A 144,179-nucleotide genomic window follows, 5' to 3' on the forward strand; every position below is an offset into this window, starting at 1 on the left:
TTTGTATGTATGTCCTACTTTAAAACATGGATATCCACTTGACCAAGCATCAACTATTGATAAAATCATAGTATCACACATGTAGTACAGTACAGGATTTTTTCCCACAGGTATAGTGACTGTGCTTTTTCTCTTTTTAACTTCTCTGTTCTGTAGCCAGTTTATGTATGCTCGCCAACATAGAAAACTACTACCCTCTGCAAATGGCAAAGGATGATAAAGGCTCAACTTCCAGGCAAAGATAAAATTTAGTGTGCTTCCAGAGAATATGGTCTAAAGATAATGCCAAAAGTGTGGCTGTAAAGTCAGTATCTCACCTTTCCCTCTAATCAAGTGCTAAAGATCTCAGATTTGTATTATCTTCATTCTCATTGACTCTGACAGTTCAAACCCAGGTGAGCTCTTGCCTAGGTTATTTCAATGCTTCTCACTTTTTCTTCCTGCTTTCCCCCAGTTACCAGGATGATCACTCCTTTTAGTCCTTCCAGTTACTTCCTTTCCTACAGGGTGTAGCCCAGCTTCTGAAGATGAGAAGCAGGGCCACTGCCAACATCACTATTTTACCTCTTTCCCCTCTTGCATTTACCTTACAGCAGAATCGATAGCAATTGGCTAAATCTTCAGATTTAGCTATAGGAACCTGTGCCTTTATCCTTGCATTTCTTCTGTGAAGAATTTTCCACTCCTCTCCTGACAAGCTCTTACTCATTCTTAAAGCTCCAGCTCAAATTATAAATTCTATGTGAAGCTATTTCTCATTCCTTATGACAGAAATTAATCATTTACTTCTATTTACTTGGTTCAAACTGATATTATTTCTCTGGTATCATATCCATCTTCATATCCCAAATACCTGGGAACTATTAGATGCTTAATAAATATTGGTTGAATTGAATCAAGTTGATGAATTTTGATCTTCCTATAACATTACTCACCCCCTTCCACACATACACACAAACCAAATGGGTTGGAGTTAAAAATTAAACATTAAAGCTTAGACATAGTACAAGGTAAAATCGAATATTTAACTTCAGTACTGAGAATGTCTACTTTTAGAATACTTATTATGAAAGTTTTTTAGCGAAGCTTTTTAAAGGGAGCACACTGAACATTCACATGCCCATCACCCAGATACAGTTATCAAGATCATGTAACATTTGTTTCATCTATCTCTTTTTTACTTTTTTTTCCTTTGCTGAAGCATCTTAAAGCAAATCAGTGAACGTGGGTCATTTCACTTTTAAGTATATCAATGTATTTTGTAATTTTCTTTTAACATTTATTGATTGAGACAGAGACAGAGCATGAGCATGGAGGGGCAGAGACAGGAGGAGACACAGAATCTGAAGCAGGCTCCAGGCTCTGAGCTGTCAGCACAGAGCCTGATGTGGAGCTCAAACTCAGAAACTGCAAGATCATGACCCTAGTGGAAGTTGGATGCTTAACTGACTGAGCCAGGTGCCCCTCCAGTATGTATTTTTTTAAATAGACTCATGTTCTTAGAAAACTATATTGTCATTATCATACCTAACAAAATAAACAATTCTTTTTTAATGTCACCTAATATCCAGTCTATAAGCAAATTTCCATGATTGTGGTCTCAAAAATGCCTTATTAGAGTTGGTTTGTTTGAATCAAGGGAAAAACAAGTTCTCTTCATTTCATTTGTTCTTTAAATCTCTTGAATCTCTTTTATTTTCTCTGTAGCCTGTCATGCTAGTAAAGTTTTGCAAAAACAGGATTAGCGGTCCTAAAGAATATTTCACATTCTGGATTTGTTTATTTACTCCTTTTCAGTGTCATTTAACTAATTGCTATTTATCTCCTACAAATGAAGTTAGCTGTGGATCTTAATTAGATTTAGGGTTAAGGTTTTTATTTTGTTTCTTTGCTGTGAAAAAGCACTTTATAGGTAATGTGGGTCATGTTGAATCACATTTCACAACCATAATGACTGCTTGTTTTGTCATTAGCGATGCTAAGACTAATCAGTGGATGCAGGTTCTGGCAATTTGATCCTCAGGATGAACTATCTCATAACCTTTCATCTACTGTTTTCATAAATTGATGATAATTAACTAAATCCATTATTTATTTCATTAGGACTTCTAAAACAAAGATTTCTTATTTTGTCATTCCTTCTACATCTCTAGCTGGAATTCTGCAGCCCAGGACAACTTTCCCCCTTCAATTCAAGAGATTTGGTTATCTTAAAATATGCTGAACACAGGAAAGGCGAGATAATTAGTGTCCTTTTTTAATGGTCAGTTTTCAGAGTTGTTGCCTTAGTTACTTACAAGGATGTCCAATGAGACACATTTTCCCCTTTCTCTTTTGAACTCCAGATTTTTATGTATTCAATGTTTTTTTTTTTAAATTTTTTTTAACGTTTTTATTTATTTTTGAGACAGAGAGAGACAGGGCATGAATGGAGGAGGGGCAGAGAGAGAGGGAGACACAGAATCGGAAGCAGGCTCTGAGCCATCAGCCCAGAGCCGGATGCGGGGCTCAAACTCACGGACCGCGAGATCGTGACCTGAGCTGAAGTCGGACGCTTAACCGACTGAGCCACCCAGGTGCCCCTATTCAATGTGTTTTAATCTTCAGATTATTGGTGCTCAAATTGCTCTTTCTTAAACTAACGCCTCCCTTTGGTTAATCTCCTGTTTTTGGTTTGTTTGCTTGCCTTTGCCCATTCTTCTTGAAACTTTCTTCCTTCTGGCTCAAGATATATCAACATAATCCTGTATGTATTTCCAGCTCTAGACCTGGAATCAAGTATTCCTCCAATGAACCCTTGGTACACAGTTACTCATTGCTAATGGGTTGTCATTGATTCCAGCTTTTTTCAGTGGACAAAGCTTGAAAATACAGTTTTCAAACAACACAAAATAACTGACATCCCATACTGATATTTCCAATTCATATGTAACATTACAGTATTTTTACTTGATTTCTTTGATTTGTATCCTTATATCTATTTTTTTAATACTTAAGCGTTTGGCTCCTCATAGCAGAATACAATTTCTAACTTGCACTTTTCTACATTCTACATAAAATATATTTTGGGGCACCTGGGTGGCTCAGTCAGTTAAGCATCCAACTTCACTCAGGTCATGATCTTATAGCTCGTGAGCTCGAGCCCCATGTCAGGTTCTGTGCTGACAGCTCAGAGCCTGGAGCCTGCTCTGGATTCTGTTTCTTCCTCTCTCTGCCCCTTCCCCAGCTTACACTCTGTTTCTCTCAAAAATAAACAGTTAAAAAATAAAAAAATAAATAAAATAGATTTTAAAATTACATTATCAGGGGCACCTGGGTGGCTCAGTTGGTTAAGCATCCAACTTTGGCTCAAATCATGATCTTGCAGTTTGTGGGTTTGAGCCTCATGTTGGGCTCTGTGCTGACTGCTCAGAGCCTGGAGCCTGCTTCAGATTCTGTCTCTCTCTCCGCCCCTCCCCCGCTCACACTGTCTGTCTCAAAATGAATAAACATGAAAAAAATTTTTAAAAACATAAAATTGCAATATCATTACAATTATATTGCATAATGAAATTTAATAAATATACTACTAATAATGTAAAAATGAAATAAGAATATATAGTATAAATACTGTGTTCTAATGTCAACTGAAATAATTCTTATCTCTGTGTGTGTATACTGCAACTTAATAGAACTCCAAACTCTCAATCAGGCATGAAGAAAGAATTGAGGCATTCTTGACAGAAAGAGACAGAAAGTTAACTTCCCATACAGTTTATATGAAGGAAATTCTTGAATATTTCCCCCAGTAAAATAAAATAAATTAAAATAAATCAAAATAAACCAAAAAAGGATATAGAAAATAGTGCATTACTTTGAGAGCATACAGTGGAGACTTCACCAAATGGCAAGCAGCTGGAATGCTAGCCACCAATGCAGGAAAGGAAAGGATCACCAAGGTCTTAGGGAGAGGGCTAAAACAAAAATATGTATTCTATGAACAGTTCCAATAAAATGCTCAAGATATTGAAATAATTTAAAGATATAATAAAGGACTATATGGAAAAAATTGGGAAAGGGACTTAGGAAAACTAAGAGCTCTGTGAGAAAGAAAATATGATTACAGAACTTACATTTGTTCTGCAGTAAGCCTCCCAAACTCATAGTGATTTGCTGTTGTTTAATGATTTTTAAGTTCTAGCATCTATGCATGGATTAAGCACAGGAGATTTAATTATGGTTATGCAGGAGACTATATATATTAGCAGCATTGACTATGGAAAAGCACATATAGCAGAATTTAGAAGGTGAATAAGTGGAAGACTGGCAAAGGAAAACAGGTGTATTAATATCCTTATCCTACAAAGAATGAAATCAAGAGATACTACCTATGATATAAAGATTTTAGTGTATTATTTAAACACAAAAAAGAGTCATAAAAAATTGAGGCAAAAACTATTAAAACTTATGCTCATTGGGGAAGCAGGATTAAGAATAAGGAGTGTAGGGCAGGCAGATAAGGGTTACTTTTTTTTTTTTTTTTGGGTAAGCCATTCTGTAGTAATGGGTTTATTTAATAATGTTATGGTATACATTGATAAAATGCTATTAATATTTACAGTATTAGTATTAGATGGCAGAATTATCACTTCAAGTAATGCATCTCGCCATATAAAACGGGATTATCTCCTAGGGTGCCAATTTAAACTATAAAAAGTAGTGAAACAGGGGTACCTGGGTGGCTCAGTGAGTTAATCCTCTGACTTCAGCTACAGGCGTGATCTCGGGGTTGACAAGTTCGAGCCCCGCATCAGCCTCTGTGCTGATGTGCTTCAGATTCTGTGTCTTCCTCTCTCTCTCAAAAATAAACAAACATTAAAAAAAATTTTTTTTAAAGTAGTGAAACAATAATGGTCAAAATGGAGGCTGGAAAACAGGAACATCACCTGTCAGTAATTTGTGTGACTGAGTAGAAAGAAATAATATAAATGAAATAGGATTTGTTTTAAAAGAAGAAAAATGTCCATGCCTGATAGAACTGTGAGTCCGAAGAAAAAAATGGCTTACTCATAATGAGAAACAAATTTTATAAAAAGCAATACTTCGGGTAGGATCGTAGGAAGATGGCGGAGTAGGAAGACGCTGGGCTCACCGCGCGTCCTGCTGATCACTTAGATTCCACCTACACCTGCCTAAATAACCCAGAAAACCGCCAGAGGATTAGCAGAACGGAGTCTCCGGAGCCAAGCGCAGACGAGAGGCCCACGGAAGAGGGTAGGAAGGGCGGCGAGGCGGTGCGCGCTCCACGGACTGGCGGGAGGGAGCCGGGGCAGAGGGGCGGCTCGCCGGCCAAGCAGAGCCCCCGAGTCTGGCTGGCAAAAGCGGAGGGGCCTGACGGACTGTGTTCCGACAGCAAGCGCGACTTAGCATCTGGGAGGTCATAAGTTAACAGCTCTGCTCAGAAAGCAGGAAGGCTGGAGGACAAAGGGAGGGAGAGCTGCTGAGCCCCCGGACGACAGAGCTCAGTTTGGTGGGGAACAAAGGCGCTCACCAGCGCCATCTCCCCCGCCCATCCCCCAGCCAAAATACCAAAGAGAACCAGTTCCTGCCAGGGAACTTGCTCGCTCCGAGTAAACACCCAACTCTTCGCTTCTGCGGAGCCAAACCTCCGGCAGCGGATATGACTCCCTCCTGCTGCCACAGGGCCCCTCCTGAAGTGGATCACCTAAGGAGAAGAGAGCTAAGCCTGCCCCTCCTGCCCCTGTGCACCTTGCCTACCCACCCCAGCTAATACGCCAGATCCCAAGCATCACAAGCCTGGCAGTATGCAAGTAGCCCAGATGGTCCACGCCACCCCACAGTGAATCCCGCCCCTAGGAGAGGGGAAGAGAAGGCACACACCAGTCTGACTGTGGCCGCAGCGGTGGGCTGGGGGCAGACATCAGGTCTGACTGCGGCGCCGCCCACCAACTCCAGTTATACACCACAGCACAGGGGAAGTGCCCTGCAGGTCCTCACCACGCCAGGGACTATCCAAAATGACCAAGTGGAAGAATTCCCCTCAGAAGAATCTCCAGGAAATAACAACAGCTAATGAGCTGATCAAAAAGGATTTAAATAATATAACAGAAAGTGAGTTTAGAATAATAGTCATAAAATTAATCGCTGGGCTTGAAAACAGTATAGCTGACAGCAGAGAATCTCTTGCTACAGAGATCAAGGGACTAAGGAACAGTCACGAGGAGCTGAAAAACGCTTTAAACGAAATGCAAAACAAAATGGAAACCACCACGGCTCGGATTGAAGAGGCAGAGGAGAGAATAGGTGAACTAGAAGATAAAGTTATGGAAAAAGAGGAAGCTGAGAAAAAGAGAGATAAAAAAATCCAGGAGTATGAGGGGAAAATTAGAGAACTAAGTGATACACTAAAAAGAAATAATATACGCATAATTGGTATCCCAGAGGAGGAAGAGGGAGGGAAAGGTGCTGAAGGGGTACTTGAAGAAATAATAGCTGAGAACTTCCCTGAACTGGGGAAGGAAAAAGGCATTGAAATCCAAGAGGCACAGAGAACTCCCTTCAGACGTAACTTGAATCGATCTTCTGCACGACATATCATAGTGAAACTGGCAAAATACAAGGATAAAGAGAAAATTCTGAAAGCAGCAAGGGGTAAACGTGCCCTCACATATAAAGGGAGACCTCTAAGACTCGTGACTGATCTCTCTTTTGAAACTTGGCAGGCCAGAAAGAATTGGCACGAGATTTTCAGTGTGCTAGACAGAAAAAATATGCAGCCGAGAATCCTTTATCCAGCAAGTCTGTCATTTAGAATAGAAGGAGAGATAAAGGTCTTCCCAAACAAACAAAAACTGAAAGAATTTGTCACCACTAAACCAGCCCTACAAGAGATCCTAAGGGGGACCCTGCGAGACAAAGTACCAGAGACATCACTACAAGCATAAAACATACAGACATCACAATGTCTCTAAACCCGTATCTTTCTATAATAACACTGAATGTAAATGGATTAAATGCGCCAACCAAAAGACATAGGGTATCAGAATGGATAAAAAAACAAGACCCATCTATTTGCTGTCTACAAGAGACTCATTTTAGACCTGAGGACACCTTTAGATTGAGAGTGAGGGGATGGAGAACTATTTATCATGCTACTGGAAGCCAAAAGAAAGCCGGAGTAGCCATAGTTATATCAGACAAGCTAGACTTTAAATTAAAGGCTGTAACAAGAGATGAAGAAGGACATTATATAATAGTTACAGGGTCTATCCATCAGGAAGAGCTAACAATTATAAATGTCTATGCGCCGAATACCGGAGCCCCCAAATATATAAAACAATTACTCATAAACATAAGCAACCTTATTAATAAGAATGTGGTAATTGCAGGAGACTTTAACACCCCACTTACAGAAATGGATAGATCATCTAGACACACGGTCAATAAAGAAACAAGGGCCCTGAATGAGACATTGGATCAGATGGACTTGACAGATATATTTAGAACTCTGCATCCCAAAGCAACAGAATACACTTTCTTCTCGAGTGCACATGGAACATTCTCCAAGATAGATCATATACTGGGTCACAAAACAGCCCTTCATAAGTTTACAAGAATTGAAATTATACCATGCATACTTTCAGACCACAATGCTATAAAGCTTGAAATCAACCACAGAAAAAAGTCTGGAAAACCTCCAAAAGCATGGAGGTTAAAGAACACCCTACTAACGAATGAGTGGGTCAACCAGGCAATTAGAGAAGAAATTAAAAAATATATGGAAACAAACGAAAATGAAAATACAACAATCCAAACGCTTTGGGACGCAGCGAAGGCAGTCCTGAGAGGAAAATACATTGCAATCCAGGCCTATCTCAAGAAACAAGAAAAATCCCAAATACAAAATCTAACAGCACACCTAAAGGAAATAGAAGCAGAACAGCAAAGGCAGCCTAAACCCAGCAGAAGAAGAGAAATAATAAAGATCAGAGCAGAAATAAACAATATAGAATCTAAAAAAACTGTAGAGCAGATCAACGAAACCAAGAGTTGGTTTTTGAAAAAATAAACAAAATTGACAAACCTCTAGCCAGGCTTCTCAAAAAGAAAAGGGAGATGACCCAAATAGATAAAATCATGAATGAAAATGGAATTATTACAACCAATCCCTCAGAGATACAAGCAATTATCAGGGAATACTATGAAAAATTATATGCCAACAAATTGGACAACCTGGAAGAAATGGACAAATTCCTGAACACCCACACTCTTCCAAAACTCAATCAGGAGGAAATAGAAAGCTTGAACAGACCCATAACCAGCAAAGAAATTGAATCGGTTATCAAAAATCTCCCAACAAATAAGAGTCCAGGACCAGATGGCTTCCCAGGGGAGTTCTACCAGACGTTTAAAGCAGAGATAATACCTATCCTTCTCAAGCTATTCCAAGAAATAGAAAGGTAAGGAAAACCTCCAGACTCATTCTATGAAGCCAGTATGACTTTGATTCCTAAACCAGACAGAGACCCAGTAAAAAAAGAGAACTACAGGCCAATATCCCTGATGAATATGGATGCAAAAATTCTCAATAAGATACTAGCAAATCGAATTCAACGGCATATAAAAAGAATTATTCACCATGATCAAGTGGGATTCATTCCTGGGATGCAGGGCTGGTTCAACATTCGCAAATCAATCAACGTGATACATCACATTAACAAAAAAAAAGAGAAGAACCATATGATCCTGTCAATCGATGCAGAAAAGGCCTTTGACAAAATCCAGCACCCTTTCTTAATAAAAACCCTTGAGAAAGTCGGGATAGAAGGAACATACTTAAAGATCATAAAAGCCATTTATGAAAAGCCCACAGCTAACATCATCCTCAACGGGGAAAAACTGAGAGCTTTTTCCCTGAGATCAGGAACACGACAGGGATGCCCACTCTCACCGCTGTTGTTTAACATAGTGCTGGAAGTTCTAGCATCAGCAATCAGACAACAAAAGGAAATCAAAGGCATCAAAATTGGCAAAGATGAAGTCAAGCTTTCGCTTTTTGCAGATGACATGATATTATACATGGAAAATCCGATAGACTCCACCAAAAGTCTGCTAGAACTGATACATGAATTCAGCAAAGTTGCAGGATACAAAATCAATGTACAGAAATCAGTTGCATTCTTATACACTAACAATGAAGCAACAGAAAGGCAAATAAAGAAACTTATCCCATTCACAATTGCACCAAGAAGCGTAAAATACCTAGGAATAAATCTAACCAAAGATGTAAAGGATCTGTATGCTGAAAACTATAGAAAGCTTATGAAGGATATTGAAGAAGATTTAAAGAAATGGAAAGACATTCCCTGCTCATGGATTGGAAGAATAAATATTGTCAAAATGTCAATACTACCCAAAGCTATCTACACATTCAATGCAATCCCAATCAAAATTGCGCCAGCATTCTTCTCGAAACTAGAACAAGCAATCCTAAAATTCATGTGGAACCACAAAAGGCCCCGAATAGCCAAAGTAATTTTGAAGAAGAAGACCAAAGCAGGAGGCATCACAATCCCAGACTTTAGCCTCTACTACAAAGCTGTCATCATCAAGACAGCATGGTATTGGCACAAAAACAGACACATAGACCAATGGAATAGAATAGAAACCCCAGAACTAGACCCACAAACGTATGACCAACTCATCTTTGACAAAGCAGGAAAGAACATCCAATGGAAAAAAGACAGTCTCTTTAACAAATGGTGCTGGGAGAACTGGACAGCAACATGCAGAAGAATAAAACTAGACCACTTTCTCACACCATTCACAAAAGTAAACTCAAAATGGATAAAGGACCTGAATGTGAGACAGGAAACCATCAAAACCTTAGAGGAGAAAGCAGGAAAAGACCTCTCTGACCTCAGCCCTAGCAATCTCTTACTCGACACATGCCCAAAGGCAAGGGAATTAAAAGCAAAAGTGAATTACTGGGACCTTATGAAGATAAAAAGCTTCTGCACAGCAAAGGAAACAACCAACAAAACTAAAAGGCAACCAACGGAATGGGAAAAGATATTTGCAAATGACATATCGGACAAAGGGCTAGTATCCAAAATCTATAAAGAGCTCACCAAACTCCACACCCGAAAAGCAAATTACCCAGTGAAGAAATGGGCAGAAAACATGAATAGACACTTCTCTAAAGAAGATATCCAGATGGCCAACAGGCACATGAAAAGATGTTCAGCGTCGCTCCTTATCAGGGAAATACCAATCAAAACCACACTCAGGTATCACCTCACGCCAGTCAGAGTGGCCAAAATGAACAAATCAGGAGACTATAGATGCTGGAGAGGATGTGGAGAAACGGGAACCCTCTTGCAGTGTTGGTGGGAATGCAAATTGGTGCAGCCGCTCTGGAAAGCAGTGTGGAGGTTCCTCAGAAAATTAAAAATAGACCTACCCTATGACCCAGCAATAGCGCTGCTAGGAATTTATCCAAGGGATACAGGAGTACTGATGCATAGGGGCACTTGTACCCCAATGTTCATAGCAGCACTCTCAACAATAGCCAAATTATGGAAAGAGCCTAAATGTCCATCAACTGATGAATGGATAAAGAAATTGTGGTTTATATACACAATGGAATACTACGTGGCAATGAGAAAAAATGAAATATGGCCTTTTGTAGCAACGTGGATGGAACTGGAGAGTGTGATGCTAAGTGAAATAAGCCATACAGAGAGAGACAGATACCATATGGTTTCACTCTTATGTGGATCCTGAGAAACCTAACAGGAACCCATGGGGGAGGGGAAGGAAAAAAAAAAAAAGAGGTTAGAGTGGGAGAGAGCCAAAGCATAAGAGACTGTTAAAAACTGAGAACAAACTGAGGGTTGATGGGGGCTGGGAGGGAGGAGAGGGTGGGTGATGGGTATTGAGGAGGGCACCTTTTGGGATGAGCACTGGGTGTTGTATGGAAACCAATTTGACAATAAATTTCATATATAAATAAAAAAAAAAGCAATACTTCGATTGATACAGAACAGAGATGTGAAATTAAAAAAAAAGAGATTAAAAAAAGTTCAATCAGGCTTTTAGGTTGACTTACAGAGACAAAGAAATTGGGCTGTCCTAGGACTTCCCTTTCTTAACCTTTGGTGAATATATGTGAATATCTACATAGGGTTGAACAAACAAAAATAGTGATTCAAGAAAACAAAAAATAATCTCAGATATTCAAGGGTTCAGAAAGTACCCAACAATGAAATCTGCATTTTCAAAGAAACCCTTAGAGGGAAGATAGATAGCATGGTGTGAATATTAAAAGGAAGGGTTTGAAACCATTATCTCCTCGTTGAAATGTTGATTAATTTCAGTTCCTGGTTACATGAGGCTGATCTTATTTCTAGAACTCTTAGCTGTCTGCCTGAAGAAAATAGATTTCTTCTCTACAAAATAATCACATAATTAAGCCACAATTTATCTCTAGTTTATATGAAATATTAAGCACAAAATGAGGAATAGCCAGGATGAAGCATGAAAACACATTTACACACACAAACATTTGCAAGAAGACTGTAATAGACAGAGATCATAATGAAAAAATCTAACACATATGTAACTAGAATCCCAGAAAGAGGGCACAGGAAGAGTGGTAAGACCAATAGTTGAATAAATAACAGCTGTTTAATTTGCTTAGCTTGCAAAAGACATCAAGTCACGGAATCAAGAAGCATTACAAATACCAAACAAGATAAATACCAAGAAAAGAACCCTTAGGCTAGCATAGTTAATATGCCAAAAGCCAAGTGGAAGAGAACATCATGAGGAGGACAGAAAAACAAGATACATAAAAAGAAGAGATAAAAAGCCTATTAGGTGAGGTCCAAAAGGAATGGGGGAAGGCGGATTGTATCCTCAAAGTAGCTGATAGAAAATAGCTCCCAACCTATAAGTCTGGGCTCAGCAAATACACTCTATAAAAATGATGGTGAAAAGACCTGTTTTTCAAACACTAAAAAATTTGAGAATAAACCACCAGCACATCTGTAACAAAGAAAAGTACTTCAGGCAGAAGAAAAATGATCCCCGGTGGAAACTTGAAGGTGTAAGAATGAATGCAAAGCAATAGAGGGTAAATTTAAATTATCATAAAAGAACATTAAATATGTAAAATAACAATAATCCTGTTTTTGAAAATTTAAAATGTAGAGAGAATTAAAAATCCATAAGCCATTACTGTTATTGAAATAAAGCTGGTCCTTAGTTCCTGAGTCAATTTTTTCTTTACTTTTATACCTGACGTACAGCTTGTCAGCACCTCCTCTTTCTGGTGAGAACTTCACTCTAATTTTTCCCTCCCAGGAATCTTAATTCTGTTGAAATTCTCTTTTTCTCAGCCTTTCAGCCACATCTTCTAGATCAGTAGGTTCCCAGAGGGTAAAAGTGGTCTCAAAAGCTGCAAACTTTCACCCCCTTGGTTAGTTATCCCAATTCTTCATTTTATTTTCTAAAATTTGGCCCAGCTTTTCTAGGTGTTTTCTATAGGCAATTTGGTCTAAATTGCATAGTCTACTGTTCCCAGAAATGCTATGTACATTTGAAAACTTAATAATTATCCTCTTTATTATTAAAATTTATCTTTTCCAAATCAATAGAGTGTGAAGTAAATATAACATACAATCACCAAGAGATATGAAACTAGAGGAACACGGCAACATACGAATACAACATAAAACAAAGCAGTTGAGGTAGCAAAATAAAAGGCTATCTGTTAGAGTGAATAATATAAACTGCAAAGCTAAGAAGAATAAAGGTGAGCAGATTAAAAACATAAGTCCATCTAAATACTTATAGGAAGTATACGTGAAGTACAATTCATGAAGTTTATATGAAAAAAATGAAAAAAATATAAAACACACACATATAATTAGAAGACAGAAGAATTTGAGGGGTGACTGGGTGGCTCAGTCAGCTAAGCATCTGACTTCAGCTCAGGTCATGATCTCGTGGTTCATGAGCTCAAGCCCCATGTCAGGCTCTGTGCTGACAGCTCAGAGCCTGGAGCCTGCTTTGGATTCTGTGTCTCCTTCTCCCACTGCCCCTCCCCGGCTTGTGCTTGGTCTCTCAAAAATAAATAAATATTTTAAAAATAATAATAAATAAATAAAAGACAGAAGAATTTGAAATATTTTTCCTTTTTAAAAAATATTTTTGGGGCACCTGGGTGGCTCAATTGGTTAAGCATCCACCTTCAGCTCAGGTCATGATCTTATGGCTAGTGAGATCGAACCCTGAGTCAGGTTCTGTGCTGTCAGTGCAGGGCCTGGAGCCTGGTTTGGATTCTGAGTCTCTCCCTCTCTCTGCCCCTCCCCTGCTCACATTCTGTCTCTCTCTCAAAAATAAACATTAAAAAATTAATATTTTCTTAAAGTAAAATATATGATTAAAAATAAAGCATTAAAGCAATTAAAAATCTGCATGAATGATTAACTGTCAAATCATATAACTGTGCTGAAATATTTAAGGAAAACTGACAAGAAAAAATTGTAACATAAATAAGTGGGAGATTTTAACATGCTTTCCTATTTTTAACAAAAAATAAAAAAACAGACCAATACAAAAAAGAATGTGAATCAGGGGTTGTAAAGCCTCAGAGTATCAGCATCAGTATCAGCATCACTTAGGGAGCTCTGAATGTATAGATGTTGGCCACACCTCCATAGATTTTTTTGCAATTGGTTTGAGGTAGGTCCCAGACAGTGTTGGTCTATATAAAACCTCCCAGGAGATTGCAATGTGCATCCAGGATTGAGAGCTGATAATGTAAAGAATCTGAGTATTATTTTAATAAGGTTAATATCATAACTATAAAATTCTGTATCCTGTAGAGGATACCTTTTTAAAAGAATACCCACAAATTATTTATAAAAATTGCTCATAAAACCACAAAGAATCTTTAGTAAAATCTATGATGTAAAAAAGGTGTAGTGTATATTGTTAAATAATTTTAACATATATAACATTGGAAATAAAATAAAAAATATGTTTCAACAACTCTTGACTCAAAGCAAAAATTGGAAGTATTATTTAATACAATGTTTAGAAAACAGAGATAAATTATAATTATTAATCATATAATATTGATTAATGATTATAATTATTATGAGCACATATAGAATATATGGCTAACATATATCTAACAGAGGAAAATTAATACTAAGTTATTTCATTACTAAATAAGATAGAGAATGGAGAGGAAAGAATGCATCTGGCTCCTGATTTATTCACTCCATTTAGTGGAGAGACGCACCCAGAGGGGGGAAAAAAGCAATTTATCTGGTTAATCTCTTAAACTAGACCTCTGATTAAACAGACTAATATTTGCAAGGAGAAAGAACCTTATCTATAGAATTCCCCTTAGGAGAATGCCACAAGCTAAAGTGTTACTCAGAGTAAATAAAGACAAAATCTATGGAGATATGTGCATGGCTCACTGGAAAAATGGCTTATAAACTAATATAATTCTCTGGGTATAAAACAGAGATTTTGCCTAATTTAAATGCTCCCCCTGCTATTTGAAGTAATTTGTGAACTCTGTTGAAAGACATCACCTATTTTTAGGACCAGAAAGTGTATGTTTGACATGAGAAGAAAGTGTGTGAGAAATTGTCCTTAATATCTCAGACCTTGGGGTGCCTGGGTGGCTCAGTTGGTTGAGCGTTCGGCTTTGGCTCAGGTCATGATCTCATGGTTCACAAGTTTGAGCCCCGCATCAGGCTCTGTGCTGACAGCTGGGAGCCTGGAATCTGCTTGTGATTCTGTGTCTCCCTCTCTCTCTGCCCCTCCTCCACTCATGCTCTCTCTCTCTCTCTCTCTCTCTCAAAAATAAATAAACATTAAAAAAGTTTAAAAAAAATCTCAGACCATTGTCCGAGTCCTTTGGAGTCCTATATCCTTAAAATTGCTAGTAAAGCTTAATCCTGAGCAAGATTTTTGATCTGGGTACATCAGATATGACAATCCAATTATTTTTATTAGCTCAGAAAATAAATGAAGAGAAAATAAATGAACTATTATTATTTTCAAGTTAATAGAAATAATGTATTAAGTTTAAGGAAAGTGAGAAAAGAAAAATAATGTGAAAATTTCTAATATTTGTGAATAAGAAATAAATATTAGGGGTGCCTGGGTGGCTCAGTTGGTTAAATGTCTGGCTCTTGATTTGGCTCAGGTCATGATCCCAAGGTCATGGGATTGAGCTCTGCGTCGGGCTCCATGCTGAGTGTGGAGCTTGCTTAGGATTCTCCATCTCTCTCTCTGTCCCTCTCCCCCTGCCTCTCTCCCGTGCTTGCCTGCTCTCTCTCTCTCTCTCTAAAAACATTCATTCATTCATTCATTCATTCATTCATTCATTCATTCTATATTTAAATAAGAAAAAGAAAACAAAAATTAGTTGCACTGATAAATCCAAGAGCTATTCTCTGAGGAAAATTATTAAAGTAATGAGTGATCTACTTACTGACTCAAAGGGACCACTGTGGAATTCTTTTTCTGTGTAGTTCCTTTATCTCTGCCCTTCAGATTTCAGCTGCCTCAGTTTGCCCAAGCTGTGATCTCTCTCTGTTCAACTCAGCTAGTCATGCTCTGCTTGGCTTCTCCGTCTCTGCGTTAGGATCTAGAAAGTCCCTCCATGCAGTAAGCTGGGCTATCTTGGGACTGGCCTCCTCTGCTTCCTTTTTCTCCCAGCACTAAGTACTTCTGTCCAATGTCCGAAAACAGAGGTTTCATTTGCTTTTCCAGTTTCATAGTTGTTTATGATGGGAAGATGGGTCTAGTACCATTTACTTATTCATGGCATGAGAAAGTATATTAAAAACAAGAATAACATAAAGAAGGGAGCAGGAAAAAAAAGATCTTTTGGAAAAAAAAGGAAAAAAAGCAAAAAAGAAAAAACCCTCAAATCCAGTAATGAGTAAAGTATAAAATCACACATTCTAATGCAAATAAAGGAGTAAAAAATGCCCTCAAAAGCAAAAAAAAAATGGGATTTAGAAATTCAACTCAAGGGACACATGCACTCCTATGTTAATAGCAGCATTATTGACAATAGCCAAACTATGGAAGCAGCTCAAGTGGCTATTAATAGATGAATGGACAAAGATGTGATAAACCTATATAATGGGATATTTTTCACCCATAAAAAAGAATGAAATCTTGCCATTTGCATCAACATGGAGAGAGCTAGAGAGTCTAATACAAAGTGACATAAGTCAGTCAGAGAAAGACAAATACCATATGATTTCACTCATGTGGAATTTAAGAAACAAAACAAAGGAAAAAAGAGACAAACCAAGAAACAGTGTTAACTATAGAAAACAAACTGATGGTTACCAGAAAGGAGCTGGGTGGAGGGATGGGGGGTACTGGGGGGGGGGAATTAACAAGTACACTTATCATGATAAAAATAAAATAAAATGGAAAAATTCAACTGAAAGTACATTGCAAAAATTAATAAAATAGATAATCTACCACTTACTGTCTTAAAAAAACAGAAAAGAGAATTTGAAAAATAGAGGAAGATATAATAGCTGATATATGAAAAATCTTTTAATTATATATTTTTATAATTCTGTATTTATTTAAAATGTGGATAAAATTAATTTCTACAAAAATACAAATTTCCAAAATTAACCCAAGAAAGGGTAGAAATACAAAAGTAACAACCTTGGAAGATACTGCAAACATTATACAATTTTTCTAAAAAACCAGAAAAGCCTATGTTCTTATCCCTTCCATTTCCTTAACATCATAATCTCAGATTATTTTGTAGACAACTTCATTCAAACCTACAAAAGAACTCCAAATTTTAATCAATAGTTCAAATGAATAGGGAAAAAAAAATGAAAACTCAAGAACTTATTTTTGCAAAGCTAGTAAATATCCAATCATGGTTGATCACTAGAGTAAAATGACTAAGCTATCCAAAATTCATGAAACAGAATAAATGTAAAGGTTTAGTTGGGAAATTTTACAAAACAACAACAGGGTACTGACTAAAATTCTTAAAGTATATATTAATTCTATAATAAAAAATACTGCATATAAATAATGTTAGAATATACAAACTCATTAATGCATCAAACTTGTGTATCTTGAAAGAGACCTAAAAATACTTATAGAAATAAATTAAGAGTGACATTTTTTAAACAGAAAAGAATGAATTATTCAAAACTGGTTTGAGACTAGGTAACACAAAATAGGTACAAAAATCTCATCTCACCTCATACTTTACAATAAATTCCTAATGGGTTAAAGATTATATTAAAAATGGAGTTTTTGAAGCTCTAGGAGAAACAGAGGAGAATATGTATATAATTTTTCAGGCATCTGATAATCCTCACATATTAGAGACATACCTTGGCTGTCTTGTTTGTAAAACTCGGTTTAGGGATGGCAGTCTTGGAAACTGACAAATATTTACAGAAACTGAGTTAAAAGGATTTCCCTTTGTGAATAAAGCACAGGATGTATTTAGGACTTAGACTTTTCTCAAACCTCATCCTAAAGAGCAAGTTTTCAACCAGAGGGTTACTGATTATTCAAGAAGTGGTGAAAACTACTAAATAGCTTAGTTCTGGGTCAGGTCTCTTTGTATTGCAAGGGTCTTTAACCTAACACACTACCAATGGATATTTCTTTACCTGTCAAGTGCTGATGCCAAGGTCAACTGATGAATAGCATTGGGTTGGGGGGAATGGGTAACACCCAACACCTTAGAAAGTTGCTTTTGGTGAAGTCAGTTTTGATACATGTGCAATTTTTCAATGATCAAAAAGAGAAATGGCAGATGTTCCGTAACTGCTTGAAGCTTTTAGTGTTTCTGGAGGCATGTTTAATGACTTCATCAATTTAAGTGGTGAAATACATTATTAATAAATTTTCAAAAATATTAATATGTACAAGGAATACATAAACAGAGGTTATAGGCAAAATGTAAAATAACCAAATTGGGCTCAAAAAGGGTACATCCTTATAAGTTACCAATACATTTTTTTAAAGTAATTTCTTCTAATATTCAAGTAGTTTTCATGCTATATAAAATTGCCTTTTCACACATGATATCTTATTATTAAATAATTTCCTATTTGACATTAATCAGTGATAGCTCTTTCTCTTGATAGATACTGTCCAGATTTATACCGCAATTAATGAAACATATACTCTGCTCTCAGTGGCTCTACAAAGGGGCACATGGTCAATTCATTTTAAAGAAATATTATACAAAATAAAACCACATGTGGATAAGAATTAAATGAGCTTTAGTCTTCTCACATACTGTGTTTATTTAATTAGTGAAGAGAGATACATATTATTTTTCATGCTTTAATTATCAGTCTCTTCTTTCTAGGATTAATCCTTAATGAAAAACTTATGAAAGAGATAATTTTGAAATACATGGTGAACTCATTTATTTTGTCTTTGAATACAGATGAGGTCAAAACTCATCCTGTATTCTAGAAATTTTGTTTATCAACATCTTCCTGTATGTTCCTTGCTGTTCAGGTCTATTGCCTATCAGTAATAAAGTTGTGCACTAAACAGACTTAAGGCTTTTTGTTTCCTTAGCTCTGAAAATAAACAGTGATTTTCTTTTTTCTCCTCAAGAAACATGCTTGCCACAAGATAACAGTTTTACAATGTGAGAAGTAAAATCATTAATTGCTTCCTACCTCCCGTCTTTGTAACAGGTACAAGGGAAAGAGATATTTGAAAACAAGGCAAAAAGAAAGTCCCCTGATGCAGAGTAAGATCAAGTTCAACTGACTAGGGTGTCTCCCACTTGTTTTCTATAAAAGTATTTTCCCTTCCAAACTTATCAAGAAATGCATCCCCCCTAAAAATCTATCTCCTACTTATGTCAGACTCAATGTATTTTTTGCAGTGAGAGATGTTGGAAAAATTGAAAGTCAGAATTAAAAGGAAGGAAGGAGGGAAATTAATATTTTTCCTTTAGGATCATTCATAAAATCTTTGCTTCTTAGCAGAATTATAGAAAAACAGTTTTGTTTCACAGAATAGGAATTCAATATCAACTTATGTTCAATGCCTTAGAAACAACAGAGAGGACAAAACCATCTATCACGTATAACCCGTAATAAAACTTTTAAAGTAATAAGAAGAGCTTCTGCTCAGGTAGTCATCTGAATGGGAGCTGAAAAATAAAGAGAAACTTGAACCGATCACTAAATAAATAAGACTAATGCTTGCACATCAACTTTTTAAATAACCAAATGCCACTTAAACCATGTCTCTGGAAAATTGCTTCAGAATTAAAATCTGTGAATCCAAACAAGCAAGAAATCAGAAAGCCCAGACCATCTGAAAATGGTATAATTTTAATACTACTACACTATAATAAAAAGTTCCACAAAAAGAACCATAAGTAAGTCCTTTCATGACACTCAAGTCATTTTATAACATGCAGTGTGCATTATACTCTCGAAACATTGTTCTTGAGAGTACAGAACCTCAGCTTCTATTGAGGGGAGTTTGGTGATAATTAAAACAATCATTTCTGCCCTTACATTTTGATTTAGCAATCCCACATCTAAGTATTTATACCAAAATATGCTGGAAAATCTATGAAAAGACTCATGCTCAAGTATTTTATTTTGCTATTATTCATAAGACTGGAAGATTGGAAACAAGTCAAATGTGCATGAAATGGACAATGAACAAATTAATGTACATTAACACAGTGAAACACTATGCAACAGGAATGAAATATACAGAAATGAAGATCTCCATGCACAAGGTGATCTCCATTATATACTGTTAATTGAAAAGAGCAAAGCATAGAATAGCATATGAAATATGCTACCTTTGGTGAAAGAAAGAAGTTATATATAAATACATATAAGCATATTTTTACAAAAATGAGCACTAAGAGCATGAACCAAAAGTTAGTATGGATGTTAACCTATAGAGAATAGGAGGAAACATAGTAGAAGGAATAAGTAAAAAAGTAAGATTGAACAACAACAACAGACTTGTTACATAGTTTTGCATTCCTAAGTGTTTTAAAACACCTAAAATACTAAAAATTAGGAATTTAGGATCTAAAAATTAAAAACCAAACCGAAGATATTAATTGTAATAAACCACACAGGGATAAGAATTAAAAAATAATAATTTTAGAATACATTATTTTGACTGTATAGACTTAGTGGAAAATGTTTAAAGGACAAATAGAACTACAAAGAAATCTTGGACTTTAGTCAGTAGTCTAATGCAGAGTAGCAATATTGATATTATAATTTTGAAACTTCTTTATATACATATAGATTAATGCAAATAATTTTTGTTGTTGAGAAACAAAATTCAGCTTAGAAGAAAAGTGATACAATTGTAAAATCCAAATGTTGAACAAAAGTACGACAATATTAAATTTGAATTGGAAATATTAAGTATGAACTCTTGACATTTTTTATTTCTCAAGAATACTTAGGACAGCTAGCTATTGCAATAGCAATGAGCACATATAGTGCCCACATTGTGGTCTTTAATTACCACGAGAAGCCAGAGATCCTTGGAATAATTCTTGGAATGTTTCCACATCTGGTTGAAAAATGCACAAGGTGAGCTTGAAATATCTAATTGTAACAGAAAACAAGAAAACTATCAAAGAAAAATGGATTCTGTCAAAGGCATGCAGGAACAAACATAGAGGGAATGTCTTGGCCAAGTTTAAGACAATTTGCACATAAAAAGAATGATGAATGCAATTAATTGTAACAGATTAAATATATAAGAATTCATGTGTTCCTAATGTTACTTCAGGGGGCAGGGAAGACAACATTGAAAACAAAACCACCAAGGACACAGCTGGAAGCAAGTAGGTGATCAGCCCCTTTATCAGAAAATTGACAAAAGTAAAAGTTTAAATATTTATTCTGCCTTTTCATTACCAACTGTATTTCTTAGGAACCAAAAAGCCCAAGCCAATGAGGGACTCTGTATGTTGGGGTGGGGGGTGGTGGTAGGGTAATGTGGAAAGAATTAAAAGAAAAATTAGAAAATGATCATTATCATTATCAACAGATGAAAAAATATGAAAAACTGATAGTGAACCTCATAATATTGGGATCAGTGTACTACCACCTGAATCCACTGATCAATCTTAGCATTACGCAAAGTGGGGATAACAGATATTGCTTTTCTCTATATAGGAGACAACATAACTGAATGAATTCATAACATCAGTTTTGAAACATTATTGACCAAAAAAAAAAAGGAAGCGGATCTAATCTTGATTCTATCATTAACTGCTATGTGTAGGAAATTTAAAGAACAGAAACAAATTAAACCACAATGAAGTTAATGGACAAATCTAAATAGCAGACACTCAAATAGGGAAACTGATTCAGCTTCTGTGAAGAGACAGTAACATGGCTAGTGGGGGAAGGGAAGAGGCAGGAACCAGCTTTTGATTATGACACATGAACACTATTTTCATCTTGATTGGAACCAACAAAATTTCCTATTTAAAAAAAACAATTATAGAAATATGAGCATGAATTACACATTAATATTAAGAAATTAAGACTTTTTTTATGTTCAACAATGGCATTGTGATTATGAAAGAAAATGTCCTCATAGATGCATACTGAAGAATTTATGGGAGAAATGTCATGAAGTCTGTACTTTCAAACACTCTAGCAAAGAATGAAAGAAAAAAGACAAATGAAGCAAATATGGGAAAATCTTGATAATTGTTGAATCTGAGTGATGGATACATAGGAATTAGTTGTACTAATCTATCTTTGTGTTTGTTTTTAAGATTTCACAGCAATTTAAGTTGCAAAAACATTAAAAATCAATGCAACTAATTCATTTTTAAAATGTTGCCATTGATTGGGTATGGTTAGATAAATTAATGAAAGATCTGGAAAATAGTGATGCTCATATTTTGGGCTCAGTTACTGTGCCATTCTTTGTTCCAGGTGAAGTGAAAGCAAAAATGTAGATCTCATTTAGTAAGCATATAAATGGAAGTCTGTGTTCAAAATTTCTCACAAGACAGAGACTGTCAGAATTTCAAGCAAATTGGTTCATCTTATACATTAAATACTAATATGGACAAATAAATATGCAAAAAAATGGACTACCCAAAGAATCACATGATAGAGGTAAAAAGATTTTTAAGTTTTATTTTTGAAAAACGTTCTGCCTTTCTGATTAGTAATTAATGTACCAACATAGAAAAACTGAATGTTATCCCAGTATTACCTTCAAGAAAAGAATCATGAATTTAAAGCTATAACAACTTAATAAAAACACTTATTGGGTGTCTACACTGTCTCAGGGACTGTTATCAGCCTAGGAAATACATAGATAAGTATTTTGTGGTGTCTACACCAGACAAGCTAGTAATTTGATGGGGAGCACAGAGATCTGAGCATTTAAGATGTACAAACTGAGTCTGGACTAATGAAGAATAGATGGACAACTTAAAGAGACCTGGTGAGTGTATTCCCAGGAGGAAAAAATGTGTGAATAAAGAAATGCATAAAGTGAAACTCCAAATAGGAATTTATGAAGTTATAGGAAAAGGTCAGTGTGGCCAGAGCCACAAGGCAAGTGCCAAGTGGATTTTACTTTGAAAGAAAAGACAGCATCAAATGATTAGAAAAGAATTGTGAATTTGTGAAATAATGTGATCACAGATAATGATACCAAACAACCTAAATTCATTGACCAAAAAGAACAAAAAGGCAAAACACACATGAGTTAGGTACATAGTAATACATTATTGAAGAAAATGAAACCATGTTAAAGTCAAATGGCTTTTTACAATTTTTTCTATTAAATTCCAAACATTACATAAGTGTATTGGTTTGTATATCCAGAATACATACTTTGTGTAATAAAATATGGAACTTAGATACTCAGAAAAGTATGCCACTGCCTAAATAATCACATGATGGCTGGGGTGGAGGTGTTTTGTACTTTTAGTACTTCCTGATCAACCACCTAAGTACTAAACTCCCTATTTTGAAAATCATATGTTTATAGATGTGTTTATAAAAATGAATGAGTAGGTATTGTACTTCATTGTTTTTGAAATTTTTGCGTGTTGTATAACCTTCGAGCACATTTAAGAAACCATCATATTTTAATGAAATTCTAGGGTGTATAAATTTTGCAAAGTTAAAAATCCTATCATACTATAAATGTCTAACCTTTCTCACACATTTAAGATAAGTTTATCTTTGCATAAAATAGATTTTCTTAAGTTGTTTCCACCTCCACTAATAATTAATTGGACATTTGTTCAATTTTGCAACTGTAGGCAACTTAAGACTGTACATTTCTATACTCACATAAAAAGCTTAGGACATAAGAGTTGTCACAGCACTGGAAATAGTTATTAAATCTCAGAAGGCAATGTTCCAGAAGTTGGTTTTCTAACCAATTAAAGCTGACATACAAAAATATTAACTGATATGATAACACTATCAATTTCTTCAAAATACCAGTATGGGATTTTTAACATGGAAGCATAGTTAGGAAAAAGGTAGAAAATCAAGAAGCAAGAAATTAGGTATTTTTTACAGCATGAAAAACATTTTTAAGTAAGGATCTCTTAAGGTATATTTTTATTATATTTAATCTTTTATCCATTTCATATTATTGATTGTAACCTTTTAAAGATGACAAATTCACACTGAGTATAAATTTCTCAAATTCTAGTCCTATTCACAGAAGGCATTCAAGCAATGGATTACTTGGCCTAAATCTCAATAAGTTAACTATAAAATCATATTGATAACTAATGTTTTCTACTTAACTCAAATATTCTTAACATTCAGTCTACAAAGAGTACAGTAGTTGAACATGTATTCCTTTGTTTTTTTTTAATTTTTAAAATGTTTTTATTTATTTTTGAGACAGAGACAGAGCATGAGCAGGGGAGGGGCAGAAAGAGAGGGAGACACAGAATCCAAAGCAGGCTCCAGCCTCTGAGCTGTCAGCACAGAGCCTGACGCAGGTCTCGAACCCATGGACTCGGAGATCATGACCTGAGCTGAAGTCGGACGCTTAACTGACTGAGCCACCCAGGCACCCCAAACATGTATTCCTTTGAATGAAAGGATTTAGCAGGTATATTTAGCAGCCTTAATATAGAAAGAATAGCTATACATTTAAAAAAAACTCATTGGGTTGGTTGGCATCAACAACTGAGAAGAACATTAATGTAAAAGATGAAGTTAATGGCTTAGAGGAATTCAGTTGAGGGAGAAGATGGAGAAGGAAATTAACATGTAATAAAATTAAGACACTTAGGATCAAATGAATTTTGTTGTTTTTACTTTATCTTTGCTATGACTATATAGGCTTGCTTTCAACATTTTACACAGAATTGCCAGTAAAAGTTTTAGTGCTTTAATATAAAAAGCCTGTGGTCTAAGATAAACCATATATTGGTGATAAAATAGTGAGCGAATTTCCAAATGAACCTAATGTTAACTATGAGATAGTATGTTTTGCTGCATGCAAAGGCATTTACAGGTTTAATATATTTGTTGTTGGATGTCAATCTTGTGAAATCGATCATTGTAAATTATCTCACAAATGTACCTGCAATTCAATGGCAAGCCTCAAATGCAAAACTAGCAAGTTTTATTCAACAAAGTAACAAAGAAATTTATCTTATCATTGCTCAGAAAGGATTCTCAAAGAATATTTAAGGATGCCCAGCTATGATAACCAATACTCCTTACACTGAGCTTCCAGTGCCTCTATACAGTGCCAAGTGGACTCAATAAAGACTACTTACTTTTTTTAATATTTTATCTTGAGAAATACACAGAGAGTGAGCGAGGGGGTGAGGCAGAGAGAGAGAGAGGAAAAAACAGAATCCCAAGCAGGCTCCACACTGTCAGCACAGAGTCTGATGCGAGGTTCAATCCCACAAAACTGTGAGATCATGACGTCAGCCAATATCAGGAGTCAGATGGTTAACTGACTGAGACATCCAGGTGCCGCAATAAAGACTAGTTATTAAAAAGATTTTTAAAAACTTGCTAGATGCTGCTCTTCCTTATTGTAAAACGGTTTCTTCAGTCTGACAATTCACAGTTCTCTTCAATGTAAGCTTCTGGAACATCACTACATCCTGACAGAGAGGAACAATTTTCATACTCTCATGAAAATAAGAAAAAGTTCTATTTCTAGTTTTCATCTGTAGACTTCCATTAGCAACAAATCTTTTAATGGTGAATAAAGAGTGCAAGGATATTCATGGTACCTTGAAATGATACATGTATGGTTCTTTGATTTCTGGGGAATTCAAGCTAAAAATTTCCTCAGAAAAGAGGAAAACGGCCTCCCCTGAAAATGGAATGACTCCCTTCCTTCCCCTCTACCCCAGGCTTCAATGCCTATTCATTTTGCCTACTTATCAAACATCTCAAAGGCCTCATCAATATTCTTCAACAACATTCCTGAAGGAAGCCACTTCTGTTATGAAAATAGAAGTTTCTTGATGAGAGGAATCCTTTCACAGTGTATACAAATATCAAATATCTTGATATACACTCTAAATACCTTACAATGTTATTAATACCTCACTAATTCCAGACTTTTGGGGAAGATGATGGAGGAGGACACTATCTCTTCCCACAGATATAACTGGATAATGCCCACACCAGTGTAAATAACTCAGAAAACCATCCAAAGACTGATAGAACAGACTCTCCACAGCAAATTGTAAAGCAGAGGCCACATCAAAGTGGGTAGGAAGGGCAGAGACTTGGTCAGGAGCTAGATGGACCAGCAGGACTATCTGTAGGAGGTAGGAACTTCATAGTGGCAAGAGAGGAAAGAAACAGACCTGCACTGGAAGATAAATCTCCATAACATTTGGCTTTAAAAACCAGAAGGACCCAACAATCAGTGTGGCTTAATACCTATATGTGGGGAATAAGCTTAGAAATTCCCTGGGCTTACACCAATGGGTTAAGAAGGCATAAAAAATTACAAAGCCATAGGATGCCCACACCCAAGTTTGGGTAAACAAGATTAGGCAAATAAGTATAGAGAAGATGGGGCAGAAGGCCCAGTATAGAGAGGGTGGGGCAAAGGCCCCAGTATAGAACCTAGGGATATGAAATAAACAAGATTAGGTATTCAGGGTGGAAGCACCCCCCAATTTAGTACTATAGCAGAATACTGCTTTTATGGAAGGAAGGACCAAGTTAGGTAAACAGGTAAATAGGGCTCTAAGACCACTGTGCTGTGGGTGAAGCTGCCCAGAGTGGAGATGATTAACAAAAGAAAGGTGCCCTGTTAACCCTGAGGTCATATGTCCTATCTGTCTCATCACTTAGGCTAGCTAAGATAAACAGATGTGGTGGCCTCATGTCTACCGTAAACAATATCCCCCCCCACCACCAACCTGCTGCCTGGCTCCAGGATTTTGTTTTTTATTAACCCAAACCCCTAACCCCAAATATCTTCAAGACCCCCTTTCCCTCATGTCCATGAGTTAATGTTCACAGATTTATCGTCTCTTTGTGCACGTCCACCACCATGTTTGTAAGCCTTCTGATGGTAATAAAAATGGGGCAAGGACACTTATTTGGAACTCTTGTCTTTTCCCGGACATTAGCCATCTCGTGCATTTTAATTGTGCATCCGCTTTCTTGCTAGACAAGAAAGAACTTTAGACTTAGATCTACGACACCTATAACTTTAAAAATTAGCAGACCTGGCTCTGGAAGAGCCAGAGAAGTCAGGAAAATGAGTCTCTGCCCTTAAAGAGAGAGTACAACAGTCTCACTGACATACACCATAAACGTAGCAGTTTGAAAAATACCTGGGCTATACAGGAAGGTTTGTTTACTAATCTAGATCTTGTGCTAGAGGGGCAGGGATCCTTGGGAGACTTCTCCAAGAATGAAAGAGCTGGCAGGGCCATTTCTCTTCCCTGCCCCTGAGCCTAGATACATGGACACCTGTGGGAGCCAGCACAGCTCCAACATTTGCTACCTTAATTGTTAATACCATGCCCTGCCCCTGTGTTTTCCTGTGGACATGCCCCTCTGACCAAGCCAGACTTTGGCTCTAGGTCCCCTCCAACAACAGACCTGTACAAACCTTGCTAACACTGCCAGCATCTCCCCAGGTTCTTCTGGGGACCTAACCCTTTCAATATACTCTTGGATAGAGCCTATCCAAAGTGGTACCATAACCAGGCAGGGCACAAGCAGGTGCAATAGGAACCAGCACCACTCCCAAGTGACTCTTGCCCCAGGGAGAGTGTTAGATAACCACATGTACCAGTCCTACTGAAGCCCCAGCAGTGTGGTGGTGGCAGACATAGGGTATGACTGCAGGGCTCAACCACCAAAGCTTCTCAGGACAACACAGGGCAAGTGTTCAATGGTTTGTTGCTACCACATCTCTGGCAAATGCCTGGTCTGATTCACTTCGAGCCCAACATGGCCCCAGATTGGCCCACTAACAATACAGAGACTAAACCCTGGCCACAACAGGAAAAGGGAACCATTGCAGACAACTGGAATGAAGGCAAACATGGCTCAGCCATAACAGTAGAGCATGTGCAACATACATAGGATATACCCTTGAAGAACTAGGTTCTGATGAATATGGGACATTTAATTTCAGGGCACCACAGGACCTCTTCTTCAAAAGGCCACTATTTTCAATACCAGGAGACATAGCTGACTTTCCTAACACACAGAAACATACCCAGAGGGTTAGACAAAATTAAGGAGACAGAGGAATATGTCCCAAATTAAAGAACAGAACAAAATCACAGCAAAAGACCTAAGTAAAAACAGAGGTAAGTAATATACCTGATAGAGAATTTAAAGTAGTGATTATAAAGATATACGCAGACCTGAAAAAAAGAGTGAAGGACATGAGTGAGACCCTTAACAAAGAGATAGAAAATATTAAAAAGAATTAGAGATGAAGACACAATAATTAAAATTAAAAATACACTAAATGGAAAAAATAGTAGAGGAAGCAGAAGAATGTATTAGTGATCTAGAGGACAAAGTAATGGAAAGCAGTCAAGCTTAACAACAGAAAAAAGTAATAGTAAATGAAAATAGACTTAGGGAACTCAACAACAACACCAAGTGTAAAAACATTGGTATTATATGGATCCGAGAAGGAGAAGAGAGAGAAAAAGGGACAGAAAATTTGTCTGAAGAAACAACAGCTAGATACCTCCTAGAAACAGTAATCTAGATCCAGGAGGCACAGAGAGCCCCCAAGAAAGATCAAGCCAAGATCTCCAAGATCAAGCCAAGGAGATCCACACCAAGACACATAGCAATTAAAATAGCAGAAAGTAGTGATAAAGAAAAAAAAAATAAATCAGTGGGATATAAGACAACAGTTACATACAGATTCCCCTAAGGCTATCAGCTCATTTTTCAGCAGAAACTTTGCCACCAAAAGGGAGTGGCATGATAAATTCAAAGTGCTGAAAGAAAAAAAAAACCTGCAGACACAAATACTCTATCCAGTAAAGCTATTATTCACAATAGAAGGAGAGATAAAGAGTTTCTCAGGCAAACAAAAATTAAAGGAATTCATGATCACAAAACCAGCCCTACAGGAAATCTCAAAGGGGATCTTTGAGTGGAAAGAAATAACATAAGATGAAGTAAAAATAGGAGGAAGCATAAAAACAGTAACATTAAGTATGTCTATAAAAATCAGTCAAAAAGATTCACAGAATAAAAGGATGTAAATTATGACATCATCTACCTAAAACATGGGGGCAGGGAGAGGAAGGAGCAAAGAATGGGTTCAAACTTAAGCAATCATCAACTTAATATAGACTGCTACATGTACAAGATGTTATATAGAAACCTAATAGTAACCACAAATAAAAAACCAGTAACAGATATACAAAAAATAAGGAGGAAGGAATTCAAGGATATCATTAAACAAAATTAGCAAATTGTGGGACAAGAGAGCAAGAGAATAGAGGAACAGAGAACTACAGAAGCAACTATAAACAAGTAACAAAATGGCAATAGGAACATACTTATCAATAATTACTTTGATTGTAAATGGACTAAATTCCACAATTAAAAGACACAAGGTGACCAAACGAATAAAAAAGCAAGACCCATTTATATGCTGCCTACAAGAAAGTCATTTCAGACCTAAAGACACATGTAGATTGAAAGCAAAAGGATAGAAAAGCATTGATCACAAAAATGGAAAGTGAAGAGAAAACTGAGGTGGCAATACTTTTATCAGACAAAATAGACTTTAAAACAAAGACTGTAACAAGAGACAAAGAAGGACACTATATAATCATAAAGGTAACAATCCAGCAAGAAAATCTAACAATTTTAACTAGGCACCCAGTATAAGAGCTCACAAATACATAAAGCATCTATTAACAAACATAAAGGAAGTAATCAATAGTAATAACAAAAATAGTAGGGGACACTTATCTCAATAGATACATCATCAAAACAGAAATCAACAAGGTAACAGTAGCTTTAAATGACACATTGGACCAGAAGGATCCATCAGATATATTCAGAACATTCCATCCTAAAACAGTACAATACACATTTTTTTTCAAGTGCACACAGAAGAGTCTCCAGAATAAATCACATATTAGGCCACAAAATAAGTAGCAACAAATTCAAAAAGATTGAAGTCATATTGTGCATCATTTCTAACACACTATGAAACTAGAAATCAATCACAAGAAAATAACACAAATACATGGAGGTTAAATAACATGGTATTAAGCAATGAATGGTCAACAAAGAAATCAAAGAGAAAATAAAAAAAAACATAGAAATAAATGAAAATTAAAACACAACTGTCCAAAATCTTTGGGATCCAGGAAAAGTGGTTCTAAGATGGAAATTTGTAGCAATACAGGCCTGCCTTAAGGAATAAGAAAAGTCTCAAATAAAACATCTAACCTTACACCTAAAGGAGTTGGAAAAAGAAGAAGAAGAAAAAAAAAACAGTGAAAGGAATGAAATAACAAAGATTAGAGCAGAAACAAAGTAGAAGCAATAACAAAAAACAAAACAAAACAAACACAACAGAAATGACCAGTGAAACCAGGAACTCTTTCTTTAAATAGACCAACAAAATTGATAAATCTTTATCCAGACTCACTCCCTCGCCCCGAGAGAGAGAGAGAGAGAGAGAGAAAGGACTCAAACAAAATCAATAATAAAAGAGGAAAAATAACAAGCGACAGCAACAGAAATACAAAGGATTATAAGAAGAAATGGATAAATTGCTAGAAACACATAACTTCCCAAATCCAAATCAGGAAGAAATAGAAAATTTGAACAGACCAAATCCTGGCAAGGAAATTGAATCAACAAACAAAAAATTCCCAACAGAAAGTCTAGGACCAATAGCTTCAGAAGTGAACTCTACGAAACATTTAAAGAAGAGTTAATGCCTATTCTCAAACTATTCCAATAAATAGAAGATGAAGGAATGCTTTCAAATTCATTCTATGAGGCTAGTATTACCCTGATAACAAAATCAGGTAAAGATACTACAGAAAAAGAGAACTACATACAGGTCACTATCTCTGAGGTACACAGATGCAAAAATTCTTAACAAAATATTAGAAAACTGAATCCATTAATACATTAAAAATCATTCACCATGACCAAATGGAATTTACAGCTGGAATGCAAAGGTGGTTCAATATTCACAGATCAATCAATGTGATCACATCAATGAGAGAAAGGATAAAAACCATAGAATCATTTCAATAGATGCAGAAAAAGCATTTTACACAGTGCAATGTCCATTTGTGATAAAAAACCCTCAACAAACAAAAAAGGTTTAGAGGGAACATACCTCAACATAATGAAGACCAAAGATGAAAAACCCAAAGTGAACATCATACTCAATGGGAAAAACTGAGTTTTCTCCCTAAGGTCAAGAAGAAGACAAGGATGTCCACTCTCACCACTTTTATTCAACATAGTACTGAAATTCCTAGCCACAGCAGTCAGACAAGAAAAAAGAATAAAAAAATCATGTAAATTGGTAAGGAAGAAGAAAAACTTACTATTTGCAAATGACATGAGACTATATACAGAAAATACTCACGAATCTAAGAAAATACTAGAACTGATATATGAATTCAGTAAGTTCACAGGATACAAAATCAATATACAGAAATCATTGCATTTCTGTACATTAATAATGAAATAGTGGAAAGAGATATTAAGAAAAGAATCCCATTTACAATTGCACCAAAAATAATAAAACACTTAGGAATAAATTTAACCAAAGAGGTGAAAGACCTATACTCTAAAAACCATAAAACATTGATGAAATAAACTGAATATGACACAAATGGAAAGACATATCATAATCATGAGTGGAAGAACAAATATTGTTAAAATGTTCATCCTACCCAAAGCAGTCTACAGATTTAATGCAATGCCTATTAAAATACCAACAGCATTTTTCCATAAAACTAAAAAATCCTAAAATTGGTATAGAACCACATAAGACTCAAAATAACCAAAGAAGAACAAATCAGAAGACACCACAATCCCAGATTTCAAGATATGCTACAAAGTTTTAGTAATCAAAACAGTATGGCACTGGTATTAAAACACATACATTAATGGAACAGAATAGAGAGCCCAGAAATAAACCCATAATTTATATGGTGAGTTAATCTTTGACAAAGGAGGCCAGAGTATGCAATGGGAGAAAGACAGTCTCTTCAACAAATGGTGCTGGGAAAACTGGACAGCTACATGCAAAAAAACAAACAAACAAAAAAAACCAAGAAGATGAAGAAGGAGGAGGAGGAGGGGGAGGAGGGGAAGGAGAAGAAGAAGAAGAAGAAGAAGAAGAAGAAGAAGAAGAAGAAGAAGAAGAAGAAGAAGAAGAAGAAGAAGAAAAAGAAAATGGACCACATTCTTACATAGTACCCAAAAATAAACTCAAAATGGATTAAGGACTTAAATGTGAGACCTGAAATAATAAAAACCTCTGAAGAGAGCACAAAGAGTCAATTTCTCTGACGTGGGTATAGCAATAGTTTTCTAGATATGTTTCCTGAAGAAAGGGAAACAAAAGCATAAATAAACTATTGGGACTACATCAAAATAAAAAGCTTTTCATAGCAAAGAAAACAATTCACAAAACTAAAAGACAGCCTACTGTAATAGTAAATGACATAGCCAATAAAGAGTTAATATCCAAAATATATGAAGCATTTATACAACTCACCACCAAAAAAGGAAATAATCCAATTAAAAAATGGGCAGAAGACATGAACAGACATTTCTTCTAAGACCTCCAGAAAACCAACCGACACATGAAAAGATGTTCAATATCACTCATCATGAGGGAAATGCAAACCAAGACTAAAATGAAGTAGCACCTCACATCTGTCAGAATGGCTAAAATGAAAAACACAAGAAACAAGTGTTGGGGAAGATGTGGACAAAAAGCAACTTTTGTGTATTGCTGTAAACTGGCGTAGCCACTGTGGAAAACAGTGTAGATGTTCTTCAAAAAAGTAAAAGTAGAATTACCATATGATCCACTAATTCCATTATTAGGTATGTACCTAAAGAATACAAAAACACTAAGTAAAAAAGATATAAGTACTGTATGTTTATTGACATATTATTTACAATAGCTACATTATGAAAGCAGCCCAGGTGACCATGAATAGATGAATGGATAAAGAAGAAGTGGTAAAGATATACAATGGAATATTACTCAGCCATAAAAAAGAATGAAATCTTACCATTTGCAACAACATGGAAGGAGCCACAGAGAATAATGCTAAGTGAAATAAATCTATTAGAGAAAGACAGATACCATGTGATTTCACTTGTTTATGGACTTTAAGAAACAAAAGAAATGAACAAGGGAAAAAAAAAAAGACAAACCACAAAACAGACTCTTAACTATAGAGAACAAACTGATGGTTACCAGAGGGGAGGTGGATGGGAGATGGGTGAAATAGGTGAAGGAGATTAAGCGTACATTTATCACGAGGAGCACTGAGTAATGTATGTAAGCACTGAATCAGTATATTGTGCACTTGAAAATAATATAACATTGTATGTTAACTATACTGGAACTTAAAAAAACACCTCAATCAACCTGGGAGAATTAAAAATTATATTTGGTTTTTAAAAATATATATAAACATAAGATTTTCTTTCTCCCACAAAAACATAAAATATATGTGTGTGTGTATATACATATATATAATTCTGTATATATCTTATTAGTGTAGCAAATATTACCTTTCAATTCATTGTCTTTTGTACTTTCCCTTAAAATTTAAGCTGATTTCAACAGAAGATTTATTTCAGATTTGGAATGAGTATTGAACCCTACTACTACTGTGAGTTCTTTCACCTACGTTCCAATTGAAGAGCAGCCTTGGCAAAAGCATGCATATTCATACAATGACTCAGTCTAGGTGTGTGTGTGTGTGTGTGTGTGTGTGTGTGTGCGCGCGTGCATGTGTTTGTAGTTAGACTTAAACTTTCTATTTCCCTAATGTGTAAATCTCAAAAAGTAAAGGCAATAATAAATATGACTCTCCCTTGGTATGCTTGGTAATGTAAATATTAAAAAATAATTATAGTAACACAGTAATGAAAGACATCTTCTTCGATCAACACGGTGACATACTCTGTCTGGGTGTTCGACACTGTTCATTTCTCCATGTGGCTTCCATTGGGAACTGGTGCCCCTGGAAGTCAGTAAGAGTCTTCTCTGGCTGAGATCATGTTCCTCTGACATTTCAAATGGTCATCTAAAATGGCTGTGTGTTGGGCTGGCCAGGTGACTCTTGGTATGCAACCTCTTTTAGCCTATTACAAGCTAATTTTAACTAATGGGCTTTCATATCAATCTGCCCTTCTAGGCTGCCTCCTCTTCCTACCCTTCTGCACACCTTGCACCCTGAATTCAAGTCATCAAAGCCAAATAGTTAAAAACATTATGATACTACTTGAAACTACTTACATTTTAATTTTGTATAAAACTTTTATGGACAACCTAACAGCCCAACTTGGCTCCTGACAGTATCATAATAATGTACAATATAGCTAAAAAGGAATTCCATTTTTTTCTAATTGGCCTTCATAGGAAAATGAGGTAAGGCTTTCAACCCACTATATTATTCAGTGATGATAGTATGCATTCTCTAAATTTATTACTCTTGGCTGATCTATAGTTTTAAACATAAAATAAATGTTAGAATCTGAATTCAAAAAGCAGTAAATAAAACTGTCTTTATCAACTGTGGCTATAAAGAAAATTCCATTTTCATAATTCACTGACATTGACTATATATCAAATTTATTTTGATCAAAAGTTTAACAAATAAAGTGAGAGAAACATGTCTAACTAAAATAGCATTCAGTACACTAACTTCAGGACCATGTGGGGGCAAGTAATCACATATTTTTGGTTAATTACTTCACACATATTCCTGTTTTTAACACTTCTGCAGCCAATTAGACAATACTACTAAATGTGTTATGAAAGTTATGTCAAAGATCACATGTTCCATTTAGTTTTTGCACAACTGAAATGTTTTTTAAAGATAAGCAAATGTAGTAAGAGTAAAATCAGATGCAGAAAAGCAAATTTTTAATTTGACCAATGCCTTCACCCTTTTTTGAAATTATTATTTCAACAATTAGAGATACTTCCTATCATATAGTCCAACAGTTTCTCAACCTTCACATACTTTAAATTACTGCATCCTCTTACAAAATTGTCTTTTTTCCCTCTTGAGGCTTTTAGTACGCTCCCTTAATAATGATGATGATGTGACAATAGTAATAACAAAAACTATAAAGAATATTTATTGAGCATTCGCTATGTATAATGCATTGTGTTAGGAGCTTTACACAAATTGTCTTTTGTAAAATCTTTACATCCCTATAGAATTATAATTAACCCCATTCTACACATGAAGAAACAGATCCAGCAGCTAAGTAACCTGACAAATGTAAGTTTATGAATTCATACAGAGACACCTGGCTTTACTGCCACACACCTAGCATTTTAAAACAAGTCAGGTATTATTACTCCTGCTCAGAACCTTTTACCAGTTTCTCACCATGCTTAGAAAATCCAGTCCCTTGCCATGTCCTACAAGCTTTATGATCTCAACAAAATAAGCTTTATGTGTTATGATCTTAAACCTTGTTTCCGACTGTACCTTCTCCAATCTCTCAATCATTCTCGTGCAAGCTACACTGGTTTCCTTGATTCTACCAACATGTGAAGCATACTCTGACCTCCGGACCTTTGTATTGCTGTTACTTTTGTCTGAACCATTTGCCCTCATAAATTTGCTTGGCTCACTTCCTTACCTCATTCAAGTCTCTATTGAAATGACATACAGAGAGGAATTCCCTCAATACCCCAACTAAAATGCTACTTCACTCCTACTCTTTACCTTTATTTTTCTTTTTTGGACTTCCTATCTGTCATCATGCTACATGACAGTATATATATTGTTTTTCTTTCCCACAACAGTGGACGCTCCAAGAAAGCAGAGACTTTGTTCTGTTCGCTGCTGTATCTTTGACACCTGGTGTAGTACATGGCACATGGTGGGTTGTCAACTAACTGTGCAAGGAAGCAAGCGAGCAAGCAAGCAGGAAGAGAGGAAATAAGTTAGGGATCACAAGCAGGATATAACTTTGTACCCAAATCAAAGCAGTGAATCAAATTCCTCACAAAATAAAGCGCGCGCGCACACACACACACACACACACACACACACCAAGAAACCAAAAACAACAACAAAAACCATGACTGTAATCTTAAGAAAAAAAAAAAACAAATCCAAGGAAGAAACTTTCTCAAAGCACATGATTATTGCTTATTATTATGTATACATTCATAACACCACATCTGGGTTAAAGTAAAAAAATATGAGATTTATAGTTATTTAATTTCATAAACCTAAGAAATTGTTGTCTGGGAATTGTTAATTTAATTGTCTTTTGAAATTGATTGTAATTCTACTCTAAGGTTGCATATATATGATGCTAGATGTTTACTTGGAAACCATAATACTTAATCACTATCCAGAGGTTTTCAAAGAAATGCCCCAGATGGTAGACAGTGTGTCTGAAAGATCCAGTTTGGGAAATTTCAGAATTTTTATTAAGCTAAAACTTCTATCCAATGCATAAAACCAAATAAGAATGAATAGTATTCTGTTTTCATTTTTCCACCTGATCTTGCTTCTTTCTAGCTGGCACCACCCTAAATCAACCTTCTCATGTTCCATTTGTAATATTGTGATAAACATTCTCTCAACCATTCACACTATCATCTCTAATCAACTCTTCAAACTAGCTCCAAATGGAAGATACACTGTCTTTCTAAATCCTCAGACTTTCCATTGTGTACAGCATAAATTACAAATTATTTAAAATTATTTAAACCAACTTTAAAGGCTCTAAAAATTGGATATTACCATGCCTATAAAATGTTATCTCTCAGAATCTCCCCAAAGAAGAAGCAAATGTATTCATTGTTCCATATAACCTGAGCTTAACTCTTAGGTTAGGTTAAAGTATGCTGCCCCCTAAACCTCAATACCTTATCATGGATCAGCTGTGGCTATATTCCACCATATCTTTCTTCTGAAACCAAGGTTTCTAGAACTGTCCTAAACATTTCAGGGTGGGTCTGCATAGGTCACAGGGTCAAGCCTGCTGACAATAAGAAGTGGAAGTATCCCAGTGAGAGGCAGTGAATAATTTGAACAAGAATACAGTCTAGCATAAAGAGAAAGTCATTGTTACTTTTCTGTAGAGATAAAACAAATTACTCAAAAGACACATAAAATTCTCAGGTGTATTGTTCCTGAGGCCCAGCCCTTTTAAGACAAGAAACAAATTCCCATCTTCTTGGCGATTTCTATAGTTCCCTGACTTTTCTTCCTACCTACCCTGTAACACCTAACACTGTGTTTTCCACATAGCATGTACCGAAAGCCTGTGTCTAAACTGGAGTGACTTTACCTATTAGCTTGTGGTAAGATACTGTGTTTGAAAAGTATATCCTTGGTGAGTTAATTTTTTTCTTCCTTCCTTCCTTCCTTCCCTTCCTTCCCTTCCTTCCCTTCCTTCTTTCCTTCCTTCTTCCTTTCCTTTCCTTTCCTTTCCTTTCCTTTCCTTTCCTTTCCTTTCCTTTCCTTTCCTTTCCTTTCCTTTCCTTTCCACCTTATCATTTTTCCCCAAAATAAAAATTACCTTTAGAAATCAATAAGAAAAAAAAAGGCACACATCATAAATGAAAACAAATGGCCATGGAGTTCACTGAAAATAAATACAGAATGCTAATAAACATGAAAATATGCTCAACTACTATTTTAAACAAATTCAAAACAAATTGGGAAAGTTTCTACCTTTAAGGTTATCAAAAATATAAAAATTTTATAAGGCCAGTATTAGGCAGGATACAGGTATGTGTGCACTATTGAAGGCAATATAAATTGCTGTAACCATTTTAGAAGTATCTTGGCAATATCTATCAAACATTTTAATAGATATATATTTAACTCAGGGCTCCATAGCTAGTAAGGTGACTGTGCAATATGGTTGACAAGTGATCCCAAAACAAATAAACATAATGTTTATGTTAGTACAGTTTATAGATATAAAAAACCAGGACTACCTAAATGTCCATAATGGGTAAAAATTAGAAACAACCTAAATGACCATCAATAGGGATATACCATACAATAACAAAGTGTGCATTTAAAGAATACCCATTACCTCCCTATGCACATGTATTTAAAGATTTCTAAGATACAATGAAGTGAAAAAACAATCCATACACAAACATAGACATATATAATGTAATATACATAAAATTATTTGCTGGCTTTACATATATGAGAAGTTGTGACACCAGGGGTTACCTTTGGAGACAGGTGATGGTATAACATTTTTACATGTTATTTGTGTATTTCTGTTGCTTAAACTTTTGATTTAAAAATTTTTTACTGTTTATTATTGAGAGACAGAGAAAGACAGAGCATTAGCATGGGAGGGGCAGAGAGAGGGGGAGACACAGAATCTGAAGCAGGCTTCAGGCTCTGAGCTGTCAGCACAGAACCCGATGCGGGGCTCGAACTCACAAGCCCCAAGATCATGATCTGAGCCGAACTCAGACGCTTAACTGACTGAGTCACCCAGGTGCTCCTGTTGTTTAAACTTTTAAAGAACTAGTTTGATTTAAAAATATGTCACCAGACAGAAGGGAGGTGGATGAGGGGATAGGGATTAAGGACTGCACTTGTGATGAGCACTGGGTGTTGTATGTAAGTGATGAATCACAAAATTCTACACCTGAAATTAATATTATCCTTAACTAATGGGAATTTAAATAAAAACTTGGAAAAAATAAAAATAAATAAGTAAATATCATCAGATATTATTTGTGTGTAGGATTTATAGGCCATTATCACATCTTTTTTACTGTTGTTAAGTCTTTAAAAAGTTAGTGTTATAAATATAGAAATAGATTTATTGTTTTGTTTATTTGTAAATATATCCTTGTAAAAATAAACCAGGCAACAGAGAAAAAAAAAACAATGAAAAAGAAAATAAAACTAGCATAGAATCCCACTACCAGGATTACAGTCTTTTGAAAGTATAGAATATACAGAAGAAGAGTATCAATTACAGGTTAATCATGCAAGGTAGTAGTGACAGGAACCGATGACCGGTGTATCCCTGACTATAGAATATATGCACCTGTACTTCTGGCTTACCTGATCCGTGTGTGTGTGTGTGTGTGTGTGTGTGTGTGTGTGTCTGTATGTATATATACATACAGTGATGGAGGTAATGGGAGAAAGTTTGCTCAATATTATCAGGCGGCCTTGCTTAAAATACCTAAATCTGAGGTTCAGATTTTATGTACTCTTGCCATTGGCTTATAAGAAAATCATAAAAGATTATGCTTATGGATAGTACTCAGGGATGACAGTAAGTGTGGGCAGCCACCTCTTGAACTAACTGAAAATAAGCTAGGAAAGTCTGTTCTGCCCCAACGTTTCACCTAAGAACATTTAATCCAGCTGTTATCTGTCATTAGGACTATAAAATAGATTTGTTTATCATTTCTTTTCCAAAGAATCACTGAAGATATATGAAAAAAGAAATGGTAAGCTAAGGGGAGGTTAATATAGGCATGGAAGATTTTTTGGTGCACTTTTGGTGATGGTATTTCTGTTTCCATCCATTATTTGGATGGAAAGCATTTGATTTCTTTCTGACAATGAATTCACTTTGTTGTAATTATGACTAATCCTTATTGCATATACCTTTTCATTTTCTCACTTTTATTAATGTTCCTTTGTCTGAAGTAGGAGAACTATGCAAATTTTAGGTTAAGCCCTGCAGTGTGCTGACAGTGAACTCATTGAGCCTAATGCTTTGCCAAATAAAAATGATGAAGAGAAATATACTGCATTCGGATTGGTGGGAGTACAGCCAGGCCCACCCACTGGGTAAATGTGACCACCACCTGAAATCCAGAGAATTCTGATGAATAAAGATTATTATGAGTAATTCTGCACACCTTGCCTGGTTTGGAGCATATGGCAGTGGTCGTGCATTGCCAAGAAAACACTGTTTCTGCCTGCATAAATTCTGATGTTTCACTCAGAAGCTTTACCTACATGTGACACAGAAATATAAGAAGGAGTTAGATGCACAAAGCTGACAGAATCTCCTATAAGAGTTGTTATTCTAAACAAACTCATCAGGAGTTTCATGGAATTAAAATGTATTCTGATGCTGGAACTACAAAAGTAGTTCAAATATGTACACTATTTCTAAAGACTATGCTTTTGTGTACACAAACGTGAAACACTGATGACCAGCAGGAATCAACTGCTTGACTTTCTTCCATTAAATTATTGGAGAATTTTTTTGAAAGTTTATGTTTTTCTGACTGACTATTACTCATTTTTTCCCCTCAGTATAGGTTTCTTCCTGCTGTTAGGAAATACTCATTTTGGGGAGATAAATTAACTCTTTCATTTTACCTATTCAGAACAATGAAGTAAATAAAATATACACTCACTCACTCCCCTGTATTCTCTGCTCAAACCCTCCCTCAGTGTGACTCCTCCCTATGTGCACCTAATGCCCTCAAACTACTCCATACTCTATTAGCTTCAACTAGCAATAGTTCATTCTGGCAGTGCCTCATGAGCCCCAACTTTTCCAATCACTTGTGCCTTATCAAAACATTACTGTTTTCTGTCTCAATTCCTTAAGACTCCCCTTCATTAAAGAGATAGAGGGCTCATTTTATCCAGTAATGATAAAATTGTGAAAGATTTAACCTCTTATTCCTCTCTGTTAGGCTGTTACTGTTCCAGTAATGCTATATAACAAACTACTCCCTGAACTCATTGGCTTATAATAGTGAGCATTCATTTTTCTTACAAATCTGAGGATCAGCTGAGGTGTTTTGCTTCAGGGTAGACTGGACTTGGCTCTGCATTCTGGGAGGGTTTAGATCTGCTTCACCTAACTTACTCTGGGATGGTAGCTTTCAGGGACATGCACTTCTCATGACAATCAGATGACCACAAGATATGAAGTCAAAATTGTGCAAATACATTTAAGGCCTCTGCACACATCATGTCCACAAGTATTTCTTTAGCAAAAGAAGTTGTATTGCCAGTATGGCAGGGTTACTGAAATATGCTCCATGCATTAGAGTGCACTGCTAGGTCCCGGGGGAAAATAGTGAATTGACAATCTACATAGCTTCCAAGGAAACATATTTTCTCTTTACTGGGAATTTACTTGAGATAATACTGTACCTTAAGTGAAAGTAGAGCTTGTATTGATGCAAAATGATATTATTGAAATTTAAGAGACAGTTGAAGAAATGTAATATCCTATGAATCACATCCAGTAGATGTTCTTCTATCGACTATATAATGGAATAAAATCTAACATGGTGCTAGGCAGTTTTAAGGGGTTTATCTCATTTAATTACTAAAATAACCTCATATATTAACAACTCTTCTAATTCCATTTGGCAAGTTAGAGAACTGAGGCACAGAGGTTTACCAGTTTGCCTAAGGTCACATATTAGTAAGGTTTGTACTCTAGCTCTGGACACTATGCTTCTAACTGAGAGATGAAATCTGCAAATAGACAATGAGACCATATATAAAAATAGAACCCTGACCCACAACTTGTAGCAAGCTGTCCAGGAAGCCAACCTATTATCTACAATAACCAGACTAGGAAGCTAGCTTGCTATAAAGGAGATCTATAGGAAGTCACAGTACTATCTTGAGTAGCAATCCAGGAAGCCAAATAATAACCCCTGCAACAATCGACCCCAAAAGGCTATGATTTGACAGCTTTCCAAATATTTATTCCAACTGCAAGCTGAGAACCATCCAGAGAAAGCCAAGCATGTACATAACCAATCACATAGAATGCCCTGTTTCTAGTTAGTAGACTCACAGCATCCCCAATTGCAACAACCTCCAATCAAGGCATACATGAAGCCTTCCTATTTTATCACCATAAAACTTTGCTGTCTCTCTGCCTGCCTTTGAGTCTCTGCCAAAACATAAGTGATGGTGGCTGACTCCCTTGCTATAGCAAACTCTGAATTAACAACTTTGGCTTTTCTCATTTGTTTAGTTTTTATTTATTTCCACATAGCCAGAACAATATCCGTTATAGCTAATGTAATTGAATTTGTGCATATCTAACATAGATTCTAAGACTGTAGCTAAAACTGCTGAAAGGCCAATAATCAACTCATTTCATCACTTCATTTTTGTAATATGGCCCCACTAGTATTTGGGATTTAGAGGATTTCATATATCTATAGAAAGTCCGAGTTAATGATAATCACAATAATAGTAACAAAGTATAAGTCAATGGTAAGAACAATAGTAATAATAAAAGTAAATGTGTTATTAAGTACTTATAAACACCACACACATTATTAAAAACAGTATTTAGATTAGTTTGTTGCATGCTCAAATTAATCATATGAGCCAATTACTGGCATATTTCCATTTTACAAGGAAACAGAGACTTAGAGAGAAGAAACTCGCCAAATATCCACATTGTTTACATATTATACAAACATCATTTAATTTTGCCAGCTTACCTCCAAACTTTAATTGCATTTATATTTAGTTCAATACCTGGCACACAGTGTGAATTCAACTTAATAGAGAAAAGAATAGATTACTTAGATAATAACCAAGATTCAGTAAAACCTACACTAACCCTAAAGACCTATTCACCAAATTTTTTGGAACTTCCTTAGGTTTTCCTCAGCAGCTTTTTTTCTACGTGAAAAAATACACATGTATAAAATAACTACATTTCCCATTTAGATAAGAGTGTCTTAAGAGCATACTATCATTTTTGCTTTTTCTCAAGGTTTTAAGTGTGTGCATGCTGTGAACACTCAGACAATGCTGGAGAGAAACAGACACTGTGCTACCCACTTGCCTATGTGCCTGGTGAATCTACTGTCAACTGTTGATAGCAGTAACTGGCCCCTAACATCACCACATCCAAAGGTCTATAATTTCCCTATTAAGCAGCCATCAGATACTGGCTGAGTACTATGTATGTGAAAAATTATGGTTAGAGTGGGAGAGAGCCAAAGCATAAGAGACTGTTAAAAACTGAGAACAGACTGAGGGTTGATGGGGGGTGGGAGGGAGGGGAGGGTGGGTAATGGGTATTGAGGAGGGCACCTTTTGGGATGAGCACTGGGTGTTGTATGGAAACCAATTTGACAATAAATTTCATATATTGAAAAAAAAATTATGGTTAGGCAGTGACTTCCTGACAACCAGGTCTCATGAGAATACTCTCAGCAAAGAAATGTTGGAAATAACCTGTTTTTCAATTCTTTAGCGGGACAGTTAAGGGGGTTGTAAACTTGAGGTACATATGAGTAGAAGGCCTAATCCATTTCCTTCAAAACACTTGAGATCCTTATAAAATGACAATGAAATTACAATACAATGGAATACAATACAATGAATTACAACTTAGAATACATTTCACTGATAAATACCAAAGCATGACATAAAGAATGTATTCAAGTAAAAAATGTTTAAAGATAAAAAATATATATCTGCAAAAATTAAGATATTGGCAATTATGGAAAATGACTATGGGTTTAACTAAAGGCAAGGAAGGAGAGAACATTCCAGTTGTGGGGAATAGTGTGGCCAAAGACAGTTGTAGGAAAAAGAGACACGTGTAGACATGCATGAGTAGATCAGTCCACTAGGAAAAAAAAAGTGTTTATGTAAGGAAATAGTGGCCCTCATTTCTGTTATGCCTTAATGTACATGAAGAATGTCTGACCTTTAGTGGAACATTGAAGACTAACAGGAAATAACACAAGTACTTATTTTGCAACCAGAAGTTCCCAATGGCAATTCTACAATTTACATTTTAGAGAATGAGTTATCATGACTATATGCCATTTTTATTCATATGTGGTATCTGTTCATGTGACAACACATTTTATAAATAACACATTGTACCATCCTATACTCTTCCAAAGGAAATATTCCTGCTGTCCACCCCACTTCTTCCTTGATATGTTATACCCCTCAATAAATTATGCACTATCCAAGGAATTATACTCACAGTTTTTTGTCTTTTCCTTAAAAAGGCCATGAAAGAGTGAAATCTGTCTAGTAGACCATTGAACTCCCAGGCCTCTATTCTGAAGTCTCATGGGTGAGCTCACAGTCCATATTATCATAGAACCTGGGAGGATTTTTTTCACTTGTTAATGCACTGAAATCATCCCTTTATTAGCCTCTTCCCATCCCCACCTTTTTTTCTACTTGGGTTATGATATGTCTCACAGCATGCATCACCCTATTATTATCTCCAGGTTTGTTGTCTGGATTTATTTTCAGTCCCTGGCAGGGTATATGAATATCCATGAGATATTTCCATAGACCTGGCAGTGGACTACTCAAGTGCTTCCCTCTGGGAACAAACACTGGAGACGAAGGCTAGGAGTGTCCTCCTCCATTCATACAGCCTGTATGGCAGAATGGCCTGAGAGATAATTTGGGGGCCAGTTTATCATGGCCTGTAAAGAGTTTTACACAGTAATTGTTCTTATCTGCCTTTTTTTCACAAGACCTTGTGTTAGGTACTAGACAATGATACTGTACTTGCCATCAAAACCTTAAAGTCTAACATAAAATCAGATCCTAATTGTATCAGAGAGTGATAGGTTTTCTAAGAAAAGTACAGAGAAGGGGGCAATGGGAGTACAAAGAAGAGGATTACTTCTTACTGGTGAAGGGTCAATCATGCTTTCTGGAAAAAAAAAATGCAGTAATTTATTTCTGTCCTAATAGTTAGGCAGGGAGCACATGACAATAAACCTTTACATCTAGGCACTTAGAGCTATAGAGAATTGGTCAGTATCATCATTCAAACTTTATTTTCTGCTTCCTAGGAGCCATTCTGTTTAAGTTCACTGCACCTGATCCCAAGGAGCTCAAGTAATGTAAAATATCCTGCTTGATTAAGTTAATTTCAAGGTTTCATTTCTGATATATTGCCTACAACCATTTTATTCATTGTGATAACTGCATAAAAATAACCTAAAAAAAGAGTTGAGTAAGTAATAGTGCCACAAGTTCCTTTCCACTCATTTCATCATAAATCTTAAATTTGCCTTGCGACACTAATAGCACTTTAGTGAGCATGAAATGTGATTATAATTGTGAAAGTAACTGGAAAAGAAAACATCGGCTTGCTAGATACGTTATTCTAAAAAAGAAATGCATAGGGATGAGGGAATCTCCAATATGGAAATGAAAAGATTCTGAGGATATGAAATTCATTATCTAGTTGCCGAACTTTTTTTTGTTACTTCTGTGTTGCATTAAACTGTATGCCTCTATTATGAGATAGCCTGTACTTTTCCATTTCAAATTTTTTAATACGTGCAAAGTAATTAACCTTATAATAGCTCTAATATTAGATGTCCAAACTGCCCTTTTTCTTATTAGTCATTTTAATTTGTTCAACATGTACTGGGAAACTGACAATAAGGAGTCCAAATTATTATTTAAATAGACTACCATCTGCGCAGAAGAGAGAACTGTCTTGATATGCAATAAAACACTATAATTTTTTAAATGTATGTGTATTGCTGAGTGGTAGAATACCTGTAGTTCACCCATTATGATCATTTTTTTTAAAGTTTATTTATCTATTTTGAGAAAAGAGAGAGTGCGAGCAGTGAGGGCAGAGAGAGAGGGAGAGAGAGAAACCCAAACAGGCTCCATGCTGTTAGTGCAGAGCCCCACACAAGGCTCAAACCCATGAACTATGAGATCATGACCTGGGCCAAAATTAAGAGTTGACGTTTAACCAGTTGAGCCACCCACACACCCCATCATGATCATGTTAAACAAAAGTATACTATCATTATTTTGTACATTATAAAAAATATCACCCAATACACAAAATTTATTTTTTTCTTTTCTTCTAGCACTACAGAGATATAATTGACATATAACATCGTGTAAGTTAAGGTTTCCAATGAGTTGATTTACTTATTTATTGCAAAATAATTACCACCATGGTATTAGCTAACACCTGCATCATGTGACATAATTACCATTTCTTTTTTTGCAGTGAGAACATTTAAAATCCACTTAGCAACTTTCAAGTATATAATACAGTATTACTAACTATAATCACCATGCTGTACATTAGATCCCCAGAACTTACTCATCATAACTGTAAATGCATACTTTTTTTTAATGTTTATTTACTTTTGAGACAGAGACAGAATGCGAGTGGGTTAGGGGCAGAGAGAGAGGTAGACACAGATCTGAAGCAGGTGATGCATACGGGCACTTGTACCCCAATGTTTATAGCAGCACTTTCAACAATAGCCAAATAATGGAAAGAGCCTAATGTCCATCAAATGAAGAATGGATAAAGAAATTGTGGTTTATATACACAATGGAATACTATGTGGCAATGAGAAAGAATGAAATATGGCCTTTCGTAGCAACGTGGATGGAACTGGAGAGTGTTAATGCTAAGTGAAATCAGTCATAGAGAGAAAGACAGATACCATATGTTTTCACTCTTATGTGGATCCTGAGAAACTTAACAGAAGACCATGGGGGAGGGGAAGGAAAAAAAAAAAGGTTAGAGAGGGAGGGAGCCAAAACATAAGAGACTCTTAAAAACTGAGAACAAACTGCGGGTTGATGGGGGGTGGGAGGGAGGGGAGGGTGTGTGAGGGGTACTGAGGAGGGCACCTGTGGGAATGAACACTGGGTGTTGTATGGAAACCAATTTGACAATAAATTTCATATTAAAAAAACCCAAGCAGATCTGAAGCAGGATCCAGGCTCCAAGCTGTCTGCACAGAGCCCAATGCGGGGCTCATACTCACGAGCTGTGAGATCATGACCTGAGCTGAAGTTGGCTGCTCAACCGACTGAGCCACCCAGGTGCCCCTTAATTTTTTTTTTTTTTTGAAATGCATACTCTTTGACCTATGTGTCCTTTTCCCCCCTCATCTGACAGCTCCTGGTAACTACTTGTCTCTGTTCCTCTGAGTTTTGCTTTTTTAGATTCCACATATAAGTGACATTATGCATATTTGCCTTTCTCTGTGTGACTTATTTCACTTAACATAATAACTTTAGGATCCATCCATATTGTCACAGCAGGATGTCCTTTCTCATAGCTCAAAAATATTCCATTTACATATGGGAGTTCAGTTATCCCTTGAAGAATCTGTTTTCATTTCCTTTGAATATATACCCAGAAGTGGGATTGATGGATCGTACAGTAATTCTGTTTTTATTATCTTGAGGAACCACCATACCGTTTTCCATAGTGGCTGTACCAACTTACATTCCCACCAACAGCACTATATAAATATGCTCTTTCCTCCTCAAACCTCTAGTTATTAATTTTAGCATCCATTGATGATTGTTGCCTGAATCATCAGTTTTTACTATTTGAATCATCAGTATTTACTATGATGGTGGCCAAGTGGTGCATTTCTTCTCTATTTATCAATTGGCATTTTATTTAAAAAAGAGTTTTTTCATTTATCTATGTATAATTTTTTTAAAGAATCAGTTCTCTTTTTTAATATTTATTTATTTTGAGAGAGAGAGAGAGAGAGAGAGAGAGAGAGAGAGAGAGAGAGAGAAAGTGTGAGCAAGCACACAAACAGGGGAGAGGCAGAGAAAGAGGGAGAGATAGAGAGTCCCAAGCAGCCTCTGGGCTGTCAGCACAGATCCTGATGCGGAACTCGAACACATGAGCTGTGAGATCATGACCTCAGCCAAAATCAAGAGTTGGATGCTTAACTGACTAAACCACTCAGGTGCCCCTATAAAATTTTTTCAGTTTGGATTCATGGACTCATTTTAGTTAGGTAAGTTCTATTTTGTGTGATCACAGAAATGTACCATTCAGATCTTTAACAAGAATCTGTTCTGAGAATGTGGGTGTCTGACAGCTTCCAGTTGCTGCCCCTGAAGACCTGATCGCTGTATGTTCTGCCAAAGCCTTGCTTCCATAGGGCTGCTCCTGGTCAGTGCTGGGCATAGGTACTATAGTTGGGGTGTTTATGCCCAGTACTAAATTCTCGTAAGTATGCAGTCTTCTTCTGGGCTGGACATGAGCCTGGACAAGACTTTCTCAGAGCTGCACTGCAGTATGAGACTTTCCATCCAACTCCCTTCCATCTCCCCTTCACAGGAGTCAGTTTTTCACTGCATGTGGGGTTCTCCCTGCCTACTTCTGCTCTGTCTCTTCTTTATCCTTCCTAGGTACTTCCCCTAATAAACTATTGCAATTTTAATTCTGTATTACTGTTTCTTGGAAGACATATTCTTTTACTGTCATTATTTATTCTGGTGTTTGAATAATCCCAGATTTGGCCAGTAGGAGATATTTCAAGCTGGCTTTTACGTTCTCTTTTCTTTATCTTTTTATTTAGAAAGAATTTCAGATTCACACAGAAGCTCAAAATATAATATACAGAGTTCGTGCACTAGAGCCTTCACTCAGCTTCCTTCAAGGATAACATATTCCATAACCATAATACAATTATCAAAATCATAATACCGGTAATGGCATACTAAATATACTGCACCCCTTCTTCAGAGTTTACTTGTTTTCCCATGCATTTATGTGTATGTGTGCGAGGGTGAAGGATTCTATGAGATATAGATTTGTTTAATCACTACCGCAATACGGATCCAGAACTGTCTGATCAGCTTAAAGAAACTCCCTTGGGCTAGTCTTTTGCAGTTCTAGTATCCTTCCAAAACCCCTGACCCCTGGAAACCATTGATATTTTCTCCATCACTGTAATGCTGCCATTTTGAAAATGTTACCTAAATTGCATTACATAGTATGTAACCTTTTGACATTTGGTTTTTCTTTCATTCACTTAATGCCAATGAGATCCATCTAAGTAGTTGCATATATCAACCGTTCTTTCCTCTTAATCGTTGAGTAGTATTCCATGGGATGGATATGCCACATTTTGTTTATCCATTCACCCATTGGAGGGCATTCATGCTGTTTCTGCTTTGGGACTATTTCAAATAAAGCTTCTAAGAACATTTACTTGCAGGTTTTTGGAATGTGATCTTATGTTTTCAGTTTTGAGTAAATACCAAGGAATTATATGGTAATATGGCAAGCATATGTTTAACTTTATAAGGAAGTATAAATATATATTTCACCATCTTTCAGTTTTTTTAGTCCTTTTCTCATTTATTTGGAGGAGCATTTCATATATTCTGTATTCCAGTCATTTGATAATTAGGTTTTGCAAATAGCTTCTTCTAACTGGTTACCTTTTTTTTTAACTTGTTAAATGGTGTATTTGGGTGGCCTAAAATAATTAATCTACTTACACTCACCACTTTTTAATTATGTTTTATCTTTTCTGTGTCTTGGTGAAGAAATTCTTCTCACAAAGGTATTTCCTTAAGTTATATTCTAACATTCACATTTAGGTTAGACAATCACTTTAAACTCATTCTTGTTATTATATGAACAAATTCTATTTTACCTGTATGTCTTATATTATTCTACAACAATTTTCAAAATCCTTCCTCCAATTAACTGTGATACCATTTATTTCATAGGTCAATTTTTCATATATGTGAGACTTATGTTATTGGGCTTTCTATTCTATTTGTTTATTAATCTACTCTTCTATCAATGACCCCCTCTTCATTAAAATGGGTTTATAATAAGATTTATTAAAAAGCAAGTCCTCCTACTCTGTTCTTCTTCAGGAATGTCTTGTTATTCTCGAATTTTTTTCATATTAATTCTAGAATCAGCTTGTTCAATTTCATTAAAATCCCTGTCAGGATTTCTTTGGATTTTTATTGAACATATAGATTACTTTAATGAGAATTGCTACTTCTATGATATTGAAACTATTAATGGACATGATATTTCTTTTTTATGTAGGTCATCTTTAATGTCTTTCAATAAAGTTTTATGATTTTCTCCATAAAAATCATGAGCATCTTTATTTATACTTATTGTTATAATTCTTTTATATTTGGTGCTGCTAACAATGATAGATATGCTTCTAATGTTTAGATTATTATGATTTGCTGTAGGGTTTGTAAATATACTTTACTAGGAAAAGAAAATTTCTCTTGGTAGCTTCTTTAATTTTTTCTTTTCTACTCATGAACTGGTGTTAAATTCTATAGAATGCTTTTTTTATAGCAAATATTGAGATGATCATGTGTATTTTCTCTTTTAATCTGTTTATATGGTAAATTACATTAAAAGATGCTTAAAGCTAAATTCAACTCTTCATTCCCAGGATAAAACCAACATAGTTTTAAAATGTATTCCTAGATACAGTACCTAATATTTTGTTTAGGAGTTTTGCTTCAATATTCATGAGTGATATTGGCCTAAATTTTCCTTTTCAGTAAGTTCTTTTCTGTTTTGGTTTCAATGTCATATTAGCCTCATATAAAATTAAATTCTCCTTCTTTCTATTCTCAGTGCCTGAGTCAGCCTCAATGTGACTACACTTTAGACAGGTTTATTCTTCAGTATTGGCCCCTGTCCTTCCTTTTTCTAAAGCAATTGCTTTAGAAAGGTACAACTGTAAATTCTCTCCCTACCCCTTTGAGCTGTAAATTCTCTGCAACCCAAAAATGTCTTTTTCAAGAACCAGAGAGCTATTTCTTTGAAATAAAATAAATAATAAGCTTATATCGATGCTTCTTTAGTCATCAATTTTCAACATTTATAGTTAATCTATGCAAATTCCCCAGTACCATTTACTCATATCACTTTTCTGGTCTTCTCAAAAAATTGTATCAATTTTGGAGAGGTAAGATTTATGAAACTTTTGTTAATATGGCCAAACATCAAGTTATCTCCATATTCTGCTACTTCTCTCTCTCTCTCTTTTTTCTTTTGGATCATATCTCTAGAGTCTTCCAACCTTGTGTTCCTTCTTGTCTGGTTGCTTTTTAGGTCTGATGCACAAGTGGTATCCTGAGTGGGTCTTCTCTTTCCCTTCATCTGGAGAATTCCTCTCCCCAATCCTCTGCATCAGGGACCCTGGTTCTTAGGACCTGTGCTTTCTCTTCCTTGACTTGCAATAGCTCTGCCAAAGGCATAGCCACAACTTCAATCAGGAAAATGTTATTTTATCTTCCATAATTTCTCTAAGGAAAGGTTCTTGAAACAAAGAGGAAACTAATTCCAATATTGCCTATTGATCTATGAAATAAGCTTAGGGGGAATTTCATTTGCATATCTTACTCAGGGGCTCTGTCACTATGTATCAGCTCATTAGCCATCCATTTCTTCCCTCTGCCCTGGGCATGTGTATTTCAGACTGGGTTTAAATTGATCATTTCCTTGTTCAACTCACTCCAGTTCTAATATTAATCACAACTAGAACCATCATATTGTGAAATTATAAAAACAAAGTGAAGGGAGTCAATATTTAGTGAAAATCCACTATGACCCACTCTACTAGGTACTTTACATCCACTATAAATGATTATATCATCAAACAATCCTACTAAGTAGGTATTATTTTTGGGGCACCTGGGTGGCTCACTCAGTTGAACATCTGACTCTTGATTTTGGCTTAGGTTATGATCCAGGGTCATGGAATCAAGCCTCTCATTGGACTCCATACTGAGTGTGGAGCCTGCTTAAGATTCTCTCTCTTTCCCTCTCATCACCCCTCCCTTAACCCCTCCCCCACATACACATGCATGCTCACTCTCTCTCTCTCTAAAAGTAGGTATTACTCTAATTCTCTAATTTTTCTAACTAGAAACTATGGGCATAAGGAACAGGGTCTTACAGATAGTAAGTTGTGGTCCAAATATTACAATATGTTTCTATTACTTTAAAGCCCATGTTTTATCCTTTTCATAGCCTTGCATCAAGGTCAGCTTGAAGTAAAAGACTTTAATTTCCCGAGTAACCTCTTGAGGTCTGACTAATTTTACAATCTGCTCATGGCTTCTTATGGGAGAACTCTGTACCCGATGAATGAAATGAACCTTAATTTCCTTGCCTGAGCAAATGGAAAAGTTATAATTCAGTTTGTAAAGACTACAAGAGAACTCAAGAAAAATCTCTGACAAATACACCCCCCCACACACACACCACCTTATCCCACAAAGCAATTTATTATAGTGGATTTGAATGGGATCTTCTTTCTGTTCTAAGGGCAGAAACAAAGACACGTGGTAGATTCTGGCTGTTGTAGATTAGACATGGTCGATTAGACTTATGTTCTCTTCTTGTCTTGTGTTTACATCATGAAAAATATTAATAATCAATCTTCAAGTTATTATAAAAATTTCAGTGAGTAAGGTAGGAGCCAAAAAAGAAAAATCCTAAAAGTATTAGTGCTGTCTATAAGTATTGTTAGATTAATATATACTAATGCTTATTTTCCCAAGGCTCTCATTGATAAGTAAATATATTAAAATATGCATATATGTTTATTAGCAAAAATAATAATTTTAAAGCATAAATGATTTTATTAGTGAACTTACTCCTCAGTTTCTGGAAAGGCCAAGAAACACATTACTAAATAAGCATTCTCTTTTCATTCAAATCTCTCCCCTAATGCCCTATACTTCTTTGGCAATGAAATTGCTGGTACTTTTGGCACCTTCAACAAGTTCAATAAGACAATTAACTAGGCCCACTTCTCCTACTAAATAATAATTTTATTTAAGTTTTTTAATGTTTCTTTTTGAGAGACAGAGAGAGACAAAGTGTGAGCAGGGGAGGGGCATAGAGAGAGAGGGAGACACAAAATCCCAAGCAGGCTACAGGCTCCAAGCTGTTGGCACAGAGCCCCATGCAGGGCATGAACCCAGGAACCACAAGATCATGACCTGAGCCAAAGGTGGAGGCTTAACCAACTGAGCCACCCAGGCACCCCTAACTAATAATTTTCTCAGAGATGAGTGAATTAAGAATGAGAAACTAAGTTGACTACCCACATTTGGTTTTATTTTTTGGTGGAGAAATAAGAAATATCTAAATGGCCTTTTGACCTACCTCCTCTTTATTTAGGTAACAAAATCAAATCGTCTAGGTTGTGATGCATCACCTAAAAAATGCACATCAAGTTCACGTTGTTTAACTATGAAGGAAAGGAAAACACAGACACACACACAAATGCACAGATGTGCAGACACACACACACACCGAGGATTTAAGTCAACTGAAACTTGTAAAGTCAAAAATATATTTTAACAGAATTTTTCATAAGATGGAGATCATAGTTACAGGAAGTACAGATGTTTACTCAATTTAGTAAGAACAATCATTCTATAGTTTTGCTACTATTGTCTTAAAATTTCATAATTTTTAAACATTCTATTAGTATGCCTGTATTTGATAATCTAATCTCAATTTTTCTAAGAATAAAATGTTCTTTTTACTCAAAAGTGAAATTAACTTTGGAAGTAAATAGAGATATATATACCTCACATTCAATTTATCTTTATTAAAAGATATTAATTTTTAAGATATGACTATGACTTTGGCCACTAAGAAATGTTACATTTATGTCCTGCTTTAAATCTTCAATCAATCTCTCCCATCTGTCAAATTTTTATAGCTACTAAAAGATAAAGGCTCTGTTGCTATGGTAATTATTCTATTACCTAGGTGACAGTGTTCCAATGATGTCATTGTTAGTGATCTAACTCATAAAACATTTTTTAGTTTTAGTATAGTTACACAAGGGGGAACATTACCAATGATACAAAATCAAGAGGGTCAGAAGAATGCTGCTCTTCTTAATAAACAGGGTACTCACAAACGAAAATTAGAAGGTGAACGCTCAAATGAATTTCTCCAATTATCTCTGCTTTTAGTTGGGTCAATGCCCTCATCAGCATTTTAGAAAGCTGAATGAAAAAGAAGAGTTTGTGTGTAGAGAAAGATAAAAAGAAAGCAAGGTGTTCTAGGGGAAGAATTGTGGAAATGGCATCCCATTGAAAAAATGTATTTCCTTAACTCTTTTCAGTTGAATCTCAGGCTTGATCATTGGCAAGGGGAAAAAATGCTGTGTGCTTTCATTTTAGTGTCATAATCTACTCCTTAACCAGAGAGCTGTGTACAAAGAAATGCAGAGAAAGATATAAAGGAGGAATTGGAAACAGGAAATTAGGTGGAGAAGATAGCAAAAAAGATCAGAAACTGAGTTGTCGGTCACTATTCAGATTATGATAAAAGAGGAATTAGGGGGAAAAAAGGTAGCAAGAAGGGTGGATAAGAGTTTGAAAAGTTTGTCCAACTTCAGTTGGACTTGTTAAGAGGTGACTTCCCTGTGCTGATGCTATCTCCTTCTTATTTAAAAGACTTTCAGATGTTGGCAAAGACATAAAGCATGCCACTCTCCAATATTACCTAACAGATGACAGGGAAAGTATCCTTTGAGTTCAGAGGATTCTATAGGCATCCACGCTCTAATGACTCCAGGTGAATTATTACCCATCAAAGAAAAATGAAACCAACATCTCCTTTATAAAGGTAGTAAAGCCAATTCTTGAAAATCCTTTTTTCTCTTTTCCTCTTTTCACGTCTTCTACATATTTGCCTACCCTATTCTCTCATACTGTAAGACTTGAATTAAGCTTGAAGAGAATGAAGAAATCCTAGTAGTCTATTTTATAGGTAAGGCAAAGGTTCAGAGAGTTTCATTGACTGATGCAATGATAGAAACTCAGAGTTGGAAGAAAAGTGTATAGTATTTAGTGGACTCATATCAATTCAATTCCTGAATGCTTGCCAACATCCTCTAGACTCTTGTTTTGACACCTCAATGTAGAAGAATTCACTACAGCTGGAGGCAGTCCATCCCATTTTGGCCAAGTTGACATAATTCATTGAGGGCAAAATATTACATAAGCCTGTGAAAACTTCATCTGTTAGTCTCCCCTACTGCTAAAATTTTTTAGCAGGAGCATAAAGAGAGCAAAACTATTTCCAAAGCTCATGTGGCAGAACTCCAGACATCATGGTATTTGGGCTGGTGTTGGGAGGATGGGTTTGGGGGAAGAGCAAATGCTCCTGCAGACCCCACAAATCACACAACTATGGGCTACTGCCCTCCTTATTTATGTGTAAGGCCAGTTTAGGGTTTTCGTTTCCCTTGGGATGTACACTCTGTGTACATATGCATTTTCTGGCAACAGTATGAATCAGGCAGAATAACCTAATGATAAACCACAAGCTCAACCAGGGAAGCAACAGCTGCTAAGGCATCACCTCACTTTGTGAAAATTGGTAATGGACCTATTAATTGTGGTATTTTAGGCAACTCCCAAAGCAAACATAAAGCCATTCCACAATTAATAATTTGTCTTTATTCAATTAACAGTTTCATGTGTCTTGTTCTTAGTATGTATTACACAACTTGACATTGCACCTAGGAGAGAGTTTTTACAAGAAAATGTGGTATGTGAATAATATTACCCCGTTGGTTTTAGATTCTAACAGGTTTCTTTCTTTCCCCTAAGGGATGGGGAAGGAAATACCAAAGGCTGGAATGTAAATGTCTAAAACCCAAAATAACTTGTCAGATTAAACCACCAACATCATAAATCAAGCTCATTAACAGCAACTGATAAAGCTTATCTGCCTCACATCACCAGGGAGGCACTTGCTAGCAGGGCCTTTGCAGAGAGAATTTTCAGTAGATATCATCATTAGAGCTCAGTGAAATAGCCATCTACAGGAACAGCTTGCAGCACTAGCTTCCATATCATAATTACAGAAATGATTACAGTAGCAAATATTAAAAACTGTGCAGTTATGCATAATTTCTACAACATGCAATCTAATTTACCAGCAGTAAAAACAGTAATAAAAGCATTGCCCAGTGATGGGACAAAGCAATTTTCAGTCAAGATGCCTAAAAATAACATACGTTTTCTTGGAGCTGGATTCATTGTTAACATGGTATGCTTAGCATCCTGCTTGAGGGAGTTTAATCATGACCAGGGCAGTAACCATGTTAACTAATGCATGATACTAATACACTTTTCATACAAAATAGTAAGACTTCTGGCTTCCATGGATAGCTACAGTTTTGGTAAAGGCTATCCATAGAGGATAATAAAGTCTCAGAAGGAAGGGGCCCCTTCCTTTATCCACTTACATCAACATTCCTTATTCCTTTGAACCCCCATTTCCCTCCCTGGAGCTTCATGCTTCTTTTAGCATTCACCTGTCTCTCTTCTTATCCTACTTATTTGTATCCATATCAATACCCCTGTTAATTTAAGCTCTTAGATGGAACAGACTATAACTGATTCATATTCTTAATCTTTTCCTCCCCAGGGAATCCATCCCCGTGCTAAGCACAAAGTAAATGATACCCAAGTTTGTCAAATTAAATTGATGGACTTAAGGTGTCAAGTTGTACAATATAAATCCAACATCACTCAGAAACGTCACAGTAAAGAAAACATAGTCTGCTATATCTGAGCCCTGGCAGGATTAAGTTTGCTCATTTAAAGCAATAATTTTCAACCCTGGCTGTAAGGCTTTAAGAAAAACCTAGCTGCTAGGTACTACTCCAGAACATTTTAAAATCAGAATTTCCAACAGTGGGATCTGGACATAGGGATTTTTAAATATGCCCAAGAAGGAGCCAGGGTTGAGTCTCGCTGATTTAAAAGGTATGAGTAAACACACACTGAATGTAAACACGGAAAATATTTGATTCACTAAAGGTAAAGAACTAGTTTCCTTTGCTGTGTTGTCTTTGGGCATATGCTTCATACTCAGGGCTACATTTGGTTCCTCTATAAAATGAAGGGAGTTAATGATACATAAAGTAATCCCTGAATTACTTTTCATAACCAAACTGCGTAAGTACAAAACAATGCCAACACCAGCACCACCAGGTCAGTGAGTCAGTTATGAGTCAACTCCCAATAGTGGAGAATGGAAGTTCATATACTTTAAAAATTCTCTAAGTCATAACTTCTCTTTGGACAAGGATGATAGGAGGATGACCTTTCTGGTTTGTTCTTAGAATACAAGATAAGCAATGAAAAACTGTTTTCAAAAAGCAGGGTCATCAAGATCTTGATTGTTACATATCATTCTCCAACACAAGGAACCAGAACTCCTTGGAGAAATGACTAATTCTAGGGCAGGGGAAGAGACTATACAAGGTGAGCTTGGAACATCCTGTAGGGTTATACAGTAATGAAAGTGTTAAAAAAGCTAAATGATTTGGGCATGCTAAAGGGAACAGGAGCCCACTAAAAGAATTCCCAAAGACCAAACATGAAACAATTTGATGAACAAAATAAGACGGTATTAGATTAAAACCTGAAGTATAAGATAGATATCCATGAGTCCATATGGATATAAATTTTTGAATAAATAAATAAATGGGGGCAGAGAGACAAATCCTCCTTAGAGAAGAATTCCAAATAGTGTACACAGATATCTCCTATTCCAGGAGGTGAGGCATAATGTTCCTTACGTTGGATGTGAGCTATACTTAGCAACTTCTTCCAAAGAACAGAGTATGGAAAGGAAGGATAATCACTTTACAGTGGAAAATTATGGCAGATACTACCTTAAAAGTGATTATGGTTAACATCATCAGTGAGAGGTCGTGTTGCTATCACAAATTCCCTGATAGGATACCACAATTCCACTTCACTTCTATGGTCTTTATTTCTCCCAAACCCATAACCCCAAAGTGATCATGAGAAAAACAGACAAAACCAAGCTGAAGAATATTGTATAGAATACCTGAACAATACTCCTCAAATGCTTGAGATCATGCAAACTGAGAATGACTGAGCAACTGTCACAGAGTAGGGAAGCCATGATGATTAAATACAGTGGTATCTTGAATTGTACCCAAGAACAGAAAACAGACATTTGTGGAAAAACTAGTGAGTTTAGTTTAGTAAAGTCTGTAGTCAATAGCAACATGCCAATGTTAATTTCTTACTTTTTACAAATATAAAATATAAAAATGAACATTAGGGAAACTGGATGATGGATACATGGGAACTCTCTGTGCTATCTTTGTATACCTAAAAATATTCTTAACTTTATTACAAATTGTACATAGAAAGAACATATAGGCATGAAAAGAAAATATAATTATAAAAATTTCTTATCTTTTGATTAACTATATTTAAAATGTTCTCAGACATAAAAAACTTTGCTACTGTTTCCCTGTTTGTTCAATAATGAAAAATACATTTAATATATTATGTATTCAACTTTAGTAATTTGCCTTTCTCATTAAATCAGTCTGACTTAAAATCTCCAGACAGAATTAGCAAAATGTACATTATACTTGACATGGTATCAGAATGCCTTCCTGAACTACTTACCAGGAACCTTTAACGGAAAGCACATTTCCTCATGTAAGAAATAAACCATGTCAGGTACATCTAATCAAGGGCCCAAGAGGAGTATCAACTTTTTTTTCTTTAATTTTTTTAATGTTTATTTATTTTTGAGAGAGAGAGACAGAGTGAGAGTGGGGGAGGGACAGAGAGAGAGAGGGAGATACAGAATCTGAAGCAGGCTCCAGGCTCTGAGCTGTCAGCACAGAGCCTGATGCGGGCCTCGAACTCACAAACTGTAAGATCATGACCTGAGTTGAAGTTGGGTACTTACCCAAATGAGCCATTCAGGCTCCCCAAGGAGTGTCAGTTCTGAATGAACTCACTGTATGGCTGCAATGTGATGTGAACACTTCATAATGACTCACACAGTGTATTTTTCTTGGGGCCTAAATTTTATTCAAGAGCAGAACAGCACTCATGCTTACTAGTTTAATTTTACAAAGTTAAAATTTCTCCAAGCAATAAGGAAATCTGTTAGCCAAAGATGTGATGTGTAAATAAATACAAATTAGAAATTCGAGTTGCTGATTTTTGCTGGTTTTACTTACTAAATGTTTTTGGGATGTGGCCTTTCCACTCATTTTATTCGTTTAGTCTCAAGTCTTTTAATGGGTCTTTCTCTGCAGTATTCTGCTTCTTCCCCATCTCTAGTACATCCATTTCATTCTACCCAGAGTGGTCCATTCTAAGTTGCAAATATGACTTTGCCACTTCCCTCAGTAAAACCCTCTCATAGTTACCTGATTATTATATGTTAAGTTCAAACTTCTCATCATGGCACACCAACTGTCCAGCGCATGGCCACAGCTAACCTTCTAGAAGCTGTGCAAAGGAAGCTGTATACTTTCCCATTAGAAGAAGTTATGCTCTAATATTACTGAAGTAGTTATTTTCTATACACACCCTACAGCTATATGCTTTAGTGGCTTCCCTCTTGTGGTTCGTTTTTTCCCCTTCTTTAAATGGTAAATCTCTCATTATATTTCAGTAGTCATTGGAGGTGTCCTCTCCTCTATGAGGTTTTCCTTAATAATACTTTCCCAGTCGTCTTCATTCCCCTGAAAACAAGCACTGTCTCAGTGTTCGGTTTCTATGTCATTTGATATACCACTATCCTAAGAGCCACCCAACCCCCTTTGCCCTGCACTATACAAGTGTCTTGCTTTCCACTGGCTCTAAGCATCCTTATTACTCATCTTTGTCCTGGGGAAAAGCAAAGGGCCTGTATACAGAAGACACTAAAAATGTTACTGAGCAGCTATAAACAGAAATTCCTGCTCATTTAAATTAAAATAAATATCCCTCAAGGGACTAATTATGGAGTCACAGTATATCTGCAGGGCTCTCTCTTCACACACCCCCTCTCTGTAATCAACAAGGGTTCCAACCTGTATTACCTGCCAGCTTTTTCCACTTATTGTCAATCTCACATTTGTATTTCTACCCGGCTGTCTGAGAGGCATCTTTAAAAAGATCCATTTTTATAATTCTTTTTCTGCTTCTTTCACCATGCTCTTGTAAATGAGATCTTCATTTGTCTATATGCTAGGTTCTATCTTGTGAGCTCAGCATACAAAATCAAGTAAGATAAATTCCTGACCTCAGGGAGCTTATAGTTTGATAATGAATTACATGGAGGGAGTTAAGCACCAGATGCCACTGGAGAAGAGGGGCAGAAATCCTAAGTCAAGGAAGGTTTTTTCAAGAAGATGGTGCTTAAGCCAGGATTTGAAGGATAAATGGAAGGTACTAGCTGAGGAAGGAGGCGAATGGCATCACAGGAGAAAAGAAAAACAGCTGGGAAGGGGCTCCAAGGGAAGGGGTGGTGGCCAGAGGTAGCTCAATATGTTTGCAGATCTTAAAGCAGTTGATATACATGGGATGAGGATGCATATGAGATGGTGCAAGGAGATTAGTGCAGAGGTAAACTCTGAAAGCCCTGTGACTAAGATTAGGTATTTGAATTTGAAGCTTGCAGAAACCAGAGAAAACTAAAGAACTGTAATCACATTTATGTATTATAAAGGTCTCTGCAGATCCTGAGTTGGGCGGGGGGAGGTGGAGAGGAGAGGAGTAGGCATAGAGAAGACAAGTTATATGGCAGCTACGATTATTCAGTCAAGACACTAAAAGCATGAGTAAAAAAAAAATGGTAAAGGGTGTAGAAAGTAGGAAAAAGGTAAAATTTAGAGCATGTGGTCACTAGGGGGTGAGCAAATGGGAGGTGTCCAAGATGACTCTCAGGTTTCAGATGTGGACAATGGGGTCAATTGGTGTTCTTATTTCCAAAGACAGGGAACAAAGGAGGAGGAACAGGTCTGAGGAAAAAGATAACATCAGGCTTTAAACATGTTTGGATTAAGTGTACATTTATCTTGATGAGCCCTGAGTGATATATAGAACTGTTGAATCACTATATTATAAACCTGAAACTAATTTAACACTGTACGTTAACTACACTGGAAGTTAAAAAAAATGTTTGGATTAAGATCCATCTGGGCATTCAAGCAGAAAAAGCAGTTGGATACTTTCTAGGTTTAGTCACGTGGTCCAATTAAAAATAACTCATTGAGAAGCTATGCATTTAGGTAAGACCACCCCCTACCCAACAGTGGAGAGGAAAAAACAAAAAAGGGAAGGAGAGCTAAGGATGTAGACCTGATGAACACCAAGATTTAAGGAAAGAGAACAGAGTGTGGTGAGAAGGCAAAAACAGAGAAAACCAGGACACAGTAAATTAGGATCCAAAATGTAAATATAAATAGCAGTTTTGAAAATGGAAGATGTGTAGCCAACAGTGTCAGAGATCACAGAAAAGTTAAATAAGTAAAGGCTAAAACTATTCTCCAGTGACATAATATTTTAACCATTTATTGGTTTGTATAAAAAAAATAGTAAGCATTATTCAAATTTTGAGATTGGCTTTTATCTGATATGTATAATGGTGTTTATGACTAGAAAGGAATTAATGTCATTAGTTTTCTCAACTCACTATAATCTAGACACCTAGCCATACCTTAGAGTTCCCACTGTTGGTATGTGAGAAATCACTTAATTCCAAATCCCAGTTCCTATGTATTATGTATCCAAAAAATGCCTTCCTAGAGAGACTGACAGAGGGGTTTATTACACTTCAAATCATTCTAACCTTAAGATATCCCCCTCTTTTTTTATAACCACATTTCAGTCAGGAAATCTGTATTTTAGACCTAAAGATGTTACTAATTGTGTGCACTAGGGAAATCACTTATACTCTTTGCACATTTTTATTCATAGGTAAATTTATAAGATTGGGGTCTTCGGTTATGGATAGATTGAGATAAATCATGGTCTGGGAGAGCTAACACATGCTTCTATACTGAACTTTCACTGGGTACATATATCCTTTCTTAGAGTTGCCTTTATACTTTTGGTATGAGTGGGCCTTTTGCCAACACAGTTTACAATGCCTGACTCCTAAATGCTGGTTTCATCTTTGCTTCACTCCTCCTACTCTATGTGTTAGTCAGAGTTCCTTCTTCCTCTGTACTTCCAAAACATATTTCATAAACCTCTATTATAGCATTTAACACATTTTACCCTAATTACAAGATGATGTGGTCCTTGGGACACAGAGTTTAATTATATTTAATGAACATCCCAAACATACAGACTGTGTCTGACACCAACTATTATTTGATAAATGTATAAGAATTCTTCAAGCAAAGGAACCAGGTAGATCATGGTGTCTTCAGCTGGAAGAGAAGTGGCTAGCTTAGTTCATCCTGAACTCTGAATGAAACTGAAAGTCTACACATGTGTCACAGTGTACAGAATGGCAAGAGCTCATGTGGCTCAGGACTCTACAAATGGCTTCCAGAGAAGCTTCATTGGGAAGTTCTATTTAATTAAATGGTGAGGCAGGATCACCAACAATGAAATCCTAGAGGACAGCCAGTCTATCCACTTTGAAGCAATACTTACTGAAGCATAACTCTTCTGGGTAGGGCAGATGGGGAGATGGATGATAACAGAATACCTAAACAACTGCTGGCTGACAGGCTCAAAGGCAGCAGGAAGGATGCTTTATTAAGTGCCTGCCACAGCACAATTACAAACAGGGCAGAATGACTGTGCATACAAAGAGCAATGACAGCAAGCTGGCTTACCTAGGGAAGGTCTGAAAGGCACTAAGAAAAAGCCCAAAATGAGATCTACCAGGCTAAACAAAGGCAGCCTTGACATGCACATGCTATTTTGAGATCATTCTTTTCTTGATCATTGCTACAAGACCCCAGGTGGTAGATGGATACCTCCTTGTATCAATGCATTGTGCATTGTCGTGTGTATATCAGGCTGCTAATAAATGTTTACGCATGATGATATACTTATCTGTTTTATAACCCCCATATAAATAGATAATAAACTTTATAGTGTTATTTTCATATGAACAATGGCATACTGAATAGATATGCCATGTGAAATGTAAACTGTGAAACAGATTTAAGAAATATATTACAACCTTCCAATTCTTGATTATTTCATCAATTAGAATTTTATTTACCAATAAACTGAAATAATATGAACTCACTTCTTCTCATAAATATTCTCATATATGTCAGGTATATTTTGGCTATAATTGGAAATCTAGTTACAAGGACTTAGTTCTTTAGATAATTATTTGTAATTAAATATCGCTCTCACTATAAAATGAATTCTGGTTAATCAAAATATTAGTCAATCTTCCTTTTATTTATTTTTTTAGCGTTCATTCATTCTTGAAAGACAGGGAGACAGAGCATGAGTGGGGGAGGGGCAGAGAGAGAGAGACACACAGAATCCGAAGCAGGCTCCAGCCTCTGAGCCCTTAGGGCAGAGCCTGACGCGGGGCTAGCCCCACAAACCGTGAGATCATGACCTCAGCCAAAGTCAGACACCCAACCAACTGAGCCACCAAGGCATCCCTCAATCTTCCTTTTAGAGAGAATTTATAATGATGATAATGGAAACATCTTTAAAATACTAATTATAACAATAAGATCAATACAGAAATAAACACAGTCAAATCACTTAATAGATCTTGAGCATCTGCCATAGCCAAAAGACTGCACAAATGCAGGAAAAATGTAAAAATATCAATATATGACCTCAATGTTTACTAGGGAAGAAAAAGCTGGAGTTGCAAATAACAGTGATACAAGGTAGAATGAGGTACACGTGGTAAGAGCTATGACAGTTTGCTAAGTTAATAGTGTATCAAGTTACAGTGACTATGTGAAGTAGTATAATTAGGAATTAGGTAACCATTCCTAGTTAAGCATTTGTTTCCAAAGCAATACACAAGACTGTGGGATGAGACTTGAAAATATGAGACTTATTCTCATCCTTCAGAGACAAATTTATCTTGCAAGGCCCATTTTAATAAATAGAATCCCCAGGAAGTAGTCTTGATGCTCTAAAATTCTGGAAAATAGGAGACAGATGCTCTGTTTAGAATCTAAGCAATATTTATTGAATATTACTTAACCCAGGAATTATACTAATTTCCAGAGTATTAACTCTGAATCTCACCCCATATAAAGTAGTTTAGCAGAAAAAATGAATAAGATGCCATTTAACACAGGAAGTAACAAATATGTAAAACTTGATACCCTGACTAGCTATGAAATGAAAATATTAATAAATATAAAAAGGGACTTGACCTAATATACTAGAGCAGAATACTGTACCAGCATATGGCAAAAGAATGAGATTTCGCTCAGGGATCACTGCTTATCATTATCTCCCCTTTCTTTGTATCTCAAACCACACTTTGTGAAGGAAAATACCACCCAGTGCTAATACACCTGCTCTTTGATTCTAAGGATCCAGGGAAGTTCAGCATTAAAAATCAAATAGGCAACATTTCCTTTTTGTTATTTTCAAAGAAAGGGTGACAATTCTACCTCTTCCTAAGAGCTACTCAGCTGCAGATAAAGACCGTTTCAGACCAGGGGATAATAATTACCACTTCTAATCTTTTGACAGCCCAGCCTGCAGCTAAAATGACTGGCAGAACTCAATTTTTGGCTGCAAGGTAGGAGGTTCTCATACCAGTCTATACTCAAGCTGTTCTACATGACAACCCAAGATCTGGAAGCAACCTGGAAACTATATTCAATAAGGCAGATGTTTTTCTATCTGATCTGAAACACTCAAAATCTTCAAAATACTATGAAATTAACAAAGTTTCCCCCCATCTTCCCATGTCAGGATCATTTTGTAGACTTGTTGTAAATACTGGTTCCTAGGTTCCATCTGATTTCTACTAAATCAGGCATTCTAAAGGAGGAGACCAGGAAGCTGAAATTAATCTGCTTCATATGTATAAATTTGGGACTCACGCATCTAAGTTGGGGGATGTGCCATGGAAAGATCAAAAACATCCAGAAAATAATTGGAAAATTCAAATAGTGTTGTCAACTAAGAATGTCAAAAATCATATGCCAATAGCAAGCAGTTATCATTTCTTGAGTATTACTATATGTACAACATTGTTCATATAGAAATGACCCTCTAATTACATTGCAGATAAACTAAATTGGAAAGGGCTCCTTAAGAGACTCATGCTTATGAAATAGAAACACTGCCACAATGAAGGAACATAATAGATGGTTTCCACACATAAATATGGTTAATTACTGCATCAGAGCCTTGGAGCCTGTGAGGATGAAAAGAAAATCTAACAATAATCCAGGATTTCACACAAGCTGCCTTCTGACACAACCAGAGCTCACCTGCCAGGCCCCATTTCTGTCTCCTCAAGATCTTACTTTTTATATCTATTCTGAAATCATCACCTTCTACAAGTGGCATCTGACTATTGCCTGCTGGGATTTTGTGGTCGATTCATAAAGAGTATATGGAGAACTGTATTGTAAAACTTACAGGGTTTATAAGCTACTTTTGAAAAGTAAGAAACTCAGACTATTTCAAACTATGCAGGAATAAATTTCCCTTATGATACTCTGAGAAACAGGGAATGGAAACAAGTGAACATCTCATCACATCTCAGCAAAGCTCCACTAGGTAAATGCTTTCTGTACAACACCATTGTGAGAAGACCCTGTGCACATGAACTTGTCCTTAAATTTAGGATCTGGAAAGGGGTAAATGATATACTTAGGTAGGACTATCTATAAAAATGAGAGAATAGGGGCACGTGGGTGGCTCAGTCGGTTAAGCATCCGACTTCAGCTCAGGTCATGATCTCATGGTCCATGAGTTCGAGCCCCGCGTCGGGCTCTGTGCTGACATCTCAGAGCCTGCAGCCTGTTTCAGATTCTGTGTCTCCCTCTTTCTCTCTCCTTCCCCACTCATGCTCTCTCTCTTCTCAAAAATAAATAAACGTTAAAAAAAGAATTAAAAAAATGGGACAGAATACATTCACCCTGAAATTTCAAATAAACACTGCATACATATATTTTTGTTCTTCATAAGGAATAAAGAGAAAAAGGAAAACAGCAACATGGAAAATGTAAAAGATTTTATAATAAAAAAATGAAGGAAGTTGTATAGGATAAGCATACTGGAGAACATGATCTACAAGAAACCAAAGACAATTTTATATATGCTTTGCATTCTTAATGAAATTCAGGAAAAAATTAAGTCTAGTAAATAACACACAAAATCTTACATTAAGATGTTTTCAGAATTAAGAAAATAATGCAGGAAAGCCAAAAGCACCAAAGGAGACTTAAAACTCTGTATTATGTATATTACAAAGAAATTTCTTTATTAGAGAAACTTAAATCAATAAGGAAAAATTTAATCTTTCAATAGTGAAAGAAAACTTGAGAAATGTACCTGTTGTGGGTCACCTCAGTCTCTGAGAGATCAATTATCCCAAAGATAAATAAGTAAAAGATAAGTACAAGGTATAATGAGAAGCTTTACCTTGCTGCATTATCATGATATGCTGTAGACTAGGAGTCAGAAAAATAAGTCCAAATCTGGTTTGACACCTATTTTTATAAATAAGGTTTTATTAAAACAGAGGTTCACTTATTCATTTAACTATTATCTATGGCTGCATGTATAATACACTAGCAGAGCTGAGTAGTTGTGATACAGACCATATGGACCACAAAGCCTAAAATATTTACTATCTAGGGGCACCTGGGTGGCTCAGTCAGTTAAGCGCGGACTTCAGCTCAGGTTATGACCTCACGGCTCATGAGTTGGAGCCCTGCTTCAGGCTCCGTGCTGACAGCTCAGATCCTGGAGCCTGCTTCAGATTCTCTCTCTCTATTTCTCTCTGTCTCTCTCTCTCTCCCTTCCTCCCTCCCTCTTCGGCTCATGCTCTGTTTTGCTCTCTCAGAAATAAACATTAAAAAGAATTAAAATATTTACTATCTATTTCTTCACAGAAAATGCTTGCTGACCCCTCCCCTATCTCCCCTATACCACTGGATAAATAGAAATGTTAGTAAAGTAGCAGATCCTGAGTTTTCCTAACTTTTAGATGTCACTCTGTCATATACGTGTCTTACAAAAACATTGAAAGTGTTTATTACCTACTGCCACCAAATCTAATCAGCATATCACCAATATGGTGGTGAGAAAAATGTCCTTCTGGATATTAACAAAGATCCTGTTGAAATTGACTATCACATAGACTGGGAGAGTTGGCATAGTTCTGAGGTAAAAAAATAAATAAATAAAGATAAATTGCTGTTTATGCCAGTTAAAAGACTGTTTCAGGTAGGTTTTTTTCTAATTGGTATAGAGGATATGTGCATTTGACAGATGAAAAAGGCAGCTTCAATTGGTGACACTTTTAAATTAAGTTTATGATAACCTATTGTGACTCTTCTATACTGGTCAAATGGGCATATTCAATGAAGCTGTTTGAGGAATCACTGCCATCTGCATCGTTTTTGATGAAAATTCTTCCTGGGATATAAACAGTTCTGATGTAAAAAGAGATTATTGTGATGGATTACTTCCAGAGGATGATTTCAGCAAGATGGTGATGAAGAAAGCCCCAGACCCTCCTTCCACCCACAGAAATACAGACTTAACAATACATGGACTAATTCCCTGGAGAAATGGAGAAAACATGTTAAGAAGCTCCTGTAACCCAGGTGAGCATGAAACCAGAGACATCAAAGCATGGTGATCTGCAAGAAAATTCCCAGTACCTGGTTCTACCCTGGAGATGGAAAGAGAAGACTAAAACATGTGCCCAATACTTTGACTTGTGTGGAGGCAGGGAGGGGGCTACCCAAAGTACTGGCTTCTGTATTGCCTGAATCTAAGCACTGACAGGACAGAAAGTCATGTTGGGGGCTACTAAGAATAAAGTTGATGGTTTGGATTAGCACTCATTTACTAGCCATAATCTTAGCGTAGAATGAAAAAAAGAAAACTCCTGCTTCTTCCTGGGAAATGAAGGGCTTGAAACATGAGTCCAACATTCTATCTTTACAGGGAGCTTGCCAAGGGACTGGTTTCTGTCATGACTGTTCCAGAGCACTAAGGGGACCCTACATGCTCTAGATGCCTGGGAGCCACTGAGAGAGAAATCTGGGAGAATTGATGCTGCTCAAATGTTCCTAAATCAACAAACTTGAAAACACCAACCAGGCATAGTACTAAAAAGGTAATTGACAAAGTAATCCCATTACAATAGCATCAAAAATAATAAAATACCTAGGAGTGAACTTATGAAGGAGATGAGAGACTTATACACTGAAAACTATAAAATGTTGCTCAAATTGAAGAAGACACAAATAAATAGAAATACATCCTGTGTTCATGGATTCAAAGACTAAATATTGCTAAAAATATCCATAGTACTCAGACTGATATATAGGTTCAATGTAAGCTCTATCAAATCCCAATGGCATTTTTGAAGAAATATAAAAAATGATCCTAAAGTTCATATAGAAACACAAAACACCTTGAATATCCAAAACAATACTGAAAAAGAAAAAAAGCTGGAAGCCTCATGCTTCTTGACTGAAAAACATGTTACAGAGTTACAATAATCAAAACAATATTGTACTGATATAAAATGGACACATAAACTGATGGAAAAGAATAGTGATCCCCAAAACAACCCCACTCATATATAGTCAAATGCTGTTTAACAGGACAGAACACTGGGGAAAGAATAGTATCTTCAATAAATGGTGCTGGAAAAATTAAGTATCTACATGCAAGAGCACAAAATTGGGGCCTAATCTTACAACATACATAAAATTCAACTCAATATAAATTAAAGAGTTAACATAAGACCTGAAACTATAAAACTACTACAAGAAAACATAGAAAAAAAGCTTCATAATATTGGTTTGGCAAGATTTCTTCAATAGGACACCAAAAGCACAGGTAACAAAAATAAAAATAGACAAGTGGGGCTACATCGAACCAAAAAAGCTTTTGTACAGCAAAGGAAATAATCAAAAGAGTGAATGGCAACCTGTGGAATGGGAGAGAATATCCACAATACATATATCTGATAATGGGTTAATATTCAAAATATCTAAGGAGCTCCCACAAGCCAATAGCAAAATAATAGTTTTCTTTACTTAAAAATAGGCAAAGGGCTTGCATAGACATTTCTCTAAAGAAAACAAACAAACAAACAAAAAACAACAGCTATATGAAAAGATGCTGAATATCACTAATCATCAGGGAAGTGCAAATCGAAACTACAAAGAGATATTATCTCAATGAGATATTATTAAAAAAACAGAAAATAACAAACATTAGCAAGGATGTGGAGAAATCAGAACTCTTGAGTACTGTTGGTAGGAATTTAAAATGGTGTAGCCACTATGGAAAATAGTCTGGAAATTCCTCCAGTAATTCAAAACAGAGGTACTATATGATCCAGCAATTTCATTTGTTGGCATTTGTCCAAACAAACTGAAGTCAAGATCTTGAAGAGATATTTGCACTCCCATATTAACTGCAGCATTATTCACAATAGCAAAGGGGTGGAAACACCTAAATGTCCATCAAAATAAAAGAATAAACAGATTACACACACACACACACACACACACACACACACACAATGGGTTATTATTATGTCTTGTAAAAGAAGGAAATCCTGTCATAAGCTACAACATGGGGAAACCATGAGGACATTATACTAAGTGAAGTCAGTCACAGGAGGACATACTATGCATAATCGTACTTATACAAATATCTAAAATAATCAAACTCATAGGAGCAGAAAGTAGAATGGTGGTTGCCAGAGACTGGAGGTGGAGGGGAAACAGAATTGCTCTTCAGTGGATATAGAGTATTAGTCATGCAAAATGAAAAAGTTCTAGGGGGTAGGGGTGCCTGGGTGTCTTAGTTGCTTAAGCATCTGACTCTTGATCTTGGCTCAGGTCTTGATCTCAGGGTCTTGATCTCAAGCCCCGTCAGTGTGGAGCCTACTTAAAAAAAAATGTTCTGGAGTTTTGCTTTATAACAATGTGCATACAGTTAGCAATGCTATAATGTGCACTTAAAATTTTGTTGAGAAGAGAATTCATGTTACGTGTTTTTTACCACAATTTTTTTTAAGTGGATCTCACAGTTCCCAGTTCTGCTGAATATTGTCACTGGTTACCTGTGGGGAGCCGCATGGTGTGATATGAGGGGGGAATCAAGACTACAGTGAAAGGTATTTTTATTTTTACTCTCTATATAATGATGTTTTTTTAAATATGCAAAAATAATCATGTATCTGTTCATGTATTATTTTGTAATATGTAAATAAAAGAACATGGATCTCAGTTTAAAGAAAAAGAGAGATGTATTACTTCCAGAGTATTTTACTTGCCCCTTCTAGGATAATAGACTTTATTCTTTGGGTGAGTGAGATAATGTAAGGATCCTCCTCATGGATGAGTATGTTTTGGATGCATCCAGAAATTGAGGAAATGACCCTTAGGTGCTTTTGCACACTCACTGGGTCCACTGTATAATGGTTTTAGGCCAAAATTTTGCTTATCTCACTTCCATAACTGTCCTCTCTGTGGGTAGGCCAGAAAATATTTCACTTTTCCAAGGTTTATCTCAGTTCGAAATTACCATCTATCCTGGAAAAGTCTGTTTCCCTCTTTCTGGGATATAGTCAGTGTGATGAATAATTGCAGATGGATAATTAGCAGAAGAATAGAAAGAAAATTACTGGCTATACCTATGGAAACAAGATCAGGCTGCCTCTTTGGGCACAACATTCCAGGTATACAAATTGGCTCAGGTTTGAAAATTAGATGAGAGGCTATGAAAGCAAAACTATAGAACAAAACTGTTCTCTTTCCACCAGAGTTATATTTTTTGTTTATATGAATCATGCAGGATTACATTTGTTAATTTTCTAGTGTTAAACCAGTTTTCATTACTAGAATAAACTCAACTTGGTCATACATTATTAGACTTCTCATATCTTAGAACTATTTTCTTCTATGTTCACAAGTGAAATTGGTATGTCATTTTTTTTTTTTTGTTCACAAAATGTTCTTCTTAGGTTTGGTACCAAGGTAATACCAGCTTCATTATATGAATAGAGTAGTTTCCTTTTTTCTTCCCGGAGAGATTGCATAGATTTTTTTTTCTTTAAATATTTTGACAGAACTCTGGGGAATTTACCTCTGGCTTAATTCTTCTCTGCACAAATATTTTTGACTAATTCAATTTTTCTAACATCTATAGGTCTATGAAGTTTTCTATTTTTTGAATTACTATCAGTGATGTTAATTTTTATAATAATTTGGTCCATTGCATTTGAGTTTGAAATTTACTGGAATGACATTTTTCATAACATGCTCTTATTACTGCTTCATATGTGCAATATCTGTTGTCTAAATATTAACTTCTGATTTTTGATCTTGTCTTCTGTGTTTTAATTCAATTTTACCAGAGGTTTGTCATTATTATAAGTCATTTATAAGAAACAATTTTGACTTATGTATTTAATATATGTCTCTTATTGTTTTTATTATTTCCTTTCTTCTACTTTCTCTGTATTTATTTTGGATGTCTGAACAAGTTATTGGGAAATATATAAATACCTCTATTTTTAACTATTCTATTGCTAACATTTACAAATTTGTGTAACACAGATGGTACCCAGAAGAGCAATGCTAAAAGAAAAAAAAATACCAAGCAATCCAAAATGTGTGGCTGTCTTTTTGTGATTGTTGGAAATCAGCAAGGGGAGGCAAGCTGCAGGGTAGCAGACCTTTGTTATACAGACAAATGTTTCATTACACTGCTGCTTAAGATACTTTGAAAAGCAGACTTGAAAAATTATAGACCTGCAAGTTATAGAGCTTATAACTATAGAATTGATGTGAAAACCTCAGAATATAAGTCTGTTAGTTTCTTTTTGTTGATTTTTTTTAAAGTTCTACCAGTGACAGTACAACGTAGGCTAGTTAGAACAGGTTCCTCTGAAAAGGTGGAGTTTGTAGCAGATAAGACTGTAGCCTCATGTTTTGCCAAGCAGTTCCTACCAAGAGTTTTCAGCCAGACAATGAAAACGAGCTCAGGGGCAAAACTGAGATTCAGATGTGGAGCGCTGAGTCCATTCAAGTTTGAGAGAAAAAAAAGCCAGTAAATTAAAGACCAGTATGTTTAAGTATAAAAAATATCTTTTTATGACATTTTTACTTACGATTACCTGCAGACAGAATTGACTAGAAGCCTACTAAAAATTGTATTTCCAAAGAAACAAACCACCTACAGAAGCTTATTATTTTCCTAACCTTAAAGCAGAACCCTATCTCGAACCTGCAATCATGATGTGGACTAAACTAGCTTCTAAAAAAATACTTTTCAATATTTTCATTATGAAGGATAAGGACAAGGAAAGTGTCATAAAGGACTAAACCAAGGACCATAATCACAAATATCCAGAGGGCATTATAATGAGCTACTTGGGTTATCCAAGGTACTTAATTCAGTACAAGACAGATTTTTCTCCACTTTTGCCCAGTGAGATTTGATGGTTGTGATCATTCAGTAACTGCTATGAATTTCCCATGCTTTCTTTCAAAAAAAAAAAACAGTTTTAATCAGTTTTAAATTCTTGTTTCACCATTTTATATTGGCATAGAGGAGAGAAAAAGACATTTCCTCTATGTTTTAATATCCTAAGCATGATGAGCCACATCAAGAAGAATGGTCTTCTTTGGGATATTTACTCACCCTAAAAGGGAAGCAATTCCAAAGTTGCATCCAGGTCAAAGTCCATCTCTGGGTAGGTAATATTTGGCCCTCTCCATCAGGTCTTGATGTGGCTCCTTGTGTTGTGGTTTGATGTGTAGGAAGAAAGGAATTGAACCTACAGGGGAGAGACAAGTGGTAGGCAACTTGGTTTTTTGTGGGGGTTTTGTTGTTGCTGTTGGTGTGTGTGTGTGTGTGTGTGTGTGTGTGTGTGTGTGTGTGTGTGTGTGTGTGTTTAGGGGAGAGACAAGATTGAGAGCAGATCATCACATACCCATTCTACCCTTCTTCTATAGAACTTGAGTGAGGCATATGGCCGCATAGCTATAAAGACAATTTCCAGCCTCCCCTGCATCAAATGTGCCTGTGTCCTCGCCAATGGATTACAAGTCGAGGTAATCAGAACTTCTTTTAAAAGAAGCATCATGGGGCACCTGGGTGGCGCAGTCGGTTAAGCGTCCGACTTCAGCCAGGTCACGATCTCGCGGTTAGGGAGTTCGAGCCCCGCGTCAGGCTCTGGGCTGATGGCTCAGAGCCTGGAGCCTGTTTCCGATTCTGTGTCTCCCTCTCTCTCTGCCCCTCCCCTGTTCATGCTCTGTGTCTCTCTGTCCCAAAAATAAATAAACGTTGAAAAAAAAATTTAAAAGAAGCATCATGCCTGCCCCTTTCCCTTTTCCATTACCTTTTCCTTCTGGTTGGCTGAATGTAAATGGCTTAGCAAGAGCTGAAGAGAAGTTATGTAATATTGGCAGATATATAATGACCTAAATAAAGGGTCTTGGTCTTTGCTACAATGAAACCACCATATAAGCCCTAGGCCATTTATTTTTTGGATTACTATGTAAGAGATATACAAACTTTTTTTTTTCGTTTTTTTATTTATTTTTGGTACAGAGAGAGACAGAGCATGAACGGGGGAGGGGCAGAGAGAGAGGGAGACACAGAATCGGAAACAGGCTCCAGGCTCCGAGCCATCAGCCCAGAGCCTGACGCGGGCTCGAACTCACGGACCGCGAGATCGTGACCTGGCTGAAGTCGGACGCTTAACCGACTGCGCCACCCAGGCGCCCCGAGATATACAAACTTTTACTTGGGCCTATATTATCAAAAATGAATTTATTCAGTGACTAGTATAATGCTAATGGCAGTAATTATGATGTCTGTGTTTATGTGACTAAACCATTCTTTCTTTCTTGCACACATTTAGCATCTTTTTGTTTAAATTTAGAACAGCACTGGAAGCTGGTGATGAAGAGGAGCCCTTCTCCCTTTTGATGTGAAACAGATACAATGTCAAAAAAAAAAAAAAGACATCACACAAACAAACAAACAAAAAAAAACCCCAAAACCAAGATTACTCCTTATAGAAACTGATCTGTCCACTGCATTTCTTTCCCTGCCATTAATAGGTCACCAATATTATTTGAGGCTATATTTCAGTGGTTATTGTAGTTATTGTTTTCTGCCTTATCTCCCTGAATTTAGTAAAATCTTTGCTCTACATGGTACTGATATGATAAATCACATTATACTCAAGCTCTCTGGAAATGAAACGGCTTGCCTTTAAGAAATCAAATTCTACAGCAAAGCCCTTCCCCCATCTACCACTAACCTTTTGGCTTTCCTCAGTCTTTGACTAGTAGGAAATAATATTTCTCTGGTGCTGACACTGCAGAGGATACAGAAATTCAAACTGCATGAAGGTTGATAAAAATGAATTTTATCAGGAAAGTGAGAAAGTGTTCATATAAATGAACTTTAGATAGGTATAGAGAGATAATCTGGGTATTTAGCTGAGAGATGAATACTTAGATTACTATATTAGAGCAGAAGAAAATTCATTTTTTCTTCTTGGATTTTGTATTATATGTAGAATTTCAAAACTCTTGACCTCCAAAGAACTTCCAAATGCATCTTAATACCTCATGATTTTATTTGGCTTATTTTCTACTTCCAAGCACATTTGTACTCTTTAGGAAGATAAAAAACTGAGTTACAAGGCATGTACAAGGTCATATTTTGAGCCACTAGTGGAACTTGGACTGAATTTTTGAACACTTTCTCAAACCAGTTGAACTCAATCTTCACTGCATTGTACATGCCAAAAAATTTTCAATACTGTATAGGAAAAATTATTTTTCTTATCTTGTTTTTCGTTGGTGTGTTTCCCCCCACCCCTACACAGTCTAACCTTTGGCATCCCATTTCTTGCCCTTAGGTTGTATGTGTGCACTACACAGCTTATCACATTTAAGGTACATGCACATGGTGAGTTCAAATCACTGAAGCTTACTGAGCGTGTCAGTGTGAAGTGCTGCAAAAGAGGAAAGACACCAAGAGATTATTCCTGATGCTGGTGAGCCCAGATGTGTCCTCTAGATGTCCTACAGATGTTACCTAATAACTTTAAGAGGCTATTTGTGGTGATAACTGTGATAAATTAAATGTGATCAATTAATATTTTGATTAATTCAATTCTATTTAAATGAAATGAAAACTCATTTTATAGCCAATCATCCTGGTACAGGTCGGATGGTATTAAGGCATTAATTCTCTTTTTTTGAGCAGTTAGCAACACACCTTCCATTTCCGTGCTATCATACTTTTCCAGCATTTGGCTACTCTTAACAAAAAACATAAAAGACTTCTCTATTCTTTTCCCAAATTAAACCTTCCTTCTTCATACGTCAAAGAAAAGAGAGTTCAAATTCTTTTCCAGCTCTTTTTTATTAATGCTTGAGCAAAGATAAATGTTTTCACAAGCACCAGTTAAACCAGAAAGAGAAGAATTTCCCAGTGATTCAGTGGGTCCATCAATCAATGCTGTAAACTTTTTCAAAGTTATGGTATGTTAAAATAATTACAATTATAATTATTATTAAAGAAGGCTCTCTGAGACCAAATTTTTGCTTTATTCATTATCTATCCTTGTCTCTCCCACAACCATTCACCACTATTTAGAAGACCTACTTCTATGCTCCTCTGCTCTATTTGTAACTAATAATAATTAATTATAAAATATTTTGTTACTGATGAGCTAAATCAAACTCATCACTTCCTCTTTCCTGAATCTAGCCTGCTTGTATTTAAATTACTCTCTTGCTGCCTTTCAAATCACTTGAGGCTGGAAAACTTTCCAATGTTCTATATTCATTTATAATATATATGTGTACAAATGACTAATACATGTAATACATATGTATGATACATATGTAATACAGATATAACACATGCAATATATATAGGTATGCTTCTATCTCTCCCCTCCCCCTCCTTACTCTTTGTTCTGGTATTATACTAATTTTATGAAATTCTTTATCTTCCTTGTTTGTTGAGGTACCTTAATTTGGGGAGGGGGGCTTTGTTATGCTGACACTGTGCAAAGCTATAGTTAAAAATATGTAAACATCCTGCATGATTGAAATACACAAGGTTCAACTCCTTTTTTTTCCTCCTCTTACAAAGATAACTATTGATAAGGCCCTGTAAATCCTTCATTTAATTCCTTTCCCCGTTGGAACTTCCATACCCTTACTTCCATCCCTATTGGGACTTCCTTTTTTTTTTTTTTTTCCTGTTGGGACTTCCAAATTATTTTGCTCACCTCTGATTTCTCCCCTACTCTAGTCCATCATCCAAGTCCTTAAAAGTGATTTCTAAATATAGATTTGATCATGTTACTACCCTACTCAAACCCAGTCTTACAGTGTTATTCAAAGTCCATCATGATTTGATGGCAGCCTACCTTATCAGCCTCATCCTTGCCACTTTCATCTGTTAGGTTTGCATTGTGCAAACTTCTCCATTTGTAGGGCACTTTTCTTCAAAAAGAAAATCTGGGAGCCTATTGAACTAATGAGGAACCAATAGGAACAAAACCCAATAAGTTTTTATTCTAAAACTAATAAATTGATGCTCTGGTTTCTCTTCAAATTGCATAAATCTTTTGCCTTTTACTAAAACTAATAAATTGACTCTTTCCTCTTCTTATCAGTGCCTATTTAAAAAATAAAATAACTATGAGAAGTATGCTGAATTTTAGGATATCTCCAGTACTATAAACTTGACTTGGACAGGATTTTCTAGATCAACTATTTAAAATACCATAGATATACATAAAAATAATTATTTCCATCTTGAAAATTGTGTTCAACAATGTGTTGGTTTTTAATTCTATTTTAAAATTATAATAAAATTGCCTATGTTAGATGCTATTATTCTAGGAACCATACATGTGTGCATGCACATGCACAAACACACACACACATACACACACACACATTTATCAATGCTTTGTTTCCCCAATTACTTCCAAAGTTATTCAACTGTGACTACATTAGATTAGACAATTAACTTGCAAATACCTCATTTGGCACAAATGCTTTAAGAATATTATTATTCAGAGCTATTTTTGTTTCTCTATTTCTCTAGAGTTTGGAATTACCCATAGCTTTAAAATTACTAGGTTTTTGGATACATTTTGAATTTAAAAGCCACCTGTAATATTGCGTTAGTCCCCTTTGTTTCCCAGTGTCACGTAGAAAAAGGTGCTCAAATGACACTTCTGGAAGGCAAGTGAATTCACTGTAATGCAGACATATACCAACAAATCAGCTTTCCATTAAATGACTGTTTACTGTATTAAGGCAATAAGAATGGTAGAAAGAACAATGTTGCCAACCAGGTACCAAATCCATGTTGTCTAGAGAAAAGTAGACTCATACATATGCAAAGAACAGATAGCACATGCCATGTAAATGACAAAATTACTTACACATGAACACTACGATAATAATGGTAATAAAAATGATGATTAATATTTATTGAGCATTTACTATATGCTAGGATCTGTGCTAAACTCTTCCAGACATTTCATCATTGAATCTTCACAAAAATTCTATAAGGCATGAACTACTACTATACATTTTACAGAATGAGAAGGATTTAAAGAGTTTTATATACACTTAGTTTTACCCAAATGGTAAGGGGTAGAAGTAGAACAGGTTTTTCTGAGTTTATAACTTTCTAATACTCTAAAATGGACAGTTTACCCTATTAGGGGCATCACTAAGATGGTAGAATTAAATGATGAATAAAATCCAATATATTCCCTACAAAATAGAATTTAAAAATATTTTCTATGTTACAGCACAATGAAGACAAAATTCTGTAATTGAGCTCATAGGAAGACATAGATTTCCCCAGGAATTAGAGTTCACCTCTGGATAGAATTAGCAGCAGCCAAGCATATTTCTACAATGTTTTGAAGCTTTGATATATTGAGCTATCTACAGCATAAACATTGGTAAATTTAGTGTGGCATATGCTGGATATTTCAAGTTTTAAAATTCCAGCCTAGATGATTTAACAGGATTAAAAAAAACACTGTTCTCTAATATTGCAGAAGTTACCATGGTATATTTCAAGTCACAGTTTCAAAACAGCATCAGCATACATGATCATATTACTAATTGAGTCCATAGCAAATATGGAAACAGGTGCACACATAAAGATCTACTTTGATAATTGAAATTTATTTTGAATAAGCAGTAAACAATATATCTTAAGTTGTCATTACTAAGACATTCAAGTGAAAGGAGATTCATGAATGATTATGCAAATTTCAAAGCCACATTCAAATGTGGCTTTTAACAGCAATGTGCAAAACATAAAAAGATTCTGTTTCTTGTTTTCTTAGCTGACTTAATCTACTTGTATTTCAGAAATCTAATATTTAAAGAGGAAGAAATTGTCAATTTAGTTGTTCTTGGCACAGATATAGCTATGGAAAATTCCTATAAATATTTTTAGTCAATTAGGATTGGCCAGGAAGTTTGAAAATTCATTATACAAACAGAACAATTCGTAGGGGAAAAAAAACAAAGAAAATGGATTTTCAAACAATGAAACAGTATGTAAATTAAAGTGATAAAACAAAGGAAGATGAGATTCATTCATTCATTAACCATTCACTCAATAGGTTTTTATTAAGAATTTACTGTGCAATTTGTGGCACCTGGGTGGCTCAGCTGGTTACGGACTTTTACCCAGGTCATGATCTCATGGTTCATGAGTTTCAGCCTCGCTTCTCAGCACAGAGCCTGCTTCAGATCCTCTGTCCACTACCCCCTCTGGCCCTCCCCTGCTCTCTCTCCCCCCTTCTTTTTCTCTCCCCCCTCCTTTTTCTCTCTCTCAAAAATAGACATTTTATAAAAGAAAATGTTACTGTGCAAGATATATCAATAGACAATGACCTCTGCCCTCATGGCACTTTCTAATGAGAAGTACAGAAATGATAAGACTAAGAGTCCAATTCATTTTTAACTATAGCTATGATAAATGCTCAAAGGAGACATTAGCATGAACTCCAAGTGTAATAAAAGAGCTTGAATTAGCGAAGGACAGAAGAAAAGGGAGATGTGGCAGGCACACCAAGATAAATTCATTAATGAAGCAGCATTTGGGGCTGAGATCTGAACTAACTAGGTCAACCAACTAGCAAAGGAAATAAAAAAAAATCAGATAATTTTGTGTTGTGATTGTTCAGCATTTATGTGAATTTCTCTATCAAAACTTTTCATAGTATAGTAAGGTAGTTGTTGCAGAACTGAGTGTGATTTATGTTAGAGTAATGTTCAAGAAATATGCTTTATTTGGAAGCAAAAGTACATGATGGTTAAGTTTACTCTAGAATCACACACTTGCTCCACACTTCCTTCTACTCTTTGTGAAATTGGGCAAGTTTCTTCAGCTTTCCAAGTAATAAATAGCTAAAAAATTAGGATAATAACATTGCCTTTATTATAGTCTTGATATGAGGTTTCCCTGAGATGATAAACATCCACCATATCCCTGGTACAAAGTAATTATTCAATATATCTTGGCTATTATTATAAGCAGAAAAAAGATTGAAAATAAATGTCAAAGAGGACTTATAAGATTATAGGCGTTATTCCACAAGTAACAGGAAGCCATTGAAGTTTTCTGAAAAATTACTTAAGCATACACATTAAATTGTTAGTGACAATCTATAGCTTATATAGTGTTTCCAAACTCATTATTTAATTTAATCCTCATTAATCTTGAAGTGATGATATTTTGATTGACATTTTACAGTTTAACAAACTAGAACTCAAAGCACTTAAATGACTTGCCCGAAAGCTCATAAGGACTTAAGAGCTATGATTCACAACTTCAAGCCAAGAATAGTGTAAGTTTTACCATGACACAGCTGGCAGATGATTTTAAAAGACACTGTAAACAGGTTACACAGAAAAACCAAGGGACACCATTATTTTGGTTATTCTGAACTGGACGTGGAAAACTTTCATTTTTTTGAAATGTTGTTGGGAAGAACATAGATATCTGATAAATGTTTAAGAAGCTGGAGACTTTGATGTTGGCCCCATCTTTGCCACTTCACTTTGCAACAAGTCACAAATCATTTAACCTCTGTTGTTGTAGGGTCCCTCATTTAAGAAAAGAAAAAAAATCATCCCATTTCTTGGGATTTCCTAATGGCTCAAATGAGACACACTCCTCCCCCCAAATTCCCCAACAAACAAAACAGAAAAATCAAAAGAAAAACATACATGTATTGCCACTTTAATAACAAAGGTCTCTATTCTTACCTTGAACTTAAAGTCTCAGAGGAAAAGTAAAGTCAGAGTCACTGAAATGCAAAGAGATAGTGGCCACTCTGATTGTTTTCCATTTCCTTACACTGCCCACCAGAAATTTTTGGGTGCTCTGTCCCTTCCAGTTTGAACTGTGAACATGCAGACTTGTCGTAGTTTGCTATATATGTCATATGTACTGAGGGACATTTTTCCAAGTCTACCTCTCTATCCAGATGTTAACGAATTGTTACCTTTATGGCTTTGCTTTCTGTGTCCCATCGTGCTTCAAGACATATAATTTTTTAATTTTTATTTATTTTTGAGACAGAGAGAGAGACAGAGCATGAGTGGGGGAGAGGCAGAGAGAGGGAGACACAGAATCCGAAGCAGGCTCTGGGCTCTGAGCTGTCAGCACAGAGCCTGACGTGGGACTCAAACTCACGAACCGTGAGATCATGACCTGAGCTGAAGTCAGATGCTTAACAGACTGAGCCACCCAGGTGCCCCGTGACATATAATCTTCTTTTATAAAGAAGGAAGAGTAAAAGTCAAAGATCCTGATGTATTCTTCTCATCTTCTTTTATTGTTCTCAAGGTCTCTGAGGCAGTTTTTTAGGGAGGCAAAGGGGTTGGAACTTCCTACTCATTCTCTTCTTTTTCTATTCTGACCTTATAGTCTCTTCATCTTCTAATTATCCCCAACTGAATTTTATACCTTATTACATCTTATAGAAAATTTGAAGATTTCTGAAAATGTCCTTAGATATAATGCCATGCATACTAGAAATTTCCTTAGTGAAACTCATGTTTTTGGAGAGTTTAATATGGTAACATATTGTAAAACTTTATAAAACTACCACTTAAAAAATTGGACTCTCACCTACAGAACTTTTGTAAAAGCTAGTATCTGAAATAATCTAATTGCTTGAAAGAATAACTTGCATTAAGAATTCCCCCTTTCCTAGAGTAGATACTCTGATATAGTCCTACACATGGTTGTAAGAAACTAATGTAAAGATTTTTCATGTAACAAGAGGTTTGCAGAGTGGTGAGGTGACAGACTGAAATATGTTATAGCTTGGTTTTGTTGGAAGGTCAGAGACAACATTGTGTTTTATATACTTCAGAGAAAATTTGGTCCATAAGATAATATCTGTATTATAGAAAAGCAGTCAGCATATAAAAGAATTTTACTATTCTACAAAGGTAGCTTTGATTTATAACAATTAATATTCTTTGCCACAACAGCTTAGAAACTTAGACTACTAGAATAAGCATTTGAACTACCCAGTCCAATATCCTTATTTTACACAGGAGAATGCTGAACCCAGAAGAGAGGTGAAATGGTTAATTAAGGTCATACTGCTAGTTAGAGGCTCCAACTACAACCCCAACATACTGATCCTGGTGAGGTACACTATGTTACACTTCATTTTTTTTTTCTGTGTGCTCCATGTTTTGTTCACCTCAAAAGAGAAAGACTCTGCCTGAGATTGACTTGTCAGGTATAGGCAAGAACAAAGCAAGAATCCAGCCTACTTCTCAACACATGAGTCAATTTCAAGAAAATTGATATATGCTGACAAACAATACTATTAAGGAAGAGGTGTTTTCTGGACCAAAGAAATGACCTTTACACAGTTGGAAGTAGAAGCAGTGTTGAATGCCCTGTATGATGGAGGAGCAAATGAATTATATATAAAGATAGTTCAAATTGATTACGGCAGCAAGAGACTAGTCAAGGACATTCATAGGCAACTTTACTAAAACATTTCTCCATCCGTCCTCAAGAACATATTCCAAATCCTTGGCGTGGAAGAAAACAGCATCTGGACTGAGAACTCCTAAACCATCATACTTTGTCAGAGAACAATTCCACTGCTACTAAAAGCCCCCAAAATTTAAAAACTTAAAAACTAGGTAAATATGCTAAATAGAGTTCATGTGACATTACTATGAAATACAGGCAGTGCAGATGATGAATGCAGGGTGAGATTACAGTTTGCAAATCTGAATAATGAATGATTCTTCACATTAACCTAAGCAAAGAAGAGAGAAAGCCAATGACCAACTGAGGAAGGCTTCCAAGAAGAATGTAGGAGAGAAATATGCTGGGTGTAATTGCCAAGTTTTACCTCAGAAGCTGAAGGGCACTGGGCAGTGACTGTGAATAAAGAGTGAGATGCTATTTTAGAATTTGCTCCTGGGAGAGAATACTAGCTGTAATGTGGAGGGCTGTATTCACAAATATAAAAAACATGGAATGTGTTAAGTTATACTGATGTGAAACCCTAAGAATAAACTCCAAAGATGACCTGGAATGATTGCCCTGAATGCTTATATTTTCTTTCACTGTATACAGACATCTCATCCCTAAAGCAAATGAAAAGTAATCACCATAAAGCTTATGAAGTAATGTGGTGTGATCAAAAGTCACTCTGGTGCCTCACTGTACTCACATAAATGTTCTCACTGAAGTGAAATTTCTTACAAGCTGTTTTGTTTTGTTTTGTTTTGTTTTTGAGAAGAGGGAGGGACAGAGGGAGAGAGAGAATTTTAAGCAGGTTCCATACCCAGCACAGAGCCTGACATGGGGCTTGATCTAACAACTGTGAGATCATGACCTGAGCCAAAATCAAGAGTCAGATGCTTAACCGATTGAAGGTTAAGCCAAGGTTCTCCAAAGCAAAGTTTTTCATCCCCCTCATCAGATGGTCATCCATGATCTCTGAGGCCCATTTTATGTTTATATTATCACAAGTAAAATGACTCAATAAATAATGGAGGGAGAAGAAACAGGTGAAGAGTAAAGACCACGTGTGATGATAGATGAGCAAATAAATCACCAAGGCAACTGAGAAAAGACACATGTGTAAGTCCTAAAAGAAGCCAAGAATGCAAGGGCTTTACTTTTCCCCAAAGAAGTGCACAGTTTCTATCTATCACCAAATCTTCAGTGGAGTTTTCACTGTTTGGGAAATGGCAGTAACTATACTCTGGTAAAACCACCTTTCTGATCATGGTGTCTCCATGAGCAAACAAGACAGGAGAACCTGCATTTAAAAACACATTTAAGAAGCTAGCAATCCAGAAACCATCATGTAGATATAAGGAAACAAGTTATATGAGATTGAGATGAATGTATTAGTTGATTTGGTGAAACACAAGGTCTTTTCCATAAAAGATAAACAGGCTATGGGATTATTTAAGGCACCCCATGGCCATGGGGGGGAGGCTAACATTATTTAGGTTAGGCTACTCACTCTATGAAAATTTATTCATAAGTCTGACTGTAACCTTAGGAAATGGTTTTGCATGACTGGAATATGCTTATGAGACTCACCAATGACTATTTTATTTGGCCAAGATATGTGGACACAAAGATGAATAATAACTGCCCTCTCTATAAGATGCTCAGAATATTTATGCCCTTGTTTTTTCATAATCATTCATTAATAATCCCCTTACCCTTTGTCACATAATGAAATGAATCTCCTACTTCCTTCAATTAAACATATGCAAGTATTCAGAATATTTCTGAGAATTTTGACAGATGTTTATTATTATTTTTTTGTAGAAGCACAAGATTAATGTTGGAGCAGCTAACCAGAGGCTTCAGGCAGACTTGGTTTTATAGAGAATATACAAGTAAATTTTTCAGTGTTACATTTGCAAATGATCACGTATCCCTTGTAGGAGGGGGAATCCAGATGACAAAGTTTGTCTTAAGGCCAACAAGCCAGGTTAAATTGAGAGAAAGACACAGAGTCCATTCTCTTAAGACATGGGTTTAGAGAGGAGGCTAAAAAAAGTAGAGAAACCAAAGAAAACTACTTTACTATGAGCTCTACAGAATAACGGTTTCAGTTTCATGAAGAAAGGTCTATGAATTGCATCTTTTCCCTCTTTCCAGAATTCAAACCCAAATGAAGATGATGCAAGGGGGAGACAGAGACTTAAAAACAAACAATTAATACAAAAAAACCTTTATTATGGACTAGACCTGGAATGGAAGACCAGATATCTAGGTGTAGCCAAAGGGCCTTACTGAGGCTTTTTTCATTAATTAGGCAGACTGACCCAACCAACTTCTGGATCCATGGGACCACAGCATGATACCTTTTCAGGGTTAGTCCACTTGCTGCATCTCAGAGACCAGAAAGCAGCCTCAGAGATAATTTGTCAGGGACTGTGCCACACAATCCCACTTCCTTCTGCCAAACTCACTTATCAGATAATTTACTTCTCTTCTCCAAAGGAGAGAAAATGCATTGAGAGCAGGGAGGGTGGAGCCGGGTGTGCTATGCTTTCCTTCCCAAGAAAAAGTGATGTTTGGAACACATGGTTTTCCCAACAATACAGAGAATATAAGGAATCAGCAGCTGAGTAGCTAGAAATGAGGGAGATGATGGAGATAATGCTCTTAGCAGACTTTATCCTCCCTGCATTTGGTATAAATAACCATGGTACATTTTTTTTTTTTATCCCCAGACATGGCCTGGAAGTATTCACCTAAGGCCCACAGCATCCTGGAGTACATGCTTGATATTAATAAAATGTAAAGGTGGGACACCTGGGTGGCTCAGTAGTTGAGCTTCTGATTCTTGGTTTCAGCTCAGGTCGTGGTCTTGAGGTTTGTGAGTTAAAGCCCTGCATTGGGCTCTGTGCTGGCAGTGTGGAACCTACTTGGGATTCTCTCTCTCTCCTCTCCTTCTGCCCCTCCCCCACTCATATGCACTCTCTCTCTCTTTCTCTTTCTCTCAAAAATAAATAAAAACTTTAAAAATAAATAAAATGTAAAGTTATGTTTCAAATATTTTTATTCCTGTATGTAGATAATTATATGCAATTGGACAAACAATTGATTATAATAATCAATTTTATGGTATATAGATTACTAGGTTAATTAGAATATCAATTATCCTGAATGTATCCCCACCCCATGTCCGCCATTTGAATCAATGAGAGGTATTTGACTAAATGAATATTTCTTTGTAAAGATCCACTGTGTTCAAGGCATGTCTTGATAACAGACATAAAGAAATGAATTAGACACATTCCTTGCCCTGAAAAGTTCTTATCACATAGAAGTTACAGTCATGTAGCTAATTAGGTGCAACACACCAATAATGCATTGTTAGAGGCAGTGCAAAAGGAACTAAAAAGCATATGCAGATCTGCCTAGTCCTCAGTGAAGGCTGGGATTTGAACAAGGCTTCTGAAAAATAAGAGCTAAATCACCAGGTACTGAAATTACAGAGGGCATTCTAGTTAGCCAAAGGAGCAGTTCTGACAATAATAGAACCTTTTGTGGAATTACAGATAATGCCATTATTGAAGAGTAGAATTCAATTGTAGGGTTGATAAGTTAAAGGTCAAGATGTAGGTTGAGGCAAGCTCTTAAAAGTTATTTTGTGCTGTATTTGTGTTGTTATTGTGTTTTTATTGCTTTGGTTTGTTTTTATTCTCTTCTTTTGAAACAGATATAGCCATTTTTGCTAAAGAATAAATGGGGATTAGATGTCATCTTAGAACCACTGACATTTGCCAAGCTTCAAAGGGTAAACAAATGGGAAAACAGTCTTAGTACTTCTGGGAGAAAAGGGTGGTTTTACTCTGAAAGTGGTTTATCACTGGGGTTGGTGATTGTTCTTCTGTGATGTGGTAGACAATGTACTCAGTTCTTACAGCATCTGTTAGGTTGATAAAGTTAATGTACATGACAAATAAATACATTTGTAGATCTATAGTACTTTCTTCAGGGTCTATAATTGACCCCATTGTTGGAAAGTAATTGTTCCCCCTATTACTGTTACACAGGAGCTTGACTCCTTCACTGGTGATACCTCAGGAGAGAAAGAACTTGGCTCCACTACTGAATTTTGGACCAAAATTATAAGGGCAGCCTTACCTACTGGGGGAGTGTCTTGCTTTTAAATACTCCAAAATTTTACAAAAGAAACTTGTTTCCCTTCCTGTTCTACCAGAAAGACTCACCATTCCTGAGCTATTTTGGTGCAGGAGCACTTGACTACAATAACTGATTATCTCTGCCACGTCATCTCCCTGAGACCAAGAAGATCAAATGAGTTTAAATCAAATGTCTCCAGCTAGGTTGGCTGGCAACTATCCATGAAGCAAATTACTGGAGAGTAAGTATCCTTCTCCATAATATTTGTTATTATAGATGATCACACTGTTTTAGTATAGGTAACTGCTATGCAAAATGGGATTCAGTCCATTTCTTTGCTTGGACACAAATTGTCAAGCTAGTGAAGGGTAGCAGAATATGCCATCCCCAAATATGCTCCTTCAGCATACTGATTATTTTCAGTTGTAGTCACTTTAAAAACAGCTAATACAGGAAGAGGCTTTCTCTGAACTCCTCCTATCTGCCTAAAGATAGATCTTCCAAAACAAACTCAACTGTCCTAAACTTCTTCCCAGAGGGATTTTGTTAACCAGGGAGGACTGACTCTTACCACAGGAGGGGAGTCTACACCGAGGCAAACTTTGTCATGAACTGTCATACCTCCCATCTATTCTTCTAAGAGTCTATTTATTTTTTCCTATCATTTACTCTCCCCAAAGAGTCCTAAAACCCCCCGACCCTTCCCCTGTTGAAATTGTATTTAAGCCTGAATTCTAAGCCACCTCAGGAAATTACTCAGTTTCCCCGGGAGGTATACATGTTAATAACCTGTTTCTTTCTTGCTCATCTGTCTTTTGTTATAGAAGTCTCATCTAAGAACTCAGAAGAAACAAAATTATTTTTCCTCCTCTACATTAGTTTGTATTAAGCCTCTGTCGTTCATTCACCACATAACGTGTAATGACATTGGACTGATCCCATGGTGCTTTCCTCCATCACTTGATGTGTGTATAAGAACCCCAGGCTTCAAGCAGGAGAGAAAAGAATATCCTTAGAAGAAGGTAAAGTGGACTTTGGATATCTTGCTATTACCTGTTTGGGGAGAGAAGTCAAGGATTTTGCATTTTGGGGACAGACTAGAACAAGTTTTGAACTCTTTCGATCTGTAGAACTTCACCCTGGTTTTATGAAAGTGCTAGAGAAAGAAAAAGTCTGTGGTTATAATCAAGGGAGACAGACATGATCAAATATGTAGCAGTCCATACTGGTAATGGTATGGGATGCTGGAGCTACCTGACTAGCAAGGAAGTTACAGCAAATATTCAAGCCCAGACTAAGAAATGCAAAGATAGCACTGGTGAAGAGAAAGGACAAAACCAAGGTTTCCTCACAGAGGAGAATACATACATCCACACACTACTAATCTATCTTTCATTTTTAGGGCATTATTTCTCAGGAAACATTCATTCTAATACAAGTACCACAGGTTGGCTCATGTTCAATGTATTATTTATGTGAAGGAAATGGATTAGGCCATGTCTAACCATTAATGGTGGTTTGAGGCCTTGCTCTCTGGGGGATATCAGCTACTTTCCTGCTCTTGGCTTTATTACTTGTATGTAAAAATGAATCCTCCACCTGTGTGAAGTTGTCCTCCTCCTACTGTCCTCTTCCTGTGTGAACAGTCTGTGTTTTCACCTTAAAAGAAGTATCAGGTGCTGGTTTTGTGTAGAGTAAATTGCTGCAAAGCTAAAGAAGCTGCCCAGAAGCAATAATTGAAGGGGCTGACAAGAATGGTGTTAAGTGTCCAAATGGTGTTCTTATGAAATGCTCAGGAGTAACTGGCAGTTAGAAAAAGTTAGGGTTGAAGGCAAAACCTAAAGTGTAGTCTTGAGTTTCACACTCTGATTACACATATATTTCCCTGAGCCTTTAGTAGCCAATGTATTTTGTGGCAAAATATTTTTCTGAGGTATAGACTTGTAAAACAAAGACATGTAATTACTTATTTAAAAGTATAACCCTTGGGACATCTGGGTGGCTCAGTCGGTTAAGCATCTGACTTTGGCTCAGGTCATGATCTCATAATTCGTGAGTTCAAGCCCCACATCAGGCTCTGTGCTGACAGCCCAGAGCCTGGGGCCTGCTTCAGATTCTGTGTTACCTCCCTTGCTGCCTCTCCCCTGTTCCCACTGTGTGTGTGTGTCTCTCTCTCAAAAATAAACAAACATTAAACATTTTTTAAACAAAATAAAAAAAATAAAAGTATAATCCTTTATTTTAAAGATGAGGTATTTTGCACCACTCACTGGAGTGAGCATAGAGTGAACAAATCGTTAAGGAAGTAGTTTGAAGTTACCCTGTAACCACATCATAGCATTTTCACTGTTTCTGAAGCCATACATTTTAGGAAAGAGCACCACTGTAATCCACTACTGTCATAGATACCAAGCAAACAGAAAAGAACAAAACAAACAGAGAATACGACCAACAAAAACTCTAAAATGTATCTCATTTTCAAAGGGATGAATAAAGGCCTAATAACCCCACAAAAACTTCCAAATAAAGTTTCAAGTAGATATTAGGCTGACATTTCCTTAGCAGAGACTTCAATTAGAAATCTTCTGCAGGCGAAGGGTGGGAAGGCATGAGTAGATGAAATTTACTGTGAGCCCTACATTCTCACCTCCACAAACTAGCAAATCAAAGGTTTTGAGGATTCAAGCATTTTTCTTCCAGCAGTGGGTGGTCCAAGTGCCTCAACCCAGCTGTCTTTTCATATTAGAAAGAAACTGAGATCATTGTCACTCATACAACATCCCGTTTGTTCTGCTGCTCTTGCTGAATTTTCTGAATTTTATATGGGGTCTCTCTCCCACTAAGAGGATGAACCCGTGCTGCAACTTCTCTGTTTAAACTGTGGGATAATTCCTTCTTTCAGAAAAAGAAAGAGTAGGAACATTCATTTTTACAAAGAAGTCAGACATTAAGGGACTGTCTGCAATACAGAAATAAACTGCAGATCCTTCAATTGTCACATTTCAGAGATTTGCACGGCAAGCCTTAAAGTAGTTTCTCTTGTTTTTTAAAAAAAAGATTTATCAAGAGTGATTACTAAATCATATGATTTCAAAGGACTTTCTCCAGAATGGCCAACCATTCAGCAATAAATTCCAATGACATATTCCATATGAGGGCAAGTGTTCCTTCTTCATGGGAAATATGCCTTCTGTGAAGTGTTGTTTGCAGTTCCTTAACTCTGTACCTGGGGGTTGGGGGAAGGCAATGGAGGAAATGGAGAAGAGATAAATGGAAATCATCTCGCTCAGAATTATGGGAAATTATTTTGAAAAGTATTTTTGAAATCAATAATAATGCAGAATTATTTAATTACTATATTGCACACCTGAAACTAATGTAACACTGTATGTTAACTGGAATTAAAATAAAAAGTTAAAATAAAGTAAAATAAAATAAAAGACACAAGTTGTCCTCCTAGGAATTCGAGGACTGTGCTGGGTGGGGCTAGAAAGAGGAACAAAAATAAATTTAAGAAGGCATTTTTCTATCATGAAACTGTTTCAGGAAAGGGATTTAGATACAATTAGAAAGCAGTATACAATAAGCTAGGGAAAAAAGGAAAAGACAGTCCATGAAGGCTTCCAAATTTACCTTCCTCCCCCCTCCATGTTGGTATTTTAACTAATGCCTTTATAGGATCTCATTACACTACGCATATTAATTAAAAGTCTCCCATTCAGACAAAAGGCTAGATTAAGCAAAAAGAAAAAAGGACTCTAAAAATAAAATAGCATATGATGGAGTATAAAGGCCAACTAGAGTTGGGTCTTATGCAGGCCCAGGACAACTAGAAGCCTCTCTGTGTCTGCCTCTCCTTTGTTCTTACAAAGATCTAGACTATCCCATGCATCCTAAGTTTCCATACTCAGTGCCAGTGACACTGAGAAATGAAGGACCTGTTCTTGCTCAATCCCAATTCTCAATTTCTGGAAAATAGAATTAGATTGTCACAGCTTGGGTAATCAGCTATGGCTAGGGGATTCAGAATCACAACTTAAATGTAATCATGGTTGGTGAAGAACCAAACCATGGCTCAGAGTTCAGTTACTGGAGAAAAGCAGATAGTTCTTGAACTGAAAAGGTACCCCCCAAAGAGAGTTTATTGTACTCATTTGTATAATGTACTAGAAGAGAGTTTCAAAAATGCCATGTTTTATCAGGAGCCACGTATACTTCATATTTCTCTCTTACATTTCCAGGAGAAATAAGCATGTCACTCTGCAACTCAATAGATACACGGTTTCTATTTTTCAGTTAGTGTGTGCATGTGTAAGACCAAATAATTTGACTTCCTTTTATAATAGAAAAATGGAAGGGCAGTGAGCCCAAAATCATCTTCTCATTCTTGACTCTACCACTGTATCTACAAAATTCTTCTGCCATATGCTCTCTTCAATGTTTAGGCAGATCTCTACCATGGGGAAGCCATATGTTGACTTTGCAAAAGCATATCTTCTATTTAACAGAAATGAGCCCACCATATTGTGGATGCAGGCATTAGGAACCTCAATACCTTTCATCTGAATGCAAAGAGGGCATTAAACATGTCTCTAAATGATGCAGCTAGAGGTATGATTGCTTGATTCGAATAAATGAATGTGGATCTGTGACAGGTGATCTTTACCATGTTTAGAATCCCATAAAGATATTTTAGAATCCAAACCCAAAACAGAGGTTCTTCACCATACTTTGATCTCCACTTAAAGGTTCTTGCTGTTTTCCTCATGGTTTACAACTTGAAGATGTTTTGGAACTGACTTTCAAAAGGACAATTTCCCAGCATTCTTGGAAGCAAAAAGTAAAGGACAGCTTAAAAAATTACATTTGAAAAACTTAAAGATGTCATTTGGAAATTATGATGGATTTTCAACTAAACATATTGCCAGAGATAAAGCTTTAATTAAAATAAAACTAATAATTGCTATCCTTGTGTTAATAACCTATATGCTCCATGTATTCTCATACATTTAACTTTAGTAGTAGACGTTTCTTTTAAAAGAAATAAATTATTCTGTTTTGGTTGGGTGCCTAAAATGAGATCATTCTTTTCTACCCTAAAGGGTGTATATCATGAACTAGTGTGGAACAGTGAACATTCTATGTTTTTGAAGCAAAAGAAGGTAATTCACAGAGATTTTTTTAAAAGGTCTTTTTTAAGGTTTTTAGAGAACTTGTTAAAAAACACCCACAACCATATTTCAAGTCATATTCCCTCTCCTGTCTCTTCTCCCCACAAAATGCTCACAGACTGCCAATTTAAAGAAAAAACATAGTCAAGCCAGATAAAAAGCATCCAAATGAAGAGAAGGTTAATCGTGGAAGGAGATGGAGGTGGTCTGGACAATCTGTTGATTTCTTCGCAATAACTGAATTTAGCCATCTCTTCCCCAGCCCCCCTGAGGATGAAAGGTGGCGTTCATTAGCCCCCAGACTCTAGGTTATAACAGTGTTCATCCCCAGTCATGCATCTTGCACCTTCATCATCAACCTTCTGACCTAAGAGTCTTGGGAGGGGAGCCTGGGAAGGACGCCTTGGGAACTCAAGTTAAGAAAATAAACAGGAATGTGAATAAGAGTGTGAACACTTAGAAATGGTAAGCAGTAAGCTAGGTCTTTTGTCTTTTCATCTAACCCAAATAAAACCAGGTAAGGATATGATCGCCAAAGGCATTTTCAGCCTCATTTTTGGCTCCTGGCATGACAGCCCAGTGAGTAGTAATGACAGACATAAATGAGAATATGAATTTTAAACCTGTTTAACTGTTGCCTTTTAGTCCTCCCATCCCCCTTTATGATAGCAGAAATTAGGCTCTCATACTGAGTTATGACCATCTCTTACTAAGGTTTTAATCTTGGTAGCTACTTACAGTTATTGTAATGCACAAACTGCCAGTGTCCTTATCTGTAAAATGGGAATGATAATACTACCTATTTCTTGGAATTATTCTAAGGACAGAATGAGACACTGGATAGATAATAGTCTAGGGTCTGGTCTATAGTAAGAGATCAAAGAACATTAAGTACCTTCATGCTTATAACTTTTGTTAGAAATGTTAATAATATACCCATAATGTACATTTATAGACACAATTATATTGTTATGAATCAGAAGATTTGGGTTTTATATCTGGCTGTGTCACTAAGAAGCTAAGATCCTTAAGTCAGATACTTAGCACCTAGAAGTTTGGATTAGATGACTATTAAGGCCACTTTGATTTTCCCATAGCAACTGTTTTCTTCAATGAGACTGGCTGGCTAGAGATCTGCTCTCTACAATGTAGTTCTCTTTTTAGAAATGTACAGATCAGAATTAAGCTTTTCTTCCAGGAATCCATATGATGGTCAGCACTGAGTGTCACTTTCTTGGGATTCCTGAGCCCATACCCTGGGGAAAATGCTCATTTCCTTACCAGTGAATATTTTTCTAAATATATATGTACAATGAAAAATAGTCCTGGATAAACAGTGGGATCTGATGGAAATATTTATGTATCAGATTCCAGGGCATGGGAACAGCAAAATGGTCGCCGAAATGGAGGGCTGAATTGGAAAAGACCTCCGTAGTAATCCAACAATAGCATTCCTTCCATGCTGTCCAGCACCAAATCCAAGTTGATATGTTGTTGTGGCAATGGAAGGGTATAGGATCCCAAAAGGATACTGACAAGGGACAGCGATGGCAATGGTTAGAGGAAGGTGTTGGCTAGAAACTAGACGGGCAGTGGCTTTCATTCAAGAGGTTTACCCACAGGGAGCTGATAAACAGACATGAATGTGTTTCAGGGCCAAGGTAACTCAAAGCAAAAGCCCAATCCTGGAAACTGGGGCAACATGGACAGGAAGGATGACAAGTTACAGTGGCAAATTCCTAGACTTCACTGATCTTCATTGTGGCAACTGAATGTGCAATTGCAAAAAGAAGAGAAAACAATTTGGAGTCACTCCTTGTTTCAAGAGGCCAGTAAGAATCCTAACAAAAAACTCTATACAGCAGATAGTGGCCCAGAGCCATTGAAATATGGGGTGTGGGGAAAATAAATGTACAGAAAGATAGTATGCAGTTTTTCTCTGGGTTGTTTATAAGGATAAACACCATAAAGCATTGAAAACATTGATCTGTATCTGATCTGTGCCACAACTTTTGATTTTGTTCTGAAGCCAGCAGAAAGAAGACCAAGTAACCTCTCTAATAGGCTCTTTCTATTATGAATCAAGATTTCAGATGGCACTAGACTTAAAACAGTCATAGTGGTCCCATAACCATTATCTGTAATGTGGAGGTCAGTAGGATGTTTGGTATAAAGTTAAAAATAGCTAACTTCTAGGGAAGGCAAAAGCCCAGGGATGGTTGATGATCCCAAGAGAAAAGCAAAGCATAGTTGGAATCAACTCTAAACAGAAATGTGGCAGGACGAGGGAGAAAAAGGAAAAGCAGAGGGATCAAGTGGGAAATATGCTAATGCTCCATTTCCAAAATAGACTTTTTACTATATTAGTATGCCTCTCTCTACACTTCCACTTATAGCCCCCAAAGAGAAACCTGTTCCTCAGTAGACCTAGCTTCTTACATGGAGCCCACAGTAAGTTCACTGATTTAGAAGAAAGGAATGTAGGAGGAATGGACAAACCAAACGAGAGATAACCAGAGCTATTTACCTATGTCAATCAACGTGGTTCTTTATCCTAAACATTAACAGACAACCAATGAAACCTGACACTTGATAAAAAAAAAAAAAATTAAACCAACAAAACAAATAGGACAAAGAGCCAAGATGAACAAGTGGAGCAACTAACCACAGGGATAAAAACATTGAATTCATGGAAAATAATTTTCATTTAAAAAATTCTGATTAGCATCCACAGAGAAATTTTAAGCAAGTTGTATCCAAGTAAATAAGAACAAGCTGCCATCTTATATCTAATCAAGCAATAGGAAAAAGTTCTTGAAAATGAAAAATATACTTAAGGACAAAACAAACAAGCAAAACAAGTATTCTAGCAATGATGAAGGAAATATTCCAAGATAAACAAGAAAAACACACAGCCAGGAAAAAAAAAAAAAAAAAAAAAAAAAAGGTATGGAGAATGAATCCTGAAACAACCGTACCTATTTAATAGGAGGTCCAGGAATGAAAAGCTATGGAAACAAATGGGAAAAAATTATCAAAGAAAAACAAAACAAAACAGAAAAAGCTTAGGAAAGGCACAGAATATGTTCACTTTAAAAGGATCTGCTTAGCGCTGAACAAAATGAAATAGTATCCAGTATTTACTGCATTCTTCAAATGTGTTGTTTTAATCTTTGCCAACAATTGTACAGTATATTTGATTGTCGAGTCTTCACTTTACCTTAAGGGTTAAACATGCTTACTTTATGACTGAGTAAAAGGAAGTGTGATTCAATCTTTAACTTACACAAATGCCTACAATTAGGGGCACATCCAGCTTTAGAATCAAATCTTGCCTGAGAGACTTTCCCCTTAGTCACAAATTGAACGTGTAGACAAAAAAAAGACCTATGCCTAGATAGTGTTACGATGATCACAACTATCGACAAGTTGTGCCCAACCCAAATATCAATAAATTTAAGACAAAAAAGATATTTTCAAGTATCTAAAAGCTAGGAAAGTTTATTTCCTATGTACCTGTTTCTTAAAAACAAAAAGAAAAATTAAGAAGCTACTGTAGCAAAATGAAAGAAAAATCAAGCAAAGGTAGAGGGTTTAACAAACAGTAGAAGTAACCAAGAGTTTCAATGGCCCACAGGATCGTCGTTGTTCAGAAAAACCAGAAATCATTGGTTTACATTAGAATAAGGAGTGTCCTCAAGAATAAAACTGATTCTTATCACCAGCAAGTGCAAGATGTTAGTATCTTTTACCAAAATAGGGAAAAAGGCAATTAAAAACTTGGCAAAAGTGGCAACATGGTGAAATCATGGTCTTTGCATGAAGCAACCTGTGGTATTTAACAGTTATTTCCAGGAGTTTGGAGCACTGAGTTACAGAATCCATTGGATCTTGATGCTTGGAACATTCTTCATGTGGTACAGATTTAGTGACCTAAGATATTTCCTTTCTTCACAGATCCAGTCATACCATTTGGTTGTATAATTAGTAATCCTTACACAATCATGTCATATAGTCTAATAAGTGGTATTTAAAGTCTAGAATAAAACTAAAACCAAACAGAAGACCTTGATGTATTTACAAAAGGAAATATAAATGTTATAAAACTTGATAATATAAGATAATGACACAGCTAATAAAGTCAGGAGATAAGAAAGGAGAGGTATAGAAATGTGGATGTGTTTGTTTTTCTTATCTTACAATGTGGGAATCCAACTGATAGTAAAGGGAGTGGACCCGAAAATACAGGATTAAGAATATTATTGAACATTATAAATGTAAACATGAGAAAAATTAAAAGATAAGTTGGAGAAAGAAGTGTAGAGAGAGGGTGGTAGGGTAAATGTGCTCAATTCATCATATATTAGGGATGAGAATCAATACAAAGAATCAAGAAGCACTAATAAAATAATTAAAAGCAATAGTTAAAAGTGCAGAATGAGGAAGAATGGAAGTCAAAAATGGAAAACTTGACTTTTCTTTTGATCTTCTTCTGTGAGTATATGTTTTATCACTTTTCTGTGACTGCATATATTACACTTCCAAGTAAACATTTTAAAAGGCATGTTACAATGTGGTGCAAGAATCAGTGACTTCACAGAGGACAACATATTACTCAGCTCATTCCTCTTAAAGTAGAAATGTTGACCATCACCCCTTTGATATTTAATTCTCAAGATCTGCTGTTGCCATTGAGTTTCACATATTTTAACTAACAATTTAATACTCGTGCCATGGAGAAAATACAGTGATTTTAAATGTAAAGAAAAAAAATCTGGCCTATCAGGAATCAATGATAATATTTTATATCAAGTCCAGACTGCTCTCTCTACCATTTCCACTGGTTCTCTCTCAATCTGGATTGAATTCGCTCTTCTGGCTTTCAGTCAAAATCACCCTAGAAAATTGAGATGATTCTGACTCATGACCATTGTATAGGTTTTAGTCGATCTACATAGAACTTAATTCTGTACCACAGATAATTTATTTTTAAATCTATGCAAAGAGTTTATTACTGTTCATATGGATTTTTTTATTTTTTGTTTTCAAAATAATCCGTTATCTAAGATTATTTGCCTCAGGTCTATATGATTGAACATAAATATTAAATTTAGTATTTGAAGTATTTTTTAAAGGTAAAGGTTTATTTTCGGTAGTCTTGAACATGAAATCTATGCCACACTATATGCAGTGACAACTATGGATGAATGTTTGCTCAATAGAGACTTATTTCTGTTTTTAAAGAAATGGTTCAGTAGTTAGGAGACCCAGAACCCAAAGCAAGCTCCAGGATCTGAGCTGTTAACTTTTATCACTTATGTTCCATCCATGTTTATATTATGATATTATACCATTAATTGTTCTAACAAACAAAAAATTGAGTAGTCACAAGTCTGAATTCTTTGTACTTCAATAAGATAAATTATTTTCTAGGGACAAAAAGCTATACTGCTTATTAAGAAGCAAAAGATCATGTTTTCAATGATTGCTATAGAGTGATACAGAGGAAATTATCTCAATACAGAAAAAAAGATCAACAGTGGTGTGTATTGCCGATCTTACCAAAAACGTTCCTGGTTTTTTTAGCTTGCTGACTGAATGACTATTTCACTCCATAGACAATGAGGCTAGAGAGCCACTGAGAAGGGATCTGTAAGTTTTGCTGGGGTGATGACCATGCCAGAAGCAAAGAAACCTGTTAACAGAAAGGGTTTCCAATAGATTTCCATCCTCTGGTAGAAATTTTCTGAGAAACCCACTGGGAAGTTATGGCTCTTTTCTAAAGGTTATAAAGCATGGAAATAATTATCTCAAGGTCCAAGTTCTACAACATTTGCATTCCACCAAGTCCTCCCAAATGCCTTACCCTCTGTCTGATGTTTCTGGCATGTGAACTATTCTGACAATTACTTATTTCCTATTTCTTCCTCAACAAGTGGGATAAATGGAAAAGTAATAGGGGTAGAGAAGAAGAAATGGAATCAGTCAACTCGTTGTTCATGGCAGTTCAGCATAGAGCTGGCAATGTCACAGAAAATATGCATTTTAAAATGTATATTAAAAACTATTACCAGAAGATTTTTAGGTATGTAGTAAAGAGATAGACTAGGTTCTAGAGACAGGGAATTCTCATAGCCTCTAAATTAACAGGGCTAGAAAGATACTGAGCTTTTTCAAAAAGGCACTGGTACAGGGGGAATTTTAATTTTTAAAATTTAATTTTAATTTTGAGAGAATTTTAATGCATTTGCATGCAGTGAGTTAATGTAACAGAAAATCTAGTGTCATTTGGGTCAATAATTCAGGCACTCTTGTTTAAAAATGACATTATTGGAGCATTAGAGCTTGAGTCTTTTGAAAATGTTGAATGTAATGATAAATACAGTGATGAATCCAGCATTTGCTTATCATTAGTCAAGTAGAAATATGTTAAAAATAATTTTATCCTTAATTTAAGATCAGATATATCTTTATTTCCAATAAGTATAGATGGTGGCCTAAAGGAAAACTCTGGGAACCTCCAAAAATTCTCTCATCATCCTACTCCACAATTCAAAAATAGCTCATCAAGTAGCCTCTGGATTATAGAAAATAAATACAAATGTTCTTGGGAGATGTGGCACATATAGTCTGTGAATATCACTGTTGGCTGAGGCAGCCGCCTGTTGGAAGAGATCAAACTGGCAACTGTTGGAAAGAGCAGCTGCTCTGGTATAAAGTTAGGAACAGAGAAAAGAAACTCCATTATGGGGAGTGGGAGGGGCAGGTCTCAGGGGGCCCTGAGAGCTTGTAAAAAAAAAATAGAACTAGGGTGAATGGAACTGCAAAGGAAGGCAGGTAAATGGATGTCTGACAAATTTTCCTGCATATGATATTAAGTAAAATAAATACACTTAAGTATACTAAACATATGTAGGAACATATATTCAGAAGCACTGATTCTTAATTCTTACAGCACAAGTCTATGCCTCAAAAACATGCCTTCTTTGTTTAAGTGAATGCATACCAGCTTCTGAAATCCCTTATGGCCTTTGTTAATGTCTTCTTTTTTTCTGAAGATGAAAATGATAATATTAATGTACTATATTCTCAGTCCTTTGACCTATTGACAAAACCTGTGCTTTGTTTCTATTCTCAACTGCTACTATAGCTCCAAGCCCCAAATCAAAGCTATCTATCACAGTCCAGAGTAGATCCCAATCAATGCCAATAAATTTTAAAAGGCAGCAGCTATGGTACAAGATTATTAATTTTTAAACAGAAAAATAATACAGTACAAAACTGCAGCCCCTAGGGCCACTGTTAATGGTATTCACATTATGGTGCTTTGTTTAAGAAGAAATCATTATATTCCCTTAAACATGAGTTTGTTTTCATTAGAAATAAATAATACTAACTGTTTTTTCCATCAATCACAAATATTTATTGAATACCAGGTGTGCATAATAAGATAAGAACTAAGCATATAGTGGGTACCAGAAGATACAAAAGACAGAACACAAAAGAATGCAATTTTTTTTTTTTGCAAAGAGAAAACCTGGGGATAAAAAAAGTTAACTGAATAAGAGAAATGATACCATTACTGAATGACATGTACAGACAATGAGCACTATAGTATCTGCAAAAGGGAAAGATTGATAATGGGTCAGGGTGGTCAGAGAAGGATTCAGGATTCACCTGAACTTGGTGTTGGAATATGGTCAGATTTGGATCAGTGAAGATACCAAAGGATGGAGTTAGAAACAAAGATACTGGCAAGAACAAAAACACAAAGGCAGGGAGGTACAAGGAAAGATCAACAGACAGCAAGTGATAAGACCACCAGTCTGACTGGAGTGGAAGATTCACAAATAGGAAGAAATAGATATAACCTGACCAATGTAATTTTAGAAAGGATGGTGGTAAGTCTCCAACTTCAGACGATCTATTGGGAGATCCTGCCTGGATTTGTGTTCAGTATCATGAGGAATCATGGTTATGAATATCTTAACCTTTGTATTTCATCTGGCTTTTACCATCTGTCTATCCTTTTTAGTTTAGTGATATAACAGCTGCCTCCACTATATACATTTTTAAAAAAACAAGTAAATAAATTATTAGTTCTGGATAAACCTTCAACCATATGGTCCAAGTACCTTGGTTTTGGGAGTATGTATTTGATTAAATGCTTAAAAATGACATCTGGACAAAGTGGCAGAACCTCGCAGAAGAGTGGCAGGGGACAGTCGCAATGGGGAGGGCTGAGTCCAGCTGTTTTGAGCATTTAAAAAGGAGATTATTAAGTGTACTCTGCCAACAACTTAATTCTTTTAAATTTTCTCTGATTATTCCAAAGTTCTAGGCTATTATGCTTAATGCCCAGAGTCCAGCCTATTTTCCTTCTGTAGGATCCAGGGAATATTCAGAATTTAATCCTAAAAAGATCTCTCCTCATCTTAATTATAGTACAACCTTAACTCAATAACCACAAACTCAACACTTAGATGTTTTTTTTTAGTATACTTTTGAGAAAAAAAGGTAAATCATATGAAAATGAACATATGCTATTTATTTGTTTTATCACCACAACCTGCTGTATCTTGGACTAAATACATACTAAACTCATTTTCCTCTTCCTGCTTTATCTAGAGCACTGATGACTGAAATAGATATTCAGATTGGTGACTCCAAGAACTTTTACTACTATTTACCATCAATGAACTCTTCAAATCCTCATGGAACAAATGACGTTTCAGAAAATTGGAAAGGCTTCAATAACTACTTCTTTCAGAACACTGACCTTCCATGGTTTCAACCCTTTCCCCTTCTTTACTTACATCCTGGACCTGGCTTCATTTCCAATTCCACATTTCTATCTGCCTACTCCCATCCCCAAGCTTCCCTTTCATCACAGTGAAGGAAGCAGACCAACTTTATGCCTTCATACAGTTCTTGTGTTGGTTGAGAAACAGATATTATATACATAAACAAATAGGTTTACAACATTGTATGGTGATTAATGCTAAGGGAAGTACTAATTTAGATAGGGTTATCTGAGGAGACCTCTTAGATAAAGTATCAAAATATAAATATAATGAGAAAGAAAAGCATGCAAGTGTCTAGGAGAGAAATTTTCCAAGGAAACAACATGCCCAGAGGCCCTGAGGTAGGATATACTTTCAAATTTTATCATTTTCCTTAAACTACTCTGTCCTCATACTTTTATGCAACCAATCCTAACTCCTACACATTCTTCATGAAGATTTCTCCAGTTATTGCCATACATGCTGAATGATTCTTTTTCTGAACTTCTGCAGAAATAATGGCCTTCAGAACACATTCTTTAATACAGTGAACACTCTCCACATACACCCATTTTCTCTACTCACACTGTGACTTCCTTAATAAAAAAAACACATTTATTGTACTCTATTAATTTAGAGAAATAAGATTCAGGGAACATTATTACTGATAACACCTAACATATGGGATACTTTATAATATTACTATAATAATGTAGAAGAATTTTACCTTTACTTAAAAAGAAATGTGATTCATTACATTTACATTACATTACGCTCCCTGTCTTTATGAAAAACATCAAATTGGTAGGGATTTAATAATGTTAAAATTGCTTTGAAAAGAGAAATTTGGAAGAGTTATGTTTCCATTATATGTATACATGTGTTGGGAAACATCATCAAAAAGATGTGACCACCAATTGACCAGTAAATTGGACTTGGGCATTTGGAGTCTCCTCCCTCCCTCCCCTATCCTTGGAATGTGGTTCCACTTGCCTTTCCTGCTCCCAGATGCTGCTCCAAAAACAGAGCCTTGAGATGGTGGTGTGGTGTTGAAAATACTTCTGTGGTATACATGACTGAGCCCAGTTAGGGCCTCTTTATAAACTTAAGACCTGGTGGACAGGTGCAGGGATCCATTCATCTTGGCGCTGCTCAATACTCAGTATGTAAATTCCCTTTGCTATTATAAAAGTTTCCACCTACAAATATAGTGATATGACTTTCTTTGGTCTCTCCCTGCCCTCTGGAGTGCAGGGGCCAGTTTCAGATTATACCTGGGAAGCTGCCAGGAAGGTTAAAAGGCAACAATATGCTATACATACTTATTTATAATCATATATAACAAATATACAAACACATTTATATAATTTTGATATTTATTTTAATATTTTCCAAATGAGGTAATATCTAACATTTACTAAGCATTTGATAGCTTTCAAAAAACATTCACATATGTTATCAAATAAGAGTCTCAAGGCAACCTGTGAATTATTAAGCAGGGTATTATTTTGTTATCATCAGATGAGTTAAGTGACTTGTCAGAGATCCTGTACCTGGTAAGTGACAGAAATATGATCCCTAAGCCATTGTTCTTTCTACTATAAACCAGAAATTACCTAATGATCTGTTTCTTCTGATTACTTTATCATTCTGCCTTTTCTATTGAGAGACAAAGAGAATGAGAGAAGGAGTGATAGTTAAATATTGAGGCTTATTTTAGATAATACTTACAGTGTCTGTAGTGGATCGGGTGTACAATTCTTACTCAGTTCTTGAACTGAGTATGGAAAGTCCAGTTGCTGGCAACTCATAGGTTCTTAATAACTATTTGCTGATGAATGAAAGTATTGTCATATTTTTCTAACTTGAGTGTTTTTTTAAGATACCCTCTCATGTTAATGAAAGAGATTTCACTTTTTTCACCTTTGATGGACTAAAACCTAAAGGCTTCACAAAAAAACTATTAGAATAAGTGAATTCAGTAAAGCTACAGAATACAAAATTTAAATGCAAAAATCAGTCACATTTATATACACTAATAATGAAGTAACAAATATAAATTAAGACAACTGTCTCATTTACAAATGCATCAAAAAGAATAAAATACCTGGGAATGAATTTCACCAAGGAGGTGAAAGATGTGTACTTTGAAAACTATAAGACACTGATGAAAGGAATTGAAAATGACACAAAAAGATATACCATGCTCATGGATTGGAAGACTTAATATTCTTTTTAATTTTTTTAATCTTTATTTATTTTTGAGAGAGAGAGAGAGAAACAATGTGAGTGGGGGAGGAACAGAGAGAGAAGGAGACATAGAATCTGAAGCAGGCTCCAGGCTCTAAGCTCAGCACAGAGCCCGACACAGGGCTTGAACTCATGAACCATGAGATCGTGACCTGAGCCGAAGTCGGACACGTAACCAACTGAGCCACCCAGGCACCCTTCAGACTTAATATTCTTATAATGTCCATACTACCCAAAGCAATCTACAAGTTCAGTACAATCCCAATAAAATACCAATAGCATTTTTTTTTTACAAAACTAGAATAAATAATCCTAAAATTTGTGTGGAACCACAAAAGACTTAGAATAGCCAAAGCAATCTTGAGAAAGAAGAACAAAGCCAGTGGTATTACAATCCCAAATTTCAAGATAAACTACAAGTCTGTGATAATGAGAACAACATTGTTTTCCATTTCATGGTAGAGGCACATGGTTCTTACCATTTCATGGTAGAGGCACAAAAATAAACACATAGATAACGGAACAGGATAGAGAGCCCAGAAATAAATCCACGATTATATGGACAATTAATCTATGACAAAGCAGACAAGAATATACTATGGTGAACAGACAGTCCCTTAAATGCATGGTGCTGGGAAAACTGGACACCAACATGCAAAAGAATGAAACTAGGATACTTCTTTATATCATACATGAAAATAAACTCAAAATGAATTAGAGGAGTACCTGGTGGCTCAGTCAGTTGAGCGTCTAACTCTTGATTTCGGCTTAGGTCATGATCTCACAGTTAGTGGGATTAAGCCACATACTGGGCTCCATGCTGACAGGGTAGAAACTGCTTGGGATTCTCTCCCTCTCTCTCTGCCCCTTCCCCTATTGTGTTCTCTCTCTCAAAATAAACAAACATTATAAAAATGAATTAAAGACCTAAATGTGAGATCAGAAACCATAAAATGGTTTAAAATTAAAAAAAAGACATAGGTTGTAATCTCTAGAGACATCAGCCTTAATGTATTTATGGATATGGTTCCTCAGGCAAGGGAAACAAAAGTAAAAGTAAACTGTTCGAACTTTACCAAAATAACATGTCAAGGCAATTCACTGAATGGAAGGGACTATTTGCAAATGATAATATCCAATAAGGAGTTTATATCCAAATTATATAAAGAACCTATACAATCTAATACCAAATAAATAGTCCAATTAAATAATGAGCAGAGGATCTGAACAGACACTTTTCCAAAGAAGACATACAGGTGGCCAATAGATACATGAAAAAATCTTCAACATCACTAATCATCAAGAAAATGCAAATCAAAACCACAATGAGATATCACATCACAACAGTTAGAATGGATAATATCAAAAAGACAAGAAATAACAGCATTGCCAAGGACATGGAGAAAGGTGAACCCTCATGCACTTGGTGGGAATGTAAACTGGTACAACCACTGTAGAGACAGTATGGAGATTGCTCAGAAAATTAAAAATAGAAAAATCATATGATCCAGCAATCACACTGCTGAGCATTTACCCAAAGAAAATGAAAACACAAATTCAAAAAGATACATATATCCCTATGTTTATTGTAGCATTGTAGCCAAGATATAGAAGCAATCCAAGTATCCATTGATAGATGAATGGGCAAAAAAGTTTGTTGTGTGTGTGTGTATTTACACACACACACACACACACACACACACACAATGGAATACTACTCAGACATAAAAAAACAATGTTGCCATTTGTGACAATATGAATGGACATAAAAGGTACTATGCTAAGGAAAATAAGACTGAGAAAGACAAATACCATACAATTTCATTTTTACATTTACATTTGAAATCTAAAAATGAAAGTGAACAAAGAAATAAAAACAGATTCGTAAATGGGCAGAATAAACTGGTAGTGCTGGGGGTTGGTTGCAAAACAGGTGAAGGGGATTAAGAAGCACAATGTTCTAATTATAAAGTAAATAAATCACAGAGATGAAAACAGCAGAGGGAATACAATCATTAATATTTTAATAACATTGTATGGTAACAGATTGTGACTACAATGTCACTATAGAATTGTTGAATCACTATGCTGTACACTTGAAAGTAATATACCATTGTATGTCAACTATACCTCAATAATAGATTAAAAATATATTTAAAACACAACCACGTGTAAATTAAAAAGGAGACCCTCATATTCACTGAGGTTTTATGAGAAAGCTCAGAAAATATGCTTTTGATTACTGCCTGACTGCATCATGTCAAACATTGTGGTTACATTTTAGAAATTAGCAATGTCAATGTAGAATTGCAAGATGCAGCAAGATGCAGCCAGTGTCAAATTAAAATAGCTAAGCATGATGGATGATAATAAAGGGGAGACTTTGGGGGAAGCTGTTTATAGGTTGTTCTCAGAACTGACTGCCTAAATAGAAAAGAATACTCTTATACTGTCATATATTACACACGAAATGCAGTCACCAATATTTGATAATTACATGAATATATCAACAAACTTAAAGTTGTAAAAACTTCTCCCATCCTCGGGGATGCTAGCCTCTTCTACAACATTCAAGAATCTTTCCAGTGAATCATTCGATATAGACTTATGGTAAATAAGTTGAGACACAAGATTAGTGTTTACTAATTTCCCTCCTTTCCCAATATACATAATTTCATCATTAGAACCCAGCATAATGTTGATATAACATTAATATTTTTTATAGCTAGCTGAAAAGTTCATTAAAGAAACTCTTATCTGCTACTTATTTGACCTACGTTCTGCATCACTGTCAGTCCTGCACAGCCACATCCGTTATTTTGTGTGGCTTTTTACCCTTTCACTCTGTAGCACAAAAGCAGGTAATTACTTTTTTACTTTACTTTTCCATATGTCTACAGATTCTAAAAACAATAATGACTTTCAGGTTAGACCCTACTGGCAGTTAATAACCCTTTTAAAAGGTCTGAGGTTGTATTTCAAGGCCTCTGCCAATCGGGCAGGTCATTACATTCTTGAAAATAGTATTTCCATTGGTCATTATGGCCTCTCTGGAGAATGTGAACTATTGGTACACCTTCCATCAAATGCTTAAGCGTAACTTCTGAGCTTGTATCTCGGTCAATAGCTTGGGATAGATCCACATTTGATAGCACGACGTTCAAAAATTTTCAAAGTCACTAAAGGTCTTCTCTGAGCCTTTAATGAAATATACATCTACTGACTCTTCCATCGATCTACTTATATATCAATTTATTCATCTCTCTATTGTCTCTAATTTCTTCTCCAGCTGAAACCAAACTGGGCTGCAGTTTGTATAAAGAATTATTGGAGGTAGAGGATATATTTTTACAGTCTTTGTTTCATTCTGCTCAGGCTGTCAGAACAAAATACCATAGACTGGTTCCTTAAACAACAGAAATGTATTTCTTCTTAGTTCTGAAAGTTGGAAGTCTTGAGACCAGGATACTAGCGTAGTCAGATTCTGGTGAGAACTTGTTCCCTTTCTGGAGAGCTCTTTTGTTGTTTCTTATCAGAATAGTAATTCTATTGGATCAGTGCCCCCACCTTTATATCATTTAACCTTAATTAGTTCCTTTTAGGCCTTGTCTCCAAGTTCAATCACATTTGGGATTAGGATTTCTTTTGTTTTTTAAATTTTTTTTAACGTTTATTTTTTTTTGAGACAGAGAGAGACAGAGCATGAATGGGGGAGGGTCAGAGAGAGAGGGAGACACAGAATCCGAAACAGGCTCCAGGCTCTGAGCCATCAGCCCAGAGCCCGACGTGGGGCTCCAACTCACAGGCCGCGAAATCATGACCTGAGCTGAAGTCGGACGCCCAACTGACTGAGCCACCCAGGTGCCCCTGGGATTAGGATTTCAATGTATGGTTGGGATGGGGTGTGAGGGGACACAATGTAGTCCATACCAGTCCCATATAGTTTTATACTTTAAAATGTTAGTTCATAACTATGAGAAAAATTATCCAAACAACATTCTGAAGAAAATTAAATTTTCTTCTCACAACTGAGATGAAGATCAGAAGACAGCTCACTTTTATGTTTATGATGATTGCACTTTTGTTTGCTACACTATACAAAATGCAATTATTTTTTTCCCACAATCATGCAATTGTTCTATTGGTAAATTTGCTTTGAAATATGAATTTTGGCTTTTTTTCTTTTAAACCTACCATCTATCAATTTTAAATGCACAAATGGATTCAGGGAGACTTTGAAGATGCAGATGACATATAAAGTTACATTAAATGTATACATCAAGGGATTAACACATCATTTAAATTTAATATGCATGACTGTCTACCTACCCATCTATATCCAGAGCACTTGTATGCAGATAATATATGTCAAAATGTGCCCCAGAGCTCCTCAATTATAGCATCGTGCAGAATTTAGTATAAATATATCAATTTTTAAACAAAATTATTGTAATAAATTCCAAGTTTAAAAAATTATAAGTTATGTAATGAACACTTATGTTGATAAAACATGGCACAATTTTTCAAACTGTGTTCTCTACCGCACCTTAAAAATGACACTTGAATTATTTTTAAAAAGCTAATCGATTTAAAAATAAGAGTTAAGAGACGTATCTATAACTGACAGTTATGGGTGCCTTGTACTCTCTTCTGGCATTTATTAGATGTCATCTAAAAAATAATGACAGTATCATGGAGTCAAAAGAATTGCAAAGACCTGAATATGAATTCTGGATCTACCAGTTGATTTGCCATGTGTTCCTAGGCTTCTCTAAGCCTCAATTTATTTATACATGAAATGGTAGTTATTAAAAAAAAAAAGAAAAAAGAAGTCAGGGAGCTGTTGGGTGGGTCAATCTTTTAAAAATCTGTTTACAGGACCTAACACGGTGCTTTGCAATAGCAAGTACTAGACATATGTTAGTTCTCTTCCTTTCTTCCCTCTGTTACTATAGTTCTGACTTTAACAATAAGCCATGAGGTATTTCAAAACTTTTAGGTCATCAACAGTGCTCACATATATAAGCTCAGACCACCTGAGTCTGTGGTCATAAAAATAGGTACAGTTATCCAGAAGGTGTGGGTCCAGAACACCTGTTCCGGCCTGAATAGGATGAGCTCACTACCAACCTCAGCTCTTCCCAAATAGGCATCTTGTCTAAATGTCAAATTCTATTGCTCTAGGTAACTGGTGTTACAGAATAAAAGAAGTAAAATCAAAGGGGGAAAGAAAGGTTTGAATATTCTCAAAGTTTAAATATTCTCATCCTGGTCTAGAGTAAGCTCATTAGGTATCCTCTAAAAAATTGGTTAAGAGCCCTTGTGGTATATATCTATACATATAGATATACACGCAAGTGGATACTTAAAGCACTGTAGAAGGTTTAGCCATGGCAACATTTAGTCCAAGAGAGGAAATGATGTTGTAGTGTTTCGGGGCAAATGAAACTATTCCCAAATCATACCTTATCTGTCAAGATTTAGGAAGAGACGGAAAACTTAGCTGAATTTTGCATTGTGTAGAGAAAGGGATAAGGTTGAGCATTTGAAAATACATATTTTGTATCTTTACTGAGTGTTTGTTACATAATAAACACTGTGCTAGGCACTGGAAATGAAATGGTGAATAAAATGACCATGGTCTTCAGCCCTCACGCAACTCAGAGTCTATAGAAAAGATGTATTTTTAAGTATTTCCTGATGCTGATACAAAGCTCACTTGACTATTAAAAAATGTTTCCTGCTGTTTCCCCAAATGTCAGACTCATGTCTTCTCATATCCTTCCATATGGCTCCCAGCCTAGCTCACCTCAAATCCCTTATCCCATTCTCACACTGTCACACACACTCTCTCTCTCTCTCTGTTTTTTTTATTTTTATTTTTTGCTTTTGGTTTTTGTTTTTGTTTGTTTTGTTTTTGTTTGTTTAGGTTAAGGGAAAGTATTTCAAAATTATTTGTATTTGGGCTCAAACCAAAGTGAATCACTCTTTTCCCTGGAAGTGAAGTTCCTGAATGTATTCCTTCCACAAACTACCCACTTGCCAGTTTGGAATTTTCTTTTGAGAAAAAGGACCAATCAGCAGATGTTTTGGGAGAGTTTCCATTTTAATTGTATTACCACAAAAGTTTAAGGCCTCTACTTATGTACTTTTTCCCAACTCTGAATGATATAGTATCATTTCAGGGATCCTCAAGTTAAACTAAATTTAGTGTCAGGATCCAGCTGGGGAAGCAAATTGATGAATTTAAATGAACTGCCTTGATAGAAGGCAAAATATAAAAATGTGCTACTCTTCCTTGCCCCATGCCCAAATACCCTGATCCTGATCAGCAGGTTCTCTTGACACTATCTGGCCAGAGATTTCTTCTTAATTCATACAATTTCTTTGAAACTCCAATCTTAAGAACATATATTTACTTCTCCTGACAGCCTGTAGCCTCTGAAGTACACTCTTCTTAGGGAAAGAAATCAGTCTGGGAGGGTGGCAAAGCTAAATGAGGTCTTACATAGGATTTAGGGAGCATGAGTCGGTGAATAATAATAATGGATTTATTAAACAATAGTGAGTATATGTTGAACAGCAGTCACTGCATGCTGTAAGCGCATAAATACACTGAACCCCTACAACAACACTGTGAGGCAGCTACTAAAAATACCACATTTCACAAAAGCAGGCATACAGACGTTAAAAAACTTACCCAAGATCACACAGCTAAGATGTAGTTGAGTGAATCTGAGTTCAAGCAGAGTAGCTGCAGAAACTGCCCTTCAACACTACACTACAGAAAAATGCTTTAATGTAAGACTTAGAAATAAGACTAATTCACTCGATACTAATAGGTTTAAAATTCTTTTTATCCTTTAGTACTTGCAAGAGAGAGATCAGCCTTTAGTAAAATTTTTTCAGCTGCTCAGATTGTATTAGGGACCATCAGCCAAATAGATTTCACATGCACGGATTAAATAACATTTGAAAAACATAGCTGATAAAGGACTTGAATGCAGAATATAAAAAAATACCAAAACCAATAATAAAAAAACAAACAACCCAATTAAAAAATGGGCAAACTATTTGAACAGATTGCTCACCAAAGAAGATGCACAGATGGCTAGCAAGCACAGAAAAAGATTCTCAACATCGTATGTCATAGAGAAATATAAATTAAAGCCACAATGCTATACCATTACATGCCTGCTGAATGGTTAAAAGCTAAATAGACTGATCATACCAAGTGTTGGTGAGAGTATGGAAAAACCGAAATGGTACAACTATTTTGGAAAACAGTTTGGCAGTTTCTTAAAAAGTAAAGTGTGCACTTAATGTATTAAAAAGCTATTCTAATCCTTGCTATTTTTAATGAATATACTTTTCTATTTTTTTAAACATTTATTTATTTTTGAGAGAGAGAGGGTGAGCGAGAGAGGGGCAGATAGAGAGAGAGACACACAGAATCCAAAGCAGGCTCAAGTTTCTGAGCTGTTAGCACAGAGCCCGATGCAGGCCTCAAACTCATAAACCATGAGATTATGACTTAAACTGAAGTTAGATGCTTAATCTACTGAGCCACCCAGGTGCCCCTCTACTCCTTCTATTTACCTGAAAGGAATCATATAACCACATAAAGCCTTGCATACAATGTTCATTTCTGATTATTTGTAATAGCCAAACCTGGAAACAAACCAAATGACCATTAACTTGTGTATGGCCAAACTGGTATATCTATACAGTGGAATAATGTCAAGCAATAAAAAGGCACAAAATACTGATAGACAAACACAGATGAATCTGTCAAAATAATTATATGAGCATAAGAAGCCAGACACAAAAGATCACCGAATTTATTACTCTAATCATATAAAACTTTACACAATGCAAACTGATCTATAGTAACAGAAAGCAGAATTGTTGTCTGGGAAAGAGGTGATAAGGACAAAGAGGATTTGCATTGCAAATAGGATTTGTATTGCAGAGGCATGAGAAACTTTGGGAAGCAAGGGATCTGCTCACTATTTTGATTGTAGCTATGGTTTTTCAAAACATATCAAATCTCATAGTTTAAAACATGAAGTTTATCGTATTTAAAGTAATATCACAATAAGGCTGTCCAAAAAATGGCAAGAGTACCCCTAGTGATGCAGAAATTCCTCTAAAATTTCCACTGATGGTGGTTTGTGGTATGAACATTTCTTAGACTATTTTTATGTATATTATGGTGGGACTTGGGGATACTTGAAATATTCTACTTTAGATATATAATTCTAAAAACTTTGATAGGTCTAGAGAAATGTTTTTGTTTGCAGGGAAGTCTCCCTTTTGTTCTCTACATCTACCATGTAGTTTGGCTGCTTTTTCCAGACACAGATTTGTGTCCTCCATCCAAGCTTCTCCTGCATCTCCCACAAGTGTGGGAGATGATCTTCCTGAGAAGTGGTCTCATGTACGGATGGAGCCACTTGATCAAACTGTTCCCCAGGAGATGTACACCTGGATCATCTCAGGATACTATTTAAAATTGTCACTCATTTCAGAATGTCAAAGAAATCGGTTTTTCAAGGGTATAACAAAAGGACTTCTATTTAGGTCTATAAAATCTCTTGCTTGGTTCAACTTCATTCTCAACTTCTGCTTGCAAATGCACATTATAACTCTACTTAGTGCCTATGATTAATTCTTAGGGGTTCTGTTACTAACCAAAAGAAAAAAAAATAGTTACATATATTGAAGGCTTGATGAGTGCCCAGTTACCAAATTATTTCTACCAGGGACTATTCAAGACTCAGTAAATAAATTTATTATTTAAGGATGTCACCACTTTTAGATTTTCAGCTACGACATTTTAATATTTGTCTGGGAGATTTATATATATCAAGAGTGAACCAAAGCTGTCACAACCATTTTTTCCCACATTATAGTACTATAAATTGAAGAATTTCTGTGATGGATTTCATACATTTTTGAAGGTGTATCAGAGCTTTGTAATATTCTGTATGAAAAAAGCTTGTGAAATAAAATCAAGCAAGTTATGAGCATGTATTGCAGATATGTTCATATCAAAGTCTATCTTCTCAATTCTACCCTTGTGAAGTACTTGAATTCCTCAAAAATAGAGGTGATTGTCAGACAATTTTATTTTACATTTATTACAGAATACATTACTTAGATATGCTATTATAAATGAACATGTTATATGCATATATAAAATATATCGGTACACACTCACATACAATTAATGACTATTAAATGTGGTCTGTTCCTATTTTTACCAAACTCAAACCTTATTATAATTCAGCATGCCTACTTTTATAAGTGTATTAGTAATCAAACAAATTTTATTTTTCACATTTCATAGGTATGATTCAATTTCACATTGCATTATATTTCACATCATGGATTCAGCCCTAGGCAGCATTTAATTGATACTTGTAATAAACTCAGAGGTTTTTATGAGCTAACAAATCCTAATCCTTCAAGACACGAGTGTAAACAGAACCAGCATTTGTGAGTCACCTAATTGTTTTGCCTCTGCTGAAAATATTATTTATTTGATCTACAGCCATATGTGTACCTGTATTTATTTACATACACACTCAAATCCACTCACATACTCCTATATGCACACTCAAATGCAGAGGGTCCATTAACTATAGTATTCACTTGTAATCAGAGAAGCGTTCATATATAGTTGCGTTATTCAATCAAGAATATAAATCTTAATTATTTTTTCTGGCAAAAGAAAGTATAATGATTTCTATTTTGTGGACTTAGATGCCACACATTTTTTAAAAAAATTATACTGCGCTGGGGAAAATGTTTGATAATATTCAAAATGCTGATGGAGTTTTTAAAACTCTATTTTAGATAATTTACATGAATATTAGAGATTTCATGTGCACAAGAGCCACTATGCTTATAGTGCTTTTTATGGACAAACCATTAAATAATACTGTGATTTTACTCCTAAAATTTATCTCCCAGCAAATGATGATTTATCCTATAGCTTGCTGTTCAATTTTCAAAATAGCATAAAATAAACCACCTTCTTTTAGGATTATACAACATCTGGGGCAAATTAGTAGGCAGTCCAAGAGAGTCCAAGAGAGAGGTTGGTTTGACCCCAACCTCTAGGTGCCACAGCTCCACTAAAAGTAAATAATGTTTCCTACTGTTAGAGCTCTGGTTCTTGTAGACTTCCACTGCTGACTACTGTCACTGCCACTGATATCTGCACCATGGAATTTTCTGGTGACTGGAATGTGAGTGAACAGAAGGGGAGAAAGTCAAGGGATTTCCTCCACTCTGAGTGTTAGGATTCCCTTTCACGCTCCTGCATCCAAGCTTTTCCTGCATCTCTCACATCTGTACTATGATGCTCACTTCCACCTTTCAAAATGCATTGATTTCAGACTGGGGGCAATCTGCAAGGAAAAAAATGGTAAACTCACTCCTGGTTCAAGGGTGCATCAAATTATGCTATCCTTCTCTGATTCACCTCTTGCTCTTTACTATTCAGAGTTTTCAAATAGCTGAGCCATGAATTCTACTCAGGTTTTATAGTCGAATTCAATAGGAGAAAAAACATTGACTCTACCTGTCTGGAATTGAAATTGCATAGTGCATATAATATGTAAATATGATTTAGAAAATATGTAATGCATGTGATGTGCAGGAATTACTTAGAAAAAAGTGGTCTTTCCTAGAATCCTGAAAATAATATATCTTCTTCCAACATTGTAGAAACCATGGCAATTATTGGTCATCATCATCCTATAATTTTCAGAGTTTCACCTTACCAGAACTTCTTTAGCCAAGTATATGACATGAGATAAAATTTTAAATAATAAAAAGACAAACATACCATAAACATCATTTATTGATGTTTTGACCGATGACCCAAGCTTGGGGTCATCCTGGAGGATATAGAAATCTACAATAAGATATATGCCTTCAAAAAATGTTTTAAACATATCAGGGAAGCAATATAAAATTGCAACAATGTGTGTTACAGCAAAAAAAAATGAAACAATAGTTTCAGATAACAATGGCAAGAACAGAGGACAGCAATGCATGTCTAAACTGACAAACTATGCATACAAGATGTTCTCTAGGCCACAAAGAAGGGTAAAGTGCAGGCTTTTAGCAAAGGTGAGACTTTTGCCAGGTCAAGAAGGGCTGTCGGAATGTACACTGTGGGTAGAGGAAATGGGGAAATAACACCAGGTGAATAATGAGGCACGAACACAGTATGAGACAGGGAACTATAAAAACAGCTATGACAATTTGGCTGAAGTTAAATGTTTGTACAAGGAAGTAGGTGTATATGGCTGGAGAGAGAAAAAGAAATCAGCTTGGATGTAAAGCTTAAAAATGTAATTTCCAGTCTATATTTATTTATTGGTTTTGTTTACTTTTTAATACTATATAATGATTCAATAAAAATAAATATTTTCAACTGCTCAGCATTACATGCATTCTTCCCTTGGTGAGATGAGGAGGACTATTTCTCAAGGCACCATGTGGGCAGGCGGTGATATATGGCAAGGCCAGCGCAGGGATCATACATGATACTGTGTGCTTCTCGTGACAGAGCTAAGACTACAGGATGTCAATCTGGCAATGTCAAGAACAGCCTTGCCAAAAATAAGCTTCAGGTACTAAGCCAGTTCTTGAATAAAAACAGACTAATTCTAGGGTCTGAGAAAGGAATCTCAAGCAATCCTATGGTTTGGAAGCTGCTCTGACAAGTTATTGAAATAAATTATTCCATTGAATGTATGACACCAGCTACACTTACAAGCAGAGATATTTTACTTTTTAAAATTAAAAAAAATTTTTTAATGTCTTTATTTTATTTTTGAGACAGAGGGAGACAGAGCATGAGCGGGGGAGGGGCAGAGAGAGAGGGAGACACAGAATCTGAAACAGGCTCCGGACTCTGAGCTGCCAGCACAGAGCCTGATGCGGGGCTCAAACCCACCAACCGTGAGATCATTACCTGAGCCGAAGTCAGACGCTTAACTGACTGAGCCACCCAGGCACCCCTTTTTTAAAATTTTTAATGTTTATGTATTCCTGAGTGAGAGAGACAGAGCGTGAGCAGGGGAGGGGCACAAAGAGTGGGAGATAAAGAATCTGAACCAGGCTCCAGACTCTAAGCTGTCAGCACAGAGCCTGACGTGGGGCTTGTATTCATGAACCACAAGATCCTGACCTGAGCCAAAGCTGGATGCTTAACCTACTAAGCTATGCAGGCGTCCCAGAAGCAGAGACGTTTTAGTTATGAAGGAACAGTTTGCTGCTAACGCTTATTTAGGTCCTCAGAGTGGCACTCAAGATCTGCAATTTATAGGTTGCGCATAATGCCCTATCATCACCTATATGTGTACTCTGAATTGGTGTGTTCCTCGTAGATTCTATGGGGGTTCTGCCCTCATGTCCTTAATTCTCATTATTAAGTTCTTATTCTTTAATCCTGATGCTAAGATTTATCCAGTTTGGCTGATTGGTTCCTTTCTTCTTTCTTCCCTTTCTCTCTCTTCCTTTTCCAATAACTACTCTGTAATATCTTCTTACAGGAAAGACTGCACAGTCCTACAATGATTTTCTGACCTACTGGAATGTGAGACCATGAGGGCATGGAACAACTTTTTTCTGTCTCTGTAACACAAATGCATACAACTGCTTAATGGTCTACTTGATAATCATGACAAAAAATAAACTATGTGCCTTTTGCTGTAGAGAAGATAATAGAATAAATGCAATGAAAGAAATCAGATGACTGAAATACTAAACAAGGAACAAGAAAAAAACACATGGTGATAAATAACAAAGCAAGATCCCTAAACATCTGTTGTACATGACCACCCTTCCTACAAAAGCAAAAAGCCAGACATTTTGTTTGCATGTTGATTATTGATTATGTGACATTGGAAGGATCCCTTCTTGTTGATTAGGTGACATTGGAAGGATAAAGAGAAAATTTAGCCCCATCTGAATTTACCAACCTCTCCTTGGTGTGATCATTTTAGCGCATTTTATGGAACTATGTCAGTTTGTGACATTCAGTTCCAAAGTGAATCATGTAGGTCTTTGAGTAACTAACACCTTACTGTGTCTGATAACTTTTAAACAGGTGTTTTCCATTTTAACACAGTCGTGTTTAGAGTGTTGGTTTAAAAACTTGGCTTTCCTCCTACCAGATGAACATAGGAGAAAAGGAAAAAAGAAAGAGGGAGGCAAACCACAAGAGACTCTTAAATAGAACAAACTGAGGGTTGCTGGAGGGGAGTGAGTTGGGGGAGGGATGGGCTAATGGTTTATGGATATTAAGGGGAGCACTTGTTATGATGAGCACTGGGTGTTACATGAAAGTGATGAATCACTAAAATCTACTCCTGAGACCAATATTACACTATATGTTAACTAACTAGAATTTAAATAAATGCTTAAAAAAAGTAAACTTGGCTTTCCTCCATGCTCATGACTAGATCCTCCAAAGTAATCACATTCCTTACACAGCCCATTCCTCTACTCACTGTACCACCTTCATTCAGATGCCAATTATCTCTAACAAGCTATTAGATCCATATGGATCTGTAGTCAATTAGAATCAGCACTGCTTTAAAGGTAGTGGCTCTTACTATTTTGGACATAGGTGTACTGAATTGCTCATCGGCCAGCCTCTTCAAATGTTAGCATGATACCCAGATGTTCCATGTATCTTTGTTTCTAATATCCCCCTAGCAACTGGTATTCTGCTTTCTTGATTTTTTTGTTTTGTTTTATTTCCATTTCCCTGTGGGAAATCCAATCTGGTGTTATCATCAGTGACAAAGAAAGTGCTAATTAGCAGATGAACGCAATTAGTAGTTACCTCAAATGTTTTCAGGTAACTTCTGTTTCTGACATATACTTACAGTATATGTCAGCATTTTTCATTTTACACGATATACATTCAACAAAACAGTAAAACAGAGGGGAAAAAAAAACTATAAACCAAAACAATCCAAAGTTAGTATTAGAGAGGTGGAGAACTTAGGACTTTTCTCCAGCTTAGAGGATGTATACTTGTCCTCTCTGCCCAATTGGTGCTCCCTCTCAGTCTCCAGAGGAGGTAAAACCTCTTCTCTTCAATGGAGCCATCTCCAGCCATTTCTGATGCACCATCATGTTCAGTCTGAAGTCCAAATTCTCACCAGACATCCTAGCCATTCATGAACTATTCTTGCCTCTATTGCAATGTCCTCTATTATGTAATTATGTCTGTTACACAATTCTTTCTGTATATATACTATATACTCCAACTAGACTGGAAACAATTTGAGGAAAAGAACTGTTGTTTCCTTTTTTTTACATATACTACTATGGCTAAAATAATGCCTTGTATTTGTAGGCTCTCAAAAACACTTGCTGACTTAGGATCCAAGTGTCTCAAGCATCTAACCCAGTGATGGAGGGATGGATGGATAACCGGAATGAATGGTGGATGAGTCATACACATTAGAATCCAAAGAAACCTAACAATAGCTTGATGCAGACCCCTCATGTTTCAAATAAGGAAAATGTGACCCAGAAAGAAATGATCTCCATCAAAGACAATGCTAATTACTCCTGTAATTTTTATTCTGCATTTGCTGAGTCATCTGGATGTAATGGTTTTCCATTCGTTGTGTGTTTCATCTTTTCAAACAAATTTTACCTCTGCTGTGTATATATCATTGGGATTATCAGGAGTCTAAGCATATAGGAAGTGCTCAATATTTGTAAGAATTGTGGCAGAAATATTTGTTTTATCTCCAGCTCATACTACTTATCTTCTGGGGGAAAAAAGACAATTGCCCCTCTTTGAGCTCTGTATATCTCCCTGCTCCTCACCTGGTTATGATGAGACTGATGAGGAAAATGCTTTGCCATTATGGACCTGTACTCTGGACAGTTCTACCAGATGTCTTTGCAGAAATTTTTTTTTACCTTGCAAGTGAGGGGAGAGATCACCTCCCTAGGGGTACAGCTGGGAAGACATGGGTCCAGGAAGAGTAGGGGAGCCTGGCTTTTAGCCTAAGGGAGAAAGTCGGATAAGGAAAATGAAATCTGTATTCTGAGAGAGGCAAAATAAGGACTGGAAAATTGGCAAAACATTTCATGAATGCCAAGAACTCTTTCATAGTTCTACATACCATCTGTTTTTTTTTAAATGTTTATTTGGGGCGCCTGGGTAGCTCAGTTAGTTAAGCATCTGACTTCAGCTCAGGTCATGATCTCACAGTCTGTGAGTTCGAGCCCCGTGTCGGGCTCTGTGCTGACAGCTCAGAGCCTGGAGCCTGCTTCAGATTCTGTGTCTCCCTCTCTCTCTGCCCCTCCCCTGCTCATACTCTGTCTCAAAAATAAATAAAAACATTTAAAAATAAATAAATAATGTTTATTTACTTATTATTGAGAGAGAGAGAAAGAGTGCCTGCAAGCCTGCAAGTGGGGGAAGGACAGAGAGAGAGAAGGAGAGAGAGAATCCCAATCAGGCTCCACACTGTCAGCACAGAGCACGATGTGGGGCTCAGACTTACAAACTGTGAGATCATGAACTGAGCCGAAATCAAGAATCAGATGCTTAACCAACTGAGCCACCCAGGCACCCCTACCTACCATCATTTTTAACTTTCATAAGAAATGGTAGGAACAGGGTCATCTTATGAGCTAACCTATAATAAAGTATCTTTGTGACCATTAGAAAAAAACTGTTCCTCCAGACAGAGATAGTCCTCTGCCTGGGTGCATGTCTTGTTGAGTGGTAGGGATAGATTTTAGTCCACACCCACCCCTCAGCAGGTTTCTCATGCAGTATGAAGCCTGCACAAGTGTACGGTGGCTATGAACAGAGTTAGGAATATGATTTCCATTTCATGGATGAGAGATTTGAGGTTCTCAAAGGTATCATTTATTTTAATGCAGGGGATTTTTGAAAATGCCTTGTTCCCACAGATAGTAGGTAACAGACCTAGGATTCACACCTAGGTAATCACAAAAGCCTGTGCATTTCTCATGGAGCTGCTTGTATCTCTCGTTATCATGTGTGTTCTCTCCCTCCCTCTCACTCTCTTTCTGTAAAGTATACATATTAATCAACTCTCTCCTCCACTCCTGTTCCACCAACAGTGAACACTAGAGGCACAATCAGGTCTTTTTTACTGAAACAGAGAGGACCCTGTTCTCAATATTTACACAAGGCCACTTAATCCAGTATGGATTGCCCGCAGGTTCTCTGAAATAGGCAGACAGAAATCAATAAAAGTATAATATGTTACTGCTTACACTGCTTCTTCTATTCTTAGTCATTTTACAATTTCCATTTGTAAATGAGGTAAAGAGAGGGCCAGGAGGGTTGCAAAGAAAGTCTTTTCCAAAATAATGAAAAAGCATGCCACCAAAGAGATTCAAACACCAGTTTGTACAGAGCTGGGGATTTCTACTTCTGCCAAAATGAGTCTAAATTCAACAGCAACACAAGGAGCTAAATCTGTTGGGTGAGTTACACATTACCTGGATAAATTAGATTTCCATGGGAGAGGTATTCATTCTTTCAAGTTGGTAGGACAAATTTCATGCATTGGAACAATTATTTACTAAATGCTAGAGGCCTAAAAGAGTTAACACAGCTTTGAAAGCAGCTGCATCTAATTGAAGGCATAGCTGGCGAAAAATCATTGATCAAGGGTCTTTGGGTACATGATTATGTGCTATATGCACATCGTGAAGAGACTGGCTCCTGCCCTCTGGCAGTTTGTAATCAAAGCATAAAGCAGTGCCTGCTTTTCAGGAGAAGTGGAGAACTAGGCATGTTTTCAGGAGAGAATCAGGCCCAGGGTAAAATGTAAACAACCAGTGACGAAACTGTGGAAGGAAGTGGAGACTTGATTTCAGAAACAAAACAAACACCAGTGCTTTTAAACTGTGAGGGACAAAGGTGGAAAAGGAAAACTTGATGAATATGAACAAGATCTGGTCCATAGAGTGGGGCAGGAAAGACCCTGAAGGAAGGTGTTATAAGAGTGGAGGTGTGAGGAGAAGGTAGACTAGTAGCTCCAAATAAAAGAAGACCTCGGGTACCTGGGTGGATCAGTTGGTTAGGTGTCTGACTCTTGATTTCAGCTCAGGTCATGATCTCATGGTTTTTAGGACAGAGTCCTGCATGGGGCTCTACACTGGCAGCATGGAGCTGCTTGGGATTCTCTCCCCTGCTTGCTCTCTCTCTCTCTCTCCCCAACCTGCCCCTCCCCCACTCATGCTCATGCATGTGCACTCTCTCGCTCTCTCAGAAAAAACCAACAACTTGATCTCAAGGTGTTTTTATTCCCTTGGGAAGCCATACATACATACATACATACATACATACATATATACATACATACACACATACATACATACATACACTCAATTTCATTGTGGAACCAACATGTGTTATATCAGAATTTCTCAAAATTTAATGCAAATATAAAATTCTGAGGAGTTAAAAAATAGAGATTCTGATCCAACAACGTTAGGAATGGTACCAAGACTTTGCATTTCTAATCATCCCTGCTGATATTGATGCCAACAGTCTGTGAGCCTCAGGTTGAGGAGTAATAGAGGAAATTGAGGAAACAGGAAGGTGCTGTTGAATGTACAGCAAGCAATGTTACTGGGGAAGAATTCTAAGATGGGATACATGAACTGGGCTCTGGAAAATGAGAACCAGAAAGACGTGGGTTTTGCAATAAGGTTCAGTAAACTGGTGAGTGAAAAATAGATTTCATTCATTCAACAAATACTCGGTGAGGTGCAAGGCATCCCATAGCAAAATAATTGCTGTTTGAAGCTCTCATATGAATTTGATCCCAAGTAAAAATAAAACAGCTGTAGAAGCAATGGAAAATGAAAGGCCATGGCTCTATTTCAGAATACCAAATTTTAAAATGCTAGTATTGTTTCACCTTTGAAATTTTAAGTTGTATTTTGTTTTTTAAAATATAAATTTTTGGAGATTTTAACCTCAAAATTTTATGCACACTTCTTCTTGGAATGGACAAGCCAAAGTAGTTGGGTGTTCATTCTGCTGGGCTTGTATTTTGCTTGCCTATTACGGTAGGCAAATTAAGGACAAAGACCTCATTTCCATTGACTCAGCACCAAATGACTTGTTTCAAGATGAGAGTAAACAGTAGTCATGTAGGCAGCCTTTAACTATGCAGCAGGTGTTGACACCTGTAGCTACTTAATTCTAGCCAATATAATCACCTCTCTCTCAAGGCAGCTGGCCCATGCAAAGCGCTGTCCACCATTACTGAAACTATTTGGAGATATTAAGTCTTGGTCTTCCTTCAGATAATGTAAAAGAGAAGGGAAGGTTGGGATACCAGGGAACCACTTTGGTCAATAATGCATGTGGTTTAGGCTACACCCACTAGTACTCATGCAGCCAAGCATGGAACTACAACACCTGGACAGTCCGGTCCTGAGCCAGACAACATCAGCTTGCAAAGGGCACCACCTGCCAAGGGCTACATCTAGAATTGGCTAGAAAAGTGCTAATGTAGGAGGAAAAAAATAATAAGGCCTTCTCAGACAGGAAGTCACTGCATCATTAGAATTCTCTAGTAAATTTAGCTGTAATTAATTTGACCTTGCAATAGATGAATGTATTATTTGAGATTCAGGGTATATATTTGTGCATGTCTGTATGCATGTGCATGATGCATGGTAGAAAGCCCCCTCCCCACACAAACACACACACCCTAAGTTTTTCAGGTTGTAATCACTACAAATGGTTCCCATTACACTGGAGATTAGCAGATGCTCATTACCATTTATCAAATTGGGCATAAGGAGAGCAAACTGCTAGGGCATTAGCTCTCCCTAATGATACCACTGTGCCCTCACGCTTCAGCAACACCGCCCTCTTTCATATTTCTGAAGACTCTATATTTCAGCCTTTGCTCCAAGGCCTCAAACAAAAACCTTTATATACAAGGCATGTGTTCTTAAGGGACATTTAGGCCATCTTTTAAATGAGATAACAATACAGTAATATGCAATCATAAACTTCAAATATTAGGATAAATTGCTGGGGGTCAAACAGTTCTGCTGTCCTTTAAGAAAGAGGGTATCTGAATAATTCTGGAAAGATGAGTCCTCATTCTGTTTTTTAAATACCTCAGGGAAAGAAACTCTATGTTTGCACTTGATAATCCAATTCTAATATATTTTTTTAAAATATCAGTGTACATTTATTTAGTCTATTTCAACCATTTTTAATGGAACAGATACTCCCTAGGTCCAGGTTTATATGTTAAATTTAGGACTTTAAAAACTGGAGATTACAATCCTGTAAAAATGTGTTATATTTTTAAATGCATTATTTCCTATTATACATAATTTTATTAATAGAAAACCGTTACTGGCAGTTCATATACAAATCTCTAAAGCTTCCTGTATCCTTTCCTGAGTATTCTCTCAGTTTGTTCTACCAAAACATTAATCCCAGAAAATGTCAAAACATCATTAAAAGCCCTTTTCACCATAACACCCGTCTCAATTTTTTTAACCTGCTTTCTCTAGTGTGTCATGGGCAGGAAGGGACTTTTAGAGATGGCCTAGATGGATTGAGAATGTGGACAAAGGAAATTTTCTGTCTTCTTTGACATATCAGTCTGTCAGACAGAGGTGAATCAAATTCTCTCTCTTTCAAGGAGGATCAGCATTGTGTAATATCACTGCAAGATGCAAGCTTTTTTAAAATAACAAGTCATGAATAAGAAATTGGGGCAGTGTTGCGGCTCTGAGCTTTATCACCAATTTTTTTAAATATGCTGAAAGCTTAATTTGGTCAGCTATTTTCCCAAAAGACACAAAAATAGGAAAACAGCAGATGTAGCAAAATAACCTATGTCTACTGTCAGGCTCATATAAGAAGAAAGGACTGCCACCAGCAAAAGCCACAGACCACTCCCCAGCTATAGTGTAAGAATCTAATTGAACGTCCACATCATAGTTCTCCAGAGTTTTAAGAGTCTTGGAGTGGCTTTTCATTTGCCAGAGAACTACTGTCCCCACACATATTGGGACACATACAGTGATGGTTGCTAATCAATATACTACTGGATAGCTAAGATCCCAGAGATAAAAATGAATGGTAAAACTCATGTTTAGGGCACCTGGGTGGCTCAGTCAGTTAAGCATCCAATTTTGGCTCAGGTCATGATCTCGAGGTCCATGAGTTCGAGACCCATATCAGGCTCTGTGCTGACAGCTCAGAGCCTGGAGCCCAGATTCTGTGTCTCCCTCTCTCTGCCCCTCCCCCATTTGCGAGCACTCACTCACTCTCTCTGGCTCTCAAAATAACTAAATGTTACAAAAAAAGTCATGTACATCGATCATTCATTTTACAGCTGGGGAACTAAGCTGCAGAGATACTCAAAAACATGTCTGGTGTCACTTGCCTTGAACTCAGATTTCCTAAATGCCACATCAAGGCTGGATTGTGTATATCAAGAAATTATCAATATTTAATTAGAATTTGATTTCCAGAAGATATAAATAAGACTCAAGAGATAAAAGATCTGATTGCAAGTCAATGTTAATCTTTAAGTATTAAGAAAGATATATAACAAAATTGGCTGTGGAGCCAAAACACTGGATTCAAGTCTCAACTGTGCAATAAGGCAAGTATAAATGGGCATGTTGTTTTTCTCACCATTAAAGTAACAAGATTAGCCTACATGCTTTGGAAGATCTCTTCCAGTTTTAAGTAATAATTCTTAATTTATTGTACTCTGTGTTTACCTATAATAAAGCATAGTATCACTTATGGCTCCTTTCTAGATTCTTCAGTGGCTTCTTTTTCTTCTTCTTGGTCTCTTAAATACTGGGCTTTATGTAAGTTCAGCCTTAGCCTTTTTTTCTTCTTCTCGCTTTATGTTTCTGTTTAGAATCTCATCAACTCTTCTATCTTTAGTCATAATCCATATGCATCTGATTGACTAATTCCATACTTCTTTGGTAAGATTGTTGTCAATTCTGTCTCAGAAATGCTTCTCAAATATTTCCTCTATTCCCATTTCTGCCGCCACAGTTCACAACTCAGTATCCTTGGAAAGTTGCAAAATTTTCCCCAATTGTCTGTCTTCAGTCTTTCTCTCTTCTAATCCATCCTCTCCATGGCTTTCAAAGTCATTATTTTAAAATATAACCTGATCATTTCTTATTTCTTGCACTGCAATTCAAAACTCAAATTATTCTCTCCACTGATCTTCCATTAACAGGAAATTGTCTAATAACTCTTCCAGCTTAATTTCCTACATTTCCTTCATAGTTTGTGTCCACAGCAATCACACCAAAGGATTTGCCCTTACCTAAACATACTATTATTTCCTGCGTCACTACAAATAACTAAATGATTTTCCAAAAGACTGTGAACTCCAACAGGGCAGGGGTTACATCAGTCATTTTACATGTTCAAAGCCTGCCGGGGCATTTTGCACTTAGTGGGAACTCAGTAAATGTTTTTGTTGTTGTTGTTTTGTTTTGTTTTTTAATGAGTTAATTCAGGAACTAATTGGTGAGGAAAGATGAAATTAACATGGAATGATACCTTATAGAAATGTTTTTAAAGCACTGAAAATGAAGAATGCAAAATGCAAATTAACCTTTTCTATGTTTGATACTGTTCTAATGTAAGCTCTGGTATCAAATAGAACTATAAATATAGACAGATCTCTGATTCACCTATGTACTCTCCTGTCCTAAAATAAAGCAGAAAAGAATATAAGCCTCTATAGGAAGACATCAATATAGTTGTGCGAATCCCTATTGTGAGACCAGCATTTACAGCTCTGTGTATTAGTTGTCCTAGATTATAAATCCTACCCTGGCTTTTAATTATTCAGATACCAAGGGATTCATTTACTACAGCTACCGCTGCATTATAGCATGCTAATCCAAGGCCAGTTTAACATTTCTTATATTTATTTTTGCATGTGTTCCATTTCTTAAGGGGTTTTAAACATTTTAAATCTTTAGAAGGCTATTTATTTTCATAGAATTTTCTATGACTTCAAGAGTGTTTATGTTGTTTGCACTGTTACCTAACATTCCCAGTTATTCACTTAACAAAAGTCAGTAGACATGTGTGCTGCATATTTGAGATAGCAAATCTTACACCATCTGGTTTAGGTACCAGGATATCTTAGTAGTGAGCTATACTTGCAGATAATTTTGCATAACAAGAGCTTTTAAAGCTGTAACTAGACCTATCTTTCACACATGTGATGCTACCTCTTAAGCTGTGGTCATGTATTTCAGGGAGATCATCTGAGAATGAAAGGTTCCTATTTGATCTTGTGTGTGTGTGTGTGTGTGTGTGTGTGTGTGTGTGTGTCTTTTAAAATTTCTCTCCCACTCTGTCAATACCTACATAGTGTTAGATACAGTTAGGCATTAATCACAGAGTTTTTCAAGATATCTTTATGGACACTGAAGTGTCTGTTCTGGAAAATGGCTCAGTAGGTGGATTCATCACTGATGGAATATTTATAAGAGTTGACTGCTAATGGAGTAATAGACTATAAAATATTTCTAAGTTTGTACAACTCTCTAGTGGAATTCTATTTCATATCCTCACTGTGAAATCCCTGAAGGAAGGGCCCATATTCCATTCATTCAATCATTCATTTATCAAATATGCTTGGAAGTATCTTATCTACTAGTTACTATGCTTGGCTTTGAAAAGGGAACACTGTACAAAACAATAGCATCTTAATTTGTCTCTTTATTTCAGATTAGGGCTTTGAAAACTATTCTTACAACTGATAGGAGGCTTTCCAATAGATTAAGATAATGATGGCCCCTAGGGCACATTTCCCTATGGTGAAATTCATACTTATTTCTTTTCCTCCTCTCCAAAGCTTCCCTCACTGTAGGGAAAAATTTTTTTTCCCTACCAACTTCCAGTCACAAAGATTCAGAGACCAAACACGTGTAAACCAAACAAAGAGGCAATTATCAAATATTTAATGAACAACTATTAGGTATGGATCCTTCATTTACTAGCCAAAGGTTGGTTGGGCACATACTGTACCAATCCAGGCACTGTACCACAGTTAGCTGGGGATAAACAAGTATCAAGTGAATAAGTCCTGGCCTCAAAACATGTTCATCTAATTTGAATGTGTCTCTCCACTCTACCAACTGGAGACAAATATGCTGAATGCTGTCTAATCACTACCACACCTAAATCCTCCAAAAGAAGCTGTGTGTACACTTCAGCCTACTGCTCAGTTTGTCTATTTTAATAACCTTTGATTTAAAGAGAAGGAAAAGGTACACAAAAAGCAACATACTCTTAACTATACTTTCTGGCCCTTGGGCTGAAATAACAGAGGATTATTAACGCTGCCTCATTTAATAACTACTAGCCTAATTACCTGGAATGGAGAGGTGCATTTGGATAGTCCAGGAGCTGGAAGAACTTTTCCATCATAAAGAGCTGCCATCCCTTACTGGGGATTATTAATTCTGCTTCTTCATCATCTGAGGGTCTAGTAGAAAGCTGTGCTGACTGAGCATGTCCCATTTAGGATATTTTCCATCAGCACATTGGGCTTGATCCCATTGTGTTTTAGGTTTTTGTTTTTGTTGTGTGTGTGTGTGTGTGTGTGTGTGTGTGTGTGTGTGTGTGTGTGTGTGTGTTTCCCTCATGCTCTGAGGAACAGTGAGAGTAAGATTTTGGGTTTAATAACAAATGTAAAGGCTCAGTAAAATGCAGTGCAGTATCCAGGTTCCTCAGCTTCCCTAGAGCATGATAATAGCTTTTACACATTATATAACACTGCTTTCTTTGTGCCATTCTTCTGTTGCAGGAATGACAAGGACTTTCCATTATTTATTAACTTATGTTCAAATTTATCCACTCCACATCTGTGGCCTTTGCATAACCTCAACCCACTCTACCTATTCTGATTATCTATTTCCACACTGGGCCACACATTCTCTACTTTGGAAAGCTCACCTTCATTGTCTTTTTTTTTTTTTTAATATAGCTAGAATTTGTTTCTGTACTCCTTCCTCTCTTAATGTAGTTGGAATTTCTATTGCACGCTATGTATGTTTTACACATTTGAGTACTAAATTACATACTATCATTGAACTATGCATCAAGAATCCACCAGAGAGTGATGAGTGGACTATTTTCTTACCTTTACCTGAGTGATATAATAATGTTCTTATACTTTAACCCATTGATTCCACCCTGATGTAGTTATATAAAGGAAATCAGTAGAAGAAGGAAAATATACATGGATATTCATCACAGCTGGAGGTGGGTGCTGGGGCTGTTGGGGACTGGGCAATTCAATTATTGTATATCAACTCCAAGAAGTATTATGTTGGTATTATAATTATACAGTTTAGCAACATGGAAACTTTTAAAATTTAATATTAAATAATTAGAATTCTGATTAGTGTTCATGCAACTATATATTATATGTCTACATAGAAAGGAGAAATGGAAAGGAGTGAAAACAAAACAAAAAAAAATTGAAAGGTGTATGGAAGTTCTTTGAGGGCAAGTATTTTTGTATGTTTTATTCAGTGCACACAAACGTAGATCAACACTAGGCAAATAAGAGATGTTTAATAAATACTTGTTGAATGAATGAATAAATATTTATTATGAGTGGTGGGACTGTAGGTGATATGTCTTCTTTTAGTATTTCTTCTTCCATTATAATGATCTCTGTGGGGGAAAAATGGACGTGTGTGGGGAAAACATAAGGAAATATGCATTTGTAACTGAAACATATCCTTGATTCATAGATGGACACTTCTGGGGTAACCCCAGGTGAATGAAAAAGAAGACAAGTTAGACAAGTTAAAGTGACTCATATTATCTTACTTAGTTCTCATAATACTCCACTGAGGTGGGTGTTATTATCATCCTTTTATATATAATGAGACTTATCAGATTCAGAAAAGTAAATTACTTAAAACACTGAGGATGTATCAAAATCAAACATCTTGGAAGGAACTGAAAAAGTAAAATTTTAAATGGTGAGCAAGAGGCAAAAGCCAGAGTGGGTACAGCACCCACATCAATGATTCTCTTTCTACACTTACAGAATGTATAAAATAAAGGAAAATAAATTAGAAAAAAAAAAAAAACTTTGTGAAAAGCAGCCCAGTCCCTTGAGCAGTATTTAGGTTAATATACCATCCCTCCTCTAATACTGGAGATTATGGCTACCATAATGGATAGCAAAGCAGTATCAAGGCACTGAATTGTGTTGTCTCAATTTAGGAAACTGCAATCTTCCGTGTATTTGAATGCTGATGGATTGTGCTAAGTGATTGGATTTAAAGTGAGCAGAGAAAGGTAATCAGCATTACAATTTCATGCGAGGATGGCCTTTTTATCCTTCTATGTGTGGAAGTAAATGACAGTAATGGGATCTCTTTATTATTTAGTTCATCTAAGTGTTCTCCTCTATCAGCTTTAGATCAAAGACAGACAAAGGTTTAATCTGTGTGGAGGATGCTCAGTGGAATGTGTTACCAGCTGAAGCCAAGCAACTGTTTCCATACAAAAGACACCGGTTACTTGGGCAAGAGAGAGACAGACAGACAGAGGGGAGAGATAGGGGAGGGTAGGCCTGGGGGTGGTTAACAAGCAACATTTTTTAGTCTCTTACGTATGCCTAGACTTGTTTGTGTCTGAAGACACGTACTGGTGGCGGCAACCTTCTCAGGTCATTCTCTCAGAACTCTAGAGAGTTTCAGATCCTTTTGCAATATAAGAGACTCAGATGGAAAAATATTGGGCAATACTATGGACAGCTTATTTGTGTTCTTCCCAAATTCGTGTGTTGAAACTTAATCCCTAGTGTATTTGGAGGTGGAGATTTTGTGAGGTGATTGGTCATGAGGGTGGAGCCCTTGTGAATGGCATTAGTGCCTTTGTAAAAGAGACCTCAGAGCAATCCCTTCCTCTTGGGCCCTGTGAGGACCCAGAAGACTGCCGTCTATGAACCAGGAAGCAGGTTCTCACCAGAGAATGAATATGCTAATGTCTTGATCATGGATTTCCCATCTTCCTGAATTACAAGAAATAAATTTCCATTGTTTAAGCCACTCAACTCAGTCTTTGGTATTTTTCTTTTTCTTTTTTTAAATTTTTAAAAATTTATTATTATTATTTTTTTTTTTTTTGAGAGAGAGACAGAGCATGAGCTGGGAAGGGTCAGAGAGAGTGGGAGACACAGAATCCCAAGCAAGCTCCAGGCTCCGAGCTGTCAGCACAGAGCCTGACATGGGGCTTGAACCCACGGACTGCAAGATCACGACCTGAGCCAAAGTGGGGCACTTAACCAACTGAGCCACCCAGGCGCCCCTCTTTGGTATTTTTCTTATTGAAGCCTAAATGGACTAAGATAAACACTAAATTGAAATGTCCTTGTTTCAGCCAGTCGGGCCCCTATAACAAAGTACCACAGACTAAATGGCTTATACACAACAGAAGTTTATTCCTTAGCTGTCTGAAGGCTATAAGTCTGAGATCAGGGTGCCAGCATGAGCAGGTGCTGGTGAAGGCCCTCCCCTGAGAAGATGGCTATTTTCTCTTTGAATCCTCACATAGTGGAGATGGTACCCAGAGCTCCTTGGAATCTCTTTTATTTGTGAATTTGGAGGGGACACATTCAGCCCATCACAGTCTTTGAACTTTTTTTTTTTTTTAATCAATGGGTATTTCCAAGAGGAGAGCAAAAATTGTAATTCAGAGCATTGTTGGTGATTTCTCATTAGGAGTGAAGGCAGAGCCCAATGACTTTTAATTTTATCCTTAAAATCAGGCTTAAGGTTTCTTCTGCATTACTTTAAACTTTTCTAATTCCATGTCTTATATTTTAAAATAGTCTGGCATAAAATGACAAATAGGATAAACTTAGTCTCTTCCATTCTTTTTTTTTTTTTTTTAATCCTCCTCTTTCTGTGGCAAGATTCTGTCTTCAGCACTCCTCACCACTCATTTTCACTCAACCCCTACTATCCAATGCTCAACACAGGATTGCTTCTGCCTCTGAGAAGCTACATAAACCTATGTAATCCCATCATTGTCACTTCTTCCTTCTTAATATTTCTCATCTGGAAAAAAAAGTCTTTGGGGATTACTGTAAATATTAAAGTAGATAGTATATAGAATATTTTGAAAATGTAAAGATCTATACCAATGTGATTTTTATTATAGTGCCCCATAGATTTAGGGTTCCAGTCTCCAGTGCATTTCCACCTAAATCCCTTTAGGACCTACCAGATGATAGGTAATAAACAGAAGCATTGACAGATGATGAAAAGGCATATAGATACTGAAAATCAGATAGTACAGATGAGTCAATCTAGAAGAAGACTGAAAACTAGTCACTGGATTTAGCAAAGCAGAGGTTGTTGGTGAGTTTGAGAAAGTGGTATAAGAGGCTACTGAGAGCAAAGCCTGACTGGAGTCATTTCAAGAGAAGAATGAGAGGCAGAGAAATTAGACACACAAAGTATAGGCAACTCTTTTGAAGAGTTTTCATGTAAGGGAGCAAATAAATGAGTTGGTAGTTAAGAAGACACCTGACAAGCAGGTTTGTTCATAGACTGAAGAGAAGGACTCAGTAGAGAAGAAAAAAATGATAATACAGGATGAGACTCTGGAATGCCTTTGGATAGGCAAATAGGGTAACATGGGGAGCCCAAAATAGTTGGCATTGGCTGCACAGACATTTCATCCACCATAATAAGACAGAATATAGCAGTGATGCTAGCAGCTGGATAGGTATGGTGGTGGGGCTTACCAGACTTTTCTTCTAAATGAATCCTTTTTCTTAGTGAAATAGGAAGCATGGTCATAGCACTGAGAATGAGTTGGAGTTCAAATAAGAAAGGAAAACGCGTAGAATATTTATTTAGGATTTTGGAGGAAGAAATGGACTAGAATGCTGTGGTATGATTTCTGGGTAGTTTTGAGAGCTGAGATGAGGTTAGAGGTTATAATTTAGAGATAGGCTATAGGCACAAAGTAGAAGATAATTTGGAAATCAACATGGCTAAGGTTTTGCTAAATGAGTACAGAGAAGCAAGAAAGGGCAAGAGAATTTAGGATAAGTGTTAGGGAATGGTAATAATAGTTGACCAGGAAAGTGAGGCCCTGAGGAGAATGAGAGAGTGAGAAGGAGCTAAGATCAACATCAGGTCCAAGGACTACTGCAGTCAGGGAGAAGGAGAAGAGAACTGAAAATAAAAGAGATAATGGTCAGAGTATAGAGTTTAAATGTGATAATGGAGGGACTGCACTATATCAGGATATATGGTATAATGAGAGTCTGCCCCCAGACACCTGCATGGCTTGCTCCTTAAACTCCTTTAAGTTTTCTTCCCTAAAGCATTTCTCAGGGAAAACTTTCCTCATTGGCTTATTTAAAATTTCAATTTCTCTCCAGACTCACTGGTGCTTACCTTTTCTTATATTTCCTTAATTTTTTTTTTTTACCATTTCAGACTCTGTATATATTTATTTACTTATTTTATTGTATTTCCTTCCTCAATTGGTCCTGAGCACCAAAAGTTATGTCTGTTTGATACCTATAGCATGTTTAGTGACTAGAATACTCCTTGGTACATAGTTTAAGCACTCTCTATATTTTTGTTGAATGACCTGAATAAAACAATTTCATTTTTTAATGTGGGAATTCCAAAGAGCCAGGAGAAAAAAATCATCAAGTTCTCTTAATTTCATGGCTCTTCTGGACATTTGAATTTCCTGAATGGCTGAGGATGAATTCATGCAATTCCTATTAAGTGTAACTATTCTTGAATAGAAATCTAAATAAACAGAGAATATGGAGCTGTTCTTCCCTATAAGTTGGATTAAATGAAACACTACTTAACCAGCCTATGTCATTATTATAAAATTAGCTATTTAGATTCTCCTGAGGGGTGTGAGTGTGAATTTTGTTCTCTTGCCAAGGGTTGCTAGTGATCTGGATATTATAATACATTTAGTTATGTCTATTCCTTTGTCTCTTTTCTGTCATGCCACGAGCTATTACTCTGGACTACATGTGTGTGCATGTCTCTAACAGCTCATCCCGCCACACACCTGCCCCTACTCCTTCATTTGCTGTCTTCATATCATTGGGCCAATTTTAAGCGATTTGTGTGAAATAGGAGAATATAGACATTAAGTAACGGCATGAGTGCCACTGATGAAATTGAGCTCTAGGTAACAGAGTTTTTCTTCCTTGGTTATGTACTTCTAGATTCTTAACTGTATGCTAGAAAGGGGAAGTTGATAGACTTGAATTAACAAAAGGTAAGGATTTACTGTAACTTGGGTCATGTGGTACTTTGGTCCCTCAAATCCCCTCTTCTTATGTGATGGCTGCCTCCTCCAATTCTTCATTGGCCAACTCTACACAAGTAGAGCTAAACACTTAATACCTCATAAAAATGGGTGAGAAAGAAGAAGGTCACCAATTAAGATCTTCTGGGTGGAAAATATTCTGCTCTTAAAATGTGCCCATTAATAAAAGCTCCATAGCCCCCTAGGACAAATTTCCATTTGAAGATACATTCATGTAGAAACAGCAAATGGGGAAATATTTTAAAAAGACAGAAAAAAAAAAAAAACCCAGCAGTGTTCTCTAACAGTTTTAAGAATAATGCAAAGGTCTATGATAAATCCTGAATAATTCACCTGACCTAGATTTAAATAGCACAGGTAATTCATGCAGCAATAGACATTTGGTTACTTAACAAATATTCCTATAGGGACAAGTAATACATTTACAGTTTTAGTTGTGTGCTGTGTTCAGAGTGTCAGTTCTACTCTGTACTTTTGGAGGACTATTAGCCATGTAAGAGTCTGGAAAGCAGAGTTTTTGTTTTTTACTGGTCTCTGATATAAATTGTCAAGAGTCACAGCCCTGACCATTATATTTTCTGGCTTTCAGCTTCCTCATCTGTAAAATAATCCCTCAAATTTCAGAGTCAAAATTCCACAACACCTTGGGACTGGATTAAAGGACTGAGGAGGAGTTCTGGTTCCACCCAGTAGAGGGCAGTGTTACCTAGACAAGATCTCAGCATGCATACAGGACAGAGGGAGCAATGGAAGCTGAATTCGGAATAGAGAATGGGTAGCTACCTATCTCTCAGTCTTGAGTCACCAGACCACAAATGCTTCTCCACAAAATAGCAATTTCAAGCAAGTGTAGAAATGCACTCCTCCTCAATCATTTGCCACGATTCCCAAAATGGACACATTACTCATTTCTACTGGAATATGAACAGGAATTTAAACTCCTACAATCTGTGTTGTTTTCTGAAATTTAAAGTTTGTTCTATGAATACATTCATTTATATAAAATACAGCAGCTTGTCTATACATATTGAGCATTTAAAAATTACAGTTGAAAGTGGCAGATTTTTATCCTGCAAAAATATTTAAGAAGTATTTATAAAGTTTGATTATGTTTAATATGCTAAGAGAGGAAAATTTAATTGTACTTTTTAATATACAAATAACCAAAGTCGTTGGCTGGTGACACATAGATGATTTCAAAGTTCTAAGTGTCTAATCCGTAGTTACAATATTGGATGAAGAACTGAATCTTGAACAGTTTGCAAAGTTCACAGAATGCCTCACATTAGAGTGGCCCCCTATGGGTCGCAAGAGCTGTCTAAGAATATATTCTCTAATAGCCAGACCAGTCTGGTGGGCTACGACCGGTGTATATAAAGTAAAATAGTAGCAGAATTAGATAGTTTAGGATAAAATAGCACAAGTAGATAGTTTAAGATGCTGTCTGTACAATACAAATGATAATTCAGTAAGAGGTATAGCAGTATTTGTTGAAAACTGACAAAATGGATGAATCAAGACATAAGTATGAAAAATGGAGGACACTTATTGGGATGAGCACTGGGTGTTGTATGTAAGCGATGAACCATGGGAATCTACCCCCAAAACCAAGAGCACACTGTACACACTGTATGTTAGCCAATTTGACAATAAATTTTATTATTGAAAACATGGAGAAGTCTTCATTAAGGGGGTGCCATTTAACAACAGAAAAATTAGGCAATGCATGTAAAAATATGTTAAAAAGTCAAAGGCAATATGCACATGTAAGATAGTATTGTTATCATTACTACAACTTTGGAGTTCATGTTCATCCTGAAATCCTGTACTTTGTGACTTATAAAGGCACTTTAGTACAACCTAGCAACCTCTGCTTCTTCTTTGATCTTTATCACTGATGGAGGGCCTACTTGCTTTTTTTTTTCCTTCTCTCAGTATAAATGCCTAAGCCTAAAAGGAAGGAGTTAATTTGAGAATGATGTAATCCTACCTGGGCCCAGCATTGTGACCTGGGCAAGTCGTAGCCTAGAGAGCAACCATCTGTCTTTCTGTGCAATGCCCCACCCGTGCTATTCCTGGCTAAAAGACTGTTCCCTCTTAGGGGGAGTTAACAGTTTCTCAGATCAGGAGAAAGCCTGGCTACTTGAAAGAAAATAAAATCATGCTCTCCCCTCCCCACTATCTTTTGCCTGTAGCAACTCTAAGTGCAATAAAATGTGAGAGTAGGAACGCATTGCTATGGCAACAAAGTGTACTCTAATAATGAAGATGGTATCTAACAAGCAGGAGCAGCGAGAACTTTAAGGGAGAGTGAAAGGAAGTGCACTGTGAGGAAGTAGCAAGGAAAAAGAACATAAGAACTTTAAAGTTTTCCATTCTTCAGCCTACACATATTAGCCCATTTAGAAAAGGTGGATTTCTGTTTTGGCCAACTTCCTCCTTAGGGTATTTGGTATCCAGTACTTCCTATAAGCAGGCAGAAGGAGAGATGAGCCCATTTGATGCAGAAACATGGAACAATATACAATTGTTCAGGTGGTCCACAGAGGGGTATCTTGACCCTATGCTTCACAGTCCAGCTTCCCATAGCTAGGTCCAAATTCTTTGATATGATAATTCTCTTCGCCACTGCCAACTGAATAGGGGCTGAGAAACACTCCTGTACCCATTATGCCTCCTTTGAAAAGGAGTAAAAGAAACCTCATTTAAAATGGAGCCCGGGAGCCCTGAAGGGGGCGCTCTCGGCAGCCTGCGAAAGCAGCAGGGAGAACAAAGATCCCTCCCTGCCCAGCAACAGTGCACTAACCACCTTTTGCAGTCAGTAAGGAAGAGCCACAACCTCAAAATCTTGTTCTTCTTCAGTGAACTTTGGTTCCAAACTACCCTCCGCAATCTTCCCCTAGAACCTACTAAAAGCTTACCTTCTGTCTGTCTTGTGAACTTGCCTACAGTCCTTCCCTAGTTTGCTTGTCCTGAATTGCTATTCTGGAATAAACTCATCTTTGCTAATAAAATAACTGGCTATTTTACTCTTGACGTTAACACTAGAACGAATATACAAGTCAAGGACTCTTAAGGAAAATAAAGAGGGGCAGGTAAGAATCAGACACCGACTTGAAGTAGACTGAATTTATCTCACCTCTTCTTCCAAAAAATGTTAAAGTCAGGTATTCAGAATTGGCTAGGTTATGCCACAAACAAATTAACTCCAACACTTTAGGGGTATAAGCAGCAAAGGTGAATTTCTGAGTCACAGTATCCATTAACCACACCTAGAAAAGAAGCTTGGCTCCATGTATCCCCTATTCCCGAAATTAAGATGGATTTTGCAAGTTGTCAGGGCATGGTGAAGAAGAGTATCTGAGGGTCTGTGTCAGAATGAAATGCTCTGATCTATAAGTGACACATGCCACTCATGTCACTTCTTCCTAAAACCCATTGGCCAGAACAACCCTATTCATTTTAAGAAGGCAACAATGAGTGACAATCTTCCCAGGGGTCTGGAAGAAAAAACATAGATTACAAACATTTTAGGAGCCTCCCATAATATTAGTGCACCAAGACTTTTTAGATAGGTTGTGTATAACAAAGCTTTTACTTAATATACATGTTTATTTTCTTTTGGAAAGTAGTAGACCATTGTCTTAAATAAAACCTGTCTTATTCCCTACAAGAATGTGTCTATATGAGGACCCAGAAGCATTGGTACAGGGGCAGCATGATCATTTAGACTCACATTGAAAACTGAGCAGTTGGCGGACTCACTACTGGCAAGACTCCAGTGGCAAAGTTTTGCGAGGGGAAAGTTGAAGCTTTGTCATCCATCTGAAGGTGAGAAGGTGGATCTAAGGTTAAGGTTTTCAAAATCAGAAAACTTCCAGAGCCTCATGATGGCTGTACTGACTTGATCTCTTTCAGATCTTAAAGGTGTTCCCTATCTTAAAACAAAAATGAAACAAACTAAAACAAAGCCAGTTTTCCTCCTTTCTCTTTAAACTCTTTAAGCTCAGTTAAAGCCCCATTTCTATTCATTCCATTCTTTGAGCCTCCATTGCACTTATAATCAGCAAGTGTTTCTTCAAACATTTAATAGTTCTCTTACATTCCAATTTTTCTCCCCACTCAAAAGAAGCCTTGTGACAACAGTAACCGTACCTTTTCCCTTTAGCAATCCCTTTTAGCACTTAGCACAGTGCCATTACAAAGTTGGCAGACAATACATATTTATTGATTATGCCAGTAATTGGAAAAGGAAGAATTTTTATTGAGAATAATGGACCAGGCTAATGCAAATATACTTTGGATAACTATGTTGTCACTGAAAGCTTTATTTTTAAAAAACAGCTCTGTGATGCGGAGTTGACTGACAGTTCAGTTCCTTTAAGCCCCTTCCAGTGAGGTGGGAAAGCCATCAAAAGGGAGAGGGAGAGAGAGAGAGAGAGAGAGGGAGACAAAGGTGGGGGGTGGGGAGAGAAGCTAATGTTGGGAAGAATATGGTACAGGAAAGTAAGAATTGAATTAGAACCTGGACCTTGGATTCTATTATTGGCTCTGCCACTCACCAGCTTATGTAAGGGGGGCCTCAACATCTTCATCTATGTAAAAGGACACCTGCAATTGCCTGGCCTACTGCTCAGAATGCTGTGAGAATGGAACAAAATCATGTAAGTCAAAGGAGTGTGAAACTTTTAAAATACTTTACAAATATAATGTTAAAGTGGGGTCATTAAGAAGGATCCAACTTGTATCTGATGTCTTTTGTGCTGCTGGAACAATTTAAGGAAGCTTAGACGATATGTGATAAACCCCTGACAACACATGTTCTGAACTCTTTGAAAGCCTTGTATCTAATCAGCAGAAGGTCCTGTTGCTAATTGCAGGGGGTTTCTCCATGGGCATCCAGTTCAGTTTGTAAAGTGTGATATTTATAACTTTCTGAAGCCTCAGTCCCTCTCAGAATCCCAGGAAATAAGAGTGTGATCTGATTGTGACTGTAGATTGCAGGTTGATATTGCCAGGCTGGTGGTGATTTCTAACAAAAGCAGAACAGCAGGTATCATTGAGAGGAGAGCACTAAAGCTTTCCATATCTCTAAGAGGACTTGCTTCCCCTCCCTTCTCCCTTTCCTCCCTTCCTCCCATCTGAAGAGGAAAAGACCATGGCTGGAGCCAGAACAAATCCGCTCACCTGCAAAGGCAGACACTGATAATACTGGTGAGACAGGCTACTGGGGGCTCTGGCAGTAGAGAGAGAATTACTAATGGCAGGAGAAATTCACATGGTGTTGGAACATGTGGGTAGGAAATCACAAGGATCTTTTATGAATGGCAGGGATTCTATGGAGGAACCATGTTAATACATGAGCCCAGCAGCCACATGCACAAGAGATGCTGCTATGGGGGGAAGCAAGGCAGATCCAGCACCTGCAAGGCAGATTCAGTTTTGGCCCCAACTCTTAATTCTATCCTTAGCTTCTGTGAACATTAGTTTTCTTACCTGAGAAACGGCAACATAGCAAAAATAAAAGCCATTCAGAGCTTTGGTGTAAGAATAAAATAAGAATACTTACAGGAAGGGCCTTCCTTTTAATTAGAATAATTGGTATATCATTTGTAATTATGAAAAGACTTTATGGCAGTATCCTGCACCTCCTCAAGAGACCTAGACCAGGAGGATTATGATTGATTGTGATGCAGAAGGAGAGAAACAGACGTGGGAGCTAAAGAACTTATATCCAGCATCATGGACCTAACACAGCCTGAATGCTCAAAAATGAGGGAGGCAGATTTGGTCCCGTGATTGCATCATGGAAATCCTGAGATTCTGCTCGTGAGGATATTCAGCAAAATATCCTTTTGGCCCCGCGAGGCTATCCACATCCTAGTCCCCAGAGCCTGTGAATATGTTATTTTGCATAGCAAAGGAGGGAATTAAGGTTGCACATCAGGGCATATTAAAATAGGATGATTATCCTAGATTATCCAGTAGGCCCAATGGAATCAAAAGAATCCTTGGAAGTGGGAAAGTGTGGAAGAAATGCAATGACAGAAGCAGAGTGGGAGTACTCAACCAGCTATAGTTGGCTTTGAAGATGGACAAGGGGGAACATGAAGGATTGAATGTGAGGAGCCCCGAAACACTAGTAAAGGCAAGAAAATTATTTTCTCCCAGAGCATCTAGAAGGAACACAGCTCAGCCTACACTTTGATTTTAGCCCAGTAAGATCCGTCCTGGTTCAGACCTGTAACCTATAGAACTAGGAGGTAATAAATCTGTGTGGTTTTAAACCAGGAAGTGTGTGGTAATGTATACAGCAGCAATAGAAAACAAATACTCAAAATAAGCTATCTGACGCTAATAAGTTCTTTTGAATGTTAATATCAAGAGTTAGCACATCAGAAAGGTGAGTATCTAAATGAAACAAAGAATTCAGAGAATATGAACTGTAAAACAGACATGAAGTTGCCACTTTTAACATCTGTAACCACAGTCTAAAGAAACAAGATTAAATCTGAGACAATCACAGAAGCTCACTCTCTTCACTGAGGCCCAAATGGTCTTTCTAGAACATCAATCTGACCTTGACAAGCCCTTGTTTAAAATGCTTTGTAGACAACACATCACAAAACAATACATTTAAATTTTTATTTCTGTGATCTTTTTCTTATTTCTCCAGCTTCACCTCCTTCATCTCTTTCACATGCAGACTACAATCTCACCATAGCAAATATATTCCTGTTACTGAAAGCACTGGGCTTTCTATGTCTCTGCATATATTACATTTTCCACTTAAAATGTTCTTCATTTCCTTCCATTTGCAAACCCTGACTTGGCAGTTTAAATAATACTTCTTGTATTCTCTACTTCTATTATTCTCTAACTGAGAAGACAGACGTCAGTTAATTTTTTGATCAACATCCAAAATCCTAACCTTTCTACTAGCATATTGTTCTCCTTTTAGGATAATTCACCATCATGCATAGTATTTTGGGGAGAGGGATCCCAAAGGCCTGCTTCTGTCACCTCTCAACTCTTAAAACTTGAAGTTAGCAGGCCAAGTTCTCCTTGTCCCCACACCCGTAGACCAAGGACTAGTATATTATTAAAGACTGATTAAGCTCCCAGTTCCCTAGGTTCCCAGCACTTTGGATTTGACTGAGGGATGCAGACCAGATCAACTATCAGGGTAGCAATTCCCAACAGACCAGATTTTCTTCTGCGGCATGGTCTTTGCATGTCTGTGTCCAGCCCAGTTTTCAAGCTTTGTTTCCAGCCTTTACCTTGTCTCACTCTCTTCTGACGTGTTTCCCCCTACAGCAAAGCCAGAGTCAGTTTCTGTTCATACAATGTCCTTGCTGATAAATGCTCCTTTCTCTGGGCTCCCGTAGCACACTGTTGATGCACATACTATACTTGCTACTGATACTGTTATACTTTATTTGGTTGTTCATCAACCAAATATAGCTCTGACCTTCTCATGGCCAAGTTGGATACAGCAAAGTTGTGCTTTATCTGATCAATCCAGTTAGATTTTTTTCATAGGGAATGACTTTTTGGAATTTTTAAATAGGATATTAAAAGGATATCTTACAGAGAAAAATCACATTCACTTAAGCAGATGTAGTGTGATAAAGCCCATAAAGGAAGCATGATATGATCTATGGAGCCAATCAAGGAGGGGGAGATAACAGAACGGGGAGACAGGGACTTGTGAGGCAATAGATTGAAGCATAGAATGTTGAGCTTAGATTTGATATTCACATCTAAATGCAAAGAAGGACCTACAAGTCTACTGTGGTGTGTAATAGGATCATATTAAGAAATTAAGAGTCCCTAAACCCTGACAGGATTATGGGACAAAATCTGATACTTAAAAAAAACATGCAGTTGTAAAATAAATATAAGAAAATCAAACAAAAGTTTGAATTTTCCTGTGATCATTTCTTTCAAAATCCAAAATATCAGCATTTTGGAAAAAAATGTTCTTGTTATTTTTTTGGTACCTCTGAACTGTTCATCCCTTCATCACTGTCTTAGTCTGCCTATCTAGTACTTAGTCTGCTCTAGTACTGCATGTGCTACATATTCAGTGAATAATAAAACCCATGGATTTGGCCATCTTCTGGTGAAATAAAGGAAGCAATTTACATAACACGTAGAGCTCTTGTTGCTGTTGTTATTTTTGTTGAGGAGGGTATGGGGTTGGAAACTAAGGGATGGAACTTTTCAAAATACCACCCATGAACCACCTAAGCTCATTTTCTCATCCTATGGCCCAGTGGCTATATCTAGTTCAGTCAGAGCTCAAGAAAAAAAAAAGATCATGGATGAGTTAAGTCTCCCATGTAGCTATTTAATAAAGAAACTTTTGTGTTTTCATGGTATAGGTAGCAATATTCTTTTCAAATGGTATTTTTGGAAAGAATTTTTCTGTAGGCTCAGAATGAAAGCACCTGGACCTGACTGTGAATGCAGAAGGCACGTTTCACCTCAGGTGTTAAAACATTTGAATCAGGACATGTCCTATGGAGCAGTTGTGTGATATCAAATGCTTTTGGAGAACTCTCTTGAAGAGTCACATTCACTGGCCAGTTCTTCAGAAGGGGTATCTTATTTTTAGTTCATTTCCTTACAACTTCTCATGAAGAAAATGCCACTATTTTGTAGAAGCAAAATTTAAAAGATGGAAAACTATTTTTCTATTACATGGCCATTAAGCCTCCTAAGCCTCTCTATATTAACCCATGTAGTCTATCAAGCCAGGAAGACATGGGTAACATTAAAATTGGCCATAAATAAAGTACCCACATTGAAATATTTGCCTTTCTACCTCCGGAATTATTGCTAGGATCTATTATTGACAGAGAGGCATTACTAAGGCTCACAAGGGGTGTGTGTGTGTGTGTGTGTGTGTGTGTGTGTGTGTGTGTGTACGCACTTGTATGGCCAGTGGTATGACATCTGTAAGAGGCATTCAGTCCACGGATTCTAGTTGAACAGTCACAGGAGGACTTTATAAATCTTTCCCTAAATGCAACTCAGCTATCAAACACAAAGTACAAACAGAGGATTACTCTTGCTCATGCCAACTATACACCCAGTTCTGAGCTTTGTAGTCTTTTCAGGTTCCCAGTGGACACCATTCATCTCAAATTATGTAGCTTAACTGTACTAGATGTTCCATTTGCCTGCCTCCACACATCACCTCCCAATTTTTTTAGATTTACTGGATTTTCCTGCAGCTACATGAAAATAACTGTTTCATTATGCAATGACTGAGCTTTTAGTCCTCACCTAGTCAGGGACTAATTCCTTAATAAGCTATGCCTACAGTAGTTTCTAAAGCAAGAATGCCAGGAACATTTGTTATCAAACGGAGCCCTTACCAGTCATTAGTTGCTGTTAAGCCACAATTAGATCAGTTTTCTACATGCTATAAAATCATTTTGGCATAACTGATGCTCAGGGAAATTTTGCACAATCTCTTGCTTTTTTATTTGTTCCAAGTGAACACTGATCTTGTGTATGCTGGTGACCTTTGTTTTGCCTATTATTCAGTATAGATAAAGACGACCTTAGTATTACAGTTTACAAATGATTTCAGCTTTAATTTGTAGTCATTCCATTTGTACTACACACACACACACACACACACACGCACACACACATATAAACATAGATATATATAGATACATATAGATATATGGATACATATCTGGATAGATATAGATACAGATAAATGGATATAGATATCTAGATATAGGTATATAGCTAATTGGCTGTGTGTGTCCAGAATATAAAAATGAAGGCTAATTAATTAAAATGGCTTACATAAAGGCAATATACATTTACCAAATGCTTGATGTTTTAGAAACCTTGGACAGGCTGCAGATTTTCATCCACTCTTTAAACCTGTAGAAATTATTTGGCTAGTATATCAGTTGTTACTAAATGTTAAGTTATAAAGATTTGAGAAGTTGCTAGGAAGAGCTTAATACTCCCAATTTCTATATCTGCCCAGAGAAAAAGTGAAAGACTTTGAGCTATCGAGAAAGGAATGATAAGGTGTTGAAATAACATTTTCCCACAATTCCTTCCTGTGTAAAATGTTTAGGTTCTGAAAACTCCTCTACGTATTGGTTGTGTGGTATCCATTGAGTAATGATACATCTGGATTAGCCCACAGCAGCCCCAGCTCAGCCTAGTGTCCCTATGTAAATAGAACAACTTTTCACTTTCAGATGGACCGTGGTTTGAATAATCCAGGATATTAATCTTCTAGATGTTAAGGAAATTATTTAAACATTTTTTAAAATTGTTGTCCTCAGTTATGTAATAGGGAAAATGTTCACTCTAAGCTCAGTCAGCAAGAATTTTTTATGCAGCTAACCTAGGCACACAGGGAATGCTGTGGGTATACATGACATGATTCTGTCTCACAAGGAATTTGCAATCTTTGTGTTGTTTAAATTTTTTTTAATGTTTATTTCTGAGACAGAGACAGAGCATGAGTGGGGGAGGGGCAGAGAGAGACAGAGACACAGAATCCGAAGCAGGCTCCAGGCTCTGAGCTGTCAGCACATAGCCCAACGCGGGGCTCGAACTCACAAACCGTGAGATCATGACCTGAGCCAAAGTTGGATGCCTAACCAGCTGAGCCACCAGGTGCCCCAATGCAACCTTTGTGTTCTTAGTCCAACACAACAAATATAACAGTACTCTATGAAAGAAATAAACCTACCAATGGTGCTCGGTAAATATGAAATGCTAACACAGCTTTCTAGCGTTATAAACTTGAACAATTTACTTCGCATGCTCAGCCTATTTCTCCATCCAGAAAGTAGAGGCAAATGTAAGATCCTCTTTAGACAACTATGTTGAAGAGCCAATGAAACAAAGTCTGTAAAGTGATCAGCACAATTCTGGTCACATGGTCAAACTCAGAACATGTGACCACAAATAAATAGATGAAATAAGTAATAATTACCAAATAAATTAATATGCATGTAGAAAGGAATGCGGGTGGTAGGAGGGAAAGGGACAAGCATTATTAAACATCTATGTGCTAAGCAGCTTTATACTCTTTTCTTGTCCCTCTCTCCCTCTCCTGTCTCTCTCTCCCCACCTCATCGTTACCAATCTCTCTCATTCTAGCTCCTCGCTGTCATTTACCTGCTCTGTGACCTTGGGTAGATCACTTAATCTATCGGTGCTTGTTTCCTCAACTATACAATGGGGAAAAAAATAGTACAATTTCTGTGAGGATTTAATACAAGTAAAACAATGGCTCATGGTAAATACTCATTAAACTTTTCTTTCTGCTTTTTCATTTAGCTGTTATTTCCTGAAAGGCATCACATGGTAATGGGCACAAATGCAGACAGTACTTTGAGAAAAATTTGCAGATCATATTGTATCTATTCATAACTAAGGGTTTTAAAAAGGAATGATTTTCTGGGTGAAACGTAGATCCCTACTTGAGATTTGGCCCTGTACTCTTTCACTCAGTGAGAGCGACTATTCACCACATGATTATTCGCCACAGTGACAACAGCAAAAGGGAATCAACAAAAAATCCTACATGATGTGGTTTAGCCAGATTTACCTATTAAACTATAGACAAGACGTTCCTTCAAGGCCATATCCAAATGCTTGTAACTCAGAATGTTTCTTCAACATTATTCATGAAAATATTCATGTAAGCAGTGCTTCAGTAACTGAGTCTTCTTTATAATAAGCACCTATTCCTCCTACCATGCCTTAAAAGGAAAATTGATGCTATTATTCTAGTTCAAAAGATAACGAGACAGAGGGAGGTGAATTGCCGGGACTAAGGTCATACATTAAATCAATAGCAGAGACAGACACAGAATGAAAAGTAAAAGTAAACAGTTTTTCCCCCCAACAATAGTGGTACTTCAGTGCTGAGACTATTATGTTTCATTGCCTTGACTTTAAGTTTTAGTACACTGAATTGCTTTTGAAAGCAGCACACTTTATTCTACCTACTTGAATGAGTTTTTCAAAATCACAAATTTCTACTCACTTGTGGTTAAACTTCAACTAGCTGTCAGAGTAGTTATTAAGGAATGCTTTGAGTCTGGCCAGTGTTCAATGGCCTAAAATAATGAAGGGAGTGAATCTGTACCCCATCCACATTACCTGAGCAACCTGTCTCCGTCCTCTAGGGGCTTCTGACACTGAAACCCTTCTTCTCCAATTAACCAGGTGGTATGTGGCACTGGCTTCTGGGTCTTGTCACACATCCCTGTTATTTCAGAAAACACCCTATTACATTGAGTCATTATTTTCACTGATAATAAAAATGGTATCATATCATATAGTTATAGCTGAGCATCACAAGTCAATGTGGAACTGGGGAATATCAAATAAAGTACATTATCTCAGCAATTCACTTCTGGTTATCTAAGAAGGCAATCAATTCTAAAGAGTAGACACCAGTCCTAGAAGACTTTTCTAAGATTTCTTTAGCTTGACTTTATGAGTTTTACTTTATTTTGGTTTTGCCTCTTAGCTGTTTCTCTATAGTGATCAACACTGAAATGTGGGATACCTCTTCTTTCCTCTGATAGCAACAAAAAGAATTAGCAGGAGAGCTGGGAAGCCCCCTTCCTTTCCTCCTTTCCAGGCTTCAGGGAAGAGTCATCCAAAGGGCACTAATGCAAAGCTGGCTGAGTCCCTGGGGTCTTTTAACAGAATGTGTCCTTTAAAGTGGACAGGAAGATTCTGTTTGAATTTGAAGTGCGACCTTGGAGATG

General features: G+C 36.5%; 1 long non-coding RNA gene across 3 annotated transcripts; it reads left to right on the forward strand.

Moving 5' to 3' along the window:
- The first annotated feature begins 42,506 nt into the window (after nt 1-42,506).
- On the forward strand, nt 42,507-99,730 carry LOC113603305 (uncharacterized). Of its 3 annotated transcripts, none has more exons than XR_003424887.2 (9): nt 42,507-42,661; nt 43,777-43,844; nt 44,584-44,629; nt 69,597-69,695; nt 72,541-72,639; nt 73,473-85,424; nt 85,851-86,015; nt 86,599-86,796; nt 99,574-99,730. It is a non-coding gene; the product is annotated as an uncharacterized LOC113603305 (long non-coding RNA). The 3 variants fall into 3 exon arrangements; XR_008289303.1 differs by lacking the exon at nt 99,574-99,730 and having other exon boundaries at nt 73,473-85,107; nt 85,347-85,424; nt 86,599-86,704; XR_003424889.2 differs by lacking the exons at nt 43,777-43,844; nt 99,574-99,730 and having other exon boundaries at nt 86,599-86,704.
- Nucleotides 99,731-144,179: the final 44,449 nt, after the last annotated feature.

The sequence above is a fragment of the Acinonyx jubatus genome, chromosome A3 (assembly GCF_027475565.1).
Source record: "Acinonyx jubatus isolate Ajub_Pintada_27869175 chromosome A3, VMU_Ajub_asm_v1.0, whole genome shotgun sequence".
Classification (NCBI taxonomy): Eukaryota; Metazoa; Chordata; class Mammalia; order Carnivora; family Felidae; genus Acinonyx; species Acinonyx jubatus.